At 43.7% G+C, this 122,259-nt stretch overlaps 6 protein-coding genes across 14 annotated transcripts; 3 read left to right on the top strand and 3 right to left on the bottom strand.

The window, feature by feature from the left end:
- Positions 1 to 1,270: 1,270 nt before the first annotated feature.
- Positions 1,271 to 5,563, top strand: LOC143314393 (uncharacterized). 2 transcript variants are annotated; one of them, XM_076721375.1, is made up of 4 exons: positions 1,272 to 1,777; positions 1,838 to 3,800; positions 4,215 to 4,332; positions 4,738 to 5,563. In XM_076721375.1, exons 1-4 carry the CDS (start codon positions 1,277 to 1,279, stop codon positions 4,976 to 4,978), a joined length of 2,823 nt encoding a protein of 940 aa, XP_076577490.1. In that variant the 5' UTR covers positions 1,272 to 1,276; the 3' UTR covers positions 4,979 to 5,563. The 2 variants fall into 2 exon arrangements, with proteins under 2 accessions (XP_076577492.1, XP_076577490.1); XM_076721377.1 differs by having other exon boundaries at positions 1,271 to 3,800.
- A 5-nt stretch (positions 5,564 to 5,568) lies between these two features.
- On the bottom strand, positions 5,569 to 7,318 carry ccl20b (chemokine (C-C motif) ligand 20b). Its single transcript, XM_076721378.1, has 4 exons — positions 7,181 to 7,318; positions 6,877 to 6,979; positions 6,090 to 6,164; positions 5,569 to 5,979 (listed from the first exon to the last, which is right to left on the bottom strand). Exons 1-4 carry the CDS (start codon positions 7,260 to 7,262, stop codon positions 5,913 to 5,915), a joined length of 327 nt encoding a protein of 108 aa, XP_076577493.1. The 5' UTR covers positions 7,263 to 7,318; the 3' UTR covers positions 5,569 to 5,912.
- A 5,300-nt stretch (positions 7,319 to 12,618) lies between these two features.
- Positions 12,619 to 31,201, bottom strand: map3k15 (mitogen-activated protein kinase kinase kinase 15). Its single transcript, XM_076761478.1, has 29 exons — positions 30,695 to 31,201; positions 28,054 to 28,193; positions 27,672 to 27,695; positions 26,025 to 26,218; positions 25,758 to 25,926; positions 25,504 to 25,610; positions 24,886 to 25,056; positions 24,585 to 24,697; positions 24,156 to 24,315; positions 23,826 to 23,976; positions 23,633 to 23,740; positions 23,065 to 23,114; positions 22,594 to 22,689; positions 22,354 to 22,441; positions 22,095 to 22,228; positions 21,342 to 21,469; positions 20,891 to 21,021; positions 20,401 to 20,506; positions 19,073 to 19,230; positions 18,705 to 18,888; positions 17,750 to 17,927; positions 16,990 to 17,164; positions 16,121 to 16,306; positions 15,491 to 15,596; positions 15,017 to 15,257; positions 13,977 to 14,089; positions 13,795 to 13,901; positions 13,630 to 13,706; positions 12,619 to 13,411 (listed from the first exon to the last, which is right to left on the bottom strand). The coding sequence occupies exons 1-29, from the start codon at positions 31,002 to 31,004 to the stop codon at positions 13,318 to 13,320; spliced, it is 3,999 nt and encodes a 1,332-aa protein (XP_076617593.1). The 5' UTR covers positions 31,005 to 31,201; the 3' UTR covers positions 12,619 to 13,317.
- Positions 31,202 to 32,479: 1,278 nt separating this feature from the next.
- On the bottom strand, positions 32,480 to 63,222 carry sh3kbp1 (SH3-domain kinase binding protein 1). Of its 4 annotated transcripts, XM_076761341.1 has the most exons (19): positions 62,858 to 62,992; positions 55,998 to 56,155; positions 49,425 to 49,539; positions 48,249 to 48,355; positions 47,251 to 47,395; positions 46,990 to 47,069; positions 44,886 to 44,975; positions 39,511 to 39,580; positions 38,776 to 38,870; positions 38,519 to 38,614; positions 38,344 to 38,395; positions 38,165 to 38,236; positions 36,960 to 37,095; positions 36,780 to 36,850; positions 36,546 to 36,652; positions 35,800 to 35,934; positions 35,211 to 35,422; positions 35,040 to 35,103; positions 32,480 to 34,850 (listed from the first exon to the last, which is right to left on the bottom strand). In XM_076761341.1, the coding sequence occupies exons 1-19, from the start codon at positions 62,859 to 62,861 to the stop codon at positions 34,812 to 34,814; spliced, it is 1,848 nt and encodes a 615-aa protein (XP_076617456.1). In that variant the 5' UTR covers positions 62,862 to 62,992; the 3' UTR covers positions 32,480 to 34,811. The 4 variants fall into 4 exon arrangements, with proteins under 4 accessions (XP_076617456.1, XP_076617457.1, XP_076617458.1 ...); XM_076761342.1 differs by lacking the exon at positions 38,165 to 38,236 and having other exon boundaries at positions 62,858 to 63,222; XM_076761343.1 differs by lacking the exons at positions 36,780 to 36,850; positions 36,960 to 37,095.
- A 4,982-nt stretch (positions 63,223 to 68,204) lies between these two features.
- Positions 68,205 to 79,642, top strand: tfr1b (transferrin receptor 1b). Its single transcript, XM_076761703.1, has 19 exons — positions 68,205 to 68,273; positions 70,150 to 70,194; positions 70,433 to 70,646; positions 71,357 to 71,552; positions 72,136 to 72,273; positions 73,249 to 73,333; positions 73,445 to 73,567; positions 73,663 to 73,758; positions 73,853 to 73,992; positions 74,080 to 74,249; positions 74,338 to 74,457; positions 74,956 to 75,041; positions 75,135 to 75,198; positions 75,278 to 75,345; positions 75,436 to 75,503; positions 75,635 to 75,725; positions 75,865 to 76,092; positions 76,201 to 76,350; positions 77,430 to 79,642. The coding sequence occupies exons 2-19, from the start codon at positions 70,162 to 70,164 to the stop codon at positions 77,640 to 77,642; spliced, it is 2,283 nt and encodes a 760-aa protein (XP_076617818.1). The 5' UTR covers positions 68,205 to 68,273; positions 70,150 to 70,161; the 3' UTR covers positions 77,643 to 79,642.
- A 768-nt stretch (positions 79,643 to 80,410) lies between these two features.
- On the top strand, positions 80,411 to 100,741 carry tnk2a (tyrosine kinase, non-receptor, 2a). 5 transcript variants are annotated; one of them, XR_013079380.1, is made up of 22 exons: positions 80,411 to 80,676; positions 82,255 to 82,359; positions 87,444 to 87,606; positions 87,908 to 87,978; positions 88,269 to 88,475; positions 89,035 to 89,184; positions 89,277 to 89,372; positions 89,593 to 89,774; positions 89,914 to 90,040; positions 90,165 to 90,311; positions 91,176 to 91,270; positions 91,741 to 91,935; positions 93,248 to 93,339; positions 93,466 to 93,510; positions 93,600 to 93,835; positions 93,916 to 94,119; positions 94,214 to 94,866; positions 95,801 to 95,936; positions 96,742 to 96,837; positions 97,816 to 97,943; positions 98,869 to 99,695; positions 99,733 to 100,741. XR_013079380.1 is itself a non-coding variant. In XM_076761365.1 (21 exons), exons 3-21 carry the CDS (start codon positions 87,444 to 87,446, stop codon positions 98,873 to 98,875), a joined length of 3,030 nt encoding a protein of 1,009 aa, XP_076617480.1. In that variant the 5' UTR covers positions 80,411 to 80,676; positions 82,255 to 82,359; the 3' UTR covers positions 98,876 to 100,741. The 5 variants fall into 5 exon arrangements, 4 of the variants coding, with proteins under 4 accessions (XP_076617480.1, XP_076617479.1, XP_076617481.1 ...); XM_076761365.1 differs by having other exon boundaries at positions 98,869 to 100,741; XM_076761364.1 differs by lacking the exons at positions 80,411 to 80,676; positions 82,255 to 82,359 and adding an exon at positions 85,334 to 85,505 and having other exon boundaries at positions 98,869 to 100,741.
- The last annotated feature ends 21,518 nt before the right edge of the window (positions 100,742 to 122,259 follow it).

Raw genomic sequence — 122,259 nt, forward strand, 5'->3', positions numbered from 1 at the left:
ATGGCATTTTCACAGTGCGTCGTATTCTTCTCCATGCTACATCTTTTATGTCTGAAATCAACCTGCTTTGAACTCTCCTTGAGCATTACACAAAAACTAATTGCCATCAGTGTAATTACTCAAGCCCACGCTGAGTCACCCTGTTCACCTGTTTACTAATGCACCGTGTCTCTGCCTCATGTTGTTTTAATGAAGTTGAGCTGTGAAAAGTCTCAGCGGTCTTTATTTCCTCTGGCTGAAGGTACAGAGAAACTGAAGTGTTGCTGTTGCAGGACATGTCTCCCTGCTTGTTTTACACCAGTCATTACTAGCTTTTCTAGAGGAAATGATTAAAACCACAGCTCTCAGATTGGTACAAAAAAAAGAAGTAAAAAAGGGAACACAGGATAGCCACGAAGAGAATTAACAGGAACGTCTAGAGCCCATGTAGTAACAGCCTTAATGAACCTTTGTGAACCTTTGTGGACCTTGCTCCATCCTCGCATGTGAACGCCCCTGTCATATCCAATCATAATACTATCACCTGTTACCAACGGGCCTGTTTACCTGTGGAATGTTCCAAACAGGTGTTTTTGGAGCATTCCACATCTTTCCCAGTCTTTAGTTGCTCCTGTCCCAACATGTTTGAAACGTGCATCAGATTCAGAATGAGCAGATACTCACAAAACTCAATGAAGCTGATGAGCTCAAAATATATTGTCTTTGTACTTTGCACAGCATCCCAACTTTTTTGGAAACAAGGTCGTGCATGACGGCAAAATCAACATCTGGGAAAAATTAATTCTTATGTTGAATGAAAGGTGAGAAGCTTGAATATACAGTGAAGGTTAAGACTGAGATGCAACTGATAACAAGAAACAGCCAGCCCTCTGACCCACTCTCACTTCCTCATTATATCTATGGAAGCGAGGACAGAGGCCACAGGCCGAGAGGTGATGTTCATATCGTATGGTGGTTTGATCTGAGAGGAACATTTTGTTCAAGCAAAAGAAGATAAACAACTTCAAGATTTTGCGGATTAGTCGGTGCTCTTTTGTGTAACAGTGAGTATCAGAAACCGTTATTCGTCATATGTTCTGAATCATTGGCTTATTTCTGGTCTTCAGAAACTGAGCTCAGATTTTTTTTTTCTACAGTGACATATTGCACCTGCGTATGCTGATCATTTTGTTGACGTTGACTTTGTTTTATCGGGTTTTCAGGATTACCTCCTGTACCAGGTGGACTGTACGTGGAGACACTGCAGTTCCCCGTTGATTGGACGAAAGATTTAAAAATGAGCTCTGGAGCAAAAGAGGACAAAGCGAAACCAAAAGGAGGATCAAAATGTTTCAAACTAAGTATTATTTTCCTCTTGCTGAATATCAGCAGTTTTGTTGTTCCAGCCACAGGATTTTCACTAAGAAATTGCCGAATCAGTTACAGTAACATTAAATGTTCCATGAGTCTTCTCACCGCTGTTCCTCACGATATTCCCTCATCAGTGAAAGGTTTCGACTTGTCTTCAAACACCATCTCCACAATCCAAGTGTCAGATTTCAAAAATCTACCACATTTGGCACAGCTGGACCTAAAACACAACAACATTTCACACATCGATAAAGGTGCCTTTGCTGATCTGATTTCCCTCAAGAACTTAAATCTTAACGATAATAAACTTGTTCAGCTCGGAGATGATCTTTTTGATGGTTTGAGGAACCTCACAGAGCTGAGAATTAATAAAAACCACATCACAGTGGTGGCACCCGGCTCTTTTAAGTCCTTGACAATCTTGAAGGTTTTGGACATCTCTCAGAACAAACTGCACCACTTAACAGCAGTTCATTTCATATTACAGCACCTGCCACATCTAAAAACTCTGTCAATCCAAAAGAACAGTTTAACCAGTTTTCAGTCGTGGGAACTGACCAACAGCTCGCTGGAACTTACTTCCCTTGATGTGTCTCAGAATCCCTTAGCAGTCTTTGGGATCACTGCAGATGTTTTTCCAAATCTCGCCTCGTTGAACGTCGGCGATTCCAGAGAGCAGCTGATGAAATGGGACGTGCGGAACAAGACCTTTCTTCGTCGAGTGTCTGCTCTTGATATTAGTGGGCTTCGAATGGCATTTGGTGACATAAAAACATTCCTACAGACTGTCAACTCCTCTCTGACTTCTCTTAAGATGAATGCAATGACACTTGACCTTAAAGCGCTAATCAACGTGTCCTGCACCATCCCAACGGCGTCCACACTCCAACTCCGACACAACAATCTCAGTTTTGTCAGTTCAGATTTGTTTTGGTTGTGTGTAAATGTAGCAGAGCTAGATTTAACATTGAATCAGATTCAAGATATCCAACAGGAGGCTTTCAGTTCTCTTCGAGGTTTAAGGATCTTGAGTCTGAGTCGTAACAGACTTCAATTAGTTCCAGCTGCAGTAAGGAATCCACCAACTCTTACAAAGCTGGATCTCAGCACTAATATGATCCACACGCTCAGATGCAACGATTTCGCCAATCTGACGAAGCTCACAGAGCTCAGCCTTTATCTGAACTCGATCTCATCTCTGGAAGAGTGTCTTTTCAAGGATTTAATACATCTTCGAATTTTAAATCTACAGAACAACCACATCTCCGCATTAAACGGTGTTTTCAAAAAATACTTGCCAAATCTTAGACAGCTGAAGTTGAATGAAAATGAGCTCACTGCCATTACGCTTGGTGAGTTTAAAGGCTTGCAGTCCCTCCAGACTTTGTCATTACATGAAAATAAAATAAAAAGAATTGAAAATGGGTCCTTTGTTGGATTGACAAGTCTTACCGATCTTCAGCTGCAACTGAATAATATTGAAAGGACAGAACTAGACAAAGGTGGTTTCAATGATCTGACAAATTTAAGAAGATTGGATTTGAGGAATAATCACATTAAATATGACGACAGTTCAGCTTTGCCTCATCCACCATTTTCTCAGCTGTCCCGTCTGGAGACATTGGCGATTCCCTCTCAACATCGAAGGGGGAAGTCCCACCTGCCTTGCAACTTCCTGCAAGGTTTGACAAACCTTTTGTTTTTCAATACCAGGAACATTCAACTTTTATCCTTCGCCACAGACATGTTTAATTACACGCCTCGGCTGCAAACACTTGACGTGAGCTCGAATGATCTTGTGGATCTTTCTCCAGATTTGTTCACCCCGATTCGAAACCTTAAAAGAATCTACGTATCTAGAACAAGTCTTCGGTCCCTAGATTTCCTTGTAGATGCCAACCTCACTGAGCTGGTGTTCATGCAGGCGAGACGGAATGCATATTCAGTTATCAGTGAGGACGTAATGAAGTCCCTGCCAGCGCTCATTTATGTGGACTTTCAAGGCAATAGTTTCACCTGTGACTGCGATAATGCCTGGTTCCTCCGGTGGGCAGAAAACAACAAGCAAACGCAAGTTTTTGACGCCTTTAACTTCGAGTGCCACTATCCTCCAAGTCTAAAAGGGACCAAACTCTTGGAACTTAACCTCGAGTCCTGCACAGTGAACATCGACTTCATCTGCTTTGTCTCCACCACATGTATGATCCTCCTGTTTATGGTGGTGTCCTTCACATACCATTTCCTGAGTTGCTATCTGGCTTATGCCTACTACTTCTTTTTGGCTGTGCCCTTTGACGCAAAGCATAAAAACAAGCAAGATCCTTATCAGTATGATGCCTTTATCTCCTACAACACCCACGATGAGCCATGGGTCATCAGAGAGCTGCTGCCAAAACTGGAAGGAGAGCAGGGCTGGAGGTTGTGTCTGCACCATCGAGACTTCCAGCCAGGTAAGACTGACCCTTACACCTGGCATCGGGCTATTTTCTTTGCTCCAGCTGAGCTTTGATTGAGAAGCTTGAAAAATTTGTCCGATATTTTGGTTTATGACCAAATACTTGCAAAATTAATATCAGTCACATCAGCATCAGTTGTGCCTTGTTTACAGCTAGCAAATGTTAGCATGCTAACACTTATCTCAGATAGTAAACATGGTAAGCATTATATTTGCCACCTGTGCTCTTTGTGTATCTGGAAATCAACATGCTGAGGTGCTCCTTATTTAAATGGCATGACCCCAATAGTTGTTTTGTACTGTCATCTGTACTCCAGCAGGTGTCACCATAGTACAAAGGAGGTAATGAGGAGAGTCCACAATATGGTTTCATTGACTGACCCTTTTCTTTGATTCTCCTCTTCCTCAGGTAAACCCATCATAGACAACATCACAGAGGCCATCTACAGAAGCAGGAAGACCATCTGTGTGATCAGTCGCAGGTACCTCGAGAGCGAGTGGTGCTCGAGAGAGATCCAGGTGGCCAGGTAATGTGTCAATGAATGAAGCGAGTGTGTGAGATTAAGCATCACTGGCTATGCTAATACGGTACATTAATGTTATTTACATGAACTGCTGATGCTTGTGTGTTTAATTTCTATCTTCCTACAGGTTATGTTCTTGTTTCCATTGCACTTTGTGGCTTTTTCTTCTTCTTATCGATAGACCAACATTTGAACCTCACGCTGACATCTCTGCAATATTTCAGGGTTTTTTCCAATTTCCGGCGTTTTTCACTCAAATGTTTCTATGCATATATTTGTTTTCATGCAAAGGGTTATTAGGTAAATGACACAGTTTTGTTTCTATAAGATCAAAGTCACCTTGAAAACCGCCTTTTTAGTTTGGGTGTTGTGCACTTCCTCATCCGTCCGTCTTTCTCCTCGGTCTAGCTTCCGTCTCTTCGATGAGCAGAAGGACGTCCTGATCATGGTGTTCCTGGAGGACATTCCCACCTATCAGCTGTCTCCTTACTACCGCATGAGGAAGCTGCTGAAGAGGAGAACCTACCTGAGCTGGCCTCAAGCCAAGAAGCACACTGAGCTGTTCTGGGAGAAGCTCCGGCAGGCTCTGAAGGCCAGAGAAGATCTTGGTGAGGACAGGTTGCTCCTCATTGTGGCGGACAGCCCGTGATGGACAGAGAGTACAGTCCTCCCTGTGTGAGGTTTACAGCCACTGAGTATTGAACATTTTTCATTTTCAGAGCTCACTTTCTGTTCTGTGATTAGATCAGCTGATCTGACTGATCGGGAGCCAACTGGACGAACAGGTCACAACTCAATACGAGTGACATTACTTTTTCCAGTTTGAAAGATTAATGAGGATGTCAGAAAGCTGCAGGCGGGCGAGTGTTTCGTCTGCTGAACAGCTGCAACGATGCATGTTTTTATGTCTCTGACGTCACACCAATCAGAGACATTTGCATGCGATTATCAAGCACATCTGATTCAAGAGGAGCATAGCAGAGAAGAGGACTGTGAGGTTTAAAAGGTGATAGCAGGAAAATTGTATTTTTGGGTTTTACTTTCCGCAATCAAAGGAAAACTGCTTTGTTCTAAATGAGGTAGAGAGTTTTGGTCCTCTGTATCAGGGTGTTTGGTCTCTATGAACCCGACAGTGCTTATTAATTTAGATTATTGAAGGCTGAATGAAGAAAGGAAAGGAGAAGGAAGGAAGAAAATCAACCACAACAACATGTATTATTAATCCTCTCTGTTTAATAAATCATTTGACAACATCAAATACAGTAAAACCTCTCACTTTTTTGAAAACACAATACTCTCTGGGTAAACACTGACACAAAATCCACAAAAATCTTGCGATGCAATATTTTCTTTTGTTATTTTGTGCGTGCACTGTGGCTACAGCTTATCGTTCTTCATGTATTAAAAATACTACACTTCCCTGTTTATAAAACAGGTCAAATAATAAGAGAGAAAAGCAACTAAAATTACATGCTGCTTCGCATAGATGGTGAAGCGTTACTACAAAGTCAACACAATTTTCAGTGGTAAGGCTGGTTCTTGGGTTCAGGAGTGTCTTGAGTCAATTCACTGTCGTGTAGAGTTCATGCTGCTGTGGCGTTGACTCTGGTTTCCTCTCTGATGATCTGGGAGCTCCTCCTCCTCCTTTCACTGCAAAGAAACATGGAAACAAAACATGAATTTAGGTTCAGTACTCGGTTCGGGTATCAAATTCACATGATGTGAAGAAAAACACATTAGCGAGATGTGAGCACACTCACTCCAAGCACTCCTTCCCTCTCTGGGTCCAGCTGGCTGAAGGGTCCGCGCACACAAACCTCCCTGGAACGTGGAAGCTGTGGGATCCAGAAAACATAGATATGCTCAAACACAAGGACGCATGAGTGCACTTCATCACAGTTTCCCTCCCTGTGGTCTCATCCCAGCATGACGGCTCAGGAATTCACCTTTCTAGTACATATTTACAGCAGTGTCACCTCACACAGAGTGACCCTCGCCGCTCTCACAAAGTCCTGCAGCCCTTCATGATTCATTCTAGGTCACACTTTAACTGCCTGGTTAACACAAGCCGGGAGAGTTGCGTACTGTAGATACACCAGCCGTGATCAGATCACATCTAGTGTCCGTTTTCCAATGTGTGACCTCTAAGAATCAGGATTTACTTGCTTTCATTTCAGTCAAAAGTCATTTTTGTCCAAATTCAAACGCTAAACATGACAAATAATTAAAAAAATGCTACTGTTAAAGCCAAATAAACAACATTTGATGGTTGCAGTTCCTTAAATGAGAATTTACATGATAGCAAACTGAAGATTTTTCCATGTTTTCTGTTTCATAGACCAAACAATGAATCAAGAAAATAGTCTGCAGATTAAATTATAATGATCAGTCATTTCAGTGATCTGAGACCTCTGATACAGATCAATCAGACACCTGGTTTGATTTCTCATCTGACCGTTTCTTCCTGTTTTTGACCTTCTCCCTGCTGCTGTTACAGCGTACTCATCCTATCCTAATTTACTGCACGAGCTCAAACTGTGAACTCACATGATGGCGTTGAGGTCGCAGGAGGTGTGGATGGTCTGGATGGTGTAGCCCAGCAGGCGTCTGCATGGCAAGGGACGCTTGACGTACCTCAGGCAGCAGCTCGCTGCAAAGACAGGAAGACAATCTTTTCATTTTGATGCTGGAAACACAACACTGACAGTTCACTTTGCTGCTTTTTAACCCTGATTTCTCTGTAAATTTTTATTATATACTAGTACTTCCTTCCTAAATGGATCTACATTTGACAGAGCTGCCATAAAACCTTCAGCCGTGTAGAGGCACAGGTAGCAGCTGAAGGACTCACCTGACTGTGTGCTGCTGATGAAGGTGCTGAGGATGATGAGGGAGCACAGAGCTGCCAGGACACACATTTTGCCGCTTGCCATGCTTCTGCAGTTGGTGTTCTTGCTCTGCAGGTCTGTATCAGCGTGAGGCTGCTGTAGCTTCGGCGGTGTGAGGTGTCTGAAGGCTTGCAGCGACAGCTCTTAAGTAGGCAGTCTGTGGGGCTTTCCCCCTGCTGGGCAGGGTTATGTGATGCCATGCATGATTGTTTGAACAGTGGAGCCAAGACATGGAGCAAAGTACAAGCTCCAGGGGGGAGTGAGGAGCGTGTGAGAAAATGAGACGGATTTAGTTTCAGGTGACATATTTCTTCCATTAAGAATTCAAGCCTCAGCCTGTACTTGAGACTTGGCTTCAAGTCAGATTTAAAGCGGCGATAACAGATATTTTTTTGATAACAGTGTGTAAAATATGGAAACACTGAATGTGGAAGGCTCGTGATCCATGAACTTAACAAGAGAGTCTGAATTTCACTTTTCACTTTCTCGGCTCTCACAGCGACACAGAGGCTTCCTGGTGAACACAGTGGAGCAGACAGCAGCTGCAGAGACACATATTTCCCTCAGGAGTTTGTGGAGACCAAAAACAGAGCTAAAACACAGTCAACACTGGACATATACTCATCAGATTAGCTCACAGCAGCAGCAGGAGTTGCTGATCGTCCGCTGCCTCAGTCGGTTAGTTTGTTTGTATGATTATGTGACTTTGGTGGGTCGGTCGGATGTGAACTAACGCGTGGCCTCGGCTCATCAGGCGTCAGAAATAAGAATGAATTTTAATTAATTTTAATGTTTTTCTCCACGTCAGGTGTAATGGAAGCAAGGAGTCTTTAGCAATTAGCTTTGAATGTTTGTTCTTCATGTTTTCTCAGGGTTGAGTAGCCTTACATTAGGTATGAACATAGTTAAGATCTTGCAGTAGTAGTACTACGTTCTGTTCTTTACTTCCTCTTACGAGTTATTCAGTAACGACCTCTGCTGACGTCGTGCGAATGGAATTTCAGCATTGCTGTGTTGGTGTGTGTGTGTGTGTGAGAGTTTCTATGCACATCTTTTTTCCAAGTAACAAATAAGAACACAAAGTAGACACAATGAAGGTCAGATATCCAGCTCTGTGCTAATGTGTGGCATGATAACACACTGGGAAGAAACAATGGCACCTTTAACAGTAACAATTGCCTTGTGTGAATGGTGTGAGAAGTAATGAGGCTGTTTCAGAAGTCTATCTCAGGAGCGCATAGCTCAGATAGCGATGCCTGATTAGAGATCGGAAAGCTGCACAGAAGCCTTCTGTTGAGTCAAAAGTCCCTCGGCTCCTTTATTGATTTTTGCCTGCTGTGTGAAGGTGCCACCTCGCTTAATTCATGTGATGCTAAGTGTCATTCACTGTTAAAGGCACAACTTCTTTGTCACGTTAGCCGTCTTGGATGCCGGTCATATGCTGAATTGCACTGGAGTGAAATGCAGCTGAAAAACGATCACGTGTAACCTCAATGTCAAAACTAACTTTCACTTCCCAAACAATTTACGCCTAAATTTAGTCCTTTTGGCATGAAAATCCAGTGCTTACCACCAGGCAAAGTGGGCACCTGCCCCACAGACCCTGAAGGCACCAGATGAACTGTGTTTGTGGTAATTTGTTTAACTGCACATTTGTTGTTTAATGCTGTTTTGCACCACAAAGCTCATTAGGAACTTAAACGATGCAGCACTTGTGTTAGCGGTTAACGATTGGGCTGATCATGTTCACTGAGTCCTTTATGATTAAGTACTCTAAATACTTTAAACAGTTACTCACCCAGGAACAATTTCAATGTCTGCCATCAAGTCATGTTGGTTATAACAATCACTTGACTACAGGGCGGTTATTGCTTTACGGTTTGCTGTCTCATCAGGAGAACTGTAACAGCACTGAGTTAAAGCTGTGTGAGTCCCCTCTGTTTGTCCCTCCTCCTCTCCTGTCCTCTCTACCTCTGCCCAGGTGTGCTACATGTGATTGCTGAATGAGGTGCACCTGAGCTGGGACTGAAAACTGGCCCTCAGCCTGGGAGTGTTTGACTTTATGTCTTTCATTAGATTTGTTGTCTTTGTTGTTTGTGTATCATCTCCCTGTGGAGTCCAAGAGCCAAAGACCTTCTGATACAACTTCATTATCACATATCATCAGTCATAATACACAATTGTCCTCATCCCCTTGTCTCTCCTGATTAAAGTGTCATCCGCTGGATGCGGGCGGGCCGTAACAAATCACGCTGCTGGCAAAAGTGACCTGATGTGACTCACAGATGTAACAGCGCTTGAATGAGACACAGCAGGTTAGTTTGTATCATAAAATGACAGATGAGGGAGATTATCTGCTGACTTTTATGGTTACAGAGACTACAGTGAGCGTCATTCTCTGTGGACTTCAGCCCTTTTAGAGATGTCGCTGCTTTTCATCTGAAGCCACTCTGAAACATCTACAGCGCTGCTCGTGCTCGTCTGTCAGTCCGAGCTCACAATGCAGTTAACGTGTTGATCGTCTGACATCACTTCAGGCAGTCATCACTTTTACGGCGTCACTCTTTCTTTTTTCTTCGCGTATGTTTGCAGAGTCGAACGTAATTCCTCTGACGGCCGGACAAACTTTAGTCAACACTCCAAATGTTTGCATGATTAGAAATAAGATGGAAAAACGTGAGCAGCACATAATATTTAAAGTCAACACGCCTTTTGTGAGTCACTCGCTCTTACTCTCTCAGCGATCGTGTATGTGTGCTCACTCCACCCAAACTTTGTCCCAATCATCTCTATTGATACAGTAGTTATACTCGTCTCAGTAGGCCTTGATATTTAAAGCTGTGCTTGCACCAAACTGAATTTTCCATATAATTTCACTGATACATAGATAATCTACCCTTCATAACCATGAACCTGGAGGCTTCGTGGATGTCAATCCTGCTACAGACTCAACCAGAATGGATGAGAAATAAAACTCCAGTCAACACTCAGACTCGATCCCAGCTGAACTCTTCCTGCACGAGGTTACTCCAGAGGTCAGAATCTATTTTTACACCTCAGCTGTGAGGCGCTAAGAATAGCACAGGTGCTTAAAATAGCAACATGCTATCAAGGCGGGAGTGTCCAGGAACGTGAACCTGCCTTTACAATCTGAAGGGTAAACAGTGATGCTTCCTCGTCGGCAGAATAGGCTCAGATTGCAGTTGTGTCAGGTTTGTTGAGGTTTGCATGCACTGCTATGGGCTGAGGAAGCTAACAACCATCTCAGTTACCACTGCACATACACACAGCGTTGTTATAAACCATGACCACATCACACTTTGCTCACTCAACCCAGGTTTCATTCAACAGTGCCGGTAACCTTGTCTTCTGTTGATAAGTGTAATGGCCTTGTAATCCCATCAGGTGAGCGGGTTTGCACAATGACCTTGGCAGCGTGGGCTGCTCCTGTGCTGCTGGCAGAATGGGGGGGGGGGGGGGGGGTCCAAAATGGCCAAAATGCATCCCCCTTGTTAACCTGCCATCCCCCTTCTAGTAGCAGAGCGAATGCAGGGCCAGAGAGGCTGCTTGGCTGAATATGTGAGTCTAGTCTGACTCATTGATCCTTTATCTGACAGGCTTGTGCAGGTTACAGTCCCCGACCACGGATCTGAGATACCATCAGTCTGACTGTGCTGTGCATTGATAAATCCCTGCTGCTGAAGTGGTAAATGGATTTGTAATTGTGCCTTTTTTCTGAATTAAAAGTCACTCTAGTCTGCATTAACTCTTTGATCTAAAGAGCATTTTAAGCTATTCTCAACTAATTATGCTGTATTATCCAGCTCTCAACAGCAGCAGCAGCCAAACAAGAAGAAGAACGAGAGGCAAATCCTCGGCCACACTGGACTGAGCTGCGCGTGCTGTAGTTAGCTGGCTAATGTTCACTATGCTCATTTTTCATGTGTAACATTAACCTTTGATGTCATGATAAAGAAAGCAGTGAGCTGAATGTGATGCCAACTGCAACGTTAATGTCCCAAACCTAAAGTTAGTCACTTTTATCCACAACTCATTCATTGTTTTGCAATGGCCCACTCACCTCGAAATAGATTAGAAAGGAAAGTAACTTGTACTTTGACTCATTATTCAGGAACTTTTTCACTTTTACCTGAGTAGGTTCCTGAAAAGATTTCATTTTGCATGAGTCATTTTATATGGGAGTGATTATATTTTTTGTGTTACCTGTGCAGACATATTAGCACACACCCAAATGCCAACAAGCTCACAAACACAAATCATATTTTTATGGCCCACTGCTCCTTCTCTCAACTTGGTACACGCCTTTATTCCTCAAAATTCCATGTAACCATAAACTGCACTACGTGCTGCAGTCCAAAACTCACCCTGTCACTGCGCAGCAATGCAGGCTCACCCAGTTTCTGTCTTTCTATTCAGCAGCAACAGACAAGCCCGCCAGGGAGAGAGGTATCCCAAACACCTACACAGGAGGAAGAGCGAGGAACATCCTTACCGCAAACTGGAGACAGCCCGTCTGTCAGTAACACTCATCCTTTGTTAAGAAACCCAAGAGTCGTCTGTGAACGGATTTTCTGCAAACAACATCTGTAAAAAGACACCAGTTCAAAGTGTAACACACATCGCTGGAAGAAATACTCATCACTTCTTTTACTGAAGTAAAAGTAGCAATACTATAATGTTGAAATACTCTGTTACAGGTAAAAGTCATGCATTCAACATTTTAAGTTAAAGCACAAAAGTATTAGCCTCAAAATATTCTTAGTCCCAAAAGTAGAAATATTTATCTTATAGAAATATTTATCTTATAGAATGAGTCACTGCAGCATGATTTCTACCTGTTAATGAATGTTAATAATTGATGTATCATTGTGTACATCACTTTAATGTTGGAGCTGTTAACTTTAATGATAATCTTAATAACTTACTTTTTGATTTATTTATTAAATTTATTATTTATTTATTGATGAGTATCTTAATCTATAATTATGTATTTGTTAATTGTGTTTTGAATTAATCTGGAGTCACATTTTCCTCATGTGAGTACATGGATGGACACTGATACTTATAATAAAGCAGACACATCTTAATAATAAAGGTCTCTGGTCAAAAACAGGATTACAGTCACAGAGAGATCAGAGTGGAGGTGGCAGGCAGGTAGGACACAGGCAAACAGGTTTCAGGCAGGTACAAAACAAATCTTGAGCAATCTGGCAAAGAACAGCAGCAGCTTTGTGTAAACTACCAGGTAAATTCCACAGTCTGCAGTTCCTCTTTGTGAGACTGTTTGTCCTTGAGTCTATTTTAAAAGGCTGAAAATGACAAATGACAGAAGCGTCTCTTTTGTCTATTTTTCATTATTTCCAGGTTTATTGCAGTTGTAAAGAAATCATGAAATCAGACAGGCACATAATAATAGTTGGAATAAAAAAAAAAAACATTTAAATACAAGAACACAAAGAGGAGAACAGTTACATGATTTAGATATTAAAGAAAATCTTACACAGCTAATAAATAACCAGCGTACAAATCTAAAGGCAGAGACGTGCTGGCAGACATGATGTGTGTGCATGTTTCCGGAAATCAACTTTAAGCCACAAAATTTAAGGAATTATTGGGCTTTCAGCTGAAGTTTGTATTCAATAAGACTTCCACACAACAGAGATCTCCAGTCAGATCTGGAGGATCATCATGGTTTTGGAGCAATTTGGCTGAAATATGAGGAGACAGAACCAAAAGGAAATGTCAAACAAGTGGTTCTGCATGTTTTTACTGAATGAAGTTTGTGTGCAGTTTATCTGATGTTTACTTGGATGCACAAACACACTGTGGCACACATACAGATAGATTTAGACGCACGCACAGATACATTCAGGAGAGCCTGCACTAAAGCGCTTTGGTCTGGTCGAGTGTGACGCTGTGTGGAGACGCACAGTCGAAGATTCAGTCGGTCCTGTGCACACAACGCAGAGGCTACAGCAAAGAAAAGGCACTGAGGAGAGAGAGAAAGGAGAGATGCCATGCAGGGCTGGTAGTGTGCAGATGTGTGCGTGTTTCTGCAAAAGTCCAGAGTTGTATCCCATCATGCATTATCCTCCAAGCCTTCGTCGCTCCTGAGCCTCTCTCGCTCTCGGTGCCGCTGGATGGCTCGCCAGATGCGGCAGAGGACTCCACCCCTGAAGGAGAAACAGATCCCTCAAGCGCCTGCTGAATTTGTAGTGAGACAGCCTGAAGCCTTGCAGGTGTGTCTCAAAATCCACGAGACCGCGAGTCTGATTACTCAGATTTAACCTCTCCAAAGTGACTACTTATCATGGAAGGTAAATGAGACAACAGTGCATCTTAAAACTTGCAGAAACTGTGAAAGATATGATGTGAGGAACAGAGCAGATACCGTAGACGTAGGCAGCGGAGGTCATCTTTGGTTACGTCATTGAGAACGTCAGTCAGTGTGTATTCCTCCAGCACAAACTGGAGCACAAAACACACACAGAGTCAGAAACAGAGCTTAGCGTAATGTGAGGAGGCTGCAGATACGACAAGCCAGCAGATAACCAACCTTATCTATGGTGTCAGCGTCTGCCCCTTGCTCTTTCAACCAATCAGTGAGCTGCTTGTCCGGCTCGTGGTCCGCTGGGATGTGGAAGATGGAGGGAGGGGAAATGTCTGTAAAAAAAAATGTTTGAGCGGAAGAGACGCACAAAAAACTGGAGAATAATCAGTGAGTCAGTGTGTGTCTACCTGGCGGTCTGTGCCTGACTTTGACCAGCTCCAGGTCGCATGTTCTCTGCTGCAGCGTGGTCTTCAGGACCTGCTGGTACTCCTTCTCCTTTTGCAGCAGCTCCTCCAGCAGCCTGCAGGGGGCACCACAGCAACAGCAAGGTCTGTTATAGTGAGCTGGAGGGCTGGGGAAGAAAACAGCTGAGCATCGATGAACAGAAAGCTATTACAAAGAGACAGAAGCTGTTCTGTTCATCAGCAGTGCAACAGACACTTCAATGGCAAACTACAGGACACACATGAGCCACAGGCGTGTGATTTAAGTGAAGCACTGCAATTGGATGTTTTTGCAGAGGCAATTTAACAATTTGTCCAAAGTATTCATTCAGAAAGCCTTTCTCCTGCGCAGGGCATTAAGATCGCTAAATGTTGAATAATCTCTATGAGCTCTGGTATTCTTCTATGCTTTTGTCTTTATCGCCTTAATAGTTTTGAAACAGCAGATATCCCCTAAAAAAGAAACTGTGACTTCAGTGAGACTTTCAGCTTGTCCAAAAAGGTGTGAAAAATACAAAATACATTCAATATTTTCCATTTTTCATTATCAATCGTGATGTCTTGATGTTATATCAGTGCTTAAATTTGGTGACGTTCAGGTAGGGTTTTGCTGCGTGTGGTTTTCACTTTGCCCTTACAACCCCGCTGTCTGTCATCACGCTGAAGGTTTTAGTGACAAACATCCATCACATGAAGCCCTGGAGCGACTGCCTTCTGTGTGTGTGTGTGTGTGTGTGTGTGTGTGTGTGTGTTTGCAGGGTTGGCTGTGTGTCTGTCTTTGTGTTTGGTGCACATTTTCTTCTACCTCCTGTCACAGTAATGATAATGAGTGGAATTTCATCATCACGATTTTCCATTCACACGATGTGTGTGTGTGTGTGTGTGCCTGTGGCAGTTTTCCATGTGTGAATGTTGGAAAGTATGTGTTGACATCCTTGAATGACGCTTTCTCACCACAAAACACGTTGCCTAACGCGCTGCTTTATGTGCTTGTCTGCACGTACCTGTTGGTCTCCTGTTTCAGCCGCCCCAGCTGTGCACCCAGCTGATGATGCGAGCGGTGATGCTCGTGGGAGTGGGCGGGGTTTAGCGTGATGACCGCGGAGTGGGACGGGTCAGCTGCCGTCACGGAGTCGTCGGCGTGTGGAGCTAAAACGGGACCAAACTCCGCTTCCTCTTCATCCACCTCGTCTTCCTTCTCTGCTCCCTCACACTCTGACGCCGGGCCGAAGTGGGTCTGCAGCTCTGTGGGGTGACGGGGGGGAGGTCAGAGGTCAAGGCTGTGACATGTCACTGCGTTCTCAGCTGTAAGGATCTGGGTGCAGGACCATGTTTTAAGACAAGGCTGTAAGTCTTCATGGATATTTGAAGACATATTTAACTCTGTTTTTCCGTAGAAATGTGCAGATGGAGAACAGAGTTGTCCACTAGATGGCAGTAACAGCTCAGGCCAGGCTGCAGCCACCTGGCCAGCCTACCTGGTATGAGGATGGTGATGGCAGCCTGCACAGCTCTGCGGATGATGTTATCCATAGCGAACATCCAGTGGGGTTTAATGTGATGGTTCCTCAGGACTTTGTTTACCTAAAGAACATCACACACAAAGACACGAGGACAGACATTCAGACCTAAAGGGTTCTGTAACTACTGACCTCAACTTACTCACTCAGAGTTACTTTGATGTGTCTGGATACATCAAGTTAGCTCCACAGTGTGAGATCAGATGCAACAAATAAACTGGGGATGAAGTATTTGTTCAGGAATAAAAGTCAGAGTTAAATCGGAAACCTTAAAGAACTGAAGTTGTAAGAATCTATATTCATCTGCACATCATTTCTGCTATAAATCCAAGTGACTTTTACAAATGTTACTCAAATATTTTCTTACCACAGTAAAAAAAACCTGATTAGATGTTTCACAATGTTGTTTTTAATTACACACGCTCATATCAGCTGTCAGCCTACAAGAGTTTGCACATGTGTGACTACCAGCTCTGCAAACGCTGCTGGATTATCTTTTCACTACACCTTTTATGGGTCATTGCTTCCTATACTGTATTTCCAGCTCTGTGTGTGTGTGTGTGTGTGTGTGTGTGTGTGTGTGCTGACCGAGTCCTGGAAGCCAAAGAGCACCAGCTGTATCTGGTTGATGGAGGTGGAGTCGAAGTCCAGGTCCAGCTTGAGCTTGGAGATGGTGGCCGCCATGACGCGCCTCTCTGGGGAATGGATGAAGTCTCGAAGGATGCAGATGATCTGCTTAATGTGTTCAACGGACAGCTGGAGCTCGTCGTTGCCCTGTACATGCAGCACACACACATACATGCACACACACACACACACATTTAGGATACAGAAATCCAAAATAATTTCAGAAATGCATTAATTTAAGTTTATTGAGCCCATAAGTACAAAAATGCCCCAATAAAGAGTCTATTGGTGATGAAGATTTCTGTCAGATTTATGCAACTGAACAGGTTTCTGCCTTTTAGAGCGCTTCTCTGTCATGTGATGTAGTATTTCAGAAATCACTGCACATCAAGTATGAAGATAAGCTCTCAGGTACAACTAAGACTACAAAGTTCGAGCCTCTTCAATGGATTTAAACGTCTGACTCTTATGCCCCCTGGTGGCAGGATCGGAAATGACACCGTGGCAAACAGCAACGCGCCTCCTTTTCTTGCATCCTGAGTTTTACAGGTAAGGGTCCTGTGACTGGAACTTATACATATAATTCAACTATAATTCATTTATGTCACTATAATTCAAATTGTTTGCTTATTGATAAAGATTGATAAACCAGTGCCTCATGCAATCCGCCTGATTTTTGCAAATTTGCTGTTGGGTGCTCTTTTAATTGAATCCCTCTGTTAGGGGTCCCAAACTGGACTCTACGCTGAGCACAAACATTATTAAGACTGAGCTTAAATGGGGTGTCACTTTCATTCCCTCACACCTTCATCGCAGACACACAAACACACCTGGATGTGGTTCTCCTTGAGGTTGGAGATGACCTTTGCCTGGTCTTCATTGAGGACCTTGAACAGAATGGCCCGTCTCTCGCTGTCCTTCTTCAGCAGGAACAGACCGCTGTCCCTGTCCTCAGGGGAGGGGGGGGCACTGCGGTCCTCTGAAACCGAACCCTCATCTGGAACACTGCAACACACACACACAGAATGATCTCACTGCAATATAAGACTGATTTACAACTGCGTGATGCGGCGTTCAGCTTATTTACAGATACAAGCCTCTCCTGGCTACTATGTGTGCCCAGGAAAGTGCAGAGACAGCATGACTCAGCGCAGCGGCGGCGTGCACGTATGTATGCACACACGTCTGTGCATGTGCAGATGTGCGTGTGATGGTGCGTGTGTGCTCAGCTGCCAGCTGAAGCTTGTAAAATTATCAGAGCTCATTATATCAGTGTTGTAAAAGGCAGCAGAGCGCACTGCGAGCACAATAAGGCCACCTGCCACTCAAACACACACTCAAACACACACACACACACATTCACATCTTTTCACATGATCCCGACTGTCCCAGTGGGATTTTAGCTGCAGTGACAGATACTGTTAATATTGTAACAGTATTTAATGCATTCAGAATAAGCAGGACTGTTGGAACCGCCGAGACGAAGCAAAATACTTCAGAAATCTGAGCCCCACGTCTGAAGTCCAGAAACGTGACCCGGCTCACCTGGATTCACTCACTATCTGCTCTCAAACACGCACACACACACACCTCAGGTAGTTGGAGTTGGTGGGTTTGAGCAGGTTCTCGGACCCGGAGCTCTTCTTCTTCTGGAAGAAAACGTCGTGTTTGGAGTCGCAGTCCGGGCTCACGGAGCCGTGTTCGCTGCTGCTGCTCCCGGTGGCCTCGCACTGCAGCTGCACCGGCAGCGAAACGTTGTGGATGTAGTCTGCAGAAACATCAGTCAGGAAAGCGAAGGGGATAAATGTGAGTTTTTCACAAACGCAGACTGAATCGGATCTGAAGTAAACTCAGCAGAAGCTCCATCGGGACAGCATTCCTACTTCATGCTCACTCCACACGTGTAGCTTTTCCTTTTTCCCACATTCGAGTCAGTCATCTCACTGCTGTCAAACTGCTGCTGTCAGCTGTAACTTCAGTCTCTGATTGATGCAACCCACTTCCACCCTTCACCCCTTTCATCAGAACCAGCCGTCTAATTGGTCTGTCCAATTAGTTCATCAGGAATCACTTCCAGCTGCTCTTAACGCTCATGTTCTTCCCCACCTCCAAGAGTCTAAACACATTGTGTTTTTGCTTAATTGCCAAAGACTCCACATGCATCTTTTGTCACTATCGTACAAATAAATTTATTTCCTAAAAAACATTTAAGCCCTTCTTTCAACTAACCACTCCTGAATTAACTAATTTCAGGGGTAAAGACAGAAAATGTGTTCTCTTAGTGTTACTGTTGTTGTGGCTATGAGTTTCATGTGCGCTCTGCTGTGAGCTGCGTGTCTTTTGTTATTTGTCACATGTGCATGGACGACCTGTTAGTTTCTCCTCTGAGGATTCATTAAGGTATTTATCTCTCTCTGGGAACATCCCATACAAATTGTTTGTCTGAGAGGAAACAGGCTTCACTCTGCAGAGCCTGATCAATAACACGAAAAACACTTTACATTCAAATGCATGTGCTCCCTGTGCTTTGCTCGTGTGTGTTGACCTGGTGGTTTGAAGGCGATCTTGCTCTTCTTGCCCTTGGTGTTGTGTCTGACAAAAGTGTCTCTGAGGAGGTCCGAGGCGATGGCTCTCTTATGAGGGTCCGGCTCAAAGCAGCGCAAGATGAAGGACTTGGCCTCCAGCGATAAGGACTCAGGGATCTCTGGGTGGATCTTAAACATGCCCACCTGTAACATAAAACCACACCGACCCACAAAACTCAAGACAGTTACCCGAATGAATCATGGCCTGGAAAGTTTAGAAATCCAAACCTGCTTTCCTCCACTGATTCTAACAAAAGACTTAAGATATTTCTCTCCTTTGAGACTTTATTCAACATGTGCAAACATCATGTAGAGCAAATCTACCTACCTTAAACATGGCCGCCTGTGGCTCTCCCAGCTCATGAAAGGGGGGTTTCCCAGTGGCCATTTCTATAATGGTGCATCCCAGGGACCAAATGTCAGCCGGGGCTCCGTACCCCCGAGGACCCTTATCAATGATTTCTGGAGCCATGTACTGCAGAGTACCTGCAGGCAGACAAGCAGAGAGTAACCTGGAACAACCATTTCCACAAGATAAGGAGATGCAATCAAGCCATTTAGAGTCAGTGCTAACAAATCTTTGACTCACACGCTGAATATGAGATTTTGGAGCTTGTCTAAAAGTTTATTAGAAACTTAGTGGAGATGTTATTCCAGAATGAAACATGTCATTAGTGTATAAATGGTTCACTTTTTAAACTTGTTTTTGAGATCTAGATATTTGGGCGAAGTGGTTTTGTGCACAAACTGAAGCAGAAAAGAACTTTAAATCTCATTTTAGTGAGTGAAACAAGAACGAAGACATGAAATTAGAGGTACTTTGGTCCCAAAAAGTGAGTTCAGAAGAATTCGCTGATTCCATCTTATCTGGTCTCTAAGTATTCTGCCTGCAGTCAGTAATTCTGCCATTTGCGGTCTGTGCTACATGCTGATGTAAACAGTGAGAGACAGAGAGAGCTATAAAAAGAAGGAGGGAGGGGGAAGCAGCAGAGGAGAAACAGATAAGGACACACACACACACACACACACACACACACACACACACACACACACACACCTGCTAATGAAAGGTAAACACCCTTCTGCCTCTGCTTGATTAGCTAATCTAATTACACACCTCGATGGCTGCTGGAGAAGGCCAGATGGCCGGTGAATGTGCATGTCCGTACGTGTGCACACGCACATTCGTACACGCTCGTGTGTCTGAGTGTTTCCATAGAGGCTGATAGTGGCTCTTGACATTTTGAGGGTCATTTGATATTTACACTTATAGTCTGCAGCGTTTCTGTGATGCTGAATGACTGTCGTGTGGTGTGTGCACTTTCTCTCTAAGCCATTACCGGAGCAGTTTATGCAGTTTGTTTCAGACAAGTTGTGTAGTAAAGCTTCATACAGTGTTATTTTTGGGATAACTTAGTTGATTTATGTTAAAAAAAGGGACTGATTTTACAATATTAATGATCATAATGTGTCTTAAAACAACAGATTTATCAGATGTTCACAGTGAAAACAGGAACAGGAACTCTTTGTTAAAGTCCATTTCTATTTTAAAAAGTAATCTGGGGATTTTGGGGCATATCAGGTTCAAATAAAACGTATGCACGTTTCTATTTACAGGACAATTTCTAGCAGGAAAATGAAGCGTAAACAAGTTACCGGTGAACGTCTCCGTGCAGGGGTTGACTCCTGCAAGCCGCTTCGAGGTCCCAAAGTCTGAGATCTTCAAGACACCGCTGTAGGTGTTCACCAACACGTTGTCACCCTAATGGAGAAGCAGGTAGAAAGAGAGAAAGCAGGTTTATACACAGTGAGGATAAATTCACAGTAAGTTCATATTTGAAAGAATTAGCCCTCATTTTTTATGTTTTCATAGCATCTGCACTAACACCACAATGATGTGAATGCATTAGTGTGTAGCTTCTGTGAGTGATCAGGAACAATAAAGGTTTTTTTTTTGTCAAATATTTTATTCAATTCTTGCCTGAAGCTTCAGGGTAAAAGAAAGACGCAATCATATGATGATGTCAAACAGAGTCACAGCTCAACCCGCTAACTATCCAATCATCACCACACCACCGTGATGTTACACTTGATCAGATCGCCGTCTGCGGTGTAAGAAGGTTCGGTTCGATGTGCCTCCGTGTACCTTGATATCTCGGTGGACGATCTGGTTCTCGTGCAGGTACCGCAGCCCCTCCAGGATCTGTCTGGTGTAGAAGATTATGGTCGCCTCCTTCAGCGGGCCCCATTTAGATCGCAGCAAGGCAGACAGGCTTCCTGGAGAAAGGAGAGAAGGAGTGTCCAAAACCTATCATGAAATGGGAAGACGACCAAGCAGTTAGAGAGACCGCCCAGTAACCGAGAGGTCACAAGCATCGATCTCTTGTCCATCATCAGATCTGAGCTGTGGTTACGTTTCTTTCACAAGAAAAGGATGAAATTATCAGCAAAGCAGACAGTTTTTTTTTTATTTGTTTTTTTGAGAACCCACATCGATAATGAATTTCTACGGACTGAAGGTTTCCCAAATAAAAGGTAGTCCTGGTTCACACAACAGTGTAATTGTTTTACCATCTTTCCCTCTGGTACAAACACACCTCCAGGCACTTGTTCCATGAAGATCTTGATGTATCCGTTCTCAGAAACTGAGCCCAGATATTGAACAATGTTCCTGTGCTTCAGGTACTTGTGAAGGGCAATCTCTTCATGAAGGGGCTGGGAGTACCTAATCACAGAGAGGGAAAAAGAGCCTGTTACAGCAACAACACGCTTCACATTTTTATACTGTTACATAAGTACCTGCTTCAAAAATGTAGTAAAAAGTACTATCCCCTGTCCACCTTCCAACCATCTGCTGTTGAGTTACTCTTGAAGCTGCTGCCAACAAACATTTGCAGTGAAATTTAACAATGTTTCTTCAACACTATCTCAGTTGACCTTTCACTAAATTACTCCCCCAAGCAGTGATTGTCCAATCAAATGTAACCAGTCAAGGCAGGCTGGTCAAGCTTTTTTGCATAGTTTTTACTGAAAACCAGCCAGGGGGAAATGTCAGAAAGTCTACTGCGCAGGGCATTTTGAACAAACTTATGCTAACGCTAGCTTAATTAGCTAGCTAGCTAAAGCTGATCATGGGATAGTTGCTATTTCAGCTGACAAAACTTTGAAATGAGAAGTCTGCTTTTGGTCTACCTCTGCCTAAAACTGAAGACCTATTGCTTAAAAAAAATAAAATACAAATTTTGAGTGAGTCTTAATTGGCGGAGCAATAGTAAATTGGGGGGGGGGGGGGACTGTTATTCTGTGACTACAAAAACAAAATGAAAGCAAACACACACTAACACACCTACCTGCTGTCTCTCTCAGGGATCTCTTTGATGGCGATTCGGACCTGGTTGCTGAGATCTCTCCCAGCATACACCACTCCATAGGTGCCTCTCCCCAACACCACCCTGTCCCCTGTCTCATTGGTGTCGTACTCATACTGTAACACACACACAAGGATCATCACACACACACACACACACACACACACACACACACATATTCAGTAAACTGGAAATATAAAGATAGATATTTAGTGTAAAAGAATATTTTGGTCATTTGAACCTCCAGCGTGTCTCCGTCTCCTTCGCCCTCCAGCTCCACAGCATTCCCCGTACCATCAGATATCATCTCTTTCACCATGGAGCAGAACCTGAAGCACACAACCAGACATAGACGTGATTTATTTTCAATTCATGGCCATCAGTTCACGTTACAATACGATCGCACATACGGACTGTACGAACACAAACGCAGACGAACACACACACACCTACACAGACACATCTAGAGGTGTGTCCTCACCGACCGCACTGCTCCTCAGTGGAGAAGTAGATCTGGAAGTCGTCGGAGTTATCATGGACGTAGAGGAAGCAGCAGCGCTCGTCAAACTTACTGATACTGCAGACAGGAGAGTTCAAAATTCATTTTTCTCTTCTTTCTGTGCTACATTACGTCTTTTCTCAATCTCCTCTGTGGTATTGAATATATCAAATTTAAATGTGCTCTTAAAATATCCATTAAAAATCATATTGAATGTGTTTTATTTTGAAATGCAGCAAAGCACTGAATCTTTCATGATGAACTAGTTCATCCGAGTAACATGTTTTAATATATTCTTTAACCCAGAGTAACAGGCAAACTTTACTGTGCACATCTAAGAATAACCCAAATAAACAGTGACATTTGTTTTTTAGCTGCATAATGTCCAAGATGCCAAACAGTTTGAGAGCATCTGCATTCACATTTAGTTCACCTCCAGCTTTACATTCATACCTAATGCCCTTGATGGACATGGCAGTGAAGTTCCACTCATGGATCCCTTTCTGTAATGAAAGTGAATGAGGTTTTTCAGATTCACATTGTTCATTCAATTCAACCATGATCAAAGCATTAAGAGTCACTCAAGGCAATGTTAGGAGATACCACGTGTGCGATGTTCCTTCTTGGTCAGAGAAGCCAGGTTTCCATCCAAATCTAGTGTAAATGTTAACCGAAAGCTAACTGAAAACAGCTGGTGGTGCTAAGTCTCCAGCGCCATAAATGACACAACCAGATGATGTAATTAAAGAAACACCAACCAAAACTCAAATGGTGGACAAGTATATCGGAAAGTGATGGACTTTAGGCATTTATGCGTGACTGATGTACCCATTTGAGGAACGTCATTGCTGAGATAGTTCATGTACTTCATGATATTCTCTTAATACGTTGCTATTGTTGTACTTTTTTTGCAGAAAAACAGAAAGAGGAAGCACACTAGTGACAGTTTTCAATGACGCAATTCAATGAAATGCTGTGGTAAAGAAGAAATGGGTTCAGAGGCTGAGAAGGCGAGTCTTACCGTTTCAGCTGGAGACACATGCCAGATAGAGACATTCTTCTCCTCAGCCTCGTTGTTAATGGACACATAGGAGGGCTGGTAGACCTTAGTTGGCTCCAGAATCAACACCTTTAACGGAAGGACGAAAAGAAAGACATTTCATGTGTGCATCTGAATATCTGATGTTTGAGTGTTACGGGGTGTGCGTTCATACTGGAAACCGCAGTCGGTTGGTGGTTCTCTGCGTGGCCTCGACGATGATGTCCATCCAGAAGTTGAGTCTCTCCCGCTGGGGCGAATGTTCCACCGTCTGCTTCTTAAACCGCTGGATCAGCTGCAGGTTCTGCACCACCGACCGCAAATACCTGGAGGACAATACGCACAAAACGTGAAACTGAATTTAGAACATCAAACTTTCTTTTAGACCAAAAAGCAGTTCAAGCAGCTCTGTGAATACATTAACTGTGCTAATGCCAAACATGCACTGTGTACTGGACTGTAACAGTACTGACAACAGAATAAAAACTCTGGTAAATGTCTTTACCAGAGAGGCGGCTTGAGTTTGAAGAGCTTCTCAGCAGCCTGAGTAGCTTTAGGGATGTCGTTAGCTAGCATGCTAACGGTGAAGAACTGGCCCACGTCCCAGTAGTTATTCATCTTCTCCAGGGAACCTTTGCGTCCCAGCAGACTGTTCAACCTCACACCTAACACATCAGATTAGAAGTGTCAAAACATGGTAGAATATTAATACCACTGAGCTGGACATTTTCTTTTTAACCACACTGAGCTGTACATACTAACCCTAACCCTACAAAGTTTGACCCAGAGGTGGTGATGCAGTAAACAATGGACCACTGAAAGCAACTGATACATTTGTAAATATTCCTATTGGACCGACTCTAGCCTGACTAATGTGTCCTGGCTCGTGTGCTGGCTGGACGATCAATCAAAGCAGGTGTCAGGATCCTCTTACCTATTTTCCTCAGTTCAATGGAGCTCTCAAACTGTTGGCCAGCAACTATGAGGAGGACAGCCAGATTGATACCAGAGTAGAGAGTTGGCTGCAGCTCAAATCCCTTTCTGTACCTGGGGGGGTGAATGAATAATTAGATACAGATAATCTTGAAAGCATGTGGAGATGATTTATTTTAAGCCAGACAGATGAGATATTCATGAAAAATGCCATACAAGATTTAGTATCCTCTTCTGTGACCAGAACTACTCAGAGAAACAGAAACACAAAAAACACATTAAAGCTGAGTCTGTGTTCTCACCACTGTATAGCGTTGTCCCTGTTTTTGGTGTCTTTGCAGTCTGAGTCCAGGAAGATGTCCTTGTAAATGCGTCCACAGAGGCAGAACATGTCCGGCGCCGGATGTTCACACGACTGCAACACCTGCAGCATCACTCCGAGAGCCTGCTCCCTGTCACCAGGACTGTTCCTCCTGCAAACAAGCATATTTAGAAATGCATGCAGGGCTGGTAGCTGTGTGCTGAACGCATGAATGTTTTAGGATTAGGTCATTTAACATCATGGTCTTTAGGTTCGAACTGCACAACGAGAAGCAACTACACGTCGACAAAGGCAGAGAGTCATAACTACACTTTAAAGGTTTCAGGCTGGCCAGGATAACATAGAAATGTTTCTGTAGGCACGTTAAGTAAAACTTTACAGTGCATTTCTAATTTGCTCTAAATATTGTTCCTATTTCCATTATATTAAAATGAACAGTAAAATGCACAATTCAATACATACATGTCTACAAATTGTATAAATTACACTGGTCAAAAAGCTGAGATGGCTGTTACTGCTACTCTGTTAGCTAGTTAGCATTAGCAGGAGTTTCATATATAAATATCAACACGTTATGTGATTTAAAGGTTCTTTGTACCTGTTGAGGGCGAAGGCGTAGTGGAACTGGATCATGGGCTGGGTGGCCAGATCACAGGTTGGCAGCATCTCCAGAGTCTGCACCAGCTTCACCATGGCATCATAGTCCTGGTGGTCAGATATGGGGAAATGATTTCAGGCCTTCTCTTGAATATGATGCATGTATGAGTTTAGCAAAGGAAAAGTGATTTGCACATATGTTTTTGAGGCACTGTTAATGTTTCTCCAGATTAAGACCATGCTGTGCGTTTCTACCTGTATGTCTCTGTAAGAAAACAGCAGGTTCATGACGATGTCCTGCGTGAGGACCTCTGTGTTGTCCATTCGCAGTTTGATGCGGGACAGCTCCTTGGCCAGCTCCTCTCCCTGGTATTTCTCTCTGGCCTTCCTGATGTCGTTTAGCAGGGTGTCCTTAAAGGAGGCACTGCAGAAGACAGACAGACAGTGAAAGGAGAGACAATGAGATGAGACAAGAAAGACTGTAGTTTTATAGTAAAGTGTTTACGTTTAAATGCGTCTCACCAGGATGTGACGTGGATGTCCTTCAGCAGGCTGGTGAAGCGGTCCGTCAGGGGGACGCAGAGCGGCCCCAGCAGGTTGTCCCAGCTGGGCTGCATGTACTCACTGGCCCTGCGCTGAGCATCGCTCTCACAGCACATATACTCATGGTTAGGAGTCACTATGTAGGGGATGAAGTAGTAATTACCGCTGGACGCCTGGAAGGAGAAAGGGTGTCGGTGTTAAGTTTAAAAAAACAAGAGGAATCAGATATGAGTGAGAGTACAGGAGGTGCTTTTAAATGTCTGCTGTAGATACAATACAGCTACGTATCAGGTAAACACACGCTGGATGCTGGTGTCAGGTGTGAAAGGAAAGGGAAAGACGAGAAGACAAGTGGAGGAAGGAGATGGAGAGAGTGGGGATTTAGAGTGATTAATTAGGAGGATCAGTCTGAGCAGAGGATCAGGGTTGTTTGGTAGCATCATGACCACAACAGCAAAGCTTAGCACAAGAAAAAAGCACGAGTTCATGCACACAAATGGACTCTGCAACAGAGTTTTTTGTTTGTCCTTTCTTTGCATTTCTCCTCTCAGTCTCTTGGTCTTCACATGTTCCTTCTGTGGAGAATAATGTCTTTCCAGTCGTATCTCTTGGACTGACTGAGCAACTGTTGGCTAGTGCTGGGATTTATTGATTATGATCAAAAAAATCCTCCTTATTATTATTACTTTCCATCATAAGCAGCAAAGGGCAGAGCAGCGACGTTAACATTCACACATCATCACCTTTTAAACTGATGCAATGACCTCTTTAGCAAACAGTTGTTTATTTACAAATCCAGCAGGTAAAGATTATCGTTCATTTGCAGTCGTGTTTCTGATGAATGTCAGTCCAACATTCACTCTCTTTAAGCTCCATTTTTGGTCTCCACCAAGGAAATATCTGGCTCTGTCGCTTTAATTGAAGAACAGAGCACCATACATTTCTTCATACACGTTCTGTTTTACTGTGCAGCTAAAGTTAAGATACCATCATCATCATCATCATCATCATCAAAACGCAAGCTGCAGACTCAAACTCACTCTCTCCTTCTTTGGCTTTGTGAGTTACATGCAGTCAGAGAACTTAGGAGGTCTGTGTTTTTTAGCTCCTCCTCCATGTTGGTTATTATTATTAGTCTGTGAGGAGGTATCCCAGCATGCCCTGCTGCAGCACGGTACCTACTTTATTGCGCAATCCAGAGCCTCTGTACTCTGGAGGCAACTGAACCCATGGAAAGCCTAACCCTGAAGGACGGGTGGCCTTCTCCAGACACACATACACACACACACACACACACACACACACACACACAGACAGACATAATATACGCATTAAAAATCAGTTATTAAAATGAATAGCCGCTACTAATGTAACAGTCTATTTCAGGAGCCTATCACATATGTTTTTACGAGTGTGTGTGTGTGTGTGTGTGTGTGTGTGTGTGAAAGCATGTTGATATTCATTGCTGCATGCATTTGTGCATAAAGGGAAAATGGCACTTGACATGAATATTATTCCACAAATAGCACAAGACAGTGTGTGCATATAAATCACTCTGAAATACACACACGCACAAACACAAACACACACACACACACACACACACACACACACACAGAAACTTACTGTGTTTTTCTGTACCACCATGTCCTGTAAGGAGATAAAACAAAGAATTTGAGAGCAGATGTCCAGACTGGAAAGAAGAGCTGCAGTGTGTATTCTTGTGTACTTTTGAGTTGTACTGCCACATAACTACTTCAAACAGCTGTTTCCCCCTGGCAGCACACTGCAGGACAGACTGTACTGCATGCACACACACACACACACACACACACACACTGACCAATACGCACACACACTCACACTGTTCTGTAAATAACTGACAGGTCACTTTGTTCTAAGGAGGTGTGCAGGAATGGCATCCATGAACTCTTAATACACTAAGAGGAAGTGTGTGTGTGTGTGTGTGTGTGTGTGTGTGTGTGTGTGTGTGTGCGCGCGTGCGTACCTTCAGTGACTGGGCAGTGTCAGGGTCAGTATCGTGGTACAGGATGACATTGTTGGCCATGTCAAAGCTCTCCCTCACGCCCAGGTGGTAAAACAAGGAGGGCTGCCGAAACACATCACTCATGTCGACGACGGCGATGTCTGGAAGGAGGAAGAGGAGAGTTCGACCACCATGATGATACCCATAACAGTGGTGATGAAAAAAGAGTCTCAAAGCTCATACTTTAATGTAAGTACAAACAATTTCTTAGCACAAATATGCAGAGTGGACAGTCCTTCAACCACATAAACTGGGGTTCAAAATTATGCAGAACTGCCCTTCAGGAAGACACTCTGACCTCGTTAAATGGGGGAATGTTTTTATGAAAAGTTAAAACAAAACCTCTTTTGCTTGCAAAGTGTGTTACTGATGCTTTCTGTGATTCTGGAGGAACAAAAACACACAACATCGAGACATCAAGGATAGTGTGTAGCTTCTAGTTTGGAAACCTTTGGTTCCCCATTGCGTTGCAGGTGGACTAAAAAGAGGAGTGAATGTTATCCTCCCCTGGCATTTTTATGACCTGCACACTCCATTGATGCCTTATGCATACCAAACTATACGAGTCTGCATAAAGAAAACGAGAATGGACTAGTGTGAAGTGAAGAACTACATTTCTACTGGGGTAGATTTCACCTACAGCAGTAATTACATACCTAGATCTACAACTAAGTACTGTACATGTACTGTGCTTACAGTGTGCAGGAATGAAATGTGACTTGGTGAGCTCTGTCTGCTGCATTGTAATGAAAACCTTGAATTTATCGACTGAATCAACAAAGAAAACAGCTCCAAACAGCAGTGGGTGTGCAGATTATTTTGATTTAAAAATATATATGAATCTTCTTAATTATGAAATTCTGAATCTGGTAAAATGATTCCCTCTAGTAGCATGACTGAGTCTCCAGCCATGCTAACTAAAGCTAAATGCTAATATCAGCATGCGACCATGCTCCAAATAGCAATGCTAACATGCAGATGTTTACAGAGCATAATGTTTACTATGGTCACCATCTGAGTTCAGCGTGTTAACATGCTAACATTTGCTAGTTAGCACTTTACGCAAATTACAGCTCAGGCTGGTGTGTTTGGTCATAAATTGACCTGGTGAGTTCATCCTCTCCTCCAGTTCATCATCTGCGGATCATGAATATCTGTACAAAATGTCACAACAATCGATCTAAAAAAGAGGAACAGTGAGGCGACCACAGGCAGGATACATCATCCAGGAACCATGAATGTCTGCACAAAACTTCAGAACAATGCCTCTGATAGTTGTTGAGAGATTTCTCCCAAAACCACAAATGTCAACCTCATGGTGGCACGAGATAACGTTGAGGGACATCTGGGGACCGTGAATGTCTGCGCAAAGTCTGAAAGCAATCCAGCAGATAGATACAGACAGAATAGATATTTCAGTGTGGACCAAAGTAGTAGACAACCAAACCGAGAATGTCATCCTTACAGCCACACTGCTAGCATTGCTAATGAAAATGCATTTGAGATTAGCAGTCTAATTGTTAGATGTTGGGTGGAACATCAGGGTACATGTTGTACTGATAGGTGCCTTTCACAGCAGACTGTCTGACATGTCATAGCAGGTTCATGCTGGCTCTGTGGCTCACTGGGAAACCTCCATGCTGCTGCACCTTCATTAATGTTATTGATTTTACCTACTATGACAAGTCAAATGTTTTGATTCTTCCCTCCAATCAGATCACATATATTTTTAAAATCTTAAACACAAATGGAAGAGATTTTGTGGCTCTTTGGCTCCATCCTTTGAGATTTTAACCAAGAGATGCTTTCATCTGAGTTGTTCTTATTTTCGCAAATAAAAATACTCTGATAGTTTATCATTAAAGGCTAACCTTATCATAGTAATCAGTAGACTTACTGTAAGAAGTACACTTTGAGCTTTTACTTAAGTATAAGTAGTAATATCACAGTGCTGAAATACTTAACACAAGTAAAAATCCTGTATTCAAAACTTTGCCAAAGCAAAAGTATCAGCATGAATATATCTACTTAAAGTACCAAAAGTAAAAGTACACAGTATGAAATGGCCCATCTTAAAGTAATATACATTACTGAATTACAACACAGCTGCAGTGATCAATCGATTGGTTGTCAACTGATTCCACTTCTTAAATGTGATTATTTTCTGATTTCTCTACTCATCTATGACAGTAAAGTTTGGATTGTGGACACGAGACATTTAAGGACATCATCTCGGGCTTTGGGAAACCAGAATCCATTAAAATACATCAGAATTTATTAGTTTATTCTTATTTTGTATACATAATCAGACTCTGCAAAGCATCTACGAGTCTACAGTCAAAATAAACAAAGTAACAAATACAATATTTGTCCCTGATATGAAGTAGAGTAGTTATATTCAAGTAAAGTACACGTAACTCAGAATCCTACTAAAATGCAGTACTTGAGTACATGTACTTATAGACGCGCCACCAATGGTTGCATAAGTAGTTAAATTCGCTATTTCAGCATGCAGTCAGGGCTTCCTGCATGCTGCTGAAGCAACGGATTTCATCTTTTGACCTGCAACAGACCAAAAACCTGCTGTTTCACTCACACACACCTGCATCGTAGAAGCTGTCCAGCACGGATGTTTCTCCGAAGTCCAGCCTGCCGAAGGTGACGGTGGTGAGCAGCGCGCTCTCCGAGTCGCAGGCTCTCTGCAGGCACTGCAGCGCTCCGGACTCCGGGCTGCTGGCCATCACCGACTTCAGCCCGTCGTTCAGGACGTACACCACCCGCAGGGAGCGCTGCTTGGCAGGCGGGCTGGGGCTGGACACCTCGCCCCTCTCCCTGTCCCGCTCCACGACGCACACTCCGGCGGAGTGCTCTCCTCCCATGTCGGCGACCTGCGCGCTCTGGCCCGTGTCCATAACGAGAACCTGGGAAGCGTTTCTGCTTTATTTCCTTCCTTCTCCGGTTACTTTCCACCTCTTCCTCCCGCTACTTCCTTTATTCTGTCTTCTCCTCTGTCTCGTCCTCCCCTCGCTCACTTGTTGCGCACCTGTCGTCGCTGGAGCGGTGCGCGTCTGAGTTTGTGCCCCCGCATCTCCGCCTCATTAACTCACATCATCTGCCGATTATCTCGCCCCAAGAAGTCCGCTTCACCCAGACTGGATCCGACTAGATCCGTAAAGAGAGGAGGAAATGTGGGCAGAGGAGGAGAGACAAAAATGCGTCCAGACGGTGAGAGCTGCGCCTTCTGGCTCTTGAGTCGGATATGAAGTTTCTCTCATGGGGGCGATTGTAGGACACAATCAGGACCATGCGGTCCACAGTCTGAAATGTTATCCGTCCATCTGCTTGTCTAAATATAAACAGTGTGTCCTGGTCCCCTCATACTCCGCACCCAAGTTATTCTCAGTTATGTTCAGCTCAAATAAAATCAGTGCAGGCCTGACATGATTTCTCTACATCTGTGGTTTATTTTTTGCTGATCAAGAGTCTGTTGCTCTTGTTTTGATGTATGTACACTTAGGGAGGAAAAGGTTGACTAACATGTCTCACCAGTCATCAGTGTTTCCTCTTTTTCCACAGTATAGCCCCTACAAACCTCTAATTTAATAAGATTACCAAGTATATAATTAACATACAGTTCCAGTCTTTCCACGAACTGCTGAAGTGTGTTAGTACTGGACTGTTCTGTTTACCAGAGGCCATCTATTACAGGGGACAGGTCCATGTGTCTCCAGAATGAGCTCAGTACCATTGTTCCAACGAACCTCACTGAACTATCATCATCATTTTCATGTTGGTGTCAAAGTGTGAAATTGCTCCACTGAGTTCCTGTTGTACAGTGAAGGAAAAACCTGCTAATTACATTCAGTTTACTCACCATGAGGAGGGAATCATTTTCCTCTGATCCCTGGTCAGGCTACTGGTCTTACCGTGTCTTTCTCAGTCCTTGATTGATTCATTGTTATGCTACTTCACCCTTTACTCTTCACTGTTAGCCCATGTTATTGTACACCTACTATCATGGAGAAATGTAAAATGTGAAGGATCCAAAGACAATGACAATGACGGACATCTAAACTGTCTACTGCAATTATATGTCAATAATGCTGTTGCAGATGTTCTGCAGTCGTTTCAGTTGCCCTTAAATCTGAATCAGTTAATTTCACTTCTTCTTCTTCTTTTTGCTCACTCAGACTAGTGTCCAGTTTCTGTCTGTCACACACACATATGCTGCTCTCTAACATTTATCCATGCAGCAGCACCAGTTGCTTGAAAAAACACTGTAAAGACCAACAGGATGGAACTTTCATGCAGGATGAGATAACACATTTTCACCAACAGACAATTCAAACATGTTTATCATTTCTAAAAAAAATATGCACACGTACAGTACATAATAGCATCTTTATTACACTGAAATATAAAAGTATATATATTTATCACTATCCTGGAGAGAAAGGACCAAGTCAAGAAAACAACTTGTAGCCTCAGTTGTAGCAGTTTTCTCATTGTCATATGAAAGAAAGAAAGAAAGAAAGAAAGAAAGAAAGATTTGGAGTCAAAAACAGGAAGGCCACAGTGACGGGTTGCCATAGATTCTGTGCACATATAAGGAAGGGAGGCAAACAGCCGTACATGCTACCACGCATACAGTACATGCACACGCACGTTTTTGTCTTCCTTTACCTGTGAGGTCCTTTTACTGACTACATTCCTCAAACTCTGTCCTTAACTTTATCCTTCATCTGCTCTCAAAACAGCACCAGAAACGTCAGATGCACATAGACCTCGGTTTTGATTTTTGTGGGCTGTGATGCGACCAGCACAGCTATTTCTTGAGGTTACTGAAGCGATGGAGCAAAAGTGCAAAAGCAAAAAAGGTAAAATAATACTTTTTTTGTCCAGAGGTCAATACTCTTGATCTTTTCATTTGCAGATAAATTTGTCAAAGGAATTGTTTGACCTTGTCAGAAATGTGCTTTTCTGTTTTCTTGCTAAGAAGATTGATGCCACTCTCATGTCTTAATGTTAAGTGTAATACTAGAGCCCAAAGACAGCTAGCTTAGCTTAGCATAAACACTAGAAACAGGAGGAAATAGCTTGCTTAGCTCTGTGAAAAGGTAACGGACTACCAGGACCTGTAAAGCACCTATATCTACACAGAAACGTGTAAAAGTGACAATTCGTGGTTTTACAGACTTTTTCTTGTTCAAGTCTTGTTATCATTGCAAAACCAAAAACTGAACTTTTACCAGCTTTTTGCAAAACAAATTAAATATAACATGTTAATTAGTGAGCTTTAGAGGTGCTGGTTAGCAGATGTTACCGTTTGACAGAGCCAGGTCAGTTGTTTCCCCTTGTTTCCAGTGTTAATGCTAAGCTGAGCTAATTGGCTACTGGGTTTTGCTTCATATTTAGTGTAGAGACATGAGAGTGGTATTGACATTCTCATCTAACTCCTGGCAGGACAGCAAATAAGCATATTTGTCCAGCTATTCCTTTAAATAGCACCTTCAGTATTGCTTGTCATGTTAGATTTAATTAAACTGATGGGGAGAGTCCTGATGTGCTTATAATTTTAACCTCATAACAGGTGGAATGTTTGACTACAAATTAAAATGTTATGACACTAAGAAGAAAAGGGTTAAGGATATGCAGATGTCCAAATACCAGTGCTGTTTTTAAAAAACGTAAAAAACCTTTCAGTATATTGTAGCTCTGGACCTCCTCTTTTCTCCATTTTTAGGCTTAAGAAAATCTAGGCGCCTTTGGCCAACCACGAGACTTTACAGCAAGAGGGAATTCCTATTGGCTGCTCTACAAATGCAGAGATGCATGCACGTCCCTTCAGATGGTGAAAGCATAGCATAGCTCGTCCCGCATAGCCAGACCTAACTCCACTCTTCATTTTAGTGCTGTTCCAACAGTGGAGAAAGTGAAAGTGAAAGTCTGAATAAATGGCAGAAAATCCTGCAGAAAATCTTGCAGCATGGAGTTTCGCATGGTGACTGACTCCTTCTGCTGACTTTTCAACTTGAGGGTTTGGTGGGAGGGGCTTAGTGGCGTGATACAAGGCTACGTGCTGTAGCTTTAATGGCTGATGCTTTAAAATCACCTGCCAGCAGTGTACCATAATGCTAATGATGTGCCTCAAAGTATAGGCTTTGATTCTATCCTTAATCTAGCCCAATGAAGAAGTCAGGACCGGCCAAAACAACCTCACTTTCCAAAATGTCCCAATTTTGAAGGTCTAAAACACCGGTCCCCACATGGATGGAAAACACACTTACACTCACACACACTGATAAGAGGCGAAGGCCGCAGAGTGGACACAGAACAGCACACAGGTCGCCTGAACCAACCGGGCTACGAAGGTCGAGATCCAAGTTCCCGTCACACTCAGAAACGTAAGTACCAGTGAGGTCGCATTATATCAACGCACCGCGCGGCCAGTCAGTACCAGTGGCGCGGCAAGCTTCGACAAAATAGCAGTAAACTTAACAGAGAAGCCTCTTTAAAATGAGAACAAAGAAGTAAACACAGGATAAGGCGGCGTCGGGGGGGTGGGGGGGGTGGCTGATTCCATGGTACTGTATTGATCGTGATGATCATTTGGCACAAACATCATTTTGGCTGAAGTGTCTCGGCCAACAGTGAGACTGTTCTCAAACGCTGGCCTCCGATGTGGTGATCAGAGTGTGGCGACAAAGATGATTTCGTCTTCATTTCAACAGGCTCTTCTTTATGTGCTCTACTTCCATCTGTCAAACAAAGACAGACATGTTGCAGCTTAATTTCTTTAGCGATTAAAGACGTTTAACTGCTGCTCTTAAAAACATTTCTGCATTGAATTAATAGAGGGCGCCTTGTGTTTTAAGAGTCTCATTGTAAATCAATCTGTTGATTGTTTTTTTAAAATACTCCGTCCTCTCCTCCCTTTTGAGTCTCACCTGTAAACTAATACGAATCTTCTTCTCGTCATCCAGTGCGCTGGACAACTGCTTCATCTCCTGTCTGAAATACACACAAACACATCAGCATCATGGCTCTGATACGCCTGCTCACCTATGACTGTACACACATACACACATCTACAGGTATGTCATGTACGCATGACGCACCTGTGCTGGCTCTTCAGCAGTTCTACGGAAGCCCTCAGGTCTCTCAGCTGGTTCCTGAGTTCCTCCAGTGTTGGGGGGGTCAGAGGTGAATGCCGGAGCTCTGGGGAGGGGGTCAGACCCGAAGAGGAAGACGGGGAGGCGGGGCGATGCCCAGCGTTTGGCGGGGTCAGGACAGAGGGTTTTGCGGGCAGTGGTGCTTTACTGTCAAGTGCCTGAGGGACAACAGGACACATCGATCAGATTTTAAGCTCTTATGAATGATTGTATTTTCCCCTTTGATCTAAGATGTAACTCAGTAATTCTGCTTTAGTTTTAGGAATCTGAAGTAAAGTAAAAAAAAAAAACATGTAAAAAATGGAAACTTCAACATCTGCAATTGTTTTGCTTGCTGAAAAATTGGGCCTTGAACTGTTGCTAAAATGGTAACATAAATCAAGAGGAAACTGCATGCATTGTCTCAAGAGTTCATGAGGGACAAGAAAGACGATGTGCAGTTTATGCACTGATCAGAAACATGAAACTGTATGGTGTGGTGCCCCCTGCTGGACGAAGCTAACAGTGCAAGGAGGTGCAGTGAGTGTGGTCATACAGAGGTGGTGGGAAGTCCTTTTCTCAGGGAAACGTCTACAGATCGGGAGGCAGTCACCGGCTCCTCCTTCCCTCTGTCCTTCTCCTTCCTGTCCTCCACTGCAGGGGAATCCAGATCAGTAATGGACAGAGAAGACTGCAAGACAGACAGAAACGTGTTGATCTCATTCATGTTTTTGTAATTAGAATCAAAGAAATGACTGAACTGTTCGAACAGAAAAATGATTGATGGCGGAGAATGACTTTGAAATGTCTGTCAAACTTTAACCACTAATTTGTTTTGTTTTCTGCTGTTTCACCACTGTTGACAACCACAACTGACAAAACAATTAATAACCAACTTCACTGATAATGAGTTAATCATTTAAGTCATTTGTCAAGCACAAATATTTGCTGTGTTCAGCAACTCCAGAGTGAGGATTAGCTGCTTTTCTCTGTTTAATATGATTATAAGTTGAATATCTTTGTGTTTGGGATTAATAGTGTGACAGAGAACACAGTTTGAAGATGGACTTTGGAAAAATAGAAATTATTTTCTACTTAAAGTCTAAACAATTATTCAAGTCATCAAACAATATGTTAGACTAATCAATAAAGCAATTATTTATGAGTGATCACTTTTGGTGTTTTGCAACTGGAGGCAGCTCCTCTGTTTACTATGTGCATTGTATTGTGATCATTGGCAGAAAGTAACTAAGTATTTACTCAAGTACTGTACTTGAGGTACTAAAAAAACACGACACTCACTGGTGTGATGATCTGCGAGCGAGGCCGGCGGTCTGTGACTCGTGGCCGTGACGCCGTTGGATGACTCAGCTTCTCCGTTGACAAGACGACGGCGTCCAGGTCCACATCTGCACAAACACACATCAGAAAACACGTGATGATCGCAGGGACAGAGACGAAGACAGGGCGCTCTGACAGTCCCTGAGGCACCATGTCTTGATCTCATTGGTCGATGCTCCTGTCACTCAAACTCACCAGTGTCATGTGACCTGTCAGGAGCAGAATCTGGTGTTGAAGCCCCACCCTCAGACTTGGGGCTTTCACACCTGAGCAGGTAAACCATACAACAACATTAGGCTGTATACGCTCAGGGATATATGGGATTTTTTTCGTAAGAGTGTGTATGTGTGTGTGTGTGTGTTAGCGTGTACTGACGCTAGAGTGGGCGGTCTCTCAGGACGCCGCGGGGGTTGGGAGGAAGAGGAGGAGCTTGACTTTGGGGGGAGGGGTTTCTTGGGAAGGATAGATGGGAGGGAGGGCTTTGGGATGTCTCCAACCTTCACCTCTTCGCCTACACACGCAAAATCATACAAACACACATGGATGTTCAAAAATAAGTCAAAAAAACAAACATATTGTACAACGTAAAAACACACGTGGAGGTGAATGTGCTCACACACAGACATGCACAGTAACATGAGGGAAGGTAGGAGTACAGTGGTGGAGGTAAGGAGCTGCAGCAGTGAAGAGGAGTTAAATCCAACCCGAGAGGTCTAACGCAGGCCAAAGAAGGTCGTTAAAGAATAAGAACAGTAGAAGAGTAAAAGGTCTGCAGTCGCCCGAGGCTGCAAGAACAGGAGGAAACAAAGCAAGAAGCAAAGAAGAAAACTGGAGGGTCACAAAGAGCAAAGAGGACGAGGACGACCGTGTGCCAAAGAGGAGGCAGCAGTATTTGTAAGTACTGTTATTATGTAGTTTATGAGATTACATTCAGAAATCTGAAGTGATATTTTCTTCTTGGGATTATTTTATCAATCCCAAGATTATAAATGATCAATATTTCACAAAAAATGAAGAAAAATACAATGTTTACCTTCGTCTTTTCTTCAGATTAATCATCTCAGAGGTTCCCAGATTCATCTATTTAAGTTGGTACTTCTACTCCAGTGAAGGATCTGTGTACTCCTTCCACCACAGCGTACTAAAACCTGATTTACTGGGATCAAATATTGTGCGTGTAGCATTTCAGCTGTTTAAATATCTTTGTCAAGTTAGTTATATTTGTTTTGTATTAATCAGATAGAGTGAAGACAGCAGCAGAGGCGAGTGAGAGCCTGTGAGTGGCACCAGTTGGTGTTTGTCAGGATCAAAACTACAGCTTCCTGCTGCACACACACTGATGGTGACACCGTTTCTTCAATCAAAGCTTTGTTCCTGCACATGTGATTCTTCTGCTGCTCTTCTTTCAGCCTCGGTGGAAACCCAAAGAAAGCTGAAAAACAGCGTCCCCGTCCTGTTTCACACTGACACTCAATCTCTCTTTGCAGCAAACATAATGCTGGATTAGTAATATTAAGCAGAAAGCTGTAAGATGCTGCAGGAGCTGCAGGCTGAGCAGGGCCACGGTGGTCTCACTGTACCTCGATCCTGGTCTCTCTGTGGCAGGTGTTCAGGTCGCTCAGGAGGAACCTTCTTGACCTCCGACTTTCTCTCTACAGGTCAGAGTTTACAGGTTTCTGGTTTTTGCTTTTGTCCGACTCCCTCTTTCTCTCTCAGAACATAAAAACACAAGAGACACAAGTGCGAGGCGTTACTGTACCTGTGGTGTGTTTAGCTGAAGGTGCGCTGGGAGGAGGCGGTTTCTTTGGTCTCTGGAAACACACACAGACACAGAATCATCACAAAAACACTCCAGGAATGTCTCACGTCCTTCAGACTTCCAGCTTCTAACAGAGCGGTAAACAGAAACTTTTGTGTCCTTGCACCAAAGTCACCTCTTTCTCCACTTCTAGCAGCTTGACAAAGTTGTCTGGGAAGACACCCTGTCTTCCTCCGATCTCCCCCATCCACCAGCCTGCATCGGCACACTCCTGGACAAAAGACAGACGCGTGTTTGGTCTGAACTGCAGTTTAAATGCTTGCTAAGTGTATTCAGTGTCTGGATGCAAATTGTGTTTGCACAAACAAATCAAACTAACCAAATGATGCAAACAAATGAAAATCAAACACATACACACATACACCGGCTTACCTTGGTGATAATGTTGACGATGTCCCCCTCTTTGATTGACAGCTCGTCTTCATTTTGTGCTTCATAAGGAAAGAGGACTTTACATTGCTCCCGCCCTGCCAATCAAATTCAAGACAAGGTCAGACAGGAAGCTACAGGACAGGAGAGAGGACGTTTTGACCAAGAGTTGAAGGAACAACGTCCACAGAGTGAATTTGCCTGTGAGAGACAGACAAATGAATGTGAGAAGATCACTAAATTATTTCCTGATCGTGCGGTTTCGAAGACTGATGAAGCACATCGAGGCGTAAAAGAACATCTGGTCGTTTTGCATGTTTTCACTCATTAACTGCCGCCCAACTGCAGACATCACATCACTTCATCCTTCTCACAACTTTCACATTTGCTTTTGTTTGTCATCTGGACTTGATCTCTTCCTTCAACACAGCCTGTCAGTGCAATTCCTTTCATATCCAACTTCTAAATCTTTGATAGCACAGCTTTCCACAAGCACCTGAACACATAAGCACTTTTCACAGCTACATTACAAGACTGTGACTTTAATAAAAAGTGCTGGAATGAAAGGAAACCTTTTGCATGAAAGGAGTGATCTAAAACTGTGGAAGGCTTTGATAAACGGCAGAAAGTCACGTAGGATTTTTAGTTAATTGATCTTAATACGTACAGAGCTACTGCTTTGAGACTGCTTCACTGAAACATGAAACACTGAAACACAGTAAAGCTGTAACGTCTCACCTTTGGCTTTGCTGTCAGGTTCCGTCTTCATAGTTTCAGGGGCAACGCTCGCTGCTTTCCCCTCAATGGCCTGAGAGCGACAGAAGAAGATTTAGTTTCAGATGCATTCATAGAAAATCCCTCACTGCACTTATGTCTGCAGTAGGTATCATTTCGTCAAGAGCTATGTTCTCGGTGTAACCGCTCTGATTTGTTTTGGGACTTTCTGCATCTATCGTGGTGAGTTTCACAAACCTCCCTGGAGAATACCGTGACTTGGTTTGATTCAGCTGTCACTGGTGTGATAGTGGCAGCACAGCGGCATGTTTACTCACTACAGAAACAGACATCTGAGCTTCTTCTATGGATTCCTCCGTGAATAATCATTGAATGCCATGAAATTGTTGAAATGGCTGTTTCATACTCTCGTAATAGATAAGCTCAAAATCTCCAGCCATTGCATTCCATTGTAGAAACAATTCAACATAACACTGTGTCACTTACTGTATGTTTGACCAGTAAATTCAACCCTGATTCCAAAAAAACGAATGCAAAACATAAATAAACCAGAAGCTGGTCATTTGCTAATCCTTTTTTAGATCCTCATTAGCTCCACAAAGTGGTTGCTAGTTAAAATCATGACAATGAAACTGCAAATTAAGAGCTTAAGAAGACTAATAGTCATGTTGGCCATGTTAGCCACTCAGAGTGGCTCTCTGCCACACTAAAAAGAAAAAGGGAAATTAGCCAACGAGCTAAATGCTAATGTTAGAATGCTTACATGCTCACAATGACATTGGCAAGAAGGTGATGTTTGCTGCGTATAATGTTTACCATGTTCACCATTTTAATTTAGCGTGTTAGCATGCTAACATTTGCTAATTGGCACTGAACACAAAGTGCAGCTGCAGGTATTTGTTCATGCACAAATCAATCGTTTGGCCTGAGTGTGACACTAGACGAAAAGATAAGGGGGGGTCACCAAAGTCAAGAGATTAATCCTGTGGATTTCATGCATGTCTGAGCCAAACTTCATCACAACTATTACAAGAGATTTCTTCAAAAAGTTTTCACTCTCAACCAAAGTGGTGGACCATCATCTGGAGTAACGCTGCTGGTATGACTTAAAATCACAAAATGAAACAAGTTCTACCAAAACAGAATCATGTAAAAATGGACTAATTCCACAAATGGACGGGTGACAAATAAAAATCGTGCACAGAAAGACAAAAATAAACAACAATTAGATTGAACTAATCACTTTTCTCCAGCGAACAGCAACGTCCCACAGCTCCAATCTAAGCAGATAATTAGAGAAGATGAGATCGGATTTAGCACGAAAACCACAGAGCTGACTCGATGATGAAGTGTGTATGAGTGTGTATGAGTGTGTGTGCTGAGTATGAGTGTGTATGAGTGTGTGTGCTGAGTATGAGTGTGTATGAGTGTGTGTGCTGAGTATGAGCGTGTGTGCTGTGAAGGCTGTTAAAGGAGCCGTTGTTTTCCGGCTGGAGTGGATCCCTCGACGGTGTTTGTGGAACCAGGGTGTCTCTTCCACAGGAAAATACACACACACACACACACACACACACACACACACACACACACACACACGTACACTCACAAGACCTGGTCTGTCCCGAACACACACACAGCTCTGTTCTGTTCGGCCCGAGAAAATCCCCCGCACACACCACCTCCCCCGTCAGCTTCACTCCTCTCGCTACACACTTCCCCTTCTCTCCTTCCCTCTATAATGAGACCCATGTGGTGCCACAAGCATTGAGACATCATTACAACATCACAGGCAGGTTTTAATGTCCAAGTATCACAAGTTTCTGCGCCGTTTTTAGGCAATAAGCACAGATCAATAAGAGTTTCTCAGCGACTCAAACGGCCTCACATGACCCTGAAGCTGCATTTACTGCACATGCTGCTGTTGACATGAGCTGCATCGTTGTAAACCAAATCTCAGCCCGCAGAGCGAAGTGTGACCAGAGGCAGGAAATTCAGATAAGACTAATTCCTGCTTGGTGTCAGTTTAGTTACTCCAACGTGGGTAAGAGTTACACAAACATCCTGTAAACACAACAGTGACACACTGTCGGTGGAGGAGGAATTACTCAGATCTTTCACTTCAGTAAAAGTAACAGCAGCACAGTGCAGAAATACTCTTAAATGTCAGAGGTTAAATTTACTTCTGTAAAAGTACAAGACTATTAGCATCAACACAAAGTACAAAAAGGAAAAATACTCATTGTGCAAAATGCCTCATTTCAGAATAATGCATTCTAATTAGTAATACATTAAAATACACATATACTATACTTTGATATTGCAGCTGGTAAAAGTAGAAAATTACATAAAATAGGAGACTACCCCTTTTCCAAGGGGTCCCTGAACACAACACACACATACCAGCTGATACAATGCATCATGGGAAGCTGGAACTGCTGCTGTGGAGCTGCTAGAACCAGACAGTCAAATTGTTCTACATTGTCAGTTTGTCTGGAATAATTCATGGAGGAAAACCTGACGTGGACCTCAGTGACAGCACGTGTCTGATTTGGCCTGCGTGGTGGACATTATCAAAGACCTCTCAGAGCTGAACCTCAAGCTCCAGCAGCTTCTCAGCTCTCTGCAGTAAAAAGTGAAACCATACTAAGGGGAATTAAAGCCGCGGCAGCTGGGGAGAGGAGACACTGTGCATCTTCCTACTCCACAAGGACAAAAGCTGCTCTGACATCTGAATATGCTGCCGAGTGTCAAAACTCCTTCGGGCACTTGGCAGGAGGTTTCAGGACATGAGAAGCAAACAAAAGGATCTGAACATATCTTGAATGTGGAACCAGCTGATGATGTCCGACAACCTGCACCAGGAAATAACTGAGCTGCAAAGCAACGACCTGCTACTGTGAGCAGCTCTGATCAAAGCTGGAGGAGAAGCAGTTCCAGTCATCGGGGGCCAAGACCACCCTGATATGACTCCTGGCACCCCAAGTGAGCCCCCTCTACCCTCCAAAGGCATTTATATAAGAAAGGTTCACCACCCCTGCTGTAGACTTTTTGCTTTACATTGAAGACGCAGCTGATCTCAACGCTGAGTGACTTTGACTCACCGCAAACAAACAAACAAAAAAAACCACTTCCCGTTCTTCTGACATAAAAGTCAGATGTTGAATACCGGCACAAAAATAATCCACATTATAACGTCAAACCGGCAAAAAAACCCACACCCAAAATATAATTGAACTAGCATTGAATCACTGTGTGCATCTGTGCAGGAAGGCACGCCACGCTGCTGTAGCTGCACCCGTGTTCAGTGCAGTTCAATTATAAAGCTGACGTGGTTGCACATGACTCAGTCCCGGATGGAGACTCTCTGCTGTCACCTCCTCCAGAGCCTCATTAGAGAGCAGAGAGCCTCGTCTCACCATAAAGCAACATAACAGCCTCCCACTCAGCAGGACAGGCTGACAAACATCCTTCAGACACTCACATATGTCTGCAGGAGCTACAGCACGGACGATGACCACTGAAGGTTTCTAAAAGCTGTTTTAAGAGCAGGATTTTACTTTTTTCATCCACTTGATTGATCATATTTTTATTCTGTGTCTCTTGCTTTCACCAGCTCTTACTTTCTGTTTTTTGTGCACTGTTTCTCGTGACATTAGGCAGCATTACAAGCCTCGTGGTTCAGCCTCAGAGCCGTTTGGCTGCTCAGGAGGTGAGAGTTTCAGGTTTTGTGCCGTTGGTGAGGTTAGACTTTAGCTTTACTGATACATCAAGCAGAAAGTAGGGTTTTCCATTTAGATCGCAAAATAAATGTAGTATGTCTAAGAGGAAGAGTTTAAAATATGCTTTTGGGGGGGAAACACTTTAGTTAGAGATCATTAAAGGATCAGTTCACCGCAACTACAAGAGCCACATTTTCTTCCTTCAAGTGGTTTCTGGCCATGCAGATACTTTTGGTTTTATTTGCAGGGCTGTTCAGAGATATGGATTTGAAATGTCTTACTTACAGAAACACATAAAACTTTTGGAGAAGATTAATTCCACATCCATAAACTCAAGTATTTTCATGACAGAAAAATATCATAAAGTATTTAGCGTTTACCTCAAAAAATGTGATGTTGGCTGGGTGAGACTGTCAGCAGACACTCAGCTCTCCAGAATAGAGACTTTTCTTTTGTAATTTAAGTAAGAAAATTTAAAAAAAAAAAAGTTTTCCTGCATGTCTTATCTGAAATTTTAACTCCACTGACAACACAAAAACTTCTGAGTAACTAAACAGCACTGAGGCTAAAGCACAACACGTGTAATGCTGTTTAATTTCACATGAAACAGAGCACATTAAGGAGAAAGGAAAGCTGAGGACAAGAGAAGAAGAAAGACGCCAGACGAAGGCTGAAACCAAGACAATTCAAACGGGCGAAGACAACAAAGGTGTTTGATGAGAAGAGAGGAAGAGAAATGGAGAGAAGTCGACCCTACCGTCCTCTGCTCTGGTTCCAGTTAGACAGACAGACAGAGCTGCAGCAGCAGGAGACACAGTGTGTGAATATGGAAACGTCAGTGAAAAGCTGTATGACCTCCCCTCGTCTCTCCCTCTCTCTCTCTGCCCTGTGGAGCTCTCGCTTCTGCTTTGCTTGTCAAATCCCTGCGGGGTGTGTGTGTGTGTGTGTGTGTGTGTGTGTGTGTGTGTGGACGTGCATTTCTCGCACTGTGGGGACATAAATCAGTTTATACACTGAGACTCGTCTTCCTCGTGGGGACAAACCACACGTCCCCGTAAGGTGAATAGTTAAATTTTATGGTGAAGGCTGGGGTTAAGGTTAGGCTTAGGCAAGTAGTGCTTATGGTTAGAGTAAATCTCCACGAAATGAAAGTCAGTCTGTGTGAGGTCCCCGAAAGTGATGGAAACACGGCAATGTGTGTCTGGCCGTGTTTTACTCACGTTGTGGGGACATATATCTGCTTACACAGTCACATTGTGCAGACTCGCCGTACTTGTGGGGACAAAATGCAGGTCCCAGTTATATAATTCATTAACTTTCAAGATGAAGACTGGGGTTAGGGGAAGTCTCCAGGAAATGAAAGTAAGTCGATGTAATGTCCCCACAAGTGATGAAAACCTAACGTGTGTGTGTGCGTGTGTGTGCGTGTGTGTGTGTGTGTGTGTGTGTGTGTGTGTGTCAACATTAAAACCACTTCCTGTGCTATAAAACTGAAACGGAGGAAGGGGAGGAGCCAAGGCTGCAGACTTCCTTCCCACATTACTCACAATACAATGATCACAGTATCAAACAATGGATGAAGTAAGTGTGTCCACAGTGTGTGTGTGTGTGTGTGTGTGTGTGTGTGTGTGTGTGTGTGTGTGTGTGTGTGTGTCTCACCTTGTCCCCCTCTGAGTCCACATCCATCGAGCGTGGTCTGAGCTTGATGGGCTGGTCTTTGAAGATGTCACCGAAGCCAAACCCTCGGACCTGCAGGTGGATGAAAGGGGTGAAACGACACACAATGAGCTCTGAGGTTTAACGCAGTATTTGAAGAAACACTTCTCATGGTTTGAGTTTCAAGCACTGACCCGCCGTTAGCTTAAAGAGGTGGCTCTGAAAGTTTGTAGCTTGCTTCGTGGGTGGCAGCAACTGTAGTCAACGGGAACAGTTTCAGTGGATTTAAATGGGACCAGAGTCGCCGCTACTGCAGCATAGCCCACTCCTCCACTGTCTATCTGTAGGCTCAGTACGTTCCAGACGCTCATGTTGTTCCCAAAACATGGCTGATTAACAGCTTCCATTTGTCTCTAATCCTGTTAGCAGTTGACATTTGCGACTTTGAGCAAACGTAAAACATACACCGCTAGCTGCACCGTCCACAAACACATACTGGTTAGCCCTGTTCTTAGCCTGATAATCCTGCTGTTTTGCTTCACCCTGACAGTCGGTGGTTCCGCATCCAGCTACGTGAACTGGCTGTTGGAAATGTAGAAATGCCATAAGTCGAAGAAAACCTCAAAATATTGTCCACTGAAGGAGACAAATTGTTGTATCAATAAAAGGAAAAGGCGACGAAGTGGAGCGGAAACAGACTTGGTGAATAACTCGTCCCCTCTGCTGGAGCTTCCATTGGAGAGACGGAAGCATCAAATCTTTGTGAAACATGTTTTCACCGTTTGAGGATTTTCTGAGGATTCTTCTCCTACACTGGTTTAATGGCAACTGAAATATGTTGATTTTTACGTCTGTGACTTGTACAGACGCATCAGTTCCATCCACCATTTTTCTATTACTACTTCATGAATGTTAGCTAGGTCGCTAACTACTGTAGCTATGCAGGAAGCTAACAGCTCACTTCATTTGCCCCACCTTCTAAGCTCTGATTGGTCGACTGTTTCTCCGATCGTCAAACTGAAACAGCTGCCAGCGAACGCAACACCAGCCCTGAATCACTGAACAAATGTTAGATGTGGGCAGCAGCACAAAGGTTTGGAACCAGACTGTCACACTGTGGCATCTCCAGCTCAACCCACTCCATACCAACACACTGCTGCTTACTCAGGACTGTTTAACGCTTAATGTAAGGCACAACACAGCTTTGACTTGTTGCTATGGTTAGCTGTCAATGTAACAAAATACAAAGGTTTAGGTTACAAATGCTAAAAATGCAGAAATCGTCATACTTTGGTATAAAAAAATGCTCAAATACTGAGTATACAGACAGAGAAACCTGCATTATGCTGCACAGCTGTGGGAGTGGGCTGAGTTTCTATGGATGTTTCACTGTTTCTATTTTCAATGTGAAATTAAGACGCTGTTGTAGGTGCTATGAATCAAAGCTGACTCCATCTGCTGCCCTCGACCGTTCAAGCCTGCAAGAGGTAAATGTGTTTCATTGGAGCATTCCTTCAAGATGAAATCACCCAGTTGTAAAGGTGCTTGCAGCATGAAAATGAATTGTAATTACGGCTGAAAGCATATGCGACCTTGGTGAGGATGACTGGCAGCCTTCCTCACACCAACGAGTGCTTTTGTTTTTCGGTTTCGTCCTGGAACAAGAATGTCAGCTTCCTGTTTTGTGCTATAAAGGAACTCTGCTGGATTTCCACCTGAATCTGATCTTGTGTGAGGCTCACACCCAGAGCCCAAAGCGACACGTTCACCATGCTTGTTTAGTCCGACCGACAGTCCAAACTTCAGATTTATTTAATATAAATCAAATAATTAAAAAGAAGCATCAGCAAATCCGGACTAGAATCAGAAAGTGGTATGAAAAGGAAACACTGTTTGTCTTTTTCAATGTGAAGCACCGGTGAATGTATTTCTCGTACTAAAGTCGCTGCCCCAAAAAAGTTTATATTCATCATCATTAGTGTGAAGAATGTGTTGTTTTTGTGCCGCAGAGGAACGTAGAGGAGGACCGTCTCAGAGGGCTCAAGGTTAAAGGGCTACACACACACTGCAGCATCACTTCACATCTCTACCGCACATCATTGATTACCTTCTTCGGCTGGATTTCTCCTGATCCCGTTTCCGATCGACTGTCCCCTCCATCACTTTCACTGCCTGGGCTGTCCTTACCTTCTCTCACACACACACACACACACACACAAACACACACACACACACAAAATAGACAGTACATATTAGTTTGCTGCAGCACCCCATGAAAACACACATACATACATTAAAAGCAGAGCCAGTATCCTGTGTTTTTTATATTTGCAGGTGTCTTCCCGTCATCTGATTGGCTGAGACTCACTGGTGCGGCTGCTGCGCAGCTCCTCCTGTGAGGTGGGCGTGTCTACGGAGGGCGTGTCCGACTCGGTCAGGATCTCTTTGGTGAAATTGGAAGGAAACATTCCAGTCTTCCCATTTAGAAATCCCTCCCACCAGCCCTCCTCTACCTGAACACACACACACAGTACAGACACACAAAACACACAGCGACACACAGAGAAAGCAGACAAAGATTTACACGGATACCTACATGTGCACACAAACATGTATGAACTCATATACACACACGCACAAAAACACGCTAAGACACCTGCACTGACTCTGCAGTGTCACCAGATGAACAGGAAGTCAGCTGGACAGACTTCCTGTGAGTCAAAGAATTGACTTTAAACTGTTTCTCTTAGTTTTGCATTGAATTATTTAGCAACAAAATTCTGATCTGCTGCTGATGAACCAGTCGGAGCTCTCAGGCGGTCTGCTCTCAGGTCTTTATCTGAGTTGAGGGTCTGGGGACACAGGGCGTCGTACGCTGTACGGATTGTACATGAGTGAAACTGCTTGTTCAGCTCTACCAACCGTCCAAAACCCAAAGATGATCAGTTCACTATGACTAAAGATGAAGAAAACCAACAAATATTCACACTTGAGAAGCTGCAACAGTGAACATTTTGTCACTTTTGCTCAAACAACTGACTTCAATGATGAATCAGTCGACCAAATATCTACAGATTAATTTCCTTTCAATCAACCAATGAGCTAACTGATTCATTATTTCAGCTCCATGTCCTAAAATTTGGTTATTAAAGATTTATATATTAAGTTGTCAGTGCTCTCTGGTGGACACTGTGTCACAGTGACTGCTCTGGTTCTTTCATCTATACATCTCATTATAAAACAAGTGATAAATATGCGTAAAAGACATCTTTTTGTGTGTTTTGGAGGCAGATTTCTGCCAGCAGGCCTTCTAGGTTCATAATGAGAAGCTTCATGATGAGTCCAGTACGATGTGATCGGTCTTACCTCTGCTATGATCTCAATGATGTCTCCTATTTTCAACTCTAGCTCATCTTCATGCTGAGGCACGTAGCTGAATGCCGCTTTACACCTCCGCTTACGGATTTGTTCTCCTGTAGTGCACGCACACACACAAACACACAAACACACAAACACACACAGGTCAACAGCACATATGAACATATTTTATGCATACATGCGACATGACTAGCACTGAGGGAGCAAATGTTCGCTGACATATTAAAAGCCCTCACGGCTTAAGACTGACAACACTGACCTTTGACCTTTCAACTGGAGGACAGTCTTACTAACCAGCAAAGACACCAAATGCTTCACATTGCCCTTGCAGTTGTTTGTCTTACACTCATTAGCCTCCTCATTAGTCATGCTGCACCAGCTGGAGCATTAAGACATAGGCATGTGATTCCTCCTTTGTCCACAAGGTGTCACCCTTCTTCATGTTAAATTTTACGCTGTTGCATGGAGGGGTGTGTGTGTGTGCATGGACATGCAGTAGTGGAGGGTTAGGGTTAAATCCTCTACTAAAGTAAAAGTACGAATACTACAGTGTGAAAATATGCTATTACAAATAAAGTCCTGCTGTGAGTATAATCAGGAAAACGTACTTTAAGTATTAAAGTATCAATGCAGACAGACTACTACATATGATATCATTAGATTATTATGACTCAGCATTAATGTAATTTGCAGTTGTGGCTGGTTGAGGTGGAGCTCATTTTAAAGTATTTTGCACATGACTGCAACTAACTCATATTTTCATTCTGGATTAATCTGCTGATTACTTTCTCCGTGAATTGATTGATTGTTTGCTTTGTGAACATTCTGAAAATAGTGAGGAAGGTCATCATAATTACCCAGAGCCCAAAGTTATGACCAAGCAACAGGCCAAACCTCAAAACTATTAAAAATAAGTACCTCATATTTGTACTTAAGTAGTTCCAAGTTACGGCCCGACACTGTGCATGTGTGTGTGTGTGTGTGCATGTTAGGACAGGAATGCTTGACCCAAATCCTTCCTCACACTAATAGGATCTATGTTTGAGACTGAAGAGTTAAACCTGCCTAATGGCCAACATGTATATGTGTATGTGACTGTGTGTGTGTGTGTGTGTGTGTGTGTGTGTGTATGCGTGTGTGTCCGTTCGAGAGAGACTCGCGTACCTTTCCTGCCGGGTCGTACGCCGGCGTCGGACACAGGGCTGGCCCTCCCGTTGGAAAGGTCAGATCTGAGCATGCTTGCCTGACCTCCATCCCTCTTTGCCTCTTTCTTTATCTCCTGCAAAGAGAGAGCAACAGGAGGTGATGAGTGGAGGACGAGGAGGAGGAGGAGGAGGAGGAGGAGGAGGAGGTGAGGAAGGATGGTGGGAGAGATGGAAAAAAAAAGGTGGGTTCGGGTGAGAAAATGCAGGTTACAGAAACAGAAACAAGGCAAGAATGAGACAGGAGAGGTGTTATTGAATAATGTAAGAGGTGAACATGAACCGTACACAATGACAAATAAAAGATAAACAGGACAATGACAATGGAATTTAAGACCTAAATGAACATAAAATGTCAGTACAGACTGAATAACTCAATACATTTTTCTATGTCTTACAATGTGACCATGCCCATACAGTGTAGTTATGATCAGAAAAAAAAAAAAATCATCATTTAGACAAATGGACACGCAAGTATGATCACCAGCCAGGCCGCACTTCCTCCTTATTAAGGAAGGGGCCATGTTTACCTGTAAAATGCTTTAATATTGGATCACTGAGACAACGTTGAAACAAAAGCTACTGTCCCATCAGACCATAAGGCACTTAAAACACGTGACTAAACTTGGATTGAGGCATTAGGGGTGAAAGTTAAAATAAAATCCTTCACTAACTAAAATGTATCTTACTGTAAATGAATGAGTAAGACTAGAAAGAAAATCCCCTGGACTAAAAGCACTGTAGCGTATAATCCTGAGGGCTATGAGGCTATTTGTGCCATAAACTCGCTGATGTATTCAATTAATGCAAATAAGGCTTGTCAAACAGTATCTCTGTATGTCAGCTCCGCTCTGCTCTGCGGATGCTGCAGTGGAGCAGCAGCATTCGGCGACAGCAGCCCAGGTGACCCTCACTGTTTACCTGCAGACGACCAGCCAGAGCTCGTGAAGCCCGGACAAACACAAACAGAAGACTCGCCCCCTCCTCTGCTGCTGCGACCTTTCCCTTTGCCCGCTCTGCGTCCACATGACTTTCACTTGCATAAAGAATCACAAGACGCCATGCGAAACTGATCAAGGAAAGCCGGAGAGGCGGGCAGACAAACACGCAGAGCGACAGAAGAATCAACAAGCAGGCGGATGGGGAGACGACGAAGAGGGAGACGTTCGCGTTCGCACACAGAGTCACTGAAAGACGAGACATGACGGTTCACATCTCCCCTCCACATTCATCATGACACTGTTTCATAAGCCCTGGCCTGTGGCGAACGCAGCTCAGTGAAGCATACGGGCCCGGGTATACTGACTCACAGAATCTAACCCCTCACACACACTCTGGTTGTGTTTGGCCTGGTGTGGCGTGAAAGCCTTAATGAGCCTCTGAGATCCAAAAATACTAACAAGAGAAGATGTTTCCTAGACAACAGCTGGAGCGCATCTTGGGCTAAGAGCCATTTTAGGAGCTGCAAAGGTTGAAGACTGGACACAAGGAAGAAGCAAGGCTGATTTTTGTGTTCTTTTAAAAAAAACCTATGACAACTGGCCAATTAACTTGGTAACAGGAAGTTACCAATTAAAACTTAAAAGCAGAAATTGTCCTCCAAACCACAACATGTGAGCTCACACAGAGAAAACTCTTAGGCTTTCTTTCTCCTCGCTGTTCCTACATCCATCTTTAAAGGAATAGGTGGAGATTCTGTCACTTTGGAGCGAGCCAGGCTAGCTGTTTCCCTTCGCTTCCAGACTGTAGGCTAAGCTAAGCCAAACGTCTCCTGGCTGTGGCTTCATGTTCAGCCTACAGACATGAGTTGCCCATTTTCGCACGGCGGACACAGAGCAACATTATTTGGAGTCATGTTTCTGCCCACCATGATGAATTTAAATCCAATATTAATTCCCCAAAAGGGCTCTTTATCTGCTAAATGCTCCACTGTTCACCATCTAAAAACAGTTGCTCACTTTGTCCGCAGTGTTTTTTGAATTTGGTTCGTTGTTAGCCAGTTGAAACGTGTAATCAATTACTTGTTATGCATGCTCACTGAAAGTAATTATATTACTTATTTCTCAAGGCAACTTTGGAGTTACCAGACAGTGCTAGCTAGCTGCTAAGAGGACATGAAGACACCAAGACACCTTTGGAGGTCGAAGGTGCATTTTGTTTGGTATAAAAGCTCTCCACACATCCAAGCTAAGCTGAAAACATTTGTCAATTAATGAAGTGATAATCTGATAATTGATAATCTATTAATAGTTAAATAAACGTTACAATCAAAAATGACAAAAAATTCTCCAACTGCTCAAATCTGAATGATTGTTTTGTTGATTGGGCAAAGCAATTTAAAAATCTGGCTAATTGTGATTGACATTTTATGAAGCAAAATGATGAAATGATGAAATAAAGTTGTGATTTTCTGTGACTTCTGTCCACTGACGTCATTTCACTCACACAGTTGCCTTCCCTGACATTTGCTGTTTGCAGTTTGTTAAGTAGGCTAATGCAGCGTTAATGTAGAGCCAGGAAAAAAAGCACAGGCATCGATTCTGCGGTCAGAGTGCAGATGGAGCGGCTAAGTCTATATCCTGCATGCCTTTGTGTACTGCAAAAACAGATATAGATGCATTCACTCATTCAGAAACTCACATGCATAGACACGGCCCACGCACTGACTGCTGAAAAAAAAAAAAAAAATCGCTTTTAACTTGGAGACTCCACATTGCACAAGCCAGCCTACACAAAAACCCACAGCGGCCATTTGTTAGCCTACAGCCTCCCTGCTTTATGAGTGGTGCAGCAGAGGCGATGTTTACCAGCCATTTGGCTTAATGCTTCATGAAAAGCAATGGAACAGAAATCCTACAGTTCATCTGTTGTCTGTTAAGACTGATTGTTTTAAATAATTAATATATTTGGAGTTTGGAAGTGGATGCGAATGATTGTGTGGTTTTACTAAGTAAATCAAGGAGAGAGCTAACTGTTCTTGGAGGCCTTTGTTACTACTTGGACTGCTTTCATGCTCTGCTGCAATTCCTCCTGTGGGGATATGGAGGTAACTCAGAGTTAAAGGAAACCCAGCTGAAAAGAGGAGAGGAAGACAACATGATTCATCATATCTGAACAGGAAACACCTGCATAATGTACACTGCAGTGGTGGTTGTGTTTGTCTGAAGGCAAGTACGTGGTTTACAAGGCACTGCTTTAATGCTAAACATTGCTTTTTTGTGCATCCCCTATCACCGGATTTCTGACCTTTCCTCCCAGTCACAGATAATGTAAAACAATGCCGTGGAGCAGCTAACAACAAGGTCACGTTAGCTTTGTTAGCACTACAAAACACTGTAACTCAGAGGCAGGAAAAAAAAAAAAAAAAGAATGGGGAAACAGAAAGAGTTCTGCTTGTGAAATGCTCCGGAACAATGATGCAAAATATTATTTCCCCCCTTTTCATAAACTCATCCTTATTGCACAATTCTACACACTGGTCAAACTGACCAAGAACAAAAGCTTTTACACAGACTTACAGAGGTTATATGTATATATTGTATATACAGTGAGTGTAACCAAACATATTTAGGTTTTAGTTTGTTATCTTGGACTCTGGGAAACTACAAAGGGCACTTTTTTAGTATTTTATATCATTTTAGCTAAGACCGAGTGAAAATGTATCGTGATGTCCAGCTAGATATTCGTTTTAAAATCACTTACGCTTACTGTCAAATGAAACTAAAGCATGCTTTTCTTGCTAAATCCTACAACTTCTCAGACATCTGCGGCGACTTTACTTCTTCAAAGTCCAAACCCAGCTGCTCCTCCATGAAAACCAATGATTAGCACTTCACGTCAAATTGGAACGTGTGATTCTGATTTGCAACACCTGCTCGTCTAATCCACAGACGTCAGGTGATAACAGCTCTTCCCACAAACATGCACACCAGACAGTTTTCAGACATGCAATGGGCGAATCCATTAAGTGAAAAATGTTCAGCTGGTTAATCAAAAGTGAAAATAATATAATCTTTTCGGGAGTTGTGAGGCACTTTGTGGCAGTATCAGAGGTCCCTGTCCCTGCAGCTGATTGTGTTTCTAAATGCACAGTGTTGACAGATTTGACATGGTTTATGTCTGCATTTCCCCACTGAGCAATTTGGTTTTTAGATAAAAATCAGTTTAGCTAATTGGTTGCACAGCTAATAGCTGCTCCAGGCTTTGACAAATACATATATTTGCACAGTGGCTAAAGCATCTTCAGTGAGATAGCAGCAGTAGCTTGCAGTCTCATGACATCTTTAACATTGATTGCTTTGCTAAATGAACACAGGAATAACACTGACAAAGTCCAGAATTAGCATGTTGTTAACCTGAGCTGACCTCTTCTCAAATTACACCTCTGAGTGGTTTAAACATTAGAAACAAACACACATTGAAAAATTCAATGACCTTCATTTTAATAAGCAGTTAATCTGTGCAGGTTGGCAGCCATGATGGCACCAAAGGGGGCTGCTCGCATACCATCACTTCCTGCCCCCCTTTCAACCTATCTGTCCTCATCCCCCATTTCCTACACACACACACACACACACACACACACACACACACACAGACACTCACACAGCATTGCGAAGCTTAATGTCACTGATTCCCATAACTGCAGTCTTGTGACAGACCCGTCTGGTATTACTGCATTACTCACAGCCTCCCTCCGTCTCACTCACACACACACATAAACACACATCCACACAAACAGCGTCAGTGAGCCTTCACAGGCCCATTGTCCGACTCCCTGACAGTGAATGAGAGCTGTGACGTTCAGTCAGCACAAATACAGCCTGGCTGCGCAGTCAACCACCTGACAATGGACGGACTTCTTCAGCGCTGTCAAAATGCGAACGCCACCTTTGACTTGTAGCACTTTTCTACTTCCCCCTCACGGTCCAGTGAGCAGAATACTTCCCTCCTCTCATCACCACAAACACCCTGTTTTACGCACATCAGAAACTTCGACCGACTCATGCCTGAATTGCTCTCATACCTCATACCTAACTTTTAGCCACCGACAGACTATGTGACATCCTCAAACGCCTTGTTTTGTCCGATCAATGATCCAAAACCTAAAGACATTCAGTTTACTGTCACAAAAGACAGAAAACCAGCAAATATTCACATTTGAGAAGCTGGAACCACAGATTTTCTTTGGCATTTTCGCTTCAATAACAACTTAAACTACCAATCCATCCAAGTTATGCTAATGATTTTAGCTCTGATCTTGGATTTCTTAATACATCACTGCAGCTTTTTGGTTCATAGAAAATGCCCATTTTAAGCCCAGTGTGCTGCCAAATGCTCCTCCTGTGACTGTTGGTGTAACGGTGACATTTCAGCTTGAAAGACACAGAAGTAAAGTTGGAGAGAAAGAGGAAGTCTTGAGACGTGCTGAGTTAATAAATCTACCACACATATTTAGCTGATTAATTCTTCATCTTCATCAGTGCTGCTGGACCGCTGTCAGCTGAGGGAGGACCACCAACCAGGCCAAAGGAGCCTCTGAATGTAAGGCACCAGCATACTTCATCTGAAGTGCCTGCCAGATGTCATATGCAGACTTTCTTGCCCGTGTCATAATCATAATGGCGCCTAGAGCTAATAATAAACAGGAATAACCTACATGCACAGTCAACCTACACAATCGTTTTCCTGGCCATTTGCATGGGTTACACAGGAGCTTCAAGCAGAGGCGACACAGATTACAGCATCGGCCTGGTTGTTTCCTTTTTAGAAAGTCCCAGCCTCACCTGCTTGGTGTTATTGGCTGGGGGCTGCACGCCACAAACATCCTGACCACAGCAGCACAAGAGGAAAATAAGAAAATGCAGACAGAGTCTTTGCAGATAAATATAGCACCTCACACTTGTAGTGGGGCAGCTGTGGCTCAGGAGGTAGAGCGCTCATCCACCGATCAGGAGGTCGGTGGTTCCACCCCTGGCCTCGGCAGTGCCGAAGTATCCTTGGGTAAAATACTGAACCCCCTGATGCTGTGCCATCGGTGTGTGAATTCACATGTGCGTCGCTTTGGATAAAAGCGTCACGAATGATGACGATGATGTGGGAAAACGTTTGCATGATTCTTGTTTTTTAGGAACATCCTGCTTAATATACCTGTGAAATGAGTGGAGAAACACACTAAATGCAGATGCACATGCCTTCACGGCCACTAGATCACAGCTGAACAGCTTCTATTCAGAACCTTTGACCTCTGTTCACAGCCTTCACATACCTCAGTATCTTCGGTGTGATCTAAACGTAATCTAATTTTAACGCCCAAACCAGACTTCACCTTACAAAAGGTGAATCAGGTCTGTTTTCTGGTCTTAAAACAATGTCAGAAAACACCTCAAGCAAACCACACTGCAGTGACACGCAGGAAACTGCATGTTTACTCGGCTGCCATTTAAGGAGGTCCTCTTGTGGGTTTATGAGGCAAGTTTTAAACGACTCAGACAGAGAAGAAAAAATGAGGTAGAGGGCGATTGTGATCACTCACCCTGACAAAGTTATCCGGAAACAGCCCCCTGCGTCCGCCCAGCTCGCCCTCCCACCATCCTCCATCGTCCCGCCGGATGTTCACGATGATGTCGCCCACCGACAGGCTCAACTCATCGTCCTGCTGAGCCTCATAGTCGAACTCCACCACGGCCTCCACTGGGAGCAAAGGGCGAGAGACACAGAGAAGGAGAAAGAGAGAGAAAAGGCGTCAAGCATAAACCGCAACAGAAGGTCAAACAGAGGCGTCACATCATTTATATATTTACTCAACATTTAATGACGATTGGTTTTATTTATTGACTTAAGCTGTAAGTGAAAGGGGAACCCGCACACACGCATACACACTGATGGCTAAATGAACATTATGTTAAAACTGAATTCACTCTGGTCTGCAGAGATAAACTGCATGTAATTTCTCTACGGTGCAGCTCAGACTCTGATGAGTTTTCCATTTCCTCAAATAAAATCTGTACTCATAATGTGTGTGTCTGTGTGTGCGCGTGTGTTGGCAATTCTCCAACACACACAAACAAATAAAGGCTCGAAAAATACTCGAGGGGAAGTTGGAATTACCTGCGCTGTCATCGCTCAAACGCTAAATTCAGCACATTGTTCATTTCCACTGCGCTAATTCCATCAATGGCATCACGTTGTAACACTCTGCTGCTGAGTTTCGCTCTCAAACAGGAAAACTGTTTTCGCTCACTAATTAAAGGTTCAGCGGGGAACCTTTCTGGAAACACATAAGTTACATTCAGTGTTTCCCTGTGTGTGTCTTTGAGGTCTGACGAACGTGATGAAGGCACTTCCTCCTTCATCAAACGACACTGTCCGCCCAAGAAGAATGACAGCGACAGCCAGTTTCCCAAAGAGCCATCTGTTCACGTTCAAGTGACAAAGACCTCGAGCTGAAACAGTAGTTATAGTCGGAGTAACAGATGATATCATGTGACGTGGTCCGAGAGACCGCTGTTCGTTTCCCGTTTCCAACCGACAGTCAACACTGGTCTCTTTGAAGCATGACCACGATTGTTCCACAACCTTCATCATGTGTTTATTATTGTCACTATGATGCTGAGGCTCCCTGAACTTTAACAAAGTCGTCACTTGCGCCAAACCCTTGATGTTTTGTCGTTTTTGTGTCTCAACCTTGTTGCCACTGATTTCCGTCCTGCTGATCGGGCATCAGATCAGAAAACGCTTCTCTGTGAATAGATGCTCTAGACAGACGACGTATTTAGTCGTTTAATTTGGACGACTGAGAGGATTTTTAAAACAGAAATTTCTGGATTGTTTACATCCATTGTTGCTCACTTCCTGTCTTGTTGTGCATCGTTACAGTACGCTACTAGTGGTCAGAAACTCCACAGGATACCTTTAATTACACTCAGTTATACTTTGGCTTCTTTTGATCGGTATCCAACCTTCACTCGAGGATCAAGACTGTTTTATAGTCATGTGTTCCAGCGTGGTGCACACTGCAACGAGACAGTGAAACTGCCAAATAAAGAAGACGATGAAGAGAAAAAGTTTAGAGTTAGAATAAGGATAAATAAGTAAAAGGAACAAAAATAAGACATATAGATAAAACGCTGCAGTACTGATGTGTAAGCTGCTGATTAGCATTACTGAAGGTGACACGGAGTCTAGAACTGCACAAGGTTGGAAACAGGCTTTGACAGATAATAACTGATTAGTATGACGTGTCATGTCAAGTCGACCAGCCTGTGCAGGGAATGTTGCGGCAAAGCAGATGCGATTGGAATGAAGTGACTGAATGAAAAAGTGTTTTCAAAGAGAAGCTCAGAGCAGCAGCCTGGCGAGCGCCGCATGGCTGTGAAATGCTGCTGATACAATTAGTGCGGTGGAAATGACCCTAAACAGAAAACAGGAAAATTTTGCAGTGATATGCGGCGAATTATAAGCATTAAAAGCAGAACAGAAAAGCTCTGATGTAAATTACCGCTTTTTCAAAAAACGCACTCGAAAGCAGCTCTCCAAACGTCACACACATCAGCTCATACCTTTGCACACACACACACACACACACACACACCTTGTGACTGCTCGTGCAGCTAATAATACTTGTAAAAATGTACTGAATGTGTCATATCACATACAGCTTTCTTAACCCTAACCCTTTGCACACGCACACACACTCACAAACACACATATATTGGCCGCCAAGGTCTGATCCTTGTCTAAACTGTGTGTGCGGATAAAGGGGGGCTGGGGCGGGGGGGTTTCGGGGGTGGGGTAACCATGGGAACAACAGTATAAAGGGGTAGCTATGACTCAGACGCACTGGCTTCTTCCCCAAAAACCATCTCTCCCTCACACACATGCACGCGCACGCATACATATAGCATGACACGCACAGAAAGTCACATGTTTGACACACCAACACACCTACGCACACAAACCAGGATCAACCACAAGACCGCACTGCTCAGTGAGCAGCTGTGTTAAGGTGGAATGCCGCTGAGAGTTTACATCAAGGAGTAGGACTTCCACAAGACGTCAATATCAAGCAGACAAAGCAGACGACTGTTCGAGTTGGCCTGGTGCTCAGATGGGGAGGATATGATTCTGGCCCGAGATAACCGGATAGATTAGCTACAGACGAGTCAGTGACGTGGCACAAATACCTTCTTTTTCTGTTGCTCTCAGATGTGAAGTGTGTGAGGAAGTGGTAGATACCGTCCGGGCTTATCTGGGGGGTTATACAGTAAGAAGAAGTATGTGCAGTGAATTTATAGCTTGTGGCAGTTGTCTTGCAAACCACCATCATTACAGCACATCTGAGTGACAGGACAGGACAACACACTGCAGTCCACCCACCCACCCACGTCAGTCAACGACACACACGCTGCTGAGAAGACGACAGCTTGTGGCTCCGCACAGAACGAACATCACTGAGTGCAAAGAAGGGTGCAAGTTAAAAGTGACGTGAAGTCAACGGCGAATGGGCTCTGGAGAGGAGCTGCAGGAAGAGCGGAAGCCGAGCCTTGTAATCGATGCCGGATATGACTTTTACAACAAAAGCTGCCTCCATTTATTGTCTATATGATTACAATGCAGCATGATGGATGGATGCAAACAATGCAACAAGAAAATCTTGAAGAAATGTAATGCTCTGTAAAGCAATATGCAGGCCACAGCAAAGGAAACTATATTCATGCTTCTTATTGTCATCTGCAACAATAATCCCCATTGTTGTCCCAAAAAAAACACATCAGTGAGCCACAACATTGCACTGGGTGACATGTTCTTCATTATCATGAAACACACGCTGTAATTTATTTTGAGTCAATCCCATTTACACTGTGTTGACGTGGTAAATACTCGAATCTGCGTCGGAAATTAGCCGCCAACAAAAAACATAATGTTCTCCTGTTTGAGTCATGTTTGGAAACCATTTACAGCTGGTGTGAACACGCTCCCTCAGGGTCTGTAAGTAGCGCCCACGTAGTAGCATCGCTTCCCGTGACCTGGGATGCACCTGCGCAGCATTGCACAAAAGGATCTGATCACTGTGTAGTTCTTATCAAATACCACTCAAAGCCAATGATCAGATGTAATCCCAGACAGCGCATCCACATACAGATGGTATGTTGATACCAGGCGATATGAGGTAACAGTGACGTCAGAGTCTGCATCGCTAAGACGCTTAATAGCATCTTTTAGCTCATTGTAATGATTTTATGGCCTGCTAACTTACTGCGGCTTTCAGTTCAGTGTCAATGGCTGTAATATCCCTCAAGGTTTCCAGCAATAAAAAGCTCAGATAAACTCTCTGTATGGTAATGTTACCTGTGCAGCACCAAATGACACAGTTAGCGACTAGCTAGTCGAATACATGGCAGCTAAAAACACTATTTTTCTCAGGAGTTGGAGTCTGAAGGATGAAGACTGAACTTTGTGTACATTCATCAGATAAACACAAACAAGAGACCAAAAGAATGCTAATGTTTGCTCAGCGGCTGCGTAATGTATAAGCGCTAACATGCTAACAAGTGTTCGCTAAAGAGTGCTAAAGCTGTGTCAAAATGTGGAAGAAAGTAACAGGAACTGACAAATATTTGCTAGTTCCATCTGCTCAATTGTAAGGGTTTAACACTTTTTGTGTCATGTGACTGTAAATCACAGACAGTATTTGTTTAAGGACATCACTTCAGCCTCTGGGAAGCTGTCAGACCTACTTCATGATATTTCACAGACAAAACAATGAATCGATGAATTGAGAAAACAGGCCTAATCTGAAGATGAACCAATAATGCTTGGTCGCAGTCCTATTTGCACACACGCTGACGCTTGCTCAGACATTGGTTGTGTGTGCAAAAGCTGAAAATGACAGACGGGAGGCCACGAGAAGACAAGAGACAGAGTATTTGAAAGTCTGCAGACAAAACAAAACTCCCACTCAAGTGGTCAAGAAACACACACACACACATACAGGAACTGAGCGTCCTCTGAACAGCTGCAGTCAGTTTAGATAAGGGGAAACTACACACACACACACACTGAACTCAGCAAAGCCATGCTGACATTTCACTGGTTTACAGCGGACCTGTGTTTAGCGGTGGGTATGTTTCATTGCTGTTGCTGATGATGTCAAGAGCAGCTGCCTGTTTCTGTCGGTAAAACATTCACGCTGGACTGCAGCCCGCTGGGAGTCAAAGCCACCCACTCCAACTGTGGATCAGATCACAGACTTCAGCAAATTCTCCCACATTAAAGGAAAATTCCTGCCATTCTCCGCTCATTATTCTGCTGCATCGCGGGAAATGATTTTGTGATTCACTACGCTCCCTCAACCCGCTTTGTGCGTTCAGCGTTGTGTTTCCAGTGTAGGTGGATAGAGAAAGGGTGGCAGTGAAACGCAGCGAAAGCAAGAAAGAGAGTGAAAGTGTCTCACTTCCAGGTGAGAGAAGTGCCACAAGTCTTTTCATCCCCTTTGTGCTACTTTCTCTTCAGTCCAGTGACGACAGAGAAACTAACCTGCTTTTCATGTCTGCATAACTGCTGAATCTTCGCGCAAATGCCTCAACCTTTGGCTTCAGTTATGAGGGAGTGAAGGACACAGTTTTAGATGACAAAGCTCACACTTTTTTCTCCTTGAAAACTGCAGCAACAGCAGAATTACAGAAAGCTACGCACTGTAAGAGCGGTGGGTTGTGCGTTATCTATGAGAGCGGGCAGAGAAATAGCCAAAACAACAGAATGGGTCCACAAGCTGTTAACAGCCCTGCATTTTCAGGCCAGTTTAATGTGAAATAACATTAACAAACGGGCTTTAATGTCTTTCATTTAAAGTTGCCTTTCTTTGATGTCTTGCACAGCATCTAAAACGCTCACTGGCAACTTTACTGGGTACAGTCTAATGCAGTCAAACACAACTGTTCCGCCATAAAGTCTACTTTTATTAAGCCTGTAACAGAAATTAGAAATGCCTCTCAGTATAATGTGGTTCAGTACAATACCACCTTTAACTACGACCTAAGCAATGCTCGAAATGACCCTTTTCTGACAATGTCAACAAAATCTGAACATTATAAATGTCACACAGGTGGAGTTTATGGCAGACCTGTTGTACTGGAGTGCACTCAAGTGTCACTGCCACTGAATCTTGAATGATTAGTAACCTTACAATAGCAGGCAGCTTGTCCAAATGTCATGGATGGATTAACCCACGTAGGGGAGAATATTAGCGGAGAGCCCCTGCTGACACCCACTACAACCACCACCACCATCTTTCTGTGCATCCTGTCATGTTCAACTTGCAGATTTATATGAATGCAACATGTGAAGGTATGAAACCTCCTCGTTTTTAGGTTAATCTAATGTGCAGGACCTGTTTGAAGGCCCTTGAAATTTCCATTTCAGCTGATATTAGAATATAGTGGTGCACATTACAAGCAATTTTGCACTTGGGGAAGACGATGGCCATGAGGAAGTTTCCTGCTTTTCTCTGTTGGTAATTCAGCCTTGCCGGTGTGCCTTGAGGCTCGCTGTGCATTGTTTACATGCAGCAGAGACAGAGCAGCCTAAGAGAAAGTATGCATACAATGGGAATAAAAAGCAAGTATTTTGGACCAGGCCTGCAACTATTAATTATCTTCATTACTGGTTATATTGAGCATTCGTGTGATCGATCATGCATTCATTCACTTTACAAAGTGCTCCTTTGCAGAGCATCTGCATCCAAAGGAATGTTTTCTAGACATGCACATAAAAAAGGATCATAAAAAGAAAAAGGAAGTACCGCCTCCAGCCCTGCCTGACATCTGTGAAATAATCAGATCATTTGTGTATGCACTTGGTCCACCAAACCTGCAGTCCATTAATTCTCATGCATTGTGTGCAACAGCGCAGTGCCGTGGGAAATGATGGCGATGATGAGAGGAATGTCACAGCCGGGCCTGTTTCCATGCACAGAGACGGGGGGCTGGAGAGAGTCAAACAGTGTGTAACACAATGGGCAGACAGATAGACAGAGAGTGAATGTAAACGTGTCAACATCTGCAACTCATCAATGCGACCGGCTGCTTCCCTCAAATCGCACCCGCGCGGCCGCGCTGCGCACCCACGCGCAGCTTTCTAATCATGAACACGGCGTCGGAAACACGGTGAAAACACCGAGTCCGTGCGGTCACTTACAAACAGCTCGGCTCTGTCTGAAGCGACGTCAGGGGAGCTGAGTTAGGGAGGAGAGGCGAGGGGGAGGAAGGAGAGAGGCTGAACCCAGCGCGCATCTGGACCGGGCATTCATTCCAGCCCATCCAGATGCGCAGAGGCGCTGGAGGCTATTTTTGGGGCATTCTCCAAATTAGAGGCAAAAAGAGCGTTGCGTCTCACCCATTTATGAGTCCCGGTGTGCTGGTGCTGCTCCTGCAGGCTGATCGGTGACGGGGGAAGGTGGTTGTTTCAGGTAGAGAGAGGGTTTGTGCCGGACCGAGCCCCAGCCTCCTGCTCGCACTGGAGATCCGCTACAGCAGCCCTGAAACGGGAGGAGCGTCAGATGAAACCATATTCCTTCCTCTTTTTTCTGTCCGGTGACACGACAGAGGAGGCAGAGCGAGGAGCCAGAAAACGGAAAAGCGCTGATGAACGAGTCTCTCTCTCTCTCTCTCTCTCTCTCTCTCTCTCTCTCTCTCTCTCTCTCTCTCTCTCTCTCTCTCTCTCTCGCCCTCTCTCGTTGCCTTCAGGTGCACCGCGTAAATTCCGGCTCCTCTTCAATTTGCGTTTTCATCACAGGCAGATTTAACGGATATAACGTGACGCAATTTGTTGCACCATGCATGATGCACTCAGGGCAGATGGTGGTGATACAATACACTCTGTATTTCTGGGCAGCAAGACTCCAAATGAGCTGTTTCATGATGAAAACTTTGATTTCACTCAATATGGTACAACATGGTGATTTATTTTGATTATTTCTAAGATTTTTAATCGTAATTTTCGAGGCACGTTTCTGTTGAGTATCTCTAGCCACATTGGGAGGGAAGACTATAGCCTACACATGAAATTGGTTTCTGGCTTGCACTTTTCCACACCCACCCTACATTACTCACACTCATCCTCACTTATGACTGCCTCAACTCACGACCTAATTTACTTCTTAGTCTACCCTTTATTACATAAATATGATAAATAAGTAATTTGATGGACTATTTTTATCTTGGTCCCACTGGCTGGTTTATTACAAATGACATTTCCTGGTAAAATACTGCACATTTGTCATGCAAGTCAAGCAGAGACTGTGTATTAATCTTTGGTATTGGTATGGCTAGCTGCTCAGTTGGACTAGAGCTGCTACTGATGATTATTTTCATTATTTTCCAGATTAATCAATGAATTATTTTTTTCTGTAAAATTTCACAGAGTGAAAAATGCCCATTATAATTTTCTGCATCCAGAGGTGATGTCCTCAAATGTCTCCTTTTGTCCAGAACCCAAAGATATGATATTCAGTTTACTATCATCCATGACAAAGTGAGCATCACATCTTCAAGATGGAGAAGCTAAAACCACCAGGTCTACTTTAAAAATGGCTGTAATGAGGATTCATCTATCAAAGTCCTTACTCATTGATTCACCAGTGTCGAGTTCAGCCTTTTCCATAAACATAAGAACTGTATGATTATGGCTAAAATAAACAAGAAAAGCACTGTCAGCCATTGCTAACACTGTTTTCAGGATTCTTTGTCATGGGATGGGATGGGACATGGGATGTCTCCCCCTGATTCTTCTTCTTATGTGCTTTTTATTGGTAACTGCTGTTTTACCATATAATCAGTTAATTATTTTAGGTAGACCTTAATAAAAAATAGTTTTAACTCACAGACACATTATCAAACACTCTCTCTCCACACCACGCTAAGCCCTGCAGCGTTGTTGTCCTCTCTGGATCAAACTACATGCAGGCCAGAATGAATGTGCTGGCAGCAGCAGAAAGAGGGCGATGAAATGATGCAGCGATAGCGGAGAGAAAGAGATGAGGAATTTAGATTCTTTTCACAATCAGCTGTCACTTGGGTGGAGTACAGTGACCGAACAAGTTGGTGGACACACGAGATCATGAGATCTGATCAACTGCGGCACCATTAAAGAACGGCATTCATATGACTGCAGACGGTCTGTCTTTGTGAATGCATCTCAGGCATCTGTGACGCGCGAGGGATGATACCTGGGTGACCTTGACTTGCATGCAAGTTAATATCTAATGTAGTTGTGGCTGTGAAAATGTGTAAAATCAAATCATCCATTGCATTCAAGTGCCAAAGGGGCAGTTAGCGAGAGCTGTAGCCGTTGTGTGCCCAAAGTTACAACATGCTTCACACAAGACAACAAATTAAACAATGTTCAGAAATAAGCTTTGCTGAAAGAAGCAGTTTGACATTTTGAGAAATAGCTTTAGGCCTTTTTGTTATCCTGTACAATGAATATGACGCTACAGCAAGTGGTGGATTAGCTTTACCTGGATTAGCTTTGCTAATTAAACATGACATATTAGACAGATGACATATAACATGTAAATTGGTGAGCTTTAGAGGAGATGGTAGGTGGATTTTGATATCTTGGACAGGCTAGCTGTTAGCCCGTCCTTCCACTTTCTATGATAGGCTATGCCAACTTTCTGCTAGCTCCAGCCTAACTTTCAAAAAGTTTAATTCATATATAAAAGCACATTGTTCAATTAAAGACATTGGTTTGGTTTGGTATGACCAGGAGCTTATGGTGGCTAATGTTCATGAACTTAGTGTAAATTTGCTGGTTTTAGCATTTAGCATTATCCATAATTGTCAGTTGTGACCACTGGTTACTGAAACTTATGTCACGTAGGCTGCACCCATATTTCTCATATTTTTTAAATCAATCCTCCGGAGTAATTTCTTTGAATTGCATCTGTTTCAATGCACAGTTACGTGGAAACAGGATGGACTTGTTCAGAGACCATCCTGACACCAAAATATCATGGGGTTGATGCCACAACAGCTGAGAAACAGCCAGCAGCCTGAATGACACAGCGAACCGCACCTTCAATCACAAGAGCCTTCTGCGAAATGAAAACAAAATGTGGAAGATGTGGTGTTATGGTATCTGATCACAGACTTTCTCTCACAAAGACGCCATCTGCGCTGCTGCATGTGCAGTTTCCCCAAAGAGAGCCAAATTGTTTTCTCAGCCAGAGATGGAGGTTAATTCTCTCCAGAGATGAGAGGTAATTTTAACACAAAGCACTAAGGTGACACCATCTGGGACAGTGCTGCTACTGCATGACGTGCCCAGGCCCAATTAAATTTTGCCACATACTGTACATGCTGAAACACACAACCACACGCACAGTGAGGAGTGCAAGCTGCAGCGACACTATTTCTAGCACCTCCATCCCTCTCTTGCACGCATTTGTTGCTTGATGGTGTCTGCAATGCTGCATTCAAGTCATTTTAGAGTCTGTATGAACGTTATTGGTGTGAAGACGGGGGCTGAACCTTATGTTTGGCTTTTGTTAAAAAGGCAGTCCTCTTCACAGTTCTGTTCAGTGCAGATAATCCACTCGACTGAGAAAAAAACTGCAAAGACATCCCCTTAATTTCTGCAGAAAACCCTGATTTCAAGCTCAGGCACCTTAATAGTGTTGCTTCACCCATCATTAGAACAGACTGGGTTCTGCTGAGACTGCATTATACTAAAGGCTAACTCTATATGTGTATAGTGGGAAATAATGTGAAGCAGGCTGTTGAAAAATGGTTTGCTCCTATAGAGACGTAATGATAGACCAAGGTGATTTTTTATGGCCGTGGTATCTGAGTAGGATGGAAAACCAGTAAGGACGATATGAATTATTTATATTTATAAGATTTTATGCACTCCCTGTATTCAATTTTCATCCTTATTTTTGTCTTATTTCTACTATTATTATTGTACTGTATTGTTGTAAGGTACCTTGAGCTGCATATCTTGTATTAAAGGTGTAATAAAAATTAAATTTGTAATGATCTAGTTAATTTAATCAATTGGCCTTGGAACAGGATGAGTGATAGAAAAAAGATGGCTGGATTAATCACTGAAAAATGATTCATTCATTTAAAGTAAATACGTTTTTACTAAAGAGGACACATGCCCATAATGAGATGATGAGCTTCCTGGATACTGCAGCTGGCAGTCCTGATATTGTTTGCTGTGTTTGACGCAACTCTTCTTCAGGAAAGGATGAAATTAAACAGAAATCTGGGGCATGAAAAGATTTTAGAGAGAGTGAAAAAATCATCTCCCCCTGAATTTTCATACAGTCCCTTATGAACAGTTACTGACTCATATGCCCACATTTGTCACAGTTCCCCTCTGCACCAGTTTGCACCGACACAAAAACCACCTGTGATACCACCGCAGGGTGAAATCGTATTACAGTAAATCTCTCCCCCCCAGGATGTGGTGGTGGTAGTACAGGTGAATCATTTTGCATATGAGGGGATTATTGATAGAAAAAAAAAGAGTAGCAGTGTCTTCTTCACTTTCCGTTATTGCATCAGAACAACTTGAAACACGTCCAACTTGAATACACTCGGTTTGTTATCTTCCTTGTTTTGACAAAAGGAACAAGAGTGAATGATTACAATCAGACAAACAGGATTAAACGCCGTCAGCCAACAATTCAGAGTCGTCTTGCCTCGAAGAATTAGTACCATAAGAAGGTCAGAGGCACCAACTGCTCATGTGTGATTACTGTCATTGACTCCACCTACTGAACCACAGCCGTTTCTGAATGATTTGGAGCCCTAAGCAACATCTCACACAGGTGCTTCCCCAAATCCAAACCACCACCACCACCTGTATCACTACTGCCTCAGGAGCCCTGCTTTTTCTAATACCCCTAAAAATAAGATTAATGACTTGGCATGCTTTACAATCAAGAAATCTTTTAATTAAAAAATAAAACACACTGTGAAAAACTGTACATATTTAAAGAAAATGTTTTAGAAAATAAAATTGTATAAAAAATAATATAAAAATAAAAGAAAAAATGTTATATAATGCAATATAAAACAATATATAACTTGTAAAATAATTATAGTGGAAACTTTTAGCTGGGCTGCAGTTGAGCTTTCCCCAAATGAAGCGAATGCCCTTAAAAAGAATTAATAAATACCAGTGCACAGCGCCTCTTGGTGGTTAAGAGCCCCACTGCAGTCCTAATGCATGCAGGAAAAACCAACTATTTTTGTGTTTCTAAGTAGCTTAAGAGACCACAGCCAGCAATGTTAAGGTCAGAAGGTTTGTTGGAGCTTTGCATGCATAAAATGGTCATTTGTAACAAAACAAAAATGTTTCACAGAATATAAGTGTATTTTTGTTTCTCTGATGTGTAATTTCTAATGTGCATTTCTCATCAGGTTTTTTTTTTTTTTAACAAAATGAAAGTGTTTTTTTGCCTGTCAAGCATCCTTAATTAACAAAGGCTGTTCTGGAGAGGCTTCAAAAATATGTCTACACAATAAAGTTATTTAATGATGTTTTCAGTGGAACAAGGTGTGTGCTTGTTTTGCCACCTCCGGGTGTTATTTCCTGGTTGTGTTCAATCCCTTGTTCAGCCAGTTCAGTAGATGCACTTGAATTACTCTTCTTTAACGTGCCGGTGACCTCCGTCTCTCAGCAGCGTGTACGTGTGTGATTGCGCAATGACGTACGCGGAAGTGTCGTAACCCATATAAGGGCACCGGCGCTGAGGAGGCTGCTAGCAAGAAGAAGCGGGGTGACTGAGCGGCAAAAGGTGAGATAACAAGGACTGACTGGCCCTTTTGTTCACGTATTAATTTAAAAGTCAGCTTCTTGTTGAGCTGCTTTGCCTTTTACATCACGTTAAGTCTTCCGTGAAACGAAAAAACGCAGAGGACACCCAACGTGTAGCTAACTAGCTTACTTACAAGATGCTGCAAATGTCACCTCTCCTCTGCCTGTAAGGTTTGTGTTCGTTAGAGAGCCACCTTACAGTTATTCATCGGCAAAACGTTTGGCTTTTAATATGAATGAATATCTGTTTCATCTTCTAAGTGTGAATAAGTGCGTGATGGAGGACTATTCATTCCCCCCAGAAACACTAAACTCTCTCCTCTAAAATCAGAAATAAGCCTTAATATCTGGTTAGTCATCCAAAAACATACGTTAAAATATGTGTGGAGGAGATGTTGAACAGAGGAGGAGTTCACATGTGGAGTCCTGACAGGATGCGACCACTCCCCAACTGTTCAGTCCGCTAGCATCTGTGACACTGTTTTATATATTTATTTAAAAACCAGCTGCGGATGCTGCTCACGAGGACTTTGGTATCATTTTATTTTCATTTTGAAGGTCTGATTGAGTGACAGGCGGACATGATGCTGGATTTTTGAGGTCGACGCTGATATTGAGGTAGAATAATTCAAAAAAACATACAAGATAGATATTTCAATGAGGATTAAATTCTTACGAATCAGTTGTGTCTTGAGCTGGCATGAATAATCGATTCATTTTACAGCTCATTGATTTCAGAAATCAATTAATTATTTTTCAAAACACAAATCAGTTAAACTATTACTATTATAACTTAAACATCAATTAACATAGTTACATGTGAGAATTTCTGTATTTTTCTGTTCACAGAATCACAGTGAATGTAATTTCTAAAGAATGTGCATTGTGTGAAAATGCCTTATCTGTTGAGGAAGGACCAGTATATTTCCTGCTTCTGTTCAGTAAATGAGGAAGTGGCTTCATGAACCAGTGGGCTCAGGAGAGGTTGCATCAGTCACCTCCTATGAGGAAGAAGATTTACCTGGAAGGACGTTGGGAAGGGCGGGGGGGAACCCGCGGTTTGTCAGTTGGAACAGACACGTCTTCTTGAGCGCCGACCGACGCCTCAGCGCCGTCTGCACCTGACATGTTTATCAAAGAAACAAAGCTCACGACAAACCTGTCGTCGTTATGATGTGGAAACAATCCTGAAGGTCGAACTTTCCAGGAATTATCCTCCTCCTGTTTTGAAGTGTGTGTGTTTTTGTGTGTAGAGTGACGGACAGACCAGTTCTTGAATGTCATTTGAGACCTTTGATATTTTGCATTGAAACACAAACCCTTAATGACGATGAATATCGCTTTATCGTTGTCCTTGTAAAACCTTTTTTTCACTCATTTGGTTTATTAACTGTCCAGAATAATCACAAAGATTCAGAGCAACAAAGTAAACTCAAAACACAAGTTTCGTATGGTTGTGGTAAGGTGTTTCTAAATGTTAAACATAAATAAAGTAATAGATATTTCACTCTTTTTCCACTTTGCATTAGAATTATATACATTATGATACATGAATGCACACACACACTTTGTGCTGTATTTAAAATAATGTTTTTAACGCCGTCAGTCCTGTTTAGGTTTCTCCCTCAGCGAATAACAGTCAGCCTGTTTACAGAGAAAACACCCTCCACCCTGCAGACCTTCGGGAACCCTTACTGGTCGTCTGAATGGCGGCTCTGTTAGAAACCTGACTCACCACACATCCCCTCCCCTCCCCTCCCTCCCGTATTCCTCTGGACTGTCATCTTTCCCTCCGCATTAGCTTTCCTTATTTGCCACTCACAGCCTCGTCTCCTCCGTCTGCTCTCTGTTTTCAGAATAACAGCAACATGGATCGAATCAGGTCTGCGTTCAACAGCATGGTGAGTGTTGACTTCTTCTTTTTCCACATGTTTTTCTTATTTTTTTGTATCTGGAATGAACCGATTAAACTGGCTGAATAGAAAATAACATGGTGCTCCATTGTGCAGCGTCTGATATCAAAAAGTTCTCAAAATAATAGGACTTGTGTGAAGTCTTGTCCGCCCCTCCTCCTGTGCAGCTGTGGGATCAGGACCACATTGCTCTCATAGTTTCCACTCTTATCTTTTCTCGGTCTAGATTAAGAATGAGCGGTACAGCAGGTTTACTCTGCAGCCGGTGGAGGACGGAGAAAGACACGTCGAGGTCAAACTGTCCGACGATGCCACAGATGACGCCGCGGAGGCCGAGGGCCATGCGGGGGGGTCCCCGAGCTTCAGGCCAGCACCTCCGCATCAAAGCCGGCGTAACCTTTGTTACCTGGTCCTGGGAACCCTCCTCATATTCGTCACTGGTAGGCCAGGCTCATCATCATCATCTTTTAAGTCATTTTTATGGCAACATTCCCCTCTTTCTTCACCTGTTCTCTAAACCAGGGGTGGAAACTTTTCCCCTGTCAAGTTCCTTTTCAATTTTTATAACATGAATTATTAAACACATATATTACACTACCCTGCAACCCCTTCTCTTTGGCTCTCTTCGAGCTGCTCGCAGTAGCAGGTTGTTGCTTTGCATCTCAATGATTTCGTGCTGTTGGTTGTCAGACTCTTGGGCGGGTTACATGTTAAACAGCAAATATGTTCAGCTCATTTTGTTTGCTTTTCGTGTCCTGAGTCTTCTCACCACATGCCTGAAGGAGTTTTCACAGTCGCCAGCATATTCTGATGTCATGACAGCTCTCTGACTTCTGCAGCTCCACAGCAGCACCAAAGCTGATGACGGGCGTCTGCTCTCACGCTTTAGTCTGTATACATCATAACAATGATTCGCCACCGCTCATCGCACTGATTGGCAGTCTGACACATTACAACATAGATTTTATTGGAGAAACTTTCACGATCGTTGTTGTCACACAGCCACACAGATGGTTCAGCGGGTCAGAGGTGTATTTTGTAGAGGTCTGAGAGCTGGAGGGATATGGTCCACGCAGTGAAGTTACCAGTCAGAAAGCTACTGTTAAAGCTTTTTAAACAGTTCTGCGTCTCTGCACTGCTTGTCCTCCAGGCTACCTGATCGGCTACGTCAGCCACAGCAAACCTCAGGCGGAGCAGCCGAGCTGTGCCACGGAGCTGGAAACGGAAAACCAACCGGAAAGGACTCCAGTCGTTGCATCAGCTCCTGAGGTTCAGCTGGACTGGAAGGACATCACCCAGCTCCTCAAGCAGAAACTCAGCAGCCAGGCCTTTGACAAGACTCTGAGGTACGCGGTTCGTGGTCACACCCTGAAAACATGCTCGGCTTTATGTCGCCAAACTGAAGGCGAAGCCAAATCAGAACACGCCTTCTATACAGACACCTGCTAGTACCATTTTGGCCTCTATGGCTTCCTGTGAGAGAGAGAGGACTCGTGAATATGAATGAAGTGGATGAGAGCATTACGCTGCAGACGGCCAGACAATACAAACAAGACAGGGGAAGGTTTACAATGAGCGTGATTATGTAAGAGATAATACCCAACAAGGATGAGGCTTACCCAAAGAACCGCCAACGGCCTCATGGAGATTAAAATTAAATGAAATGTTCTCACTCAGCAGATACTGTCTGGATGGGTTTTGGTCTTAATTGGTACACAGATAACTCCATCTCTGTATTTTAAGGTCATTTTCGAGCCTGGGGGTGATTCACGATTTGAACGTTTTTCCCCTGAAATGTTCAGCGTCTGTCATTTTGAGAGAGTGTTTGTCATCATGTACTTGTGAAACGAGGACTGACATTTAAGGCAGAGCTGGTTATCAGTTCAAAGAAAGCTGCTGAGTAAACTGTGGCTGTTTGTTTCTCTGCAGGGACTTTGATCTGCCCCGACGCTCAGCAGGAAGCGAGGAAGACATCAGCCTGGCGAACGGCATCTTCGACAAATTCACGCAGCTGGAGATGGATCCCTGGAATGACATCCACTACGTTCAGCTGCAGATGCCTGACAGGTGGAAATGACACATTTTTACTGCACTCGAATTGATTCTGATTATTTTATTTGGGGGATTTTTCCTTAAAATGTCACATTTTTGCCTGTTGGGGGCGCTGTATTTTAAAGTCAAAGGGAGGCTTTATGTATATTCCTGGTTTATTGATTGGGTACCTTTTACTTTAATTCATATTTATTCTTTTCTCACATCTTATATGACCACCCCAGAGTCAAAGGAGTGTTTTATTCAGCTGTTTTCAGACGTTTTTATGCTTTTACTTTGAAAAGCTCTGCATCTAAGCTCTATTTTAAGGGTCTGTAATTTCAAAATAATTTTACTTGCAAGTTCCTCAAACACTTCCTGGAAAAGAACAATTCAGTTTGTTATTAATTACAAGGGTATGTATAATTACAGGTAACAAAATGGAGACAGAGACAGTAGAGGAGAATATGAATAACATTATTTCCACTAAGTAGCAGACAAATATTTACTTAAGTGGATCAGGTTACAAACTCTTTCTATGGAATTGTTAGAGGATTATTATTAGGAAATACACATCAGAGCTTTGTTCCCCGAAAGCTTCTTAAGGCGAAGATGATCTTAAAATCCATCTTACGAACCTTCTGAAGCTGAGGAGGTGTTTCCCCAAAGCATCATAACTGAAGACAGTCTTTAGAAATGAGTGTGGATTAACGAGTGCCTCCCGCTGCTCGAAGGAGGCTGAAAGACAAACCAGTGCTCCAGGTTTTATTGAGGTTTTTATCATTTTAAAGTCTTTATATTTATCATGTTATTTATTTTGACGGGTGATCGTCCTCCCCTTCCTCTTTTCTCGCCATCTCTTCTGGGTGAAATGCCACTTTCTTGATTTTATATTTTTCAGATTCTCTATCTTGTCTTTTCTTTTTCTTATGACGCATACGTTGTTTGCCTTTTCGGCTTGAGGAAACAGTTCAGTTCAGAGTTCAGTAAGGTTTCGTCTCTTTTTGGCAGCGAGCGTCCAAACCGTGTCCTTTTCGGTTCAGATGTCTTCACACCGACAGGGTATCTGGCCTACAGCGCTCCCGCGAAAGTTCAGGTGAGTGAAAACTTTCAGTCAAAGCGTGAAATGTTTTGTTTCTTGTTTGAGTTTAAGGCTCTTTAAGGTCAGATAACCAGTGGCCTGTCTGACCTGTGTTTGTGTTCGTAGGGGAAGCTCGTGTACGGAAACTACGGCCGTCAGGAGGACCTGGATGTTCTGCAGAAGAAGAACGTTGAGCTGAAAGGCAGCGTGTTGCTGCTCCGAGCTGGAAAGATCAGTTTTGCGGAGCAGGTGTGAACCGGTTTGACGCCTTCACGTTCCTCATGTCACCCTGTTACCTTTCAGGAACTTCGCTAAAAGCTTCACGTTTCTGGTTGTTTCTCCAGGTGGACAATGCTGCCACGAAGGGGGCCTCTGCTGTCCTCATCTACCCTGATGTTGAAGATTACAAGTATCTAGCGGACACGCCTCTCTACGGACATGTACGTTTGCACACACAGCCGGCTGCTCACGCTCCGTTTGAAGCCGCTCGATACAACGCATCCCATTGTGTCTCGTATCTTGATTTTGCTTCAGGTCCATCTGGGTTCAGGGGACCCCTACACGCCTGGATTTCCCTCCTTCAACCATACTCAGTTCCCCCCAACTCAGTCCTCTGGCCTCCCCAAAATCCCAGCCCAGACGATCACCGCCAACATGGCTGTAGCTCTTCTACAGTACGGCCACCTGCATACACACACGCACACACACACTTACGTGAACAGTTAGAACATACATGTGATTTTACGTTTCTGTCCTCTCAGGAAAATCGGCGGCCCTGAGTCGGACGCGAGCAGTGGTTTTAAAGGCGGCTTCAGTTTGCCGGCGTACAGACTGGGAGGCAGCGAGAACATCACTGTGGAGGTGAACAACGTGCTGGTCAACAGGGAGATCCACAATGTGTTCGGCGTCATCAAAGGCTTCACTGATCCTGGTACGGCTGACTTTTTAGTGGTCTGAAGTGGGATCCTTTTGTCTTCGCCGTACATCTAAATGTTCTCTGTCTGGATGTGAATCTGCAGATCGGTACATCGTGCTGGGAGCTCAGAGAGACGCCTGGGGGAAAGGATACACCAAAGCCACCGTCGGCACCTCCGTGCTGTTAGAGCTGGCCAGAGCTGTTCGGGAGATGGTGGAGAAAGGTAACGTGACAGCTGCACATTGTACACAGCACGAGAGTCCTGCTGTTGGCTGTAGGTTTCGGTTTATAGTTTGACTTTCTCCTGTTTATCACCACCACATCACTAGTAGAAGTGAGGCTGGACTGTGTTTACAGCAGCTGTTTACATTCCTTCATGTACGAGCAGTGATGGGAAGGTCTGTGCTGTTTCATCACCGTTTATGGGGCTGTCCCATGAGGTCGCTGGCACTCATATGAAGAGTGAAACAGGTTTTTTTTTGCTTTAATCAGTCCTCCAGTTCAGACTCCTCCTCTTAATGAGCCTCTGATGTGAGTGATGGGGAACATTTATCCTGGAGGATCTCAGGCAGGAAACCTGTGTGTTATCTGTCAAATTATTATTATAGTCATTAACATGACTCAGTGGAGTGGATATCTTCATGCTTCATGTTGATTTTACACTCAATAATCTTTATAAGGGATCAGAAACTTAAACTCTTCATTGTTTTCTTCCTGTCAGACGGGTTCAGGCCCAGGAGAAGCCTGGTGTTTGCAAGCTGGAGTGCCGGAGAGTACGGAAGTGTTGGCGCCACCGAGTGGTTGGAGGTAAGAACTGAATGACATTCACCTGGACGTACGACAGAACACCTCTGCAGTGCTACAGATGTTTGTTTTCAACATGTCTGTGTTTGTTTTCAGGGTTATATGTCCTCTGTTGACAAGAGAGTTTTCACCTACATAAGCCTGGATGGAGTGGTCATGGGTGAGTACAGCTCACACCTGCAGTTTACCTCAGACCTTTTTCACTGACAGTCCGCTGACCGAGTTTATCTCCTCTCAAGGTCGTGGAAGCTTGATGGCCTCAGCGAGTCCGCTGCTCTACAGCCTCCTGGAGAGCACGATGAAAGAGGTAACGGCACCACAACAACGACTCGCTTAATGCTGATGCAGTTCTGCACAAACCTGCAGAGTTTGCATTCACTTTGCCTCGTCCACACAGGTGAGGAGTCCTCTTGGTTCTGCCACCGTGTACGACATGATGGGAAAAAGTAACTGGGAGGCCAATACGTGAGTAGATGGGCCGTGTGTGAAGGCAGATTTTTGATTGGTTCTAGTTTCACATGAGGTTTGATACTCAGCTGTTTGGAAGACGGAGTTGTCTGACTTTTTGTCCCTGATGTTCATTTCTGTGTGTTCAGACTGAGGCCACTGGCAATGGACGACCCTGCCTATCCCTTCCTGGCCTTCTCTGGGATTCCCTCCATCTCTTTCCACTTCATCTCCCCCAACGTGAGTCTTGATGCAAAACAAAAAGCTGATATTTACTGATAATGTTGGTAGAGTTTTTAAATGTACATGATGGCATCAACAAGCGTCGTGCTGCTGCTTCTGGTTCGCTGACGTTGACTCGTGTGTTTTGCGTCCGAAGACTGAGGCCTATACTTACTACGGCACCAACCTGGACAGCAAGGATCACCTCAATTACGAAACCAACTATCACACCAGTGAAATGACGGTGGTGGCGGCACAGTTGGCCGGCCAGATGGCTCTGCGGCTGATCCACGACCACCTGCTCAGCCTGGATGTGAGCCGGTACAGCAGCGTCCTCACCAAGGCTGTGAGCCGGGTCTACAGACGCGTCAGCCAGCTCTCACAGGTCGGCCTCACACCTCTCTGTGCTCTCGTTTGGTCCTGTTTTGGTCTTTGATATCTTGCAATAAAGACCTGCACACGTAAAACATGATGTTAACTTTTTGTTCCGCAGTCTGGTGAGCTGAAGGGAGTGAGTCCCACCTGGCTAAACCGAGCACGCGGCTCCTTCCAGCGAGCTGCGAGCGGCATCAGCAACGCCATCGTCAACACTGACCTAAACGACAAGGAGGCCTGTCGGATCCTCAACGACAGGATCATGAGGGTAAGACGCGGTCTGTGACCCCTCCTCACGGGTGGATTTAAAATGTTGATTAAATTCAGTTCATGAAGACAGAGTTGATCATTTTATTCAAAATGACACTAATATTAAGAAACACACACATCGCCTGATTGGAGATGGTTCTTTTGTTAAAAACGGTGGATGAACTGATAATTAATAATCAAGTTATCCACATTTTTAATCCCTTTGTATTCCCCTCATACCGTTCCCTTTCAATCTTTAAAGAACAAAATACCTCTGACTTCACTTCAGTGCGGGTGTCGCTTTCAGACTGTGCTAGCAGCTCATGCTAACAGACCCCAGTCCAAACTACAGCGAGCTCTGAGTCTGAACGCTGGTTTGAGGTCAGCGCATCAGAGCAGACAGAGGAAAGTTAATCTGTTTAAACTCAGAAAACCATCCACAGATTAATGTCTGTGATTGGCCCGCTGAGTGACAGCGACAGAGCTGAGCGTTTCATTGATGCTAACAGTCATTTTCATCCAAAAAAGGGAGAGAAACTGATCGCTCGGTCGGTCTGTTGTGTGCTTGTTGTAGCTTCGGCTGCAGGGATGTACACCTGATTGGCAAAGCTTGTTGATCCCTGACTTTGGACCTGATCACCCCGTTTGGTCCAGACTAAGATAAGAGGTGTGGAACCTCATCTGGACCAGGGTTCGGACCAAACAGCCCAGCCTCAGTGGTCTCGGTCCAGTTCAAGTTGAACAATGTGAAAATATTTGTTGGGATGCTTCTGATTTTTGGACCAGCTGGCAGGAAGTGAGCTGCTGCTGCAGCAGCACATGTGGAGAGGAAGGGAGCAGATGTTTCATTGTTATGCGGTCGGTTTGAAAAAACACCTTTCAGTTGTTTTCAGAGAGGATGAGAGAGAAGAGCTGAACTGAAAACACGCCGCCGTCAGACGCACGCACGCCTACAAACCAATCAATTGCAAGCGTAGGAAGAACACGGAGAACATGACTAATGAGCCATTTGCAGCGTGATTGTCATCAGAATATTTTCCAGTGGGATCATTTAACAGCAGCTCACAGATGTATCACGGCTCCTGTTTATCATCCCAGGTTGAACACACCCTCCTGTCTCCATACGTGTCCCCCATCGAGACTCCCTTCCGCCACATCCTGCTGGGTCGCGGCTCCCACACGCTGGCATCCATCGCTGAAACCACCGACATGGAGCAGCTCCACACCCAGCTGGCCCTGGCCACCTGGAGCCTGCAGGGATGCGCCAACGCCATGGTGGGAAACATCTGGGACATCGATGAGGAAATCTAAAGATGGGGGGGGCGCGGGAGGTGTGAGCGTGGGTGTCCTGTGTGTGTTGTTGAAATGAAGTGTGAGGTAGAGCAGACGGAGGAGCTCCAATATCAGCACTTAAGCACAAGCTGTCAATCAGAGGTCAAAGCCCCGCCCTTTAAAAACAGGCTCATAATGAGTTTTTTGAGGGGTCTTAATCCCACAAAAATCCAGGAGGAGGCAGAAACGTGCGAAACGCAGTATTTAAAAACTGCGAAACGAATACTTGAAGAGAAGAAATACTACTGACAAACCTCGTCTCCAACACGTCAGAGCAGTCCAAGCCTTCGCTGTGACCTCTCGCCATCAAAACACTAAGAAACCTTATTTATACTTGTGTTTTTTATCAGTGGCAGTGCCCACTATAAACCTATCGTTTGTCTTTTTATACGACGTTATCGGAAGCAGTGCCTTCCATAATTATGACGGTTATACTGTCTGATCTTACGGCAGCATCTGCTACAGAAATGTCTCCTCAACTGTTGCTGACAAAATGGAGCCCAGCTAAAGTGAGATTTCGGTTTTTTGCGGCTTTCGTTTCTTCCTTTTTGTGCGGAGATTGATTCCGGGTGGTGCACGGCGATGGCGCTTTGCTGAGTCAGCAAAACGGTTATCTAAAAAGCACTAAAAGGGAGAAACGAAGGGCAGAAGGGAGTTTTCGCTGATCTAGAGTCGGCGTTTAAAATAAGATAAATGTAAGTGTTCGGCTGGATTCCTTCTGCGCTTGATGCTGCAAAACCATCCAGAAACATAAGAAAACATTATCAGAGCCTCATTCTTAGCGCAGCGGTCGAGCTGATTGGATCCATCATTTGCGAGAAAGCCATTTATGTTGCACAGTCTACTTTGGAGCAGTTAATTACAGTATGATGAAGTTATCGGGAGCAGTGCCTTCCATAATTAAAACCCATTATCGGGAGCAGTGCCTTCCATAATGACAAGCAGTGATGGTAGTTTTTGCCTACCAGTGCGTGTGTGTGTGTGTGTGTGTTTTACATGTGTATTTATCGGGAGCAGTGACTCTCATATTTCACTTGAAAGGTGGAACAACTTATCGGGGACAGTGTTTCCCAGAGTTTTATACTTATTTATTTGGGGGTTTTTGTCTTTATTTTTGGATTATGTGTGTGTGCGTGTGTGTGCGCGTGTGTGTGTGTGTGTGTGGGCTCAGGCCTCCAGCTCGGACCTTCCTGTAGATTCCTGGTCTGTCGGGCTCGTTACCTTCAGGCCTCTCCAGTGTTTCTTTGTGTATTTGACCTAAAACCACCACAGTTGCTTCACCTGCTGTATACGTTTGTGAACCCGCTCCACGAGCCACATTTCTCTTTGCATGAGACAAAAATCCTCTTCGCTGCATGTTACTGTGTTGCTTTACCGAGATGTAACGGACTCGGACCGCGTTATGTTCAAATTAGGGTTCAACAAAAGTCTTTGTTTTAGATACAAAACAGTGTTTTTGCTAAGTTGACATGTGTTTGACCATCTTCTTCCCATAAAAGTTAGTCAGTAGTTTCCCAGATTATTATGAGGATGAAATAGCAGAAAAAAATCATATTAAACTAACGATAAATGAGTGTAATTGTACCCAGAAGCTATTGAACCTGGATACATTTGTTAAATATATTAAGAAGAACACAATCAGTCAAAACAAACCACTTATTTTAACTCAAGCTCGCCGTCTCATAATCCACAGTTTTACATGTCTGCATACGTTTGTTTCCTCGTGTCAGTTCTGATGAGTTTGACGCTGTTGTCTCCTGTTTTTACTTTCCTACATCTGTCACAAGAGTTAAAAGTAAGTTTACTGAAGCCTGAAATCTGGTGGTGAGGAAATGGATTTTTTGCTCACTGTGGAAATAAAATACTGTATGTTGTGCTGAAATACTTCAAAACCTGTTCAGTATGATTTCTGTACTTCACAAAGGTCTCAGTGTGGAGCAGGAAAGTTTAATAAACCCTTTTGGCTTACAGCATCCAGTAAATCTATGTCTGATTTTGGTTTCTGTCATGGTGAATTCAGAGGCTGTTCAGGCAGTTTTCTCTTTTCTTAGCTGTCTTTATTGTGTCTTACGTCAAATATCAAGAGTTTCCATCCTTCCTCTCAGAACATGTTCAGAAAATAGGGAGATAAAGTGATTTAGCCGGAATCAGAGCCTCTTCGTAGCGATGCCGTTCTTTATCTAACCAACATATTGTTATGCTTCCGGTAGTCCGCTTTTCAGAGTAAAAGCCGGATTTGTACACAACGATTGCATCTGCTGTTCAAAAACAAATAAAATGGTACAACACGTCCGAAATACTGGGCTCAGCCATCAGCTGAGTTTGACGCCAACAGCACGACAAAATAATGCACACATTAGAATTTTTTTTGTTTCCTTTCATTTTAGTAAAAATGAATACGCCACTATTGAGGGTGTTGATTTATATTCTACTGCCATTACTGAGTTAATGTACATTTTGGGGGGCGAAATAAATTAAATGCTCGATTTAATTTCCCTTATGTTCCCTGTTACCTCTCAGCAGTTTAAATGTGTTAAAATTTGCAGCTAGTTACGAATTTAATTGATTTAAGTTACATTTTGTTTAGTTAATACATATAACATGTGATTTCAAATGGCAAAATATTGAAAATTACATCAAACGTAGAATGTTTGAATCTTGGTTTTAAAATAAGGCCTCTCATTATCGCTTGAACCCTGCGCTTTTATTCTGAAGGCCGAGCCTCCAAACAGGAAGTGGGCAGCAGCAGAAGCAGCAGCGGCAGCGTTAACCGAGTGCTATATTTGCGCGTGAGGTTACGCACAGTGACGCTCGGAAATCCCTGAAGGCGCACTGGGCAGAGTCCCGGAATTAACGGAGGAAAAGGAGCGAGATAACGGATCCGCTGAATTTAAACGATTCCCGATAAACGGCTTCGGCTTCCCGCCGAGCTGCGCCAGCTGAGAGCGGCGGACGGAGCTCGGACAGACCGCAGGAAGGGGACTGGTCTCCCGCAAAGCGCCCGTCTTCACAGGTCAGTGTGCCGGGGGTGTTTTTCTTCTGGCGGCTCTCTGTCAGGACGTGTTGCACCAAAACAAAACACACTAAATGAAAGAATAAATAAAGATTCAGATGTTGCGTTCAGGGGGAAGCTATAACGGTGAGATGTTCACTGACACAGAGCAGGTGGGAATCCAACGTGAGCGAGGCAGCAGGCTAATCAGCTTTGACTGTGAAGAAGCAGCTTGATCAATTAAAATCGATTCCAGTCGCTTTATTAGAGATGAATAGAGATTTATCAGTCTGTCCGCCCGTTTCTGCATTTATCTGTCCTTATTTCAGGTTGAATTCTGTTGAACTTAGTCGTAAAAATGATAAATTATGACTTGAGGCCACAGTCAGAATTTTACAGATGCCTTTTTAACCAGACACAAAATTAAAATCTGTAAAATATTTTCATTATTTTATTAATTCTACTCTTCAAGCAAGCAATCAAATGCTTAGTTTCCAGGCTCTAAACAACAATATGTGTACGTATATAACATGTATGTACTGCAGATGTGCCGTAGTATAGCCAGTGCAGTACAATATTTATTTACAGTATTAGTTAGTACGGTAAAGTATGGCAGTCGTATAAAGTGACATCCTTGTGTGAATGTGGAGAGAGGATTAAGATAACCATAAAACTGTCGTTATAATCAGAATCAGGTTTATTTTCACGTACAGGAATTTGCATTTGGTTTTAGTGCATCACAATAAAGATAGTAAGAGGACAAAAGAGAAAAACAGCTGCAAAAGTCAAGAATCACAAATAGAAACAAGTAAAAAAAAAAAAGGGAAATCTTCCAGTAAAGCTGAATGTGATGATTCAACACACTGCAGATGAGTCTGTGTGCTCCAGCTCTTTTTTTCTCTCATGAAATCCAATAATATCCACACAAATAACACCTAACGTTGTTTAAAATCCAAACTGAATGAGAAGAAATACAGAGGAGCTCAGATTGTTCTTCTTCTTCAAATTCAGACTTTGTTTGCTCAAGACTTGATTTGACTTCAGATATTGAAGCAGAAACATTCAAATCTCAAATTTTCTAACATTAAAAACGGCAAATTGAAGGTCGGGGGGTCCGACCGGGGGCACCAGGCAGGCAGGCATCACAGCTGTGAAGAGGACTGGAAAGCAGTGGCTGCACAGCTCGCTGCATGGTATTAAAGAAAGCGTTCAGATTACAGTAGTGAGTGTTTTAAATCAGTGAAAAGCAGTAAAATTAAATTTATATTTGATAAAGGAAGGACAGGATGTGGGTCCTGGTCTGCGCCCCCGTCCTGCGCTGCTATTGGCTGTGAGGTCTGGCTGCTTCTTCGTCTGTGTTCACAGTCTTCCTCAGTTTGTTTCAGTCTGTCGTGCCTGTGAAAGACTCTGCTGTCCTCTGTGTGGAGACAGATGGAGCTCGAGTTTGCTTGGAGTATTTTGGCGTTTGTTAATAATTTGTGTTGAAACAATGACGTTTGCTTATCTCCGTCTGTCAGTTCAACTCGTTCAGACTCCAGATTTCCTTTGTGTGTTTCTGGGGGTGAATCTTTCTTTCTGTGTGTGTGTGTGTGTGTGTAGATGTGGGGTCTCTCCACCCATGGCCCCCTCCAGGTGACCTCCAGGGACCTCAGTCACTCCTGACTGCAGCTTTAAACTCCTGATCCACCAGAAGACGTCTGCAGGGTGAGACCAGGTCAACACACGCCAACACGAGTAGTAATATGACAGCGTGGAAATACAGTACAAAGAAAAGAACAATTTTACTGAAGTAAAAGTACAAACGTAACGTGAATAAAGCGTCCATACGTTCCCTCGACCAGGATGGCGCTGGTTTAATAATAAGGACAACACCTTCACGACCTCACCAAAATACGGCTTTTGCTTTCATTGTTGGATTTAGGGACCCCGAGTGGCAGAAAGCACATACTGTGTGTATTCATTACGTTGAATGGTCAGTTTGAGAATAATGTACATTATGTGATTAAATTAGAATTATTGGGCTTTTTTTCACCAGAGGTCACAGTAATACAGTTTACAGAAAAGCGGGACTCTGTGTAAAACACGAATTAAACAGAATGTGATAATTTGCTAATCCATTCTGACATCTACTCAATTGAAAACAGCACAAAGACAATATATTTAATGTTTGAGCTCATCAGCTTCATTGATTTTTGTAACTATCTGCTTATTCTGAATCTGATGCGGCAACACGTTTCAAACTAGTTGGGACAGGAGCAGCTTAAGACTGGGAAAGATGTGGAACGCTCCACAGTTTGGATCATTCCACAGGTAAACAGGCTCAGTGGTAACAGATGAGAGTATCATGACTGGGGCTCAGACGTTCATGAGCGAGGATGGAGCGAGGCTCACCACTTTGTGAACACATCATTGGACGAAGGATACTAACACACGGGCTCAGGAACACTTCAGAAAACTGCTGTCAGTGAACACAGTGTGTTTCCAAATGACTGAATTCTGTGTTTAGTTGTGTTTTACACGACAGTGTCTCAACTTCTATGACTCCGGTATTCAACTTTAAATGTACCAAATTACAGGAATGCTGCTCCAAAAACTGCCGTCTCCTGGTGTCTGTAATTAGTCAGTGGTCAGAGCCGGTGGACTGTGAAACCAAGAATTCACATGAAATCCTCGTCGTCAGGCCTGTCTGCTAGCAGTCCTCACTGAATCTCAGGTATTTGATGCTGAGATGAGAGCAAATAAAAGCTGCTCTGTTCACGCCAGCAAGCGTAAGCTAAATTTAGCTTTCCTATTTTTAGAGCATCGCCCTCGATAAAACTCGTGCTCGCAGCGAGAAGAAAGCTCTGGTTTTGTGCTCATTTGGGCCACAGATGCACGCACATAAACACACATGTGAAATGCACTGGCATTTGTTGTACACACTCTGCCCTCGCCGCTGCAGCTCATGCACCAGTGAGCCATCGAATGCAGCTCACGGTCAAAGCTCAGCATCTCAGTTTGCACTAGCAACTCATGCGTCTTTGATTATCTTTAATCCTTTCGCTCTTGTCCCTAAATTCTCGGTAGAAGCTGAAAATGAACGTCTCACGCTTTTCAAATAAGCACCAGAGTCACATTCATATTCGTTCTTACTGAAAGACAGTTGAGCTAATTATATTTCACATGAAGCTCACAGGATCAGACAGATTGGATTCATGTGTGCACTGTATCTTCGTCCAAAGCTCAATGCAAGCATGGATAAGCTTTGACTGAACGTACTGACTAAATGAATGCTGTGATGTCACTCACATATTCCTCATGCTGTCTGTGAAAGGGCACCCTGGTGTTAAATATGAGATTTTGTAGCCTGCCAGAACCTGTGGGATGAAAAACTTCCTGTGCACTGCTGAGGTGTAGAAGATGTTGATACAGAAAGTACGAAGAAATTTTGATATATTTAGACAGTTTTGATGTGGCATGTGGGAAAGAGCCTGCAGACTGATTGGGTGGACGGCTGCAGATGTTGCAGTCAGTACTCAGACATGTCTTGATGTCCAGGGCGTAGCCTGGATTTTTAAAATAGAGACGTCAACGAAAGAGTTGTTTAAAGGTGCAATTTGTACAATATGGCCAAAATTTTAGTTCTAAACACTCAAAAATAAACATTATCAACAGAATGTGAAGAGGTGAAGAAGACATTTATGTGTTGTAGAGATATCCACTGAAGTTAGCATGCTAACCAGCTAGCCCCGACCCGTCCTGTCTTATACCACTTTGTACATGCGGAGGTGATAGTTTGTTAGTATAACTCAGTGTAGTTTCAGCTGAGAGATATATACAAGTTTCACAGGCTCTCTGAGCTTTTTTAGTCGAATACATAAACAAAAAAACTCTCAAAATATCAATAAACTAAATATTCTGACGCCCATTGACCTAAAACAGAAAACCACATCTGTACACCTTCTGGATTCAGGTTTCTCTTTTTGAACCAAGACGACCTGAATCGCCAACTTTTTTAAGTAATTCACCGAGTTGGATGTGAAAATCCACGCTGCTAGCTCCGCATATTAGCATGCTAATGTGCTAATTAATACTTGACACAAATGTTTAGAGACAATATGTACAGTGTGCAGGATTTATAGAGGGATAATACTGATCAGTGTATTTTAAGATGTAAATATGTCATTGATAATTTGTGGATGTTTTAGTGTTGCAGGTTTATCGACACCATGTGACTAACTTTGGTTGTTTTGCGTGCAGTGCTCCGTAGCGCCCACCTGAGGCTGGAACAGATCGTGTTCAGGGTGTGATGAATGTGCAGTGATGAATAACACACAGAGAAAAACAATCCTCATATTTCAGAAGCTGTTATTTTAAAAAAAGGCCTGAAAATCCTGATTTTCCAGCGCCCACTGTTGTGTTTTTTGCTTCTTTTGTCCAACCAGCAGCATCCAAACAGCTACAGTGATGTAAAACCACACTGGAACCAGCGAAATCAGCTCAGAGCAGATTCACCACATCAAATTTTCACCCTTAAGAAAATGTTATGCTCGTTAGGGTTGAAGTCAAGCTTACTGCTGCACCATCTGCATGTCAGCATCTATCAAATGCATGCTGGGAACTGTCTCCCAATTATTTCTCTTTGGCCTGACCATTCATCCAATTACCCATCCATCTGTCCACCTATTTGTATCTCCATTTTCTCCCCTCGTTCCTCCACGATCTGCCTCTCCCTCCCTCATGTTAGCGCTGCTGAATTATTTAACATCAGACGGTGGGCTCGGCTGCCGAGCCAGAAGATGGAGAGCTAGAGAGAGGAAAAGATGGACAGAGAAAGGGAAGCATGGAGGTGTCCGACGCTGCAGGAAGCCGTGAGTCAGCAGGGAGAGAAAGAACCCGTGGGAGGGAAGACGGAGAGAGTTTATAGATAGCTTTAGGTGATACGGCTGGAGAGAGTGGCGTCAAATGCCTCCCGGTGCGTTTGTGTTCGTGTGTGTGCATGCGCCTATCGATTGAGCAGAGAAGGTCACCGAGCCGAGAGGAGATTAGCAAACTAGACTCGGAGAGGCAGAGCTAACGCCTCCTCTGAATAGCATCTAGACAAAAAAGAGAGAGGGAGAGAGACCGAGAGACAGGGCGACGGACGAGAGGAGCTGCTACAGTATGGGGGAGAGCTATATGTACCAGCGACTCCCCTACAGCAGAGGAGAGGAGGAGGGGGAGGAGGAGGACGAAGAGGAGAGAGACGGGAGGATCAGAGAAAGTGTCAGGGGACAAATGGTAAAGTCTGAAGTTGTGGTTGGACATGCAGTGATTCTTCCTCTCTCTCTGCAGTCACAGTGTGTGTGTGTGTGTGTGTGTGTGTGTGTGTGTGTGTGTGTTTGTATGTGTGTGTGTGTGCAGGATGAATGTGTTTGTGATCATGTGTGTATCGTAAGGCCGCAGTGACAGACTCCTGTTTGATCTGACTTTAATTTCAGTTAATCGTGTCGTCCGGTCGTACCCAACCAGTTTGATCCTCCGAACAAACCAAACCGCTGTCTTCTCGTGGACTGCGTGTACGTCTGCTGGTTTAGAGTTCAGCCAAAGACTGATTTGAATGATTTTTGAATATCTTAATTGTCCGTACTTCGTCAGGCTGCTGGATTCGTGATAATCGCGATAATCCATTTTACCTGGTTTCAAGTTTCGCGCTTGTGGCCGAACCACAGTCGCTCGGACAAATCAGCGTCCTGTGAGGAAGTGCTGGCAGCTACGGGCGTGGTTCAGATGCATTCTTTCAAAAACAAAATGGCGGTTGGTAGGGTTAGCGCATGAATTCTTGTTTTTTTTTTTTTTTTTTGCAGATTAATTAATTGTTTCATCACTTTTGTTTTTTTTTGTTCTTTCATCAATGAGGATCGCCTGTGGAGCTAAATCGATAAAACATGTCTAATGATTGTAGAAACAGTACGTATTGTTAAAGAAAAACTCAAGACTTGTTACGTGTTTATGGAAAAAAGAGAAACTCAGTATTTGCTTCAAAAAGCATAATATAATTACGTCTCTTTGCAGAAATAGCAAAACAAACAAAATGTTCAAAAGTGAGGATAACATTTCTCTCATTGGGGACCATTGACTGTGTTAAAGATGGACGCCAGGACGGCTCCTTAAGAGCGAAGCCAAAACATCTCCATCGCCCCCTGGTGGCTGGCTGCAGTATAGGTCATAAACCGCTCCATGTTAGCAGATGGGCCAAACTAAAAAATCAAAGCGCACGTCTGATAATTTAATTAGTAATTTGATGCTGTAGAAGGGGCCGTGACATCATGATTGACAGCTGAACCCTGCTTACGGCTGAGTCGGCGGGTGTCTGGGCGGGATGTCAGTGCTGCAGCTCCGTCTTCCAATCGCCAGCACAAGATGGCAGCGCCTGTATCCAGGATATTTTGGCCTCATTTCTTGTGCAGTGGGAGGAAGTGGAGACCCATCGTCCATCTTTGTTTACAGTCTCTGTTGGGAACAAATCATATCCCACGCAAACACTTTCGACAGCTTTAAATAATGTGAATGTCTGAATCACTCCCACTTAAAACTGGTACATTATAGATGAGGTGACATCATGTTGAGATCCAAATCAATATAAAGGAACATCTGCTTATTTGCTTTCCTGCAGCCGATTATCGTAGCTTAGCATAAAGACTAGCTCGGAACAGTTTCAGCCGAGACCACACTAAGAATCAGATTCTTGTGTCTACCGAGGGCACCATGTTTTGTCAGTGAGCGTGTTCTCGCATGTGTGGTAACAGAAGGTGAATGTGTGTGTGCAGATGCAGTGTGAGGAGGGCACAGAGTGGCTGCTGGAGTTGCTCACAGATGTGCAGCTGCAGCAGTACTTCGTGCGGATCCGCGACGAGCTCAACGTCACACGGCTCTCCCACTTCGACTACGTCAAGAATGAAGACCTGGAGAAGATCGGCATGGGACGCCCGGGTACGCTCTGTCGCTTCCTGTTTCCCTGTCACTCCAGACGCTGCTTTGGAAGAATATTTAATGCATATTTCCTTAATAAATCTTAAAAATCAAGCTTTACATTTCATATTTATTTAGTGTCACTGAGAATATTTGTTATATCTGTTTTTTTTACGCAGCACTGGGTTTGAGTTTTGACCTAATGCATCATTAACATTCGTTAAATGTGATAATGATATGTCAGTCGCAGTATTTTTACATTGTTGCGGTGACACTTAAGTCTGAGCTGTTTTCAGTGTTTGTTGTGATTGTGTCGGTTCAGGTCAGAGGAGGCTTTGGGAGGCCGTCAAGAGGAGAAGAGCCCTTTACAAACGCAAGTCCTGGATGAGCAAGGTGCACTACCACTCTGTACACACACACACACACACACACACACACACACACACACACACACACACACACGCTCTATCCTTTAAAAGAAAGTTAAATCACTTCATGACCTCAGTAAAATGGATCATATTTTTTTTAGTAAGAGTACAAGTAGATCTCTGTCGGAGTTTTAATATCCTAAGAGTAAACAATAAACAATAACCTGCTTCCCTAACCACAGTCTCAGACAGTGAACTATCCTTCCTCCAGTCTAAATGCACCACAGTCACTGGTTTCTGCTTCTGGGTCCGTAGGTGTTTCCAGTGAAACGACCCGACGCGGAGTCTCAGCAGCCCCTGCCTCAGGGGGCGTCGTCCAGCGCGACACCGGCCAATAGCGAGTCGGGAGCCTCGCTCACGTGCCTGATCAGAGAATCGGAGCTGCAGCTGTTTGAGCGGCTCGGAGACGGCACGTTCGGGGTGGTGCGGAGAGGCGAGTGGACCGGACCCAATGGCATAGTGGTGAGTAGTACAGTACAGAGACAATGTGGAAATAAACTGTTCCTGCACTAACCAGGAATGATTGAAGATTGAAATTGGATGACAAAATCTCTAAAACAAAAGAGAACTGAGTGAAGGCGTACACCTGGTTTAACGCCTCTGTTTTAACATTATTAGACAAGGCACCCAGACCAGAGGAGAGATTGTTAATGCTGCTTGGACAAAAAGGGATAATTATAAGCATGTCTGATGTGGAGCCATCTGACTGCAGAACATCTCATTCATATCAATGAGGCAAGACATAATAAAGGATTCCTCCGTGCTACGAGGCTTTGATGAGCTAGTATGTATATACATAGTTAATAAGACGGGACCCAGAATAGAGCCCTGAGGGACCCCACAAAAGAGAGGAACACGATAGGAGGAGGCATCTCCAGGCATAACAGAGAAGCAGCTGTTTGAAAAGCCATGTTGGCATCACTGATGTGGTTCTGGTTGGATTGGTTCATCTCTTGTCTGAGTCAGTTTGGATTACAGCAGTTTTTTCTGTTTTGTTGTCTCTCCTTCTCTGTTTTTCTAGTTGTCAGTAGCGGTGAAGTGTCTGAAGGCAAGCGTGTTGGACTCGGACGGTCTGGACGATTTCATCCGAGAGGTTAACGCCATGCATTCGCTGAGCCACCAGAACCTCATCCGCCTGTATGGCATCGTCCTCACACAGCCCATGAAGATGGTAAGACACGCACAATCACTCTCAAATATCCTCAGGGACAAATACACTCAGGGAATTAGTTTTATTTCTGTGTTGTGTGTGTTTGTATGCAGGTGGCTGAGCTGGCCCCTCTGGGGTCCCTGCTGGATCGTCTCAGAAAGCGTCAGGGTCACATCCTCATCTCCTCTCTGTGTAACTACGCTGTGCAGGTCCGTTAACACCCAACACACAAGAGGAAGTGGAACCGTTAACCCTCCTGTGCCCTCAGTTTCATCAGATATTTGGTGCAGTGCCCAGAAATATGATGACTGTTTTTCTTCCCTAATTTTTCTGCTGATGAAGTTTGACATTTACAAAAAAAAAAGCACTAGCACTGCTCACACAATGAGTTCTTCCTCCTGTGGATGTTTGATGTTTGTTGGTGTGTAGGTGGCGTGCGGCATGGCCTACCTGGAGCAGAAGCGTTTCCTTCACAGGGACCTGGCCGCTCGCAACGTGCTGCTGTCCACCAACGACACAGTGAAGATCGGAGACTTTGGCCTGATGAGGGCGCTGCCAACGCACACCGACCAATACATCATGGAGGAAGGCCACAAAATCCCTTTCCCGTGGTGAGAAGAGCATCCTGGTCGCTCAGTAGCTCCAGACCTCAAATTTTGAATGATTCACACTGTTCTGGAGTTGCTCTCAACAGTTATTCTATTCTGTCGTCTTCTCCGTACGTCCGTCTTCGTCCTCGTGTCTCTCCAGGTGTGCTCCGGAGTCCCTGAAGTCTCGTACTTTCTCTCATGCCTCTGATACCTGGATGTTTGGGGTCACTCTGTGGGAGATGTTCACCCACGGGCAGGAGCCGTGGCTGGGCCTTAATGGGAGCCAGGTGCATGCATGTGCACACACATCTCACCTATGGCATTTTCTAGGTTGCGATAAAAGTTAGAATTTTTCCTAAAAAACACACACAAAACAACTGCATCATTCTGTAATTTATGTTCTGCCTGCAGATCCTCCACAAGGTGGACGTGGAGGCCGAGAGGCTGTGTAAACCAGAAGACTGTCCTCAGGATATCTACAACGTCATGCTGCAGTGCTGGAGCCCCAAACCTGAGGACAGACCGACCTTCATCGCCCTCAGAGACTTCCTGCTGGAGGTAGCACAGCAGTATCAGTCAAACCCAAACCAAATGAAGGCTTGTAGCTGCGTCACAATGTTAATGTCATCATTCAGCAATGTGGTTACATTTGCAAGCTCAGCGGAGGGTCACATTACTGTCTGATTTTTTTGGGGGGAAACCTCATGTTTCCTGAATCTCAAGAGTTGCAGAGTTGCATAGAGAAAAGTTAGCATGACATTTAAGGGACCACTTGTCGGCTAACCAAGCTAGCTGTTTGTTAGCCAACTAGCAAAATAACACTATTCAAAGTCCAAATGGCAATGAACACAGAAAAGTAGCCTGCTGCATTAGCTGTTGTAGCTAACAGGAAGCTAGTCCCATTGAAAAAGGTGGTACACCAGATTATTACATTTTTGATTATAGCTTAAGAAGCACAGCTCCAAATCAGGTATTGGCTGCACGGTCGTGGCAAGGATCAATACCAACAAAATGCATAAAGCAAATAAAAGGTGTTTTGGTGTTTTATTCGGTTTGATTGAGTCGATTCACTTGATTTCAGTCGCTTCATCAACTCTCCGCAGATCTGAAGGTTGTACATCTCTGTGGTCGGATTTGGGCCAAATTTATGAACAAGAAAGGATAAAATCATATTTATCACTCAGTTTAAATGTACTCTAGTAGCTCCAGGAGCAGTTTGTCACCAGGTGCACCGAGCAAGTAAAGGACGAGGGCAAGTGGAAACCAATAAATCACAATCATTCAGAATGACACGCAGTGTTTTTCCTCTGTTTGTCTCGATGATCCTGCTGATGACAGTAATAATTCATTGGACTTGTGCGGCTTCTTGCTCACACTGTCAGTGTGTGTGTGTGTGTGTGTGTGTGTGTGTGTGTTCTGCAGACTATGCCTACAGATATGAGAGCGCTGCAGGACTTTGAGGAGGAAGACAAGCTCCAGATTAAGATGAATGACGTCATCACCATCATAGAGGGAAGGTCAGTGTGTGACTGCTTGTTGTACAACACACAGAAGAGTGTCGCAACCCTTCTTGCACGCAGAGCAGTTCTTTAACAGAATTACTGGTTTTGGAAGTCAGGCTTGTGTGTGTCAGGGCAGAATCAAGGTCATTACTGCAGGACAACAAATGCTTCTTTTGTTGACTTTGGATTCCTTGCATTGTAGAAAATCACTGTAATTACTATCCTGTTACTGGCTCATTACAGTGATATAGTGGCTTCTGGTGAGTGGACAGACACACATTTGTTCGTCTTCTCTGTGTGTGTGCGTGAACCCTAATGAAAACCGACAAGCTAACAAGCTACTGCTTGATTTCCGCTGTCATTTAAACTTTTAAATAAGTGTTTCCATGTGACAGAGGCAGTTTGTTGTGCTCATGAAAGTGTCGTTACTGTTTAATTTCATCTAAAATTAAAGTCATACCTCATGTGTTCGTGTGTGCTTTCAGGGCAGAGCACTACTGGTGGCGAGGTCAGAACAGGAAAACGCTGCGTGTCGGTCAGTTCCCTCGTCACGTGGTGACGTCGGTCGCCGGTCTGTCCGCCCAAGACATCAGCCGACCGCTCAAACACTCCTTCATCCACACTGGACACGGGGACACGGACCCTCACAGGAGCTGGGGACATGCAGATCGCATAGACAGGTCAATAATACTCATAACATATGACTATAGTAGTATACTACATGATAAGTATATATATTCATATATATATTAAATATTACATACATTAAGGAGCTTATCACACTTTTTTAACAGTCCTTAACAAGATAAGATAAAATAAGATAAGATATAATAATGATATATAATGATAAACACTTTAAATGCAGGAGCAGCTGCAACATAAACATCACTAATTATAATCAAGGGATATAAAAGATATGATTCTGATAATGACCGCCCTGCAAAATGAGTACTTTGAGTATATTTTGATGCTAATACTTATGTACTTTTACTATTAAGATAGTAGGATTTTGACTTCTTGTAAGAGTATTTTTGTACTGTGGGATTACTTCTTTTCCTTGAGTAAAAGATCTGGGTACTTCTTCCACTGCTGTCCACTGGAGTGCAGCAGTGCATCACCTGTATTCAGCAGCAGATGTTTGTATTTATTCAGGACAGAAACCTCACAGCTGCTGCAAGAATATAAAACGCCACTTTCTACTTTCACTCAACTGCATTTCAGAGGGAAATACTGTACTTTTTACTCTGCTATATTTATCTGACAGCTTCAGATCGAAGATTTCTGATACAAAGCATGAAGAGCTCATGGAATAAGATGTTTTCTTATACTACTAACTACCCAGCAGTACACACAGCTGAAACATTATTAATTCATTGGCAACTGTTTGATAATCGTTAAAGTCATGCAAAAACAGTTAATAATTTTACATTATTTTTAATTGTGGTAACATTTCTCAGTATTTTTTTTTTTACAAGCGGTCAATCGATTGATTGATTGTTTGGTTTGTAAAAGCAGAGCAGCGCCACGCCACGAAGCTCAGATCAGTTTCTTTAACATGACGATGAATTCACTGTACTCGAACGGCCTCCGCAGTCACAGATCTCAGTAGATCCCCTTTGGGATGCGGTGGAGCGGCCGATTTCCATACGAAGCTGCTTCAGCTGCGTGATGCTTTCATGTCAGTGTGGACCAGAATCTCTGAGGAGTGTTTGTAGCAGATTGTTGAATCGATGCCAAGAAGAACTAAAAGGAAAAGAGGGAATCTCACCCCAAACTAGGGAGGCGTACTTAATAATAAAGTGGCTGGATGGATGTAAATTGCAGCTTGACACGGTAATTGTAGTTCCAGAGCAATTTTACTTTTAATATTTAAAATACAATTTCTCCACTTTTTCAATGCAGTACTTCTACTTGAGTATTTTTACAGTGTGGTATTAGTACTTTTCCTTAAGTAAGTGATGTGAAAACTTCCTCTCGTCTGCTCCTCCTCAGTCTGTATTTGGGGAACCCCATGGACCCCCCTGATGTTCTTGGAATGGACTCGGGCACCGCGAGGCCGACCAAACTCCCCAACCGTGCCAAGAGTAAATTTATCCAAACACTGAAACACATAAGCCATTTTTTTTTTTTTTTACATGTGCTTCTCTTTTATTAGCTCACAATAATGATCTGTACAAAAGTCATTTGAAGTCTGAAACTCTCTTTATCAGAACAACCTCCTCCTCGTCCACCTCAACCTGCCGTCTTGCTGAAGAGTAAGTTCTTCTTCTTCTTCTCTAGTCTACGGTCCCACCTTAAACACGTAGCTGCTGCTGTCACTTCCTGTGTTTCCTCGTGTGTCCAGAGCCGTTCTATGACTCCGTGATGGATGATTACGACGACGATGACGACACCAGCGCTTCGTCGGGGCTGAAGAGGAGGGGAGTGTCCCTGGGTCTGAAGTTCCGGCCGTGGGAGGGGTCCGGCATGCGCTCGGCCAAAAGCGAGGTGTCGCTCATTGACTTCACTGACGACAGCTTCAGCTCGACCACGCCCTCGCCGCTCACTGAGACCCGGCAGCCAGACGAGGACACACTGAAGGTACAGCCTGAGAGGGAAGGTGGTCTGAAAATGATAATAAAAACACATGTTGATCCAGAGTCCATCACTCTCATCCTCAGGACACTCCCTCCATCCTGGACTGGCCTCTCCCTCAGCCAGCGTACGACGAGGTTGCCACGGAGCTCGACGACCAATCAGAGGACCAGGAGGTGCGGTCTATCAACAAGGGGTTGACTGAAGAGACCGCGGCCCCGCCGAGCGCCGCTATGGCGGGCAGGAGTGAGTCACAGTCAGCTGACCTCTTCCAAGAACTACAGCGAGAGGTAGAGGAAGTTTCCCATCCAGCTTCAGTTTTAAGAGAACACGTTTAACACACATCACACGTCTGTGCTAATCTTTCTGTCTTTGTGGATGTAGGTGATGGTGAAGCTGCAGGTTCCCATCGCAACAGGTCGCTCCCTCCCATCCTCCCCTCTCCCCATGCCCCTGGCTCCTTTGGGCCCTCATCGACAGATCTGCCTGCCTCCTCCCTCACCCTCCTCCACCTCCTCTGCCTCCTTCACCTCCTGTTTTGAGGACCGGCCAGTGCTGCCTCCTCGCAGCCCCGTCCCCCCGCTGCGTCCCTCCAAACACAACCTCTCCACCTGCACCACCCACCCGCAGGCGCGCTCCAGCTCCATCTCCCTGGGCGAGCAGGAAGACACACCTCCTCAGATCCCACCCAGAGACCATGCCTTCTCTCAGCCGGGCTCCCGCTCCTCCTCTCCCCTCCCACTGGTACCACCGCTATCCTCCTCCCCCATGGCCCTGCCTCCTCCTCCCCTCTCCGTCTCCCCGCGGCGGGCGTCCGGACTCCTGGGTCCGCTTCTGTCCTCCAACACATCCACCTCCTCCCTGCCTCAAGTCACATCACATTCCTCACGGCTCACGGCTCGCGCCTCCTCCTACTCATCCAGCTCCTTACTGGATCCTTTCGCCTTCCGTGAGGGGCGTGGCCTTTCCTCACTGATTGACAGCTCCCAGAGCTCTGCCCCCGCCCCGCTGCCCGATCGACCTGCTTTTCTGGAAAGGTGTGCTGCTGGCATCAGATATATGTCGTGCAGTATTTTTCATCCGATGTGATGTCTATCATGCTAACTTTGTATTCCACGTTGCACTTGCCGACTCCATCACAGAGATTTGGGAAGATCTTAAATGTTTGAAATACGTGTTTGCCTCTATTGAGGTACATTTGCCCTATACAGTATGTGAAACAATAGGAAATAAACATGTGTTGTTACTACAGATTAACACACTGTGTTAATTTGCTAGTTAGCTAACCGAACAGCTAGCTTGGTTAACCAGCATCCTGTGCTGGAACTAGCTCCCTTTTAGCTACAATAGCTAATCCTCGGGCTATTTACTGTGTTGATTTTCATTTGGACTATGAGTAGGTAGCGCTAGTTTGCTATCTTGCTAATCGGACAGCTAGCTTGGTTAGCCTGCAGACTGTCCTGGAACTTGCTCCCTGTTAGCAACAGTAGTGAATCCTGGGGGCTACTGTCTTTGGTCACTTTCATTCGGATTTAAAGAGACAAATATTTGTCTCTCTATGTAAAATGTAAGTTTATTTGGAAATCTTGAAGATGGTGTCACATTTCCCAAATCTCACAATATAAAAAAGTTTTGCAGTCTTGGTGTGAAATTGAGTCAAATGAGAAAATTAAACTTAATATTATTTTCCACTTATTGGCATCAACAGCTGTTCTTGAAACCATTTAAAGATAAAAAAAACTTTTAAATTGTGTGTCAAAGTTTCTTCATCGGCAGATGGATTTAGCTACTTAATAAATACATACAGAATAAATGTCTTTATACATTTTTAAGTATTTGTCAGACACGTCATTATCATGTCCTACAAGCTGCAGTTGTCATTCAAAGATAAACATTGTTATCTATTAAAAACATTCATTCACACTTAATTATGAAAACTCTCATATTTTGTATCTGTGCTTTTCTGATCAGATACGGAGCAGCCAACATGGCAGCAGTCAAACCCATCATGCAGCAGCCCGGTGGAGCCAAACCTAACTCCTCCTACAACAACAACAATGGGCGGACTGCAGCTCCCAGCATGCAACGGGAGCAGAGCGTCACACAGGTAAGGGAGAGAAAAAGAAAATTGTTTCTTTTTGCTCATGCAAATACAAATAATAAGTATGCAAACACCCAGTGCCCTTAAATGCTCCAGCAGACTGAGAGTCACGCACAGCTCTGTTTGATAACAAGTCCCTGATTGGCCTCTGCAATTAAACCCACATCCCTGTATCAAAAAAAGCTTTTAATTGGCTGAATTTGCGAGTAATCATGTTCAAACTTTATCTCTTGTTCCTCCGCTGTCTGGATGCTGATTGTTTTATTAGAGTTAATTTAGGATTAACGTAAAGAAAATGATTAACTTTATTACTCGGTCGAGCACAGTTTACTTTGCAAGGTGTGAACCTCGAGGTGCTTTCGGGCAATTTGAAAATGTGTTGCAGCAAATTTGATCCTTTGTAAAAGTTACCAAGCAAGTGTTAAATGAAAACTGTAAATCTGCTTGTTTTTCCATTAAATGTTTTAAGGAGAATTTCTTTCTGTGAACAAGAAGACTGTTTAGAGTAGGCTGACATTTATTGGGATTTGAATAAATTATGGCTGTACTTTAGCGGGTTAGCCGGATGATATTTGTCTGTGCAGAATACTGATGTGCTAAAAAATCCAAAGCAAATTGCAACACACCAGGAGGCGTGTGTTGGTCTCTTAAACAGTCCATATTTAGAAACTATTTTACATTCATACAGTCAGTCATGCCTGCTCTCATCAGCACCCAGGAACTTATTTTTCTAAATCCAATCAATACGTCAGGTCAGGTTTCTTTGAACTTTCATCCTCCATTCATTATTAGTTCATGGTATGATCGACAGGTCCAAGGAGCGGTCCACGGTGTCACGCTGGAGGAGTGTCAGGCAGCTCTGCAGAGTCACAACTGGAGCATCCCTCAGGCCATAAATCATTTGAAGGTACACTTATACAGTGTGTCTACACACTCGTTTTTTATCTTACTCTGTTAGCCTTGAAAGCTATTAACCCTTCTGCTCTGCACTTGACAAGTTGTTGTCACCAGGTATCCTAAAAAAACCCAAAGTAAAATAAAATACAGCAGAGGCTTCTCCTGGCTTCTTCTCAACATGACTGTTTTCCTGAAGTAGAGTACATTCTTACCAGGAACACTGTTATCGGCGTACATAAATCAGGTTTGACACCTGGGTGAAATGGTGTTCTTTATCACTTTTTGTTTTACACAAACACAGAGATGCACTCAGACACACAAGCACACAAATGTTTAAAATTCTGGGTTCTTGCGGCAAATTTATTCCCAAGAAAAAGGAGTATATTGTGGCAAGACTCCCAGGAAGTTCCAGCATCTCAGTGGCAGAGCACAGGCCAAAAAAAATCTACTGTTGTCCAACAATAGAAACAAAACAAGCATGCAACTCAGACAGAGATTTTAACCAGCAAAATGCATTTTACACAGACTGAGTTCACAAACCCCTCTGGAAGAGGTGCACAGCATTTAATAAACATGAACACATGTTAAAAAGATAAACTAAATGCTAATACGCATGGAAGCTGGGGAGCAGCGGTGGAAATTAACTATGTTTGAGTATATTTACTCAAAATTCAAGGCACTTGTAGTTTACTTGAGTATTTTATGCATGTTTATATTTCTATTCCGCCGCACCTCAGAGGCAAGTGTTGTGGACAAATCCCAGCAGAGATGGGGGGGGAGTGAAATTCCTGAAAGCCTGCAGCAGCGTAGCAGAGAGGATGCAGCGCTCAGCGTTGTTTGCAGACCGAATGAGCACCAAATGTTTCTGGACCTCCTGTTACGAGGGAGAGGTTGTGAACATACGTGATTGGAGGATGCTGTCATTACCCAGATGTTAAAATTCGCTCCTTCCTGCCTAAAATGCCTCTGATCTCCGCCTGTGTTGTAGGTGGAGCAGTTGTTCCGTCTGGGCCTGCGGTCGAGAGCCGAGTGTGAGGAGCTTCTGCAGCGCTGCCAGTGGAACCTGGAAGAGTCCAGCACGCTCATGCTGGACACATACGGACCACATCGAAACATGTAAGCTCCGTATACGTCCATGCCTTCCTCATTGCATCGGACCAGGCATTTGTTGGAATGTGCGGCTGAATTTTGGGGAAGAAAAAAGATCCAACATGACCACATATGGGATGAGGATGTCACTCCATCTGCTGTTCTTCCCTCGTCTGCCTGTCGGTCTGGAGCTCTTCTCACTGTTGTCACCCAGTTTCAGTGCTCACATGCTGTTAGTTTTCACTCAAAGTAAACTCAGTTTTCTTTCATCCATTGACTAGAACAAGGTGAACCTTAGCTAAAGTCATTTCTCAAATCATTTGCCTGTTTTCTTTGAGTCAAAATAAGTGCGGTGTGCCTCAGGGGTCAGTGTTGGGGCCACTGTTCTTCTCTTTACACACTCTTTTATCTGTAAAACTGGCACCTCGTCACTGTTATGTCAATGTTACCTCCCCATTGCTCAAAGTTCTTATTTTTCCTTGAATTTCCTTTAGCTTATTGGGCTTTGTTTTACCTTAATTGATTTACTTCTGGTCTACTTTAAGGAAATCATTCAGTATTCTGAGTAATGTACATGAGAAGATCAGTATCACTCATGTGACTCTCCTGTTAGCTCTGTTTTGGTCTCCACCAGCACCAGCACTCTGCCTCCTTAGCTGCGAGATGCTCCACTGTGTTCACTGGCCAGTCTCTGCCTCTGCTGTTTTGTGCTGGGCAGGTAGCGTACAGTCAGTTAACTGGAAACAAGTCTGCATGCACACTCGGACAGCTAAGGGGCGCTGCAGAGCAGGGTGATAATCTTCTGTGGGTACATCATGGTGTGTGACTCATTTCACATTAAATACACCAATTTGTTCCAGTGTTGGTATAAATAATGCAACCTCTAAAAATCTGCCGAGCATTTGCTTTTATAACACACCTCTAATGCCATCTCTCTCTGTCTGTCTCTCAGGAAGTGACAGCAGGAGGTCTTGAACGACTGATGAGCTCCTGATGTCATTTGGATCAACGCCCCCACACTGACCTGCTGGCTGGATGACTCATCGCTCGGAGGACTCGAGACACAGTGATGCTTTTTGATGAATGGAGGAGCATAAAGCAGCATATGTGCCTCACTTACGTACTGTGGATACACGCTACTACATGTGTCATACACATGCATGTTCATGATTAGCTAACAGAGCATCTCATTGAATGAGTCACACTGTTTACTTAAACAGTTGCTATTTATGTTTTTTATTATGACATGAATAATGAGAATTTGTGTTCCTGCTGGTAGCTACTGCAAACTTTTACTGGGTGTGAATTTAGCTGTGGATGCGTGCACATTCAGGTGTGTGCACGCATAAGCTTACATTAATGTGCAGCCCCGATTCCAAAAAAGCTGGCAGGCTGTGCAAAAACGTTAGTTAAAGAGACTGTGATCATTTGGAAAGACTGTATATTTAATGTTTGACCTCATCAGCTTCATTGATTTTTGTAAATATCTGCTTATTCTGAATCTGATGCACCAATTTCAGTTTCAAACAAGTTGTGACAGGAGCAACTAAAGACTGGGAAAGATGTGGAATGCTCCAAAACACCTGTTTGGAACAATTCACAGGTAAACAGGTTGATTGGTAACAGGTGATAGCATCATGATTGGGTATGAAAGGGGCATCCTGGAAAGGCTCAGTCGTTCACAAGTGAGGACGGAGCGAGGTTCACCACTTTGTGAACACATGATTGGATAAAGGATGTTAGTACATGGGCTCAGGAAAACACAGTTCATTTGCAAATGTTTCCATTCTGTTTTCATTTATGTTTTAAACAGCAGCGTCCCAACTTTTCTGGAATCAGGCTGCGCGAACGCTGTAAATGCCGATGCCTTTTTGCTGTCAGTGAAGTGATATATAAATCAGGGAAATGTCAGCTGACGTTCTAGTTGTATGTTTTTATGAAAATAAGATGCTGTATTGTATATAGCACTTTAATGGCTGTGTTGACACATTAACTGCTGGTCAGAAGATGATTTAACGTTGTAAGCGAAGTGAGATACTCATATGGGCTGAAAGCACGTCATGTGTTATTAATGTATCACTTGCGTCTGGAACAAAGCTTTTTAGGCTTGATAACAGCGTGAATCATGGAAGGATTGATGGATTGAGAGTTTTAGTTTTGTCTTATTGTAGGCAATAAGATGCCAAAACAGAAATGTGAAGATATTAAGCATCTCCTCATGAATACAGGGTATTAGGCACTGACTTGTACCTCCATGAATTAGATATTTAAATAACCTAAAATGGATGTGTAGTATTTCTTCCTATGAACATTTCTGCTGCATGATAATCATAAAGACATGCTGAAGTGCTTAAATATCATCTGAATCAGTAGGCAACTGCTGTGTGGGAGTGTGTGCTTAATGCTGGTGGTCCCCCAGACCTTCGCAGTGTGTGTGTCTGCACAGATACTGATCATGAATGACCGAATGGGTAATTATAAGCAGAGCTAGAAATGGATGAGAAGATGTTTATTCTTGCAGCTACTGTTCATTGTAAGAGGCCATCAGTCACAGCCTGCTCGTTAGTCAGTGAATGTCTCAACAAGTGGGAAAAATGGTTAAAACACTCATGTTTCTGTGTGTGTGTGTGTGTGTGTGTGTGTGTGTGTGTGTGTGAGAGAGACGTCCTCGTCTCTGATGCTCAGCTGTAAGCTCCTGTGGTCACACTGCTGTACGTGACGCTGACTGCATTATACTGTAACATTAGAGCAGCTTATTAATGCAAAATGCAAAAATGGCCTCCACTTTTTATAGAATAAAGTGAAACTTGAGTCGTTCTCTTTTCAAAAACTTTGGTGTTATGTCTTTATTTCATAAACGTCTTGAACAAACTTTTAAGTCTCCTCTCGTGCCCTGTCCATCAGTTCTGGTAGAATAGAACATTTTGGCATTTTGATGGAGAAATCTGGATTTGACATGCTTCAATCATTGGTGTATGGAAGACCAAAGCTGACTTATAATAGAGGAAATAAATTGATAAATTAATGAATGATTTCTATGGGCAAATAATAATAAATTGAAAATAAACAGATGAAACAAGGTTTTGCTTGATAATCCATGTTTTGATTTTTAGAGTGAAAATAAATTTGGGCCATGCTTTTATTTAGATACACTATTAAAGTTTTAATACAGTTGGACAGGTCACGAAAAACTGAGGGAAAATAAACCCAACTAAAGAAAAATGTAAATGACATAAAAAGTTAATAGAATGTGGACTTTATTTTTTTTTATACATGTATATATTTATTTGTAATTTCTAATTAATAATTATTGTATTCATATATGTTTTAATGTATTTTATTCAACTTTTTTACTCATTCCATTTACTGCAGTCATTAATTCTAAAGTCCGTGTTCGACCTCCGTAACTGTGGACACAACCTTGAAAACTTATTAAGAGGAAAGTCAAATATTCACACTGCATTTTTGCTTTGATTACTTACGTTCTTGACTGTCACCTGGAAAGTTTTCACTGCTCTTTCCTCCACAGGAGGAAAGTCTCAGAATTCTTGTTGCTTTTAGTCACCAAACGTCCTCCAAACAGCTCTGAGCAGAGCGACGGGTTCACACGGTGCAGGGGTCCTTTCTCTAATGGAAGTCTTGTCTCTCGCCTCCTCAGGGATCAAACCTGCGACCTTTCCGTTATGGGACCCCCTGGCCGCCACACCTACCCCGCCCCCCTGTCTCCCTGTCTCCCTCACTCACTCTCACACTCCTTTGCTCCTAAATTGATCGCAGCTGCAGTGCATTGTGGTCCAATTGCTCGGTGTGATCCCTGGACGGCACGGTTCAGCGGCCGTTCTCTCCGGACGCTCTTCCCTGCTACAGCAGTAAGCACTCTGTCACATTCGCTGAGGATGCATGGGACACGCACACATCCCGTAACACTCACACACACACACACACACAAATAAGGAGGTTTTCAGGCTGATGTAACCACGAGGTGTCACTATGTTCCTGCTTGCCACGGAAAATCACTTGATAAAATGTGTGTGCAAAGTGTTGTTGTGTGTGTGCAGTTAGCTTGTGTGTTTACAGATGTTAACAGTCATAGTTTGTGAGTTTTAACTACTTTTTTTGCACTACAATGTGCATGTTGATGCAGATACAGGTGAAAGTTCCTTTTTTTATGATTATTATAACAACACATTTTAGAGTATGGTATTTCATTTAAGATATTCTCTTGCCACTTGTTGCTGCACGCGTGAGAAGTCAGTCGGATTTACCAATAATCAAATCTGCGATGTAAATGAAATCGCCTCGCCCTGGTCCTGCCTGATGAGATTTCCCATGAGAATCTTTGTGCTGATGCTGTAGCGAGCCGTGATTTCCCCAGGCTGACTTTCCCCTTCAGACCTTCAGCTCAACATCGCTCGCACAGCCAGTCGACCATCAGCTTGTTGGAGATCTGTTGGAGATCGATCACTCGGGACTAAACCTGCCCCAGCTGCACCTGGTGCACTGATCAAAAGGATGGTGGGTCGATAACTAAGCCAATTTTATGGATTGACTAACTGGACAATTGACCCAATGATAACTCTCCCCGTGCCTGTACGAGCCTCCCGGACCGCAAGAGTCGATTTCTGAGACAAGTCTTTTCATCACCGCTGAAGATCTGCATCATGAGGGGTGTTTTCCTCTTGTGCGTTTGGCCGCTTCACAGCAGACCTTCAGTGATGCAAAAGAGCTTCATCATCATCCATATTGGCAAGTCTGTCAATAAAGATGTACTCATTTCCTCAACCATGGACAAGCACCTTCACGCAATTACTTTCAAACTTTCCATTATGTAATTTTCGGTGAGTGCTATCAATAATTGTGAAAGAATAATTTTCATTTCACATATCGTCTTCCCGTGTGTGTGTGTGAGTGTGTGTGTGAAAGCGAGAGAAATGGAAAAGTGGAGGATTGCATATCAATTTTACAAATGAAAACAATTACAACCTAAATGGCAGCTCTTCCCCGTGTTCTTCACCCTCTGTGATTGCTTATTGACAGCGACCCGTTAACTCCAGATGGAGTTCTGTGGTGTGACACTGTAGGGTGAAAATACAAAATGATTAGAATAGATTTCCAATAGGGAACCTTTGGAGCTCATTGAATGTAAGTCTATATAAATATCCTCCAGGAACATTTGCGTGTGTGACTGCGTGTGTGTGTGTATACGTCGATTAAGCTGCTAATACGCAGGTCAAATTTGCATCTGTCTTGTGTCATTGCTGTCTTTCAGTAAACTCTTCCAAATGCTGCCACGCCACCTGAGTGAATGAGGGCTGCTCATGTTTATGTGTTAGCTGCATGGCTATCGTCCAGATGTCGGGGGTGACGAGAAGAAAAGCTCCTGGCAGGGTCCTGTTCATTTTCAGCAGGTTTCCACCGTCAGTCTCTTTCCTGTCTGCCTTTCCAAAAGCCCATGATGAGTCCTATCTTTCACCAGAGATACACGGTCCCTCAAAGCTCAAGCAATCCCGCCCTGCGCTGTGGACGATGTGACCATTCATCTTGGCATTTTCCCAAAGTGCTTGTGCTCAAAACTGTGCACACAGAAATCCAGAAATACGCATTCTTTTCATCAGATTTATAAAGCTCTGTGTACGCCTGATTCTGTTTTACAGCTCTCAATCATTGTGGAACTGGATGCACCAGCCTCGCTCTCACAGCCCTTAATTATCCGTTAGCACATCACTCCATTCACAAGAACAGCTGCCGTCACGCACAGCTGTCTGTATTTATAGTGTCCATACCACCAATTCATCATGTGTATCTGTAAATCATCAAACCAGATATCTCAATCATCATTATTTAACGTCAGAGGGATGATGAACGATGAAATTAAAGAGCTCATATTGAAACAGTCTTTACAAACTGCTTCGCAATTCAGGATAAAATGAAGAGATCATTGACAAGGAAAGTGTGGCTCGAATGTCTTTTCGGGGCTTCTGTCAACCATTTCTTGAGGATTCAGTTTTTGCTTTGGTCCAGTACGGCAGACCAGTGATGCTCAAATCCAGCATCTCCATACCTCTATTCTGTTCCAGCGCTCTGATGCTCTATCATCTCACCATACGGACCATACGGCGTCCCAAACTCCTTTGTCCTGACTGACTGACTCTCCCTCCAGTCTCCGGTCTCTGACTCCAGTCCTGTTCAGTTCCAGCTCTCTAACCCCCAGTGATGAACCTCTGTTGAGTTCTACAAATCCAGCTTGAACTGAGTCCACTTCCCCTGACTCCAACTCCCTCCTTATCCAGTCTTAGTTGCCTCCTCATCAATCCCTGCAGATCTTCAGCATCCAGCATGTGTCCCCAAGCACTCTTTCCTGCCATCTGCTCTCCAGCATCTCCTCGTACTGAACCGGACTGTCCACCACACTTCTGTAGTGTTCCAGCTGGAGCCCAGTCGTCTCATTCTACGTGGTTCAAATACATCACATCACCATGCTCAGGATAAGAGTCTCATTAGCTGCACTGGCATTCACCAATGTTTCTTGTTTGTCTTCTTGGCTTTGAGACCTAGCTTCAGACCTCTCCTTGGACCTGAGCCTCATAGCCTCATAGCTTGACTTGCTTAATGGTTAGGATGAGTCTAACGCACTGGATCAAAAGTGTAGCTTGACGTTTTTAGTTCTTCAAAGAGTTTACATCCCTGTTCATCTGTTCCCATGTGAAAGTCTCAGTAGACGTCCTACTCCCTGTCTGCCATCTGTTATCCGCTCCTGGGTCCGATCCAGTCAATCACATAGACGTGAAGGTTTGAAAGAGAAACAAACTGAGGCCATCATTCATTACACTGAATTCACAAGCTTCAGTGACGCAGATCTGGGCCCGAAACCATGTCATCCTCTCATTGTTTTTGGACTGTTTGTTGTTGTTTTTGAACTGTGACTTAGAGGGCAGACAACTTGGAGACAAACAGAGCTGCAAGTCTGTTTGTGCTCCTGCCAAAGCTGACCAAACAGCCTGGCAACCATGCCTGACCAGGCCTCTAATGAGTGTGCTTGAAACGGTCAGCATCTTAGAGGAGACGAGCGAGCCAGGCACAAACTACACACACACGTACACACTCACACACACACACACACACCCTGTGAAGTTAAATTAGAAACTGAGTAATAGTAGATTTTGAGGATATCAGTAACCTGCACAAAGAGACACAGACCACACCAGAGAGTGCATGTGGTATCAAGTCCTCGCTAACGATACCCAAAATAGGTCTTTGAATTTGAGATACTCTCTGTGAAAGGTGGCTTTGTTTGCTCTTTAAGATGAATGAGGGCAGATGTTCATTCAGATTCACAATGTTTTGAATGGATTTCAGTAGTTTCCACAGTGACAAAAACCACGATCCTCTGCATGAAACTTTTTAAACAGCTTTGTGTGTATGTTCCACTTGGTCCTCTGTTAAAACATGGCACCACACAACCCAACAGCTCTGCAGCAATACATGTACATGACAGTGGAGATCTGGATTTTGAAACTTTCCCATCACAAAAAATTGACATCATGAAAATACACAAACATATCCTACTATAAGGGGGGTGCGTACATTGGGATGCCTGTCAGAACACACACTTTAATTTACAGGATGATATGTAACATTAGCGACTAGGCCTATGTTATATATTTTATTGAGCTGTGTATATATCCCCTTTACCCTCTCGAGGTGCCACAACGTCTGGGCAAACACGTGAAACACCAGATGAAACGTCAGGCAGTGAGGAAGGATGTTGTGAACCAGCCAGCCACTCTGTTGTTCAGTATTGATCTCACTCACGACGGAGTACGATTACTCCTTTTCATCTGCAGTGGTTGTTTTTAACAATGAAAAACTCCCATGATCCCATGCTTGTTGTTGTTTTGAGGGACTTCTAGCAGCAGAAATAACACAGTGTTCATTTAACAAAAGTCAATGTGTGCAATGAACAGAGACATTCAGCCAGTGAGAGGCAGGCCCGGCCTGGGTGTATGGGCTCCTCTCCAGGTGGGACAGGGGGAGGAGAGCTGACAGTCATGAAGGAGAGCTGGTGGGAAGCTGACGAAAACGGGAGGAAAACCAGTTCTCTCCCTCCAACGGCTGTCTAATTTTATGGCTAGAGAGATTAATTCGTCTAGGCTGCTTGAGGCATCCCTGGAGGCTAACTTGTCCTTAACTGACCCGCTGAGACTGAAGCCCTCCTGGAGCGACTCGTCGTCCCAGCCAGAATCTGCTTATATGATTCTAAACTCCACTGAATATCCTGCATTACTGCAGGAGCGAATAGAGGCGAGGTGTTTAGCATCATCAGTGCACCTGAGCAAGAGGTTGAACAGCTTTCTAACCAGCTAACGTGAGATAACTAACTGGAAACAGGCCAGCCATAAGATAAGCAATCTGAGAAATGTGTTTAAAGTAGTAAAACAGATACTTGTGGCGCCACTACTGCCCATCACTGAAGGATGGTGGGGTGCTGAAGGGCATGGCAGGTGAAAGCAGTGGGCGGAGAAGCGAGAGGAGGATGGCATGGGCAGGCCGTGGAAAATGAAGGTTAGCAGGCTGGCAGATGCTGGCCAATCCTGGAGCAGGAGGGAAAAGCAGTTACTGCATAGGCTAAGATCAATCAACACAAGGATTATATCTATAATCTACAACCGGAGGCTGGGGGGGGGTTACTACCACAGTAGCTGAAACAACAATCTGGGGAGGAGGGCCGGAGGTTGATTAAGCAGAGAGGTGGCGAGCTGATTGCAGGCAGGTGTGTCGGTCGAGAAGAGAACGAGATCCACACAAACGGCCACGCCCACAGACATGGAGGAGAAACGAACAGACGGAAACGCTGTGACACTCTGCCACCTGCTCCTCTTTAGTCTAATCAGCAACATAATGTTAACAGCTTCAATCCTGCCATTTTAATTTGCCTTACATGCATGTCTCCCTTTCCTCATACCAACAACGGCTGCGTGGACACAAGTGGAGCACTAAAATTTGACTTAATTTGATGTGATTAGATTGACTGAAGGAAGGAAGTGGTTGGACAGTGACACAAATATTTACAGAGAGAGAGAGAGGAGAGGAGAGGCAGACCGAGACAGAAAATGACTCATCCTTGAACTGGGCTGAAATTGATTGTGTCAAACCGAGAGGAAAATGTGTCCTCCCTCAGGAGAGGTAAGAGGAGTAAAGGACAGAGGAGGGGCAGGAGGGTCACGAAGAAGAAAGTAAAATCACACAAAGGCGCTCGCCAATGCACCAATTCAAACACACGCACGGACACACACTGTGGTACGAACCAGAGGTGTGTGTGCATCTACTGTGAGCGCTGAGGTAACACTCCAACCCTCATGGGGTAAAAAGCTGTGACATGACTTCATCAGCCAGGCAGCCGAGCACCAGCTCATCCTTTCCTCCTTTTCTCTTCCTCGGGTTGTTTTTATGTGAACTATTTCTCCACTTCTTCACATCTATCTGATGGCCATCTTGCAGATGTTTACCTTCAGAAGAAGCTCCTGGTGGCCCACCGCACAACCCTCTCATTCAACCGGTGCCAGCGATCACCTTCATACAGACTTTAATGTGCATTCTTGGTGAGACTGAAGGCTCACGAGTGTCCCACTGTGAAATCAGCAGCTGCTCGAGTGCTCTCTCCCTCAGCTGTTACAAGCCTCTCCGCACACTTTACGTTCGATTGCAATCATGCAGACTTTGCTTAAGGGAATTACCCACAATTCATGGCGCCCTTATGTTAAAATCATTCCAAAGAGGTGGCAAGACCAATCTGCACATAAAAATTTCAGTGCATATCGGGAGCATCTTGATTAACTTCATTTACAATTCAAACCTACAACTGCAGATCACAAAAAAATCTCAATTTCATCACGCATGATCTACATTATATAAAATACAAAGAACAAAATATGTGCACACTGTGTTTAAGGATATAAGGAAAAAGAAAAGATATCTTCTGTCTGATCTGAGGAAGAAATGTTATTCCAGACCTGTTATTCCTCACCTGTCCTCTAGATACCACTGCTGAGCACCACCTGATCAATCGCCTGCCTGCTCAGCTGCTTCCTATTAGTCATTAGCCCCAGTTTACATACAGGCCGCACTTGACTGCTGCTGACTTTGAATCTTTGTCCGGCTGACAGTCAAACAGCAGCAGGTGGTGAAGATGCTGTTTTAAGCTGGAACTTCAGCTCTGAGGTGTGGGACCATTTGGGTTCTGCACACACAAACCATGTGAGCACACACAAAGCGCTCTGCTCACATGTTTTACTCTACTTATTTTCCAAAGATTTCCTGAAGTTTTCATGTATTCCCTGCCCGTTCTGGTGATGCCTGCTCTTTTGCATTCAGCCGATTCACCCACCTTGTTTCCTTAAGTCGTGCCCAAACAAAATCTGCTTTACCACACGACGCTGCCTCCTGAGTTTGCACTTAGCTTCCTGCTAAGAACCTGTTATTATTTGTTGTTGCTGTAGACTGCGACACGTCTGTTTGCTCCTGCAGTCTCTCATAGATGTAGTTGCCACAGTTACAAGGATTAAAAAAAAAACAGCCCTCGTTCCCTCAGAGTGAAACTGACCAGCAGAGACACATGGAAAGCCTTTAGATGCCGCAGAGGTCAAACCTCTGACCTTTCACTTATGGAGCGCTGTCTCTTGACACTAGTCCCTGATGCAATAAACTGCAGTGCAGTGGTCGAGTTGTAAGGAGAAATAACTTTGGGCCTGGTGTTATTGATTGGCAGAGCAAGCATCTGGTTAATGCTGTTTGCCAGGTTCTGTTCTTTCCTTCAGGTGGAGGAGGAGAGTGACATTGTCTGCCTACTCCTCATCCTCAGGGAGGTCTCAGGCTTTATTTATCTCCTGTTAAGCCTTTATCTGACGCTCCTCTTTCCTTGCTTATTCGCATGAGGATTCTCACTCTTCAGCAATACGCCGGACTGTTCCTTTAATTCACACCCTCCTCCAAAACACTGACCATATGAGGCGGGGCTGGCCTCATACATTAATGATCCTCAGGTCAAGTGAGAAATCTCACTTAAAGCTCTGTTCCTTACCCTCTCCTCCGGGTGTGTGCTGTCGCTGCGATCCAGGATGATGACACTCAGAGGGCGTCCATAAAATTTATTACAGGAGGGGTACTGAAAATATGAACTCACTGGAATTAAAGACTACTCGGCTGCTGTAAAACGTAACTTAACACAATAAAACAAACCTGTATTAAATCCAAGAGGCCCTTTAGATTACACAGCTCATGGCCAGCTTCTTTATCATGCGCTGCATTAGTGTCATTAGGCCAGATGAGACGCTGCAAATCGTACCAACAGCAGCCAGAATGGACCGGTGCTGCTAAAACAACATCCCATGTTGCATCACAGCAAGAACAAAAGGAATGTGATTACATTATTCGTATGAAGGGATGAATTTAAAGGCGCCTAAATGCCAAAATAACTGCAAAAACTGATTCTTGATGACTACAGAGGGCGAAATGTCAGTTTCTGCTGATTTTCTTTGGTGCTGCCACTAGTGGTCAAACACCATATTGCAATAATACTGACACGAGGGAATGAGCGGGGGTGCACGTAAATGGTAAGCAAGCATGCATGACAAAAATCAGAACTGCATAATGTCAGCTGCCTCCATATGCATCTTTGTATACCAGGCAACGACTGTCACTGGTCACCAATACACATTTCTTGTTTACAAATGTTTATTTGACCTAATGAAGTAACCCACAGTAAGAGATGTCTAAAAAACAACAGTTCTTAAGTGGCTCATTTAACGCTCTGCCGCCTACACAGAAGTGCCAAACCGACCCTGGCGAGCTGAAGAAATGGCTTTCTCTGCAAAGTGTCTCCAGGATGTGTCTGAAATGCTGTGCAAGACACGACGTTCGCACCCACATCGCGCAGAGAAAACAGGTGCTTTTTAAACAGGCTGAAGGAATTTCAAGCATCCATTTTTTGATAAGCAAGAAAATCAGGAGCACACAAATGTGCCACAAACTGTTGCTAACAAACAAGCCAGTTAGCTGAAAAGTCCAGTCGCACGCTTGCCAAATGGCAAAACAGGTTGAATGGAGAACAACAACGAGCTCTGTGTAATGCTTTTCTCATGTGACCGCGGATTCTCAAATGTCAGCGTAATAAAAACCAAGTACAGAGCTCATCTGTCACACACTCGTCTCTCAGCCCTGATGCACAGTCGCCCGTCAGAGACGAGCACGGAGACATTTGACCTAAAGCCCACTGTTGATTTGTGGATGGGAACAGCTTATTGGGGGCTCCGCCGGAGACTGAGAGGTGAAGCTTCATTATCTATCACACAGGAAGCTGAAGCAGAGGACAGTGAGGGAGACACCGAGGAGGATAGCGAGGAAGACTGTGTTTATTGGGACCAGGCTCTGTATGGGGTGAATACCAAACACCGCCTGCTGGTGCTCACCTGAGAGAAAAAACAGCCCTGAGCATAAGATCTTCTTTCCCTTTGTTTCTGTTTCTGTATATTTTGGATATCTGTTTTGTCATATTTCTATGCTTACTTACAGCTTTTAGTGATATTTTACATTTGCACTCTTTCCTATTTTGTACTGTAACTGCTGCACAACAAAGTCCCTTGAAATAAATAAAGTTCTGCCTCATCTTATCTTGAACTGACAATCTCTCCAAGAAGAGAGTTCCCTTTGGAAATGTCATATTCGCAGCCTTCTTCCTGTAAAGATTTGAATGATTCTGCTTCCATGAAGGGGATGCATTGTATGACGGCTCTGGATCGTGGTGAGGAACTGAAATGTAAAGGTTTGCAGCTGCTGAGCATCCATCAGCAAGATGTCCTATTATTATGTAAATGTGTGAATCATATCAGGCGTGCAGAGACTTCAAGTGTTGCTGAAAGTTCAGTAAGTGCAGTCAGACCACAATGGGTTGCAAGTACAAGGTTATTCCTAAATGGACAATAGAGAGCGTCAGTCAGGAAGTGCGCACCTGTTGACATTGTTCCATATCAAGCTGTTGATCATTAGAACTTCAACCTTGAATACATGCATCTTTAATTCCTGCTTATTCCACAAGGTCACACGGAGATGGAACATGTGCAGGGTGACCATACAATACTCGACGATGTGAGCGTTTTTCACTTCACCTTATTTGCATGTCTTTGGACGAAAAAACACTGGGACTGCATACAAACTCAGGACGAAAAATACGAATCTGCAACTTCACTGACCTTGCACAAAAGCACCCGCTGCTACAGGGACCTGGATTCAATCCACAACGGCAGTGCTTGCATGCAGCTGGGTCGGGCGACATGTCAAACATATAAACAGAGCGTGTTTTGGTGCATTTTCAGTTACTGTCGGGTCATGTTGTACCAGAAATCTCCCTGTTCTCACTCATTTTCTGGTCAAAACTCCTTCAATTTTTCACACGCAGAATGAATGGGGGAAGAATGACCGGGTCATAAACTCCCCATGAGCCATCTTTGATGTCCCACAGGGGAACAAGAGTCACATTCATGCATGAATATATGACAACTCTTCAAAAAAAAAGGAGAAAAAACTGTGGACAGGGTGAAACTGGGAAAAAAAGAGGGGACTCAAAAGTATTTCCCCAGCTCATTATTAATTTCAGGGCCTGTGGCAAAAAATGCCCCAAGCCCTTATTAATTTCTGACCCTGATGTTAACCTCTACTAAAGTTTAATTGGCTGTGCGATGCCTGCAGATCCTGCTCGGAGTGGTTTGGAGGTCCACAACTCGCAGAACTGAGCGTAGTGCTACTGAGCCAAGGAGAAACACTCGACGTGTAAAGTGGAAACGAAGCAGCATCGAATTCGTTGCTGTATTTGAAAACACCTTAACTGATGTGCACGTGTAAATCCAGCCGTCCCAGTAGGCCTGAATTTGATGCATGTTTGCTCAATGCGTATCCATCATCCTGCTCCTGATGTGCAGAATGAACTCTCATACTTGATCCAAGCAACATGTTAGCATCAAGCTGGGTTGTAGGTAGGGCCTTCAAAGGTGATGACGACTGTGTCTCAGGAGGAAGAGCGGGTCATCCACCAATCAGAGGGTTTTTTCCGGTTTGCTCCTCCAGTCTGCGTTTCAAGTTAGAAGAAGAAGAAGAAGAAGAAGAATCAGGGGGAGACATTCCCCTTTATTGTCACACACACATGCACACAGCACACGGAGGTGAAATTTGTCTTCCGCCTTTGACCCATCCTGGTCGTCCTTCCTCCGCGGCAGACCAGGAGCGGTGGGCAGCCAGACCGGCGCCCGGGGACCCATCTTCTTCGTCACCATTGGTCAGGTGGTGATCTTCTTGCATGTTTTTTAGTGGGGGTATATTTTTACAGAGGATACTCCAGGTGAACACGGGGAGAACATGCAAACTCCACACAGAAAGGCCCTCCTCGAGCAGCAGGCACCGAAGCATGGTGGAGGACACACCCAGTGCCCGCAGCGAGATTCGAACCCGGGACCTTCTTGCTGTGCCACCTGAACCCCAAGGTCTTAGTGGAGCATTTTCAACATTTTGTCCGTTAACCAAACTTCGACTGTTAGCCGTCAGGTCTCAGCCAACAGTGACTGCTCCGAACAACAGAACTGAAACCGGCTGCTGGTCGATTAGTCGAGTATTCAGCTTCTCCAATGTGAGGATTTGCTACTTTTCTCCATTTCATATCATTGTGAACTGAATATCTTTGGGTTTTCGGACTGTTGGTGTTGAAGACGTCACCTTTTGAATTAGGAACAAGTGACAGTTTTTGATCAAATGACAAAATAACAACTTGTTAGCTGCAGCCCCACTTTGCGGTTTGCTGATGTACTTTTTATGTTTTTGGGAGGTTGATTTATTGGTTATGAATGTAGCATAAATCCATAATTGCTGTCAGGCACAGCAGTGATTTGTTGCATTAGTTCAACAACAAAAGAATGGTGCAGCACACCCATATTTTCTCCATGTTTAAGTTTAAAAGAGATTTGTGAGAGGACACTTTCATAACCAGGCGTTCTGTATGGTAATAAAGAAAATTCTCTTGCCTCTGTCTTGAATTTATTAAACCATTTCAAGGATAAACTGAAATATTCATTGCTGTTTGTCTTTCCTGAAAGTAGTTCATTCCAGCCAACATCTCTGGACTGTAGCTACGTCTGTCTCCTCTTCTGGTCTTCTGTAATCACATGCCCGCGCTTGCCAGAGGTCAAAGTGTCATACTGTGGACTGGAGATAGGAGGCTGAATTCTCTGTGTTGTATCTGCGTGGTGGTGCGAGATGTGGGTAATGGTGTGGATAAATGGATACTGATGCTTTTCCCAAATCAGCCACTCACTCACGGCCGAAACGAGTCCCCTGGTAGGACGAAAGAACGAACCCGAGAAGGACAGAAAGACAGAGGACAAATAATCACAACTGCCTTTCATCTCCCTCTGTCTATTTCCCTCATCTTCCTCAGTGAGACTGAATCAAAAAAGCCTTTTGATTGAAGGATATTTAGTGCACCGATGTCTCCTTCTGCCCTTTATCCCTCGCTAGCCCTCCTGTTCAATCATCAATTTATTGGCCTGGCTGCAAGAAAATCATCCAAATGGAAAAGCGAAAGCATTTCACTTTGATCTCTTTGATGAAAAATGTCTTTGGTCGCTCACAGTTTGATGCTGGGTCGGTTTGATAAGGTTGGAGCTACGATGCACACCCTGAGGAAGCGCTTTGCATGTATATTGATTGTTGAATTTTCCATTAGTGAGCTAAATATCATGTCTTTTTGATATGGAAATGCACACAATATCTTTAAAAACACTCAAGGGGGCGTTCTTTGCTTACAACTGGTAGTTTAGTTGGTCCAATACCTCTGAAACAGTTTGATACATATCAGTTAAATGACAACGGCCTCACACGCAGTTCATGAGCCGGGTGGTTGATGCTGTTTCTAGTCTCATCTGTCCATTATTCTTTGTCCTGGTTTAGAAGAAGTATTCAGATCCTTTACTTGAATAAAAGTACTAATAGCTCATGTTGTAGCAGTGCTGCCATGGAAAACCACACAGAGGCCTGAAGCAAGCAGCTGCATCATTATAATTTATATTTTCCAGCACAGAAGTCTGTAGATTTCTCTTAGACTTGAAGTGGTTTTTGTTTTGTGGGCTGAAATAAACCAGATATCCCTCACAAATATGAGAGAATACCCTGAATTGCTTAAATAGTAATTGATTATTCCAGTCAGAGTATTCTTTGATAGATAAAAAAGACAAGTTACAAAAGTCTTTTGATGCCCACAAGAAACCAGCTAATTGGATGAAATCCAATTAGGGCTGCAAGTTAGTTTACACACACTACAATAACCCGCTTACTTTAAAAAAACATGTATTTACATGCGGCTGGTCAGCCATCAGATTTCTTCCTCGCGCCCCTGCTTGCCTGGCCCTGAGCTGTACGCACGGGATTCAACACATCATAAACCATCACTCGTACAGTCATACATGGACCTGCAACTAATTATGAGGATGACATAGCATGCAAGTAGGAAAACTAAATGAGGTGTTATGAGGCAGGAAAACAATATAAATAAATGATTGCATGAATAAATGTGTAAAATTGTTGCTGGAGCACGAGGCAGTAACATCACTCAGAAGAATGATGGAAATGATTCACTTCATGACAAATTCATCAGCTGAACCCCTCGATGAGCACTGAACTCTCTCAAGAGAAATACCACCACATCTTCCAGCCGGGCAGGAATGGGCGGAGGCTGTGAGATTGATTGGTTCCAGGTTGATCTGAGGACCACCTATCCTTATCCTTTTGGTTTGAAAAGTGAAGCCAATGCAGAAGTGCTTTAAATTAAATCTGCCTTCTTTCTAATGGCCGGCAGGGGGCGCCTCCACTGGCTGCAAACACAAGTGTGATTGTATGTAAGCTTATGAGAAAATGGTCCTACTTCTCACCTGATTTATTACATTAGCTCCACCCTTTTGTCCGAATATGGTCACTTCTAGCTCCAAAAACCAAGATGGCGATGGCCAGAATGCCAAACCGATGGCTTCAAAACGGTAGTCCACAAACCAATGGGGGACGTCACAGTGGGTTTACACTTGCTCACATCCTTTTACGTTAAGACATTAACATGAACATGTGAATACCAGTGAGTGCCAGCCACTTTGGTCAAAAGTGCAAAATGAAATAAGCCAACCAAAACTGCATTCAATGACACATTACATTATATAAAATACCCAATGGAGGGCAGATAAGCTTTTCCTTGAATGGGCAGTCTTCAAAGAAAGCCCCTTGACCTCCTGCAGGAAGAAAAAGACGGGTCAGGAGAAGCAGGCATGTGCTCGAAATAGCCATTACGTCCTTCCGCCATAACAGCAGGAAGAAAAGAAGATCTGGACAGCTGGTCATTAGTGATCAATAAACTTCACTGGATGGTCACTGCTCAAAATATCTCCATGCAAACAGGAATCACGTGCTTCTCCATGACAGCAAAAAAATTCAGAGAAGATGCAACCATGTTGAGGTTAAGGACATAAAGCATTTTCACGAGGCTGAGATGAATTATTATTATTATTCTATCTGCTCTAGCGATGCTGCTGTAATCTGGAATTTCCCCTCGTGGGACTAATAAAGGAATATTGAATTGAATTGAATTGAAACAAGTGAGCGTGCACGCCGACAGTTAGGCGCATGTGTGTTTGAACATCTCTGTTATTTTGACTTTGTGCTGCAGTTCAGAATCTGAAATTAAATAATGACTCTAGACTTCAAGTGCAAGCCGTCAGCTTGAATTCGTGGGTATTTTCAGATGTATCAACTGAGCCATGCAGTAATTATACCCATTTGACTGACTGCCAATTACAGAAGACTTAACGTTATTGGACGCATAAACCCAAAGAAAATGGTCACATTTAGTTCTCTGTTGCAGATTCTTTGACTTTAATGACAGAATTATAAATAAATACTGAAGCTGAAAGTCTGCACTTTAAACTCATCACGGTCTCATTTCTTTTCTTTTTTTTTTGTTTTCATTTTCTTTGCAGGACAAAAGACAAAACAATACGAGGAAAATAAGAACAGCAAAGCAGGATCGTGGTGCCTTCAGGGAACTCCAGATTTGGTGGAGCTTTGGGTCGCACCCCCCCCCCCCCCCCCCTCCCAGTGACTTTTTAAAACAGGACAATCAATCCAGATGTTTAAAGCAAAGATTCAACTGACGCATCCACTAAACATGCAGATGTTTGTAAAGCTCCGTGACGTCAAACTCTTACTGAACGCAGATGAAGAGGCTATTAAGGCTTTTATTTGAAGATAATTAATGCTACAGTGAGATGTGTGGTCTCACATTGCCTCTTTGTGAGTCTCCTCCACACACACACACACATACAGACTCATTTAAACTCATCATTTTCACCTAAAGCAGCTCTTTCGCACTGAAGCTGAACCGGAGGTCTTTCAGTGAAAACAGTCCGGCTCCCACATTCCTCTCGGTCTTTTCTGTCAGGAAACAACAGCTCCTCGGCTCCTGCGCCCTTTTCACTGGACGTCCACCTATATGGACTCCGCTTTCAGGGAAATATCTCCTCAGCGGCTGTAGAAACGAGCTGCACACCACTGTGAATGACAGTCCTCTCATTGGGGCTCATGACCATCTTTGCTTTTCAGGTTAATTAGCACACGGATAGCTCAGATTACAAGCTTTTACAACTGACATGAATGCTGCTGTGTCTGGATAAATCCTATAAAAGCTGGCCATACGTTGCCATTTTCACCTCTATTCACTCTCCATCTGCATCAGTTTTTTCTTCTCCCACTCGTTGCCCTCTTGTCTCTCAGCTGCTGTCAATGCACCTTAATGGCACAGCTCTTACACTTAATGGACATTATTGGCAAAATGCTGCTGGAATTATCAGAAAATTAATTGGCTGAATAGACATATCACACTATATAGATGAATAAAAACATTACCCGTGTGTCTGAATGTGTCAAACCTTAGAAAATGCAATATCAGACATTAGGCATGCACATATTTACCGTAAGATGAGCAAGAAGCAGTAAAGCAGCAGATTTGCAAGTTGCATTTCATAACCTTCAGCTATCAAAACTACTTTGATGTCAAGGGAATGTTCGATAAGTGATTCAGGAGATCAGTTTTAATGAATTCCCACCTCTTCATGTCCCCGCTTGGCCTCGAGATGCCGGTGATGAGCGTCCTGTGGCTGCGGTCACATTTTACCTTCGTCTCACCTGTTGCTTCATTTCCTGTATTTCTTATGCACTTTGTAGCAACTTTAAGAACCGAGAAAGTTGATTTTTATGTGTTTTGTTTTGCCATGTAAACATTAAGGTAAATACTAATAGTAAGTAAATGTTACTGTGTTACGATGCAGAAAATTAACTAACAAGGTGCAAAGTTCTGGTTAATTTCAGTGGTTAAAATCAAGAATTACGCGTTGATTCTTACACATTGATGCATATCATCAAAAATATTACTTATTCTCCGCGGAGCAGAGCGGGGATGCGCTTCTGGGACTCTTTGAAAATGGAAACCGAACGTGCCCGCGAGAATTGCACACATTGTCTAGAATGGCAGCAATCAGCTCCATCGTACACGTCGAGGCTGGAACGTGGACTTTCGGGTTTACCCCTGTGTTGCATGTTTTGAATATGCTGGGAAGGGTGTAGTCACCTTTAAAAACAGTGCCCCATAGTGCTGCTAGTAGTAAAAAAAATGCTCAGGGTACCTTTAATATTTTCTAAAGAAATGTTGTAGTTGACTTGTCGTCTCCCTACTTGCATGTGTGTGGAATCTTCATTCAGTGGATTGGATCATTGCATCAGTCGACCAACCAGTTTAACAGCTAATCAACCAATGAATCGACCAATGATTCAGTCACACCAGTGAGTGGTTTAAATAAACAGCAAGGCAGCCAGTCAGTGAACCATTTAACGAGTCAGTAAATTAGCGTTAATCAGTCGTTAATCAGTGGGTTAACTGACTGTTCAAACAGTAATTCGGTCCACTACTGAAGGCAACACAGCCGCTACTGCTGTTTGACCTGGCTAACATGAGCTAGCATCAGTAGCACAGCCAACCCCTCAGCCAGCCAGTCAACTTGTTGGTCAATCAACCAGCCTGCCAACCAATCAATCAATCAATCAATCAATCAGCGTAATCTGACAAAGATTATGTGTTCTTCACTACTTGTTATGTCTGAGCCTCATTCCAGGCACCCTTCATCATCACCCACGATGTTACACATATACAACAAGTCATCCTCAATAATTGATCTAAGTGCCCTTTAACCAATCAGCAACAAGGTGCTTCATCTCTGCAGGCTTCGCCAAGACAGACGCCATCTAGCTTCAATTTAGCGCAAGCTTATCATAAAATATTGGCTATTTTCATTTCATAGTGTTTTCCTAAAGTCTGCACAATGTGTGTGTGTGTGTGTGCGTGTGTGTGTGTCTATAAATCCCACATTTCAGTTTCAAAAGGTGGCAAGAGTGAGATTCAATTTATTTGGGAGTTGTTGGGGTTTAGCTTTGTGAAAGGAGCTAAAAAGTCAGGTTTGGAGGTGAAATGAGGTTGGCTGTCAAACTGTGGCTCCAACCATTCTGACTTGCAAGCTTTGATAATTTTCCTTGAAAATCAAGACACCTTTCTTCATCACACCAACACACACACACACACACACACACACACACACACACACACACGCACAAACAAAGTAAATTTTTCCTTTATATGTGTATCACTCGAAGAAATTATTAAGTGTTGAAAAGTAGTGTCCTGTGATGTCTTAAGCAACAGAGTTCCAGTAATCATTTCATAATTTTGATAAACACACTTTCTATGCTTTTCTTTCCAGGGCTCTTCCTCTAGCAAAAAACAAAATGTGACATTTGGCACAATTTTAAAAAACCCTGTGATTATTAAGCTGGAAAGAAAAAGACATATATGTATAATGCACTAGTTAAAAGGACATATTTTTAACGACAGGTATGTGAGTCCATTGAGAGATAAAAGTCCCGGGATTGTGTCCTATAATTAAGTTTTTATGGCCGCTGCTACATTTTTTATGAAGAAGATTTCAATAAATTGGCTCATTTTGTTTAATTAATAATTCATCTCTGACTGGAGGTGCAAGGGTGCATCTGTTGGCAAGGTTACAAAAGAAAGGAAATCAATGGAAAAGATATGCATGAGAGAGCAGGGAGGCAACATGTGTGTCTGTTATGTGTTGTCAGTCCGTGTGTTTCAGTGCTGTAGCTGCATAATCAGTGCACAAGGCCTATAATTATAAGAGAAAACTGACCCCATGGTCCTGTGCTTCAATGCTTCAACACACATGATGCCAGAAAAACTCTTCTGTGCCCCTATGGTAGATAAAACATGATAAAGGATCTTCTTGGGTGCCCCTCCAGTGGAGAAAAAAGTGATTTGAAAAAAAAAAAAGTGAAGATGAAAAGTGAAAAAAGTTCTCTCGGGGGCCGATTTCCGTCCTCATAAATCATCTGCAGAGCACATTTTAAAACAATATATTTCAAATCCTGCATTTTTATATCCATGTTTACTAGCTGGCGGTCTCCTACCGGCAGTTCATTGCATGTTACCAACTCTGGAGCAGCAGAAATGTCAAGGTAATGCACATAATCATACAGATGCATACAGCAGGTGTGGTTTTATAGACAGTTGGTGCATGTTCGAGTGTGTTAAACTACTTTATTATCATGCAACCAAGACCATCATCATCTTTCCTTAATCTCAACCGAGTAGTTTTAGCCAGAACTTGCTCCAACATGTCATTGCAAAAGAAATATTTCATCCACATGCAACAGCTTCCCTTGTCTGCCAGTTTAAGCCTGTAAAATAAGCCATAACTCCCCTTGAAAAGAAACCTGCCTGTATCTGTGTTCCTGTCAAAGATGGAGCGAGGAAAAGGCATCTGCAACAAGTGCTGTAGAATAAGAAGGAGCTGCGGGAGCAACATGAGTACTTGAACAGAATAATGATGGCCGAGCCAATACCATTGATTCCCATGCTTCTGACAGTTAATTACATTTCCTGACCCCTGACACCAAGCCCTATCAGCTGTCCCTATCAGCCAATAAATCACTATCACACATCTATCCATCGTCACGATGTAGTTGGTTGGAAATAATGATTGACCTACAAGGAGCATTTCAAACGAGCTCAGAGGAAATCAGTCCTTGTCCCTCATGTTATAACTTACTGTGTCGATGTTTATTCCCAACCAAACAGCTTCATCTGTCATTTAACAGCATCAAGGCTCAATCATGTTTGGGTTATAGACTTTGCCCTTTACACGCATGTCATGTGTGTCACATCCCACATAGAAATGTATCTCCCCAACATTTGTAACTGGCACATCAGATTAGACTAAAAAGCTGATTTGTCCTCAGTATTCTGCCTTAAACCGACTCCAAAATGCACTGGATGTGTGTCACAGGAAATCTCCTGCGTCTCGTTTGACTTCATGTCAACAGCAGTGAACACAGCAGCTGCGAGCGCGGTGAAAAGGCTTTGGGTTCGTCTCATACGCGCTGCTTCAGTCCCGGATTTTTTCAGTCAAGCTGCAAATATTTCTGGTCCTTAGACTGGAACTTAACGTGAAGCATCAGAGGAAGGGGGAGAATATATACCTGCACATAATAAGATGCACAGCACCAGCCAGGGATGTAGCAATCATGAGATCAATAAAGTTATTTTTATAGTTACTCCAGTGCTTTTCTCCACCTTTCTCCGCAGAGACTGGTCAATAATAAACACAGCAGAGAGCACAAAAGCCTCAGTTTGCATGGCTTGAGCCAGCAGAGGTGCAGCTCCAACATCAAAAAAACAACTTTCATACATTTCGCTTCTTGTACTTTTCAATGGCATCGTATCTATAACTTAATCTTCTGTCTAATGTCCATCAGAACATCAGTGTGATTTTGCAGTACTGTTGTTCTGTTTGTTGGCTGTGTGTCAGATCCACTCCTCTGAGTCTGTCAAACACCTGCAGCATCACACAGCAGCTGAAACAATAACTCCGTCTTAAATTGAGAGAGCGGTGCGCACATTTACGCATGTGGCACAGCAGCTGCAGCTTTGGGCCGGATCTGAGGTTAATTAATGTTCCGTGTTCTGCTACGTATCTACACAGGTCAGCTGGGACTCAGGTTTATCCAGTGGAATTGTTTGTAATAAGAGCACTGGTCAAAAATTGGTTGTATGTTTTCGGAGTCGCATGGCAGATACAATCTGATCAAGGATGCTGTTTTTAGGTAATACAACAACTGTTTCCCGTGTACAATAAAATGAAAATTAAGACACCATACGGACTGCATTGTGACAGTCAACGCTAGCGATTCGGCATTCCTGCAGGAAAAGAATCGGATATGGTCAGTGAATTTCCCTCCAAGCACTATTAGACTAAAACACCTGTCCAAGACATACCCAAAGTAAACTGAAAGCTGTTCTTGAGCCATTTGGAGTCCCCAGTGGTCAGAATCACTACTGGCACTGAGTAATAGAAGTTTGAACACACCAAAGTAGAAAGTTTTTATTTCCACCTAAGAAGAAGAAGAAGGAGAAGAAGAAGAAGAAGAAGAAGAAGAAAAAGAAGAAGAAGAAGAAGAAGAAGAAGAAGAAGAAGAAGAAGAAGGAGAAGAAGGAGAAGAAGAAGAAGTGGATGTGGGCCCTCGGAGTGTGAAGAGATATAATACAGGACCACTGGAGCCGGAGGGCCCGCGTACACCATCAGCCCAGCTAACGGTGGAGGGCCCTTGAGGCAGAGTCATCAGTCTCAACTATGTCCAGCTGCAGGTAAACAAAATGGCGTGTCAGTGATAGACCCTGGCCTTCCTAAAGGTCAGGTGATACACAGTGATTATGATGACATCCCTCAAACCACAGCAGTGGAATTTTCTCAGCAAGGATGTGAAACTGATGAGCTGGAGCTGGACGACCTTCCTCCAGCAGTACTCAGGATAGACATACAGCCAGATGTTGTGGACACGTCCAGTGCAGAGGGATTACAACCTTCTCAAAGGCCAACACTCATCACCTCCCCAGATCAAACATGCCTCGTGTAAGCCAAATCCATTCTCCATGCTCCATACCTCACAGGCCCTGGCTTTGAGACCTACACACAGTACGTCAGTTCATTTCTCAGGGACAGATCATAGCACAGGGACATCAGACTCATGCAGCGGGCATTAGACAATCAGATGAGAGCGCAAGCTGGTAAATACACTCAGCAGGCATGGAGGCTGCAGTGTACACCGCTAAACCAAACTTGTGTTGGTTTATGCTCATTTTAGT

Source organism: Chaetodon auriga, chromosome 21 (genome assembly GCF_051107435.1).
Source record: "Chaetodon auriga isolate fChaAug3 chromosome 21, fChaAug3.hap1, whole genome shotgun sequence".
Classification (NCBI taxonomy): Eukaryota; Metazoa; Chordata; class Actinopteri; order Chaetodontiformes; family Chaetodontidae; genus Chaetodon; species Chaetodon auriga.

Bases quoted from the DNA above. Each gene is read 5' to 3' on its own strand.
- ccl20b (XM_076721378.1), bottom strand. From the start codon at position 7,262: ATGGCAAGCGGCAAAATGTGTGTCCTGGCAGCTCTGTGCTCCCTCATC. The intron at 6,165-6,876 runs GTGAGTTCACAG...TGGATCCCACAG, and splicing joins TGCGACCTCAACGCCATCAT to CTTCCACGTTCCAGGGAGGT. The intron at 5,980-6,089 runs GTGAGTGTGCTC...GTTTCTTTGCAG, and splicing joins AGAGGGAAGGAGTGCTTGGA to TGAAAGGAGGAGGAGGAGCT.
- map3k15 (XM_076761478.1), bottom strand. From the start codon at position 31,004: ATGGACACGGGCCAGAGCGCGCAGGTCGCCGACATGGGAGGAGAGCAC. The intron at 23,741-23,825 runs GTATGAACGCAC...CTTCCGTTAAAG, and splicing joins CCAACCGACTGCGGTTTCCA to GTGTTGATTCTGGAGCCAAC. The intron at 21,470-22,094 runs GTAGGTGTGTTA...CTCTGTGATTAG, and splicing joins ATCCCTGAGAGAGACAGCAG to GTACTCCCAGCCCCTTCATG.
- tfr1b (XM_076761703.1), top strand. From the start codon at position 70,162: ATGGATCGAATCAGGTCTGCGTTCAACAGCATG. The intron at 71,553-72,135 runs GTACGCGGTTCG...GTTTCTCTGCAG, and splicing joins GCCTTTGACAAGACTCTGAG to GGACTTTGATCTGCCCCGAC. The intron at 73,759-73,852 runs GTACGTTTGCAC...ATTTTGCTTCAG, and splicing joins ACACGCCTCTCTACGGACAT to GTCCATCTGGGTTCAGGGGA.
- sh3kbp1 (XM_076761341.1), bottom strand. The intron at 38,237-38,343 runs GTACAGTAACGC...TCTGACCTGTAG, and splicing joins TTCAGCTAAACACACCACAG to AGAGAAAGTCGGAGGTCAAG. The intron at 35,935-36,545 runs GTGAGTGTCGTG...TCTGTCTTGCAG, and splicing joins GCTCGCAGATCATCACACCA to TCTTCTCTGTCCATTACTGA.
- LOC143314393 (XM_076721377.1), top strand. From the start codon at position 1,277: ATGAGCTCTGGAGCAAAAGAGGACAAAGCGAAACCAAAAGGAGGATCA. The intron at 3,801-4,214 runs GTAAGACTGACC...CCTCTTCCTCAG, and splicing joins CCATCGAGACTTCCAGCCAG to GTAAACCCATCATAGACAAC. The intron at 4,333-4,737 runs GTAATGTGTCAA...TCCTCGGTCTAG, and splicing joins AGAGAGATCCAGGTGGCCAG to CTTCCGTCTCTTCGATGAGC.
- tnk2a (XM_076761363.1), top strand. From the start codon at position 85,798: ATGGGGGAGAGCTATATGTACCAGCGACTCCCCTACAGCAGAGGAGAG. The intron at 85,915-87,443 runs GTAAAGTCTGAA...GTGTGTGTGCAG, and splicing joins AAAGTGTCAGGGGACAAATG to ATGCAGTGTGAGGAGGGCAC. The intron at 89,775-89,913 runs GTGAGAAGAGCA...GTGTCTCTCCAG, and splicing joins CACAAAATCCCTTTCCCGTG to GTGTGCTCCGGAGTCCCTGA.